The sequence below is a fragment of the Arachis hypogaea genome, chromosome 9 (genome assembly GCF_003086295.3).
Source record: "Arachis hypogaea cultivar Tifrunner chromosome 9, arahy.Tifrunner.gnm2.J5K5, whole genome shotgun sequence".
Classification (NCBI taxonomy): domain Eukaryota; kingdom Viridiplantae; phylum Streptophyta; class Magnoliopsida; order Fabales; family Fabaceae; genus Arachis; species Arachis hypogaea.
The window spans coordinates 12,369,065-12,513,243 of record NC_092044.1 but is presented as its reverse complement, the minus strand read 5'-3'; the positions used below and the strand labels follow the sequence as shown (position 1 = coordinate 12,513,243).

Here is a 144,179-nt window from a genome sequence, read left to right as displayed (position 1 = left end):
ACACAATCAATATCATACTCACCATCAACATGGTTCAACCCACAATTTAACCATAACCAATCATCAAGCATATATCACAACATGCATATTCCTCATACATCATACCATCAAGGCATCATTAATCATCATCACATATATGACCACATCATATATATCAACAATTCAACAACATCAACAATTCAATGCCTATCTTAGGGCCTCTAGCCTAAGTATTTCCTACCACATTACATATTAGATACGGGAAACCGAAACCATACCTTAGCCGATTTTCCAAGCTCAACCGGAGCACTTCCAAATCACTTATCCACAAGCTCTCAAGGCCTCAACACCTCCAAGAACAGATTTTTCAGCACCAAATCCCTTTTTAAGCTTTTCAATATCACCAATCAAGCTCCAATATTCACACATACACAACCTAAGCCACAATCATCATACCCATACACAACATCTCAATACCCAAACATCATAGAATCAACAAATTATACTAGGGTTGAGAATTTTACCACACCCAAGGTCCAAGGAGACAAGATTAACCTTCTCCTTCAAGAGAGTTAGGTCCTATAACATCAAAGAGCCCAAAATCTCAACATTTTTGCTCATAAAACTCGAAAACAAGGCTGGAATTTCGAAGAGCAAAACGTGGCTTACCTCAAGATTAATTGTATGGGTTTTGTAGAGCTCTCCGCGGTGAACGCGTGGCCGCAAACGGTGCGGCAATCGGAGCTCTAGATCAAAAGTTATGGTGGTTTGAAGATCAAGTGAGAGAAAGAACTTGAGAGAGTGTTCTTCCCTCCATGGCCTCCATTTTCAGCATGTGAGTGTGTTTAGTGAAGAGAGAGAATGCTGAAAACTAGGGTTTTGGTCTAGTTATGTTGGGCCAAGGGCCCACTTTGGGTCCGGTTGGCCCGGTTTGGCTCGTTTGGTCCGATTTCTATAAAATTGGTACCGAAATTCTTGTCTCAGTTTCCTCTGTCACATTTAGCCATAAAAATCACATTTTGGGCTTTTTAGAATAAATTCTCATTTATGGGTTAATTAGCCGTTAATTAACCGGGTTTTACAGGTTGGCTCAAAGAATTGGGAACAAAGAAGATGGTTAAAGGAATTCCAACAATTGATCATCCTCATCAGTTATGTGAAGCTTGCTTACTTGGAAAACATTCAAGAAAGAGTTTTCCAAAGCAGTCCAAATCAAGAGCTACCAAGCCACTTCAACTTATCCACGCAGATGTTTGTGGACCTATCAAGCCTTTATCACTTGGTAAGAGCGCCTATTTTTTGCTTTTCATTGATGATTATTCAAGAAAAACATGGGTTTATTTCTTGAAGCAAAAGAGCGAAGCATTTGAAGCATTCAAGAAGTTTAAAGCCCTCATTGAAAAAGAAAGTGGCTATGAGATAAAAGCTCTCAGAACTGATAGAGGTGGAGAATTCACTTCAAATGAATTTAAGATGCTTTGTGAAAATCATGGTATTCGACGTCCCCTAACTGTTCCTAGATCGCCTCAACAAAATGGAGTTGCTGAAAGAAAGAATAGGACAATTCTAAATATGGCAAGAACGATGTTAAAAAGTAAGTCATTACCAAAAGGGTTATGGGGAGAAGCAGTTGCATGTGCGGTTTATCTCTCAAACCGCTCACCTACCAAGAGTTTGAGAGATATAACACCTCAAGAAGCATGGAGTGGTTTGAAGCCTAATGTATCACATTTAAGGGTATTTGGATCTATTGCATATGTCCAAATTCCTGAGCAAGAAAGATCGAAGCTTGATGATAGGAGCCAAAAGCTTGTATTTATTGGTTATGAGGAGAATACTAAAGGCTACAAATTCTTCAATCCCATCAATAATAAAGTAATAATAAGCAGAGATGTTGAGTTTGAAGAAAATACAAAGTGGGACTGGAGTACACAAAATGAAGTCACTTATGATTTTCTGCCTTACTTTGAGGAAAAAGAAGCCCCGATGCAAGAAGTGCAAGGCGAAATCGATCCTTCAACACCAGCCTTAACCCCACTAGCATCATCATCGTCATCTCCATCCTCTAGTTCAAGCGAAGGCCCTCACAGATATCGAAGTCTCCCTGATCTCTATAAGCAAACAGAAATACTAGAAGATGAAAAATTATTGTGTTTACTCTCCAATGATGAGCCTTTAAGTTTTAAAGAAGCTATCAAAGATGAGAAATGGATACAAGTTATGGAGGAAGAAATTCAAGCAATTGAGAAGAACAACACTTGGAAACTTGCATCACTTCCAAGTGGTCATCAGGCTATTGGAGTCAAATGGGTTTATAGAGTTAAGAAAAACTCTAAAGGTGATGTAGAAAGGTATAAGGCAAGACTCGTTGCAAAAGGGTATAAACAAAAGCAAGGAATAGATTATGATGAGGTGTTTGCTCCTGTTGCTCGCTTGGAGACGATAAGGCTATTGTTGTCACTTGCAGCACAAAACAACTAGAAAATCCACCAAATGGATGTGAAGTCTGCCTTTTTGAACGGTAATCTTCTGGAAGAAGTTTATATTGAACAACCTTTGGGTTTTGTTGTTAAGGGTTGTGAAGATAAGGTGTTAAGGCTTAAAAAGGCCTTATATGGACTGAAGCAAGCTCCAAGAGTTTGGAATGATCGTCTTGATACGTATTTTCAAGATAATGGTTTCACTAGGTGCATTCATGAATATGCACTCTATGTGAAAGAGGGAAAAAAATTGTTATTTGTTTGTGTCTATGTAGATGATCTTATATTCACAGGAAATAATCAAATAATGTTTGAAGAATTTAAGAAAGTAATGGCTCAAGAATTTGAGATGAGTGATATGGGACTAATGTCTTATTATCTGGGAATTGAAGTGAAACAAATGGAGGATGGAATTTTCATCTCACAAGAGGCTTATGCAAGAGAGCTATTGAAGAAACTCAACATGCTAGACTGCAATCCTACCAATACACCTATGGAGTGTGGAGTCAAACTTTCCAAAGAGGAAGAAGGAGTAAGAAAAGTTGATCAAACATTATTCAGAAGTCTCGTTGGGAGTCTAAGGTATTTGACCTGTACCAGACCTGACATTTTATTTTCAGTTGGGTTAGTTAGTCGTTATATGAAAAATCCAACAGAAATCCACATGAAGGCAGCCAAGAGAATTCTTCGCTATCTTAGAGGCACTCTTGAATATGGCATGTTTTATTCAGCTTCAGATAAATTCAAATTAATGGGCTATTGTGATAGTGATTATGCTGGGGATATTGACGACAGGAAGAGTACTACTGGCTTTGTTTTCTTTTTAGGAAATAATGCAATTTCTTGGTGTTCAAAGAAACAACCTATAGTCACTCTTTCAACTTGTGAAGCTGAATATGTTGCTGCCACTGCATGTGCATGTCATGCAATTTGGCTGAAGATACTACTGAAGGAACTCCATTTTGAGCAAGCTGAATCCACCAAGATCATGATGGACAATAAGTCAGTGATTACCCTAGCAAAGAATTCAGTGTTTCACGACAGAAGTAAGCACATAGAAACAAAGTATCATTTCATTTGACAATGTATTGAGAACATGCATGTGGAGGTTGAGTATGTGAAATCACTTGATCAAGTTGCTGACATTTTCACAAAACTTCTGAAATATGATGCTTTTCAAAAGTTAAGGATTATGATTGGAGTCAGAAAATTATCAAGTTTAAGGGAGGATGTTAAAAATAAACTTGATGGTTAAAATTCAAGAATGAATAGAAACCATAGTTTGAATAAATTATCTATATTTAGTTTTAATTTAAACCATTTGTTTATTAGAATGTATTAAATTTAGGTGTCAAAGAAAAATATAAATACGTATGTAATAATCATTTTAAAACAACAACACCCAAATACATTCAATACATACCTTCTTCTTCATTTTATATTCTTCGTGTGTGTGCCTTGTTCTTTTATTTTCCAACGCTAGCCTATTAAGGTTGACTGTCAATGACGGACCCGCAGCTAAACAACAACAATAATTCTAATAGTAATGGAAAATTCGCATCCATGAGGAAGATATAGCCCAAGGTGTGCAAGCTTGTTCGAATAGCTTGATCGGCGGAGTGTTTGCTGATAAGTCGTTTTCGCTGGGTACTATCCATAATGCTCTAAAGGCAATTTGGAGGAATCTGGAGGGCTTTCGCACGGTGGAAAAGGGGGGCAATGTTTCCAATTTTTCTTTGAGCATGATATGGATGTTCCAATTTTTATTTAAGGATTATATTCTCCATGTGCGGCGATGGACAGAGGAACTCAATGCAGCAGATTCTTTGGTGACAACCTTTCCAGCATGGGTTCAATTTTGGGGACTACCGGAAAGATTTAAAACTCTGGCGGTAGGTAGGAGGATAGGAGTATATTGGCCGGGTGGCAGACGTGGTATTCTTTGATGTTAGGCGAAAGGAATCACGAATTGTTAAGGCTAGAGTGGAGATCATGGCTGCTGAAAAAATTTGCGATTGTTTTAACATCATCGGTCCAGATCTGCTCGGCATGAAAGAATAGGGGCAGTTTGCACCTACTGTGCTTCGCTCGGACTAAATGATCCCTTTAATAACAACCTTCAACAAAATCTGGTAGGTGATTGGATCAAGGCTGACCAGGTGGGTGCAAGGGTAGTGTTGAAGGATTCTAGTTCCAGTACCAAGGCCAACTACAGTGATAGTAGAAAGGAAAATGCTGAAAATGAAGGCATTAACAGCGATGAAAACACTGCTTCGGTTCAGATTGATAAAGGATAGATACAGTACTAAAAGATGGTGGAAGCAGAAGCGGAGGACGTGAGCCTCTCAAGTTGTTGAATCATTTCCAACAAACTCTGTTGCGAGGATCCGCCTTCTTCAACCGCTCTCAGAGCCTTCTCTTTCATCTCCTTCGCCTTCTTCTTCATCTTCTCCGCCTCGTCTCCACCGTCCATCACCTTCCTCACCGCTTTCTCTATCATCTTCGCACTCACTACTCTCTTCTTCTCATCGAACGGCGATAAGCTCCACTCAGCTCCACCCACCTCCACCCCGACGCCATGCACCTGGCTCATCAGTTTCTCGTTGGAGAATTGGTCCGCAATTCTCGGCATCGTTATGGTCACCACCCCCGCACTCACCGCTTCTATCACAGAGCTCGCCCCATAGTGTGTCAAAAACCCTCCCACAGCAACATGCTTCAAGATAAACGCCTGTGGCGCCCACCCTCTTATCACCATCCCTCTCTCTTCCTTCTTCATCCTCTCTTCAAACCCATCCGGTAACCACTTCTCCTCTGTTTCATCTTCATCACCTTTCTTTCTTTTGTTCCTACGCACCACCCAAACAAACTGGTGTCCCGAAGCCTCGAGGCCTGCCGCTATCTCGAAAAGCTGCTTGTCTGGCAGATGAAGCAAGCTGCCAAAGCAAGCATAGACCACGGAACCCTCCTTCTTCGTAGAAAGCCATCTCAAGCACTCGTTTTCACCTTCGCCAGCATCGCTACTTCGCTGCCCAAGTGGTAGTGTTTTCTGCACCATGAGGAAAGTAGGACCAAGATGCCACACTTTCCGACCGGTGATGATCTCGTAGCGTTGGGTGTAATCGCCGTCGAGCTCCTTGAAGCTGTTCACGATGACTCCGAGGCTGTCACTTTCGGAGTCAGCCAGGGACTCCATGTGTTGAAGGTATCCCGGTGAGGGCTTCACAGAGAAGGTGATGGGTTGAGGGAGGCCAGGGATGGCATAAGGAGCAGTGTCATCGCAATCAACGAGGATTTCGGGGTGAGATCTAATGGCTTCCATGACGGCAACGTGGAAGATGAAGGAAGTGTTGAAGATCAGCCTGGGGATTCCCAGGCGGTTCGCGACGTCTCTACTCCACGTGTACATGGTGTCCGGGATGAACACGTCCGGTGGCGATTGCTTCATGAAGGACTCCACTTCCGATCGGATGAGGTGCGCCGCCGAGTAGATCTTGCTAGCGGTGGTGTTGTCGCCGGCGGCTGAGAGGTTTTCGACGCCGAGAGGGAGGCCTACTTGGTCGGAGGGGAAGTGGAGGGTGTGGATGGTAACGGTGATGGTCTTGTCCGCCTCCGCCAAGAGGTGGGCGTTGGAAGGGGTGGTGAGGATGGTCACGTGATGGCCACGTGAGGAAAGGAGTTGTGCCACGTGAACCATGGGGATTTGATGACCCGGAGCCAAAAAGGGAAGCATGAATATCTTCATTGGATAGGATGTTTCCATTTGTTGTGTAAGCTTGTGTAATCAGTTGCTTAATGCTGCTATGCAACCATCATCATTTATAAGGGTGATGAAATACAATACCACTATGTTATAAGCTATTGTATAATAATAAATCGCTGGATAGTTGTTTTATTTATTTTTTTATATATAATTAACATGTGACTAGGGAGTTAATAGTTTAAGGGTACAATGTGTACAATGGGCTATTGAATTACAAAATGAACATCACTCATATTATCTAAAATAATCATTCGAGTACTAGAGATAATAAATATCTCAGGTCATGAAAAAGTTTAAACTGATTTTGGAGTTGATACCACTCATCCCAAAAGCTTCAGTTGATGGGAAAAGGTAACACTAATGGTTATACCTCTAATACTCGCTAAACCTCCATTATACACATTATACAAACATTCTATTGACTTCCTATACTTTCTCTTAACATGTTATTCAACTAATTAGCTATAATTGAATTTCTAGTAAAATCTTATTTTTATTAATATTAATAAATTTTTTTATTAATATTTTATTTTTATCGTTGGGTCAATCGATGAGTCGCTGATTCACTTGGTTGACTCGTTCATAATTAAATAAAAATATAAAATTATAAAAAAATTAAAACTAAAAGTTAAAATTTAAAATACATGTTCTACAAATATATTAATAACACTTAAGTATCAAATCTTAGATATACTTTATGATGCAAAAGAGATAATAAATTAGCCAATAGTACAAAATGCTTTTTTCATTTAAACGAACAAGAGAAAAAAACATAACATAGTCAATATATCAAATAGAGGCATTGCATGCATAAAGTCCCTTGATTGAACCTTGCATCTAACATTTGGAGCTTCTTCGGTGGTTCGGCGGCATGCGGGTTTACGATCACTACAAGAAAATACTTCTATTGCCATGCTTTTAAAGCGTGGCGAAAAGCTGAAAAAAGCGTGGCGATAACTTTTCGCCAAGCTTTTTGAGCTACCGCCACGCTTTTAAAAGGGTGGCGGTTGCTCTACCGCTACGTTTTTTTCAACCTATTGCCACGTTTTTTTTGCCACGCCTTTTTTACAAATTGCCACTTTTAAAAGCGTGCCTATAGGTGGGAAATATGGCCACACTTTTAAAACGTGGCGATAGAGAGAGATACAGCCACGCTTTTAACGCGTGGCGATAGAGCAGATATGGCCACGCTTTTACAAGCGTAGCAATAGACTAGATATGGCCACGCTTTTAAAGCGTGGCAAAAGAGGAGGTATGGCCACGCTTGAAAAGCGTGACAACAAGAGGAGATATGGCCACGCTTTACAAGCTGGCGAAAGCGTGGTAATAGAGGAGGTATGGCCACGCTTGAAAAGCGTGGCAAGAAGAGGAGATACGGCCACGCTTTATAAGCGTGGCAGTAGACAGAGATATGGCCATATGGCTATGCTTTTAAAGCGTGGCGAAAAAGATGGTCAGTAACCTAATTCCTTTTTAATCTTCATAAATAAAACCTTACTTAAATTCATAGATAATTTTATAATTTAGTCAATGACCAATAATTAAGTAATCCAACTTCCATAAAATTGTCACCAAAATAAGGGTGTGATCACATAACAACATGCTCTATTAAAGTCACCAAAATAAGTGTGTGATCACATAACAATATGCACTAACATAATACCAAAAATCAAAATCATAACTACTCATGAATTTCTAATACATGAATTAGAATTCCTAATCAAAGTGTTCTTGTACTTCATGCCAAAATATAAAACTTCATGCATCGATGCACCTGCGCATGTCAACAACGGTTGCAAGTACGAACCGGTTGGTTTTTAGCAGATTTGACCACTATTGACTAGGTCAACTACAGGTTTAGTCTAAATTACTAACCGAACCGGCCAGACCATCAGTTTATTGATTTTCCAGTCGAATCGGCCGATTCGGTTCAGTTCTAAAAACTATGTGTGAGGATATCATTAACTACTGTAAATATTTTTATAAAAAGAATCCTGTTTTTTTATTTTTGAGAAAATCAATAATTAGATATTTGTTTCTTTATTTTTTCTTTTTATACACTCCCTTTCCTTTTAAATTAGAGTTTTAAAGAAAAGAGATCAGAGCTCTGCTAGGATTTCTTCTCTTTCAATCACCATTGCTCGTTCTCTCTCTCTCTCTCCCTCCGCGGTCGCTGATTCTGTGCTCCTTGCCTTGTGCTGTTTCTCGTTTTCTACACTTCACCCCTGCATCCTCACTCGTTATCTGTTCGGGATGTCGCTGATACTCTACTCCTCACGGTGTCTTGTCATATCTCACTGTCGCTATTGGGTGGTCTTGCCTTGTCTTGCTGCTGTCTATGTTCAAAGACGAAACTCGATTTCTTCTCATATCTGAAGCAAGTCCTGATACTATTAGGAGGGTGCTTACTATTATAGTCGTACAATTGAAGTGATCATTTTGAACTTGCAAAATTGAAAAAAAATATTGTTCTACTTTGTAGTTAAATAATTTAAGAATTTCTACATTTTAAAAGTTATGTGCTTTAAGAGAGAATATTTAATCCTACTTCCTAGGAGAGTAGCTAATTTCAGCATTTTATTCTTGATTCTAGTATTTGATATAAATCAATGAAAATAGATTATGAAAAATTGCTAAATGTGGCTTATACCTCACTTTAACATGATTTGCAGCAGATGTAACGATTAGTGAGATTTTTTAATTTTTTTCACCACTATTCAATATTCATTCATTAAGTTGAATTAGAAATTGTTCTTGATTCTTGTATATAATATTGTCTTGCCATTTGGGTGAATCATTATGTTCAAAACATAATTTTTAGTCTTTTCACATGTTTATGCACATTAAATTATTAACATTGTGATTGAGTATATATTTCTTTTGTTCAGCTTGTTGTTGAATCCATCCCTATCCTCATTGGCACAGTTTCATATTTGTTGCTTTCTAAGCCTGCCAAAAGTGTTGAGAGGACCTTTTCCCTGTTCTCACTTCTTCCCAAAGTCCTCGCTGTCTACAAGAATTTTAATTTTTGTATTGTGATAATTGCTTGTTTTTATGTAATTATATGTGAGTTATATCTCTAAATTATTCCTATTTGTAAAATTAACAAAGTCATTTTTTTAGTATAGTCATATTTATAAATTGATTCCGTTATATATTTTAATTGCGGATAATGAGATTAGAAAATGCATTAAATATTTCAACGTGATAAATCCTTTTTTTGCTTACTAGAAATCTATCACAACACACAATGTTTATGGTTAAAGTTTGATTTGTGTTTCATAGTTTTTGAGATGAGTCTCTTTCTTTCTAATATAGTTTTTGGGAATTAAAGTATAACAGTATATTCAAAGTTGAAAGAAATGTTAAGAAATTTGCCCCAAAATTTAGACATAGTTTATGATAGAGTGTAATGACACTATTTTACCAATGTAACAGACCCTCACTAAGTGGGATATAGGATAATTATTATTTTTATTATTGCATTGCATAAAAGTAAGAGGACAGTGGTGCGGAATCTATAATCCACAATGTACCGGCAAGTGCACCGGGTCATACCAAGTGATACCTCAGGTGAGTGAGGGTCGATCCCACAAGGATTCATGGACTAAGCAACAGTAGTTGAGTGATTCACTTAGTCAGGCAAGAAAAAATGAGTGTTTTGAATTTAAATTGCATTAAACATTAATTCAGAGAGTTCAAGAAAGCAAGCGAAGATTTGGTGTGAAAAATGTATGAGAGAATAGTTAAGGTTTCAGAGATATTTATTTTCCAGATTTATAATTCTTACCAACTACTTTAATCATGCAAGATTTAATTCATGGCAAACTGTGATTGATTAAACCATAATTCCTTAGTGATTTAATTTCCTCTAACCTAATCAACCGTCAATTCCTTTGTCACTTAATGTAGGATTAAAGGGTTAAGTCCAATTTTAGTTTATAAACCACAAAAATTCTAATTATCCAAATATAAGAGGATTATATGTCGCGTATCCCATTAAGTCCAAGTAATTAGTGTTTAGAAGGAATTACTTTCAAGTTATTGTTCAAGTAAAGTACTTTTCCAAGATATAACAAGAATGCAAGTGGAACAGGGGTTATCTTCCAATATATCCTAGTCCCTCAGATGAAGAATGAAAATAAATCCTTGAAATTAAATCAATACATTAATCAAAATAGAGTGGCAATAGTATTAATCTATAGAATAAACGGAACTCCTAACCTTAACAAGGGAGGGTTAGTTGCTCATGACTCTGAGAGAAAACTAGGGTTCCCAAAAGTATGTAAAAATGTAATGAGGTGCATCCAAGAGAAGAGAGCCCGAAGGGATGAATCTTTTTACTTTTATATCTAACCTAATTTGATTTGAAACTAAAACAAAAATAATAAATTCTAGATCTAAAAGATTTTGTTTGTAAATAAAAATAACTAAAATAAAACAAAATATAATAATTAAAATCCAAATCTAACTAAAGATGCTCCTTTGAGTGAGGTTGATCCATGTGTTTGGCGCTAAACACCAAAATCGGTGTTTAGCACCCCAGGTGGTAGTAAGCTCCAATTCGTTTCTAACTTCCCGGCGTTGGCGTTTAGTGTCCTACGAGGCAGAGAGCTCTTACACGTTACAAGGCACCTCGCACTAAATGTCGAGTCATGGCATTTATCATCGTGATTCTAGAAAAAAAAGTATAGACTATTATATATCATTGGAAAGCTCTAAAAATTGGCTTTCTAATACCACTGAAACTGTATCAATTGGAACTCTGTAGCTCAAGTTATATTCACTGGAGTGCGAGGAGGTCAGGGTTGACAACATCCACTTTCTCCTTTTTTCTTCTGCACGAACTCTGTCAAACTCGCCCGAATCTTTCCTGAAATTAATAAAACCACAACGCGTCTCAAAGTAGTATCCAAATAGGCTTCAAACAGTAAAATGTAAAGAAAACTCAATAAATTTATATCTAAAATAATAAGAAAATAAAGAAAAGATGTCCATGCATCACAACACCAAACTTGAATTGTTGCTTATCCTCAAGTACCTAAAAACAACATAGGACTGAGAAGTGAAATCCTCGAAGAATTAAGTTTTCAGTTAAACTCCTGTCCATTCACTGAGTGGGGTTGATGACACTGTGATCCTGAATAGTTTTGGCATCTCACTATCCTTTGAAACTCAGAAAATGTCAATTTCCTTCAGAATTAGAACTCGGATAATATTATGAATTCTCTTCCTTTTTAACCTTTGATTAATCCTTGAACACAGCGTTTTCTTATCTCTTCTTTGGTGCTTTGCATCTTGAGCCTACTCGTGACTCTAAATATTTTGTCTCAAACTTAACTTAATATAAAAACACCACAAGCACTTTACTGGGAAACTCTTTGAGTTCTGATTTTTTTCTTTTAATTCCTCACAGTCAGTGGTGCTCAAAGCCTTTGGCATACTCTGTAATAACACTTGGTCTTGACTCTTAGTGCTCTGTCTCAAGAATCCCTCGGCACATTCACACCACAAGCATATGGTTAGAAAAATAACTCTTTGAGCTTTTAATCATATTTGACCTTCCTATCCATTGATACTTAGAGCCTTGGACCTTGCTTTTTTTTCTTTTTGCTATTTATTTTGCTTCAAGGATTAATTTCTTGTTTAATTTAGAGAATCCATAATGTTTCTCTAAATTCCTGTTCCTCAAGAATCAACATTCTTAACTTTAATATCAGTCATGCACTATTCATTTCATATATTCAGAATCACAGATAATACCACCACATCTAAATAAATAAGATAATTTAGAATATAAAATCAAGTTCTCATGCAATTCACCACTTTTCTTTTCTTTTTCTTTTTCTTTTTCTTTTTTTCTTCAAGCTCAGTGAGCATACATGAGACATCTTCAAAAGCAGAAATTTAAAGACAATTAAAACTACTAAATGTAAATAAAACTACTGACTCTAAATAGGATCATGCAAAAGACACTATAAAACACTAGAAAACAGGAGATAAACAATATAAGAACAGAAATAGGAAAATAACATAAAAGGAAGTTGTCATGGTGGCTGCTCCTCTGTGAAGAAGATTCACCTTCCTTTGGTGCCATTGATAATAAGATAAACAGAAAGCTCACTCAACAACTCCAAACTTAAAAATTTGCTTGTCCCCAAGCAAAGAAAAACTGAAACGGGGAGGGACATAAAAGGCACACGAATGAGTAAAGATATAAGGTAAAGAGATTTCTTCAAATGTCCTCTTTTTTTCTTTTTTTTTTGAAGGACGAGAGCTAGCGCTAAACGCCCAGGTCCGCGTTTAGCGCCAACCAAACAGAAAGCTTATTGAAAATGATGCCATCTTGGGCGCTAGTATCGACATGAAAACTCCTTGTATTATGTTCCAATTCTTGCGCTAAACGTCCAACCTAGCGCTGAGCACCATCCAAATAGAGAACTCCCTTGAAATTTGTGCTATTTCTAGCACTGAACGCCCAGCCCGACATTTAGCGCCAAAGCACCCGAATGAACTCCTCTCCAAGATGTTCCATTCTTCTTTCAGATTTCTCCTGTTCCTGTTCTAAACACTTCGCATGACCACAAACATAAATAAACCAAGGAAAACTATGAATAAAAATAAGAAATATATGAAAATCAAAATGAACACAAAATCAAAGGATACTAACAGTTGGGTTACCTCGCAACAAGTGCTTCTTTAACGCCATTAGCTTGACACTCAATTTCTTGTTAAGGTGGGAGATGATCATAGTACTTTAACTCCTCACCTTTCACTGTGAATCATCTCCCTGTGTTTTCATGGATTAACTCAATATGCTCAAGAGATAAGATTCTGTTCACTGTATGAGGTAACACTGGACTTTGAGTTAACACCACTTTCATCCTAAGTGAGAAAACTTCAGTGGGAATCTTTCTGTTTCTCCATCCCATGGGTACTTTCTTCTTGGGAACTTTCTCCTTAGTGGATGACGGACACCCAACACCAAATTTAGGTTTTATATCAGAGGGAATTGTGTTTATTCCCACCAAAAGAGGCTTGAGATGTAAACCTCGTTGTGCATTATCAGGAGGTTCTTGAAGGTTTTGAACAATAAGTTCAGTCTATATGCATTTTTCCTCTCTGCCTGATAAATGCATAGTTTTGAAGACATGAAAGGACAATTTCTCATTATGCATTCTAACTACTAATTCACCCTCTTCTACATCAATAAGAGCTCTTCCCGGTAGCTAGGAATGGTCTTCCAAGGATTATAGAGACATTTTCAGCCTCCCTCATGTCAAGAATCACAAAATCTGTTGAGAGGAAGAACTTTTTCACTTTGACCAAGATATTCTCCACTATTTCATGTGCATGCTTCAAAGATTTATCTGTCATTTGTAATGCTATCCTTGTTGGGTGTTCTTCTTTGATTTGTAACTTCTTCATCACAAACAAGGGCGTTAAATTTATGCTTGTTCCCAGCTCGCGTAAGGCTTTCTCAAAGGTTGTGTTTCCAATGGTACATGGTATTTGGAAGCTCCCTAGATCAGGCATCTTCCTTGGCAAATTACTCTGAATTATGGCACTACATTCCTTGGTCAAGACCACTGTCTCATCTCCCTTTAAAGGCCTCTTCTTAGATAGCAACTTCTTCACGAACTTGACATAGAGAGACATTTGCTCCAAAACCTTAGCAAAAAGAATATTAATTTGTAACTTTCTAAAGACTTCCAAGAACTTTGAAAACTGCTTATCCTTGGTCTCCTTTTGAAGCCTCTAAGGATATGGCATCTTTGGCTTGTATTTAGGTGCTTTAGGCAACGCCCAAATTGCTCAAGATCAGCCGGAAAAGGGGTTATCCGGGTGCCTTGGAGGGGCGTGTACCACAGCATCTTCAGTCTTCTTCGGAGCTTCTTCTTCAACCGGTCCCTCAGTAACTTGTGCTTTCTGACGATCGGATTTTCTATCGGTAAAGAAATATAAAAATATGATCATGTTGTAAGTATAGCTTCTACACCAACAGAAAATCTTTTCGTACAAACAATATTTTTTAGTTTTTGAAAAAGGTTTGAACAAGAGAAATAAATTGTAGGAAATTAATAAATCAATAGCTAATAAAACTCTTGGCAAGATACGAAAACTAGAAGTCCTATCCTAGTTATCCTTATCAATAATGATGAGAATTATATTTTTTCTCCCACTAAGTCAACCTCTAACTATGAAGGTAAGTCAAGTGGACAAATCAATTTAACACCTAAAGTCCTAGTCAACTCCCAAGGAAAGACTAGAGTTATAGGAATCTAAATCAATTAGCAAAGATAACAATTATCAATCATGATGAGTTTGATAACTCAAGAGTCACCAATTAATCAACTAGAGCCAAGAATATAAGAAACTAAATAAAAATCATATGTCTGAAATACCTCAATTATTAATAAAAGAAATCACATCTAACATGGGAAAAATTCATAAGTTAATTTGAGAAAATAAAAAAAAGGAACATTGAACCTGTAATGAAGGGAAGTAGTCTGAACATAATTGAAATCCTAAATCCTAATCATAATTCCTAAGAGAGAGGAGAGAACCTCTCTCTCTAAAAACTACATCTAAATCCGAAAACTATGTATAATTGTATGTTGTATTCTCTATATCGATGAATGGATGGATTCTCCAATTTATAGCCTTTAATCTGTGTTCTCTGGGGTTGGATCTGGACCAAAAAGGGTCCAGTAGTCGCTGGGGCCGACTTCTATAATTTCTGCAGATCGCGCACGTCACGCGTTTACGTGGTGCACACAGTCGCGTCATCTGGAGTGTTGCTCTTCTACGCGGTCGCGTCAGTCACGCATCCGCGTCAACTGTGTTTCGCATGAGCCACGCGTTCGCGCCATGCACGCGTTCGCGCAGATGCCACTTTTTGCAAAGCACGCGTTTGCGTCGTCCACGCGGATGCGTTGCTGCCAGTTTCTTCAATAACTCAATTTTGTGCTTTCCTTCCATTTTTGTATGTTTCCTTTCCATCCTTTAAGTCATTCCTGCCTTATAAAATCTGAAAGTACTCAACACACAAATTACGGCATCGAATGGTAATAAAGGATAATTAAATTTAATATTTTTAAAGCATAGGAAACATGTTTTCTCATATGTCATATCATAAGGAAGGAATTGTAAAACCATGCAAATTTATATGAATAAGTGGGTGAAGAGTTGATAAAAACACTCAATTTAAGCACAATATAAACCATAAAATAGTGGTTTATCACCTTCCCACCTGCCACTGGTCCATTTACAAGGTGATAACCATGCACTCCTCTCTTGGATTTGAAATTGTTTTGTTAGGAAGGGTATTGGTGGTCCTCTGATTAATCTCACTAACATTTGTGGCTTTTTGGCCATTTTGAACCTCCAAGTTCCTAAGTGAAGCTCTGGTTTCTTGTATGAAACTAAGAGTACTCTTGGAGAGCTCTACAACTATTGATTCCAAGTCAGGAGAATTCTGAGGTTGAGAGGGTGCTTGCTGTGGCTGAGAGGGCTGAAACTGACGGTTGTTGAAATTGTTCTGATTAAAATCACCCTGAGAATTATTGTTTATGTTTGGTTGCCTCTGAGGTTGATCTTTCCACCCAAAGTGTGGGTGACTCCTCCATCCTTGATTAAATGTCTTGGAATATGGATCATTATTGGGATTTCTAGAGGAATTTGCTATATAATTACCCTATTCAGGAATAAACTGGCCATAACTATGATTCTCACCTTGATAGAAGCCACCACTCATGTCATAAGATGTATCTTGAGTATTAATGGTTAAGACTTGTATTCTACTCAAGTGTTGTATAATAGCATTAATTTGCTGAGACATGGCCTTGTTCTGTGAGCAAGAATAGCATCCAAAATATTCAACTCCATGACTCCCTTCTTCACAGAGGTCCTCTCAGAAGAATACAAGTACTGATTGTTAGCAACCATTTTAATTAACTCCATAGCCTCATCAGGGATCTTTTTCATGTAGAGTGACCTGCTTGTAGAATTATCCAGAGACATTCTGGCAGTTTCAGAAACTCCATCATAGAAAATCTACAATTGAATCCAGTCTGAGAACATATCAGGAGGACATTTCTTGAGCATCAACTTGTATATTTTCCAAGCATCATAGAGAGACTCACCCTCTCTCTTCCTGAAAGTCTAAACATCAGTCCTCAATTTAGTCAGCTTCTGAAGTGGAAAAAATCTGGTCAGAAACTTGTTGGCCACCTTATCCCAAGTATGCAAGCTCTCCTTGGAATGAGTGTCAAGCCATTGCTTAGCTTTATCCCATACACCAAATGGAAAGAGAAGTAGTTTGTAGACATCGCGAAAGTACTAGACAGAGCTGTATTCCCGCGTACGCATGACCTTCTCGCGTATGTATGCATGTAAAACTTCCTAAAAAGTTGCTAAGTTCAGAAAAATCAGTTTTTCGTACCAAACATCAAACGCGCATAACTTTTTCGTTAAAAATTATTTTTAGTCCGTTCTTTAAACGTTATAAACTTCTCAAACCCAATTTTTATTCAAAATAATTTTTACAAGATTTGGAGTTTCGAAAGCCAAGTTATGTCCGACCAAAATTGGTCAAAAATCAGTTGTTACCAAAAGTTACAAATCCTCTGGTTTTCTAAAATTCTCAATTCAAAACCAATCCAACCACACCTAAATCTTATCAACCATACTAATTTCAACCCTTCAACACCTAATAAATATCATTTTCAAATCATCAATCCATTCAACCCAAACCTAATCACTCACTTTCAAACCAATTTAATCCACCATTCAAAATCCAGTCAAATTTGCTATCACTCATCAATAAAATCACCAGCATCCTTATTCAATAACATCACCACAACCTCCACCATACCAATTCATTCCACAATTCAAGTTCAACCAATGTTCATACATCACATATATTTCAATTAAACAATTCATGCAATTCAACCTATCTTAAGGCAACTAGCCTAGAGTTCACACAACATTATATATTAACTAAAAAAAACTAAAACTATACCTTGGTCGATTATCTCCCAAGCCATAAAACACCCCAAGCCCTCATTTCCACAAGTTTTCAAGCCTTCAACGTTCACTTGACAAGCTTCCAACCACCAGAGTTCTAATTCAAACACTCTACTTCACCAATTTGACATCAACTTCACATACATTCAACCTAATTTTCTATAATTTCATACACATTCACAATTTTAATATCCTAACCTTATAAAATTAGAAAATTAAAAGGGGATAATGATTCCTTACCTCACCCATTGATGATTGGGGTAAAATCCAACGATTATCCAAGGCTAGATTACACCTAAACCACCGAAATCATCAAAATATCTCAATACACACAACCAAAACACGAAAACAAAAAAGAATGAAGGATTGGACACAAAAATCAGAGACCATTACCACTTTATTTGGATAGAATTGATAAAAATTGGATTAAGAAAGATTTTAATACGGAATATAATATGGGATTAAGAAAATGGTATTTTACTAGATATTCTGAAAAAAATCATAGAAATAAAAAGAATTTTATAATTAGGTGATAAAAAAATAAAATCAATTTATACTTCTTTGATTGGTTCAAAAACTACTTTCAAGATTACAAAAAAGATTTTTGTTCTTTAAGTAAGACAACTACCATTTGAAAAACCAGCACAGGACAAATAGTAGAGTCTCAATATCAACCGAAAGAAACTATAAAACTATAGGTAGCCCAAAATTTAGAACTAGAAACTACTCCATATAAAGACTGTGGAACAGAATGAAATATAGACAAAAGAGACATTAAAAAGGTACATCATCAGTTTAACTACACTAATACGGTCCTAGATATTATAAGAAATCAGTTAGAAAAATTGAACATAAACATAAACAAATTAAACCCATAGAAAAGCCTATATATAAGTTTCAAAGTCCTGATGTGATTAAACTAAGAACAAACGTAAAAGCTGACATTGATGAGATAAAAAAAAACTTAATCTATAAGTCAAGAAAAATAGTTATTAATACAATAAAAATTAATAAGATGACACATAAGAATCAATATTATCCGAAACTAAGAAATTATTATCCAAGACCAACACCAGCTGATGTAAGAGTTGAAGAAAGAAAATAATTAGTGCAAAATAGTTTTACTAGATCTTATTTAGTAGAATGGAACTTAGATGGGTTAAGTGAACAAGCTATTTTAGATCTAATGTGTAGTATGACTGGTGCACAAAATTGTGATCAATACTTTTCACAAATCAAATAATCCCCGGTAATGAATCCAAAAACTTGGTGTTCAATACCATGGCATAAACACAACTTCGCACAACTAACCAGCAAGTGTACTGGGTCGTCCAAGTAATAAACCTTACGCGAGTAAGGGTCGATCCCACAGAGATTGTTGGTATGAAGCAAGTTATGGTCACCTTGTAAATCTTAGTCAGGCAAACTCAAATGGGTATGGTGATAAACGCATAAAACATAAAGATAAAGATAGAGATACTTATGTAATTCATTGGTAGGAATTTCAGATAAGCGTATGAAGATGCCTTCCCTTCCATCTCTCTGCTTTCCTACTGTCTTCATCCAATCCTTCTTCTTCCTTTCCATGGCAAGCTTAAGCAAGGGTTTCACCGTTGTCAGTGGCTACCTCCCATCCTCTCAGTGGAAATGTTCAACGCACCCTGTCACGGCACGGCTATCCATCTGTCGGTTCTCGATCAGGCCAGAATAGAATCCAGTGATTCTTTTGCGTCTGTCACTAACGCCCCGCCCTCAGGAGTTTGAAGCACGTCACAGTCATTCAATCATTGAATCCTACTCAGAATACCACAGACAAGGTTAGACCTTCCGGATTCTCTTGAATGCCGCCATCAGTTCTAGCCTATACCACGAAGACTCTGATTTCACGGAATGGCTGGCTCGTTTGTCAGGCAAGCACTCGGTTGTCAGGCGATCAACCATGCATCGTGTATCAGGAATCCAAGAGATATTCACCCAGTCGAAGGTAGAACGGAGGTGGTTGTCAGTCACACGTTCATAGGTGAGAATGATGATGAGTGTCACGGATCATCACATTCATCAAGTTGAAGAACAAGTGATATCTTAGAACAAGAACAAGCGGAATTGAATAGAAGAACAATAGTAATTGCATTAATACTCGAGGTACAGCAGAGCTCCACACCTTAATCTATGGTGTGTAGAAACTCCACCGTTGAAAATACATAAGAACAAGAGTGATCATTGGCTTCGGTCCCAGAGAGGGAACCAGAAGAACCAAGATTTTTAAATACAATAGTATAATGTCCTACTTATAGATAACTAGTAGCCTAGGGTGTACAAAGATGAGTAAATGACATAAAAATCCACTTCTGGGCCCACTTGGTGTGTGCTTGGGCTGAGCAATGAAGCATTTTCGTGTAGAGACTCCTCTTGGAGTTAAACGCCAGCTTTGGTGCCAGTTTGGGCGTTTAACTCCCATTCTTGTGCCAGTTCCGGCGTTTAACGCTGGAATTCCTGAGGGTGACTTTGAACGCCGGTTTGGGCCATCAAATCTTGAGCAAAGTATGGACTATCATATATTGCCGGAAAGCCCAGGATGTCTACTTTCCAACGCCGTTGAGAGCGCGTCAATTGGGCTTCTGTAGCTCCAGAAAATCCACTTCGAGTGCAGGGAGGTCAGAATCCAACAGCATCTGCAGTCCTTTTTAGTCTCTGAATCAGATTTTTGCTCAGGTCCCTCAATTTTAGCCAGAAAATACCTGAAATCACAGAAAAACACACAAACTCATAGTAAAGTCCAGAAAAGTGAATTTTAACTAAAAACTAATAAAAATATACTAAAAACTAACTAGATCATACTAAAAACATACTAAAAACAATGCCAAAAAGCGTACAAATTATCCGCTCATCACAACACCAAACTTAAATTGTTGCTTGTCCTCAAGCAACTGAAAATCAAATAAGATAAAAAGAAGAGAATATGCAATGAATTCCAAAAACATCTATGAAGATCAGTATTAATTAGATGAGCGGGGCTTTTAGCTTTTTGCCTCTGAACAGTTTTGGCATCTCACTCTATCCTTTGAAATTCAGAATGGTTGGCTTCTTTAGGAACTCAGAATCCAGATAGTGTTATTGATTCTCCTAGTTAAGTATGATGATTCTTGAACAAAGCTACTTATTGAGTCTTGGCCGTGGCCCAAAGCACTCTGTCTTCCAGTATTACCACCGGATACATACATGCCACAGACACATAATTGGGTGAACCTTTTCAGATTGTGACTCAGCTTTGCTAGAGTCCCCAATTAGAGGTGTCCAGGGTTCTTAAGCACACTCTTTTTGCCTTGGATCACATCTTTATTTCTTTTATTTTTCTTTCTTTTTCTTTCTTTTTCTCTTCTCTCTTTTTTTTCTTTTTTTTTCGAAATTTTCTCTCTTTTTCTTTTTTATATTCACTGCTTTTTCTTGCTTCAAGAATCATTTTTATGATTTTTCAGATCCTCAGTAACATGTCTCCTTTTTCATCATTCTTTCAAGAGCCAACATTCATGAACCACAAATTCAAAAGACATATGCACTGTTTAAGCATACATTCAGAAGACAAAAGTAATGCCACCACATCAAAATAATTAAACTGTTATAAAATTCAAAATTCATGCAATTCTTCTCTTTTTCAATTAAGAACATTTTTCATTTAAGAAAGGTGATGGATTCATAGGACATTCATAACTTTAAGGCATAGACACTAAGACACTAATGATCACAAGACACAAACATGGACAAACATAAGCATTAATTTTCGAAAAACAGGAAAATAAAGAACAAGGAAATTAAAGAACGGGTCCACCTTAGTGATGGCGGCTCTTTCTTCCTCTTGAAGATCCTATGGAGTGCTTGAGCTCCTCAATATCTCTTCCTTGTCTTTGTTGCTCCTCTCTCATGATTCTTTGATCTTCTCTAATTTCATGGAGGATGATGGAGTGTTCTTGATGCTCCACCCTTAGTTGTCCCATGTTGGAACTCAATTCTCTTAGGGAGGTGTTTAGTTGCTCCCAATAGTTTTGTGGAGGAAAGTGCATCCCTTGAGGTATCTCAGGGATCTCATGATGAGTGGGGTCTCTTGTGTGCTCCATCCTCTTCTTAGTGATGGGCTTGTCCTCATCAATAGGGGTGTCTCCCTCTATGTCAACTCCAACTGAATAACAGAGGTGACAAATGAGATGAGGGAAGGCTAACCTTGCCAAGGTAGAGGACTTGTCCGCCACTTTATAAAGCTCTTGAGCTATAACCTCATGAACGTCTATTCCTTCTCCAATCATGATGCTATGAATCATGATAGCCCGGTCTATGGTAACTTCGGACCGGTTGCTAGTGGGAATGATTGAGCGTTGGATAAACTCCAACCATCCTCTAGCCACGGGTTTGAGGTCATGCCTTCTCAATTGAACCGGCTTCCCTCTTGAATCTCTCTTCCATTGGGCGCCCTCTTCACATATGACTGTGAGGACTTGGTCCAACCTTTGATCAAAGTTGACCCTTCTAGTGTAAGGGTGTTCATCTCCTTGCATCATGGGCAAATTGAATGCCAACCTACACTTTCCGGACTAAAATCCAAGTATTTCCCCCGAACCATAGTAAGATAATTCTTTGGATCCGGGTTCACACTTTGATCATGGTTCTTGGTGATCCATGCATTGGCATAGAACTTTTGAACCATTAAGATTCCGACTTGTTGAATGGGGTTGGTAAGAACTTCCCAACCTCTTCTTCGGATCTCATGTCGGATCTCCGGATATTCACTCTTTTTGAGTGAAAAAGGGACCTCGGGGATCACCTTCTTCAAGGCCACAACTTCATAGAAGTGGTCTTGATGCACCCTTGAGATAAATCTTTCCATCTCCCATGACTCGGAGGTGGAAGCTTTTGCCTTCCCTTTCCTCTTTCTAGAGGTTTCTCCGGCCTTGGATGCCATAAATGGTTATGGAAAAACAAAAAGCAATGCTTTTATCACACCAAACTTAAAAGGTTTGCTCGTCCTCGAGCAAATTAAGAAAGAAGAGAGTAGAAGAAGAAGAAATGAAGGAGATGGGAATGGCTTTTGTTTTCGGCCAAGAAGGGGAAGAAGTGGTGTTTAGGTTGTGTGAAAATGAAGGAGTGAATATGGGTTTATATAGGAGAGGGGGAAGGGTAAGGTTCGGTCAAGTGAGGGTGGGTTTAGGTGGTAAAGTGGTTTGAATTTGAATGGTGAGGTAGGTGGGGTTTTATGAAGGATGGATGTGAGTGGTGAAGAGAAAGAAGGGATTTGATAGGTGAAGGGTTTTTGGGGAAGAGGTGTTGAGGTGATTGGTGAAGAAGAGAGAGGGTGGTGGGGTAGGTGGAGATCCTGTGGGGTCCACAGATCCTGAGGTGTCAAGGAAAAGTCATCCCTGCACCAAATGGCAAGCAAAATTGCGTTTTTAGCCAATTCTGGCGTTAAACGCCGAGCTGGTGCCCATTTCTGGCGTTTAACGCCAGCTTCTTGCCCTTTTCTGGCGTTTAACGCCAGTCTGGTTCCCCTTTCTGGCGTTAAACGCCCAGAATGGTGCCAGACTGGGCGTTAAATGCCCAACAGCTAGCCTCACTGGCGTTTAAACGCCAATGGGTTCTTCCTCCAGGGTGTGCTATTTTTCTTTCTGTTTTTCATTCTGTTTTTGCTTTTTTCATTGATTTTGTGACTTCTCATGATCATCAACCTACAAAAGACATAAAATAACAAAGGAAAATAGTCAAAATATAATATTGGATTGCCTCCCAACAAGCGCTTCTTTAATGTCAGTAGCTTGACAGTGGGCTCTCATGGAGCCTCAGAAATGCTCAGAGCCATGTTGGAACCTCCCAACACCAAACTTAGAGTTTGAATGTGGGGGTTCAACACCAAACTTAGAGTTTGGTTGTGGCCTCCCAACACCAAACTTAGAGTTTGACTGTGGGGGCTCTATTTGGCTCTGTTTTGAGAGAAGCTCTTCATGCTTCCTCTCCATGGTGACAGAGGGATATCCTTGAGCCTTAAACACCAAGGATTCTTCATTCACTTGAATGATCAACTCTCCTCTATCAACATCAATCACAGCCCTTGCTGTGGCTAGGAAGGGTCTGCCAAGGATGATGGATTCATCCTTGCACTTCCCAGTCTCTAGGACTATGAAATCAGTAGGGATGTAATGGTCTTCAACTTTTACCAGAACATCCTCTACAAGTCCATAAGCCTGTTTTCTTGAGTTGTCTGCCATCTCTAGTGAGATTTTTGCAGCTTGTACCTCAAAGATCCCTAGCTTCTCCATTACAAAGAGAGGCATGAGGTTCACACTTGACCCTAAGTCACACAAGGCCTTCTTGAAGGTCATGGTGCCTATGGTACAAGGTATTGAAAACTTCCCAGGATCCTGTCTCTTTTGAGGTAATTTCTGCCTAGACAAGTCATCCAGTTCTTTGGTGAGCAAAGGGGGTTCATCCTCCCAAGTCTCATTTCCAAATAACTTGTCATTTAGCTTCATGATTGCTCCAAGGTATTTAGCAACTTGCTCTTCAGTGACATACTCATCCTCTTCAGAGGAAGAATACTCATCAGAGCTCATGAATGGCAGAAGTAAGTCCAATGGAATCTCTATGGTCTCATTTTGAGCCTCAGATTCCCATGGTTCCTCATTGGGGAACTCATTGGAGGCCAGTGGACGTCCATTGAGGTCTTCCTCAGTGGCGTTCACTGCCTCTCCTTCCTCCCAAAATTCGGCCATGTTGATGGCCTTGCACTCTCTTTTTGGATTTTCTTCTGTATTGCTTGGGAGAGTACTAGGAGGGAGTTCAGTAATTCTCTTGCTCAGCTGACCCACTTGTGCCTCCAAGTTTCTAATGGAGGACCTTGTTTCAGTCATGAAACTTTGAGTGGTTTTGATTAGATCAGAGACCATGGTTGCTAAGTCAGAGGTATTCTGCTTAGAACTCTCTGTCTGTTACTGAGAAGATAATGGAAAAGGCTTGCTATTGCTAAACCTGTTTCTTCCACCATTATTATTATTGAAACCTTGTTGAGGTCTCTGTTGATCCTTCCATGAGAAATTTGGATGATTTCTCCATGAAGGATTATAGGTGTTCCCATAGGGTTCTCCCATGTAATTCACCTCTTCCATTGAAGGGTTCTCAGGATCATAAGCTTCTTCCTCAGATGAAGCCTCCTTAGTACTGCTTGGTGCATTTTGCATTCCAGACAGACTTTGAGAAATCATATTGACTTGTTGAGTCAATATTTTATTCTGAGCCAATATGGCATTCAGAGTGTCAATCTCAAGAACTCCTTTCTTCTGACTAGTCCCATTGTTCACAGGATTTCTTTCAGAAGTGTACATGAATTGGTTATTTGCAACCATTTCAATTAGCTCTTGAGCTTCTGTAGGCGTCTTCTTCAGATGAAGAGATCCTCCATCAGAGCTATCCAAAGACATCTTGGACAGTTCAGAGAGACTATCATAGAAAATACCTATGATGCTCCATTCAGAAAGCATATCAGAAGGACACTTTCTGATTAATTGTTTGTATCTTTCCCAAGCTTCATAGAGGGACCCTCCTTTCTTCTGTCTGAAGGTTTGGACTTCCACTCTAAGCTTACTCAATTTTTGAGGTGGAAAGAACTTTGCCAAGAAGGCATTGACTAGCTTTTCCCAAGAGTCCAGGCTTTCTTTAGGTTGTGAGTCCAACCATGTCCTAGCTCTGTCTCTTACAGCAAAAGGGAATAGCATAAGTCTGTAGACCTCAGGGTCAACCCCATTAGTCTTGACAGTGTCACAGATTTGCAAGAATTCAGCTAAGAACTGATGAGGATCTTCCAATGGAAGTCCATGGAACTTGCAATTCTGTTGCATTAGAGAAACTAATTGAGGCTTAAGCTCAAAGTTGTTTGCTCCAATGGCAGGGATAGAGATGCTTCTCCCATAAAAGTTGGGAGTAGGTGCAGTAAAGTCAACCAGGTACCCTGGCTGGCGTTTAAACGCCAGTCTGTCCTTCTTCACTGGGCGTTTTGAACGCCCAGCTTTTTCTGTGTAATTCCTCTGCTGTATGTTCTGAATCTTCAATTCTCTGTATTATTGACTTGAGAAGACATAAATTAAAAATATTTTTGGATTTTTAATAATAAGGAAAAATCAAATTCAACAAGAATCAAATATCAATGCATGTAGGACACCAAACTTAGCAGTTTGTATACTACTGACACTAATGAGAATGCACATGAGACACACAAAACACTCAAGTCAAGAGAATTTAAAGATTAGAGTCAGAAATCATCAAGAACATCTTGAAGATCACTAAGACACATGAATGAATGCATGCAATTGACACCAAACGTAACATGAGACACTAGACTCAAACAAGAAATATTTTTTTTTTGGATTTTATGACTTTGTAAATTTTTTGTGCTTTTTTCGAAAATTAAGTGGAAAAAGAGAATAAAGGTATCAAAATTCTTAATGAGAATTCCAGGAATCATGCAATGTTAGTCTAAAGCTTTAGTCTAAAGAAATTAGACATGGCTAAACAAGCTTCAGCAGGACATTGCATTCAAGAGCTAAATTGATGAAAATCAATCAGCTTTGGTGATGATAAGAACATCACCTTGAAACACTAGAATTCATTCTTAAGAACTCTGAAGAAAAATACCTAATCTAAGCAACAAGATGAACCGTCAGTTGTCCAAACTCAACAATCCCCGGCAACGGCGCCAAAAACTTGGTGCACGAAATTGTGATCAATACTTTTCACAAATCAAATAATCCCCGGTAATGAATCCAAAAACTTGGTGTTCAATACCATGGCATAAACACAACTTCGCACAACTAACCAGCAAGTGTACTGGGTCGTCCAAGTAATAAACCTTACGCGAGTAAGGGTCGATCCCACAGAGATTGTTGGTATGAAGCAAGCTATGGTCACCTTGTAAATCTTAGTCAGGCAAACTCAAATGGGTATGGTGATAAACGCATAAAACATAAAGATAAAGATAGAGATACTTATGTAATTCATTGGTAGGAATTTCAGATAAGCGTATGAAGATGCCTTCCCTTCCGTCTCTCTGCTTTCCTACTGTCTTCATCCAATCCTTCTTCTTCCTTTCCATGGCAAGCTTAAGCAAGGGTTTCACCGTTGTCAGTGGCTACCTCCCATCCTCTCAGTGGAAATGTTCAACGCACCCTTTCACGGCACGGCTATCCATCTGTCGGTTCTCGATCAGGCCGGAATAGAATCCAGTGATTCTTTTGCGTCTGTCACTAACGCCCCGCCCTCAGGAGTTTGAAGCACGTCACAGTCATTCAATCATTGAATCCTACTCAGAATACCACAGACAAGGTTAGACCTTCCGGATTCTCTTGAATGCCGCCATCAGTTCTAGCCTATACCACGAAGACTCTGATTTCACGGAATGGCTGGCTCGTTTGTCAGGCGAGCACTCGGTTGTCAGGCGATCAACCATGCATCGTGTATCAGGAATCCAAGAGATATTCACCCAGTCGAAGGTAGAACGGAGGTGGTTGTCAGTCACACGTTCATAGGTGAGAATGATGATGAGTGTCACGGATCATCACATTCATCAAGTTGAAGAACAAGTGATATTTTAGAACAAGAACAAGCGGAATTGAATAGAAGAACAATAGTAATTGCATTAATACTCGAGGTACAGCAGAGCTCCACACCTTAATCTATGGTGTGTAGAAACTCCACCGTTGAAAATACATAAGAACAAGAGTGATCATTGGCTTCGGTCCCAGAGAGGGAACCAGAAGAACCAAGATTTTTAAATACAATAGTATAATGTCCTACTTATAGATAACTAGTAGCCTAGGGTGTACAGAGATGAGTAAATGACATAAAAATCCACTTCTGGGCCCACTTGGTGTGTGCTTGGGCTGAGCAATGAAGCATTTTCGTGTAGAGACTCCTCTTGGAGTTAAACGCCAGCTTTGGTGCCAGTTTGGGCGTTTAACTCCCATTCTTGTGCCAGTTCCGGCGTTTAACGCTGGAATTCCTGAGGGTGACTTTGAACGCCGGTTTGGGCCATCAAATCTTGAGCAAAGTATGGACTATCATATATTGCTGGAAAGCCCAGGATGTCTACTTTCCAACGCCGTTGAGAGCGCGTCAATTGGGCTTCTGTAGCTCCAGAAAATCCACTTCGAGTGCAGGGAGGTCAGAATCCAACAGCATCTGCAGTCCTTTTTAGTCTCTGAATCAGATTTTTGCTCAGGTCCCTCAATTTCAGCCAGAAAATACCTGAAATCACAGAAAAACACACAAACTCATAGTAAAGTCCAGAAAAGTGAATTTTAACTAAAAACTAATAAAAATATACTAAAAACTAACTAGATCATACTAAAAACAATGCCAAAAAGCGTACAAATTATCCGCTCATCAATGACTACGACAGCAACTGCTTATAAGGCAAAATGAGCTAGTAATAGAGAAGCAACAGTCATGATTGTAACACCCTACCATACAGAGCTTTACACCTAGGACGTAAAACAGAGGTGGCGAGGTGCTACGACCTCTAAAAATAAAAATTTAATATATAATAGTAAAAATGTTTATAACTAGGAGAACCAGAGAACCACAAAACCCGCATGGGTGAGAACCAGAGGTTCTCAGCATGGTAACAGTGCCCACATATCTAACATATAATGTCCTAGGAAAGCTGAAGGCAATTCTAGAACTTTCAATAGGTAAATAAAGTTTAAAACATGACTAAACCATGAAGATAAAACAGGCAACTAGCTAAGGGTCTTCAGAACTATCTAAAACTCCCCGATCCAACTCCTCCAAACCTCCCAACCACCAGCGGAACCAAATACAACAAATACAGCTATTACAAACAGAGAAATTACAAATAGGATTCAAATATAGCAGTTAATCAAGTAGCATTTAATTATGCAATCACTTAGGCAATCCAAACAAGACATATAGATGCATATGATGCACGCCTGTCCTAGTGGTCGATGAGTCTCATCTGTCGGTTATAGAGAGCCAACCCGACAAGTCCTGATAGCTAACCATTGGATGGTCCCTCTGTCGTGCATCCCCAACTCAAGTAATTTTCAATCATAAACATAATCATAATCATCATCATAATCATACAACACCCACACTGGTGTTTATCATGGGGGCGAGCTCATCCAAACCTTTCACAGTGTCCGGCCACACTTACGACATAGGATCAACAGAGTATCGAGTTTCTACCTAGATCACGTGCTGGCTAGTCACTGCTTTCATCCAGGAAAACTCGTATCTCAGATAATCATTTCACATCCATCCATACACATTCCATAATCATTCCTTATAACCATATCATCACTCATCATAACCCGGGGCAAATGGGACAAACCACAACCCTTGCATCCACCCGAGGAGCCTCTATACTAACCAACCTGGAGCAAATGGAGCAAAACCATAACCCTTGCGTTTACCCAGGAGGTACGTCCTCATATGCCCATGAGGAACCAATGAGTGGATCCTAACCTCCCACTATCTCGTTGGGGGCGATTTTACAATACCAGGAAGAACAAGAAAGGGGATCCTCACCTTCCTCCATCTCTCTGGGGTTTCACTTTCGAGAAAGAAAGCTATAGATACAACAATCATTCAAATACATATTTTCATTTTCAGCGATAGATCAAAACTCATCATAGCCATCTGGCTTAAAATCACAATTCCTATTCAGCCATAAATAATCATCACACACATCCATTCGGCTCATATCATACACAGCCATTCAGCTCATATCATATACACAGCCATTCAGCCCATATCACATACACAGCAATCCACCATCCTCCTCAACAACTCATAACCTCATCATTAGTCATAACTTCTCATTATATCCCCTTTCTCCATTCACAAGTTACCCTCTTTCCTAGCTTCCTCTCAATCACTAGGCATTCTACATTGATCTAAGATTTAAAGGAAGAAATTGGGGGTTTATAAGCCTAAAATAGCGTCTCAGAATGTCGCAAGCTTGTTGGGAATGTGAAAGACTTGAAAACAAAAGCTTTAGAAAAGAATAGGGTCGTGTGTGTATGCACAGGTGTGTGCGTGCTCATGCCCAGAAGTATTTCTTTTTTAAAAGTGTGCGTGCGCACAGAGCTGTGTGTACGCACAGAAGGTGAAATCTTCATTGTTGAGTGCGCGCACAAGGTGTGCTAGCGCCACCAACAGTATGTCATTCCCAACGTGTGCGTACGCACAGCTTATAAAAACTTATTGTTTGTGCGCGCGCGCAGGGCGTGATGGCACTCCCAACCGCAGCCACTTCCCTGTGTGGGCATACGCACAAGTGTGTGCGTGCGCACATGTCCAAAAATCCACAGGGTGTGCGTGCGCACACAAACCATAAATCACAAATTCTGTAGAATTTGCAGAATTTAAAATTTCAGGCCCAAACTTGAAATGATCATATCTCTTTCCACAAAATTTAGATTTCCACCAAATTTAAACCATTTTAAAGCTTATGAAATTATCTTTCATTTGATATAAAAATCATCAAATTCCAAAAACAATAGCTCAAGATATGATCCGTTGAAGTTCATCAAAATTCTATTTTTTCCAAAGCTCATAAACTCCAAATTTTCAAAACATGTACTTCCAAATTCATTTTTAAAACCAACCAAAACCTTACTATATCAATCTTAACCACATTACAACTTCCATATTCATCCCACAATACATCAACACTCTACTTCATAAATTTTAACTCAAAAATTCACAATATACATCATCTAATACCAATATTCCATTTTCATCAAACTCCACTACCAAGGTCTCTAATTCCACAATGATCAACATACAAGACCATTTATCCATATCAAGCACAATTTCAACTTTAATTTAACCTATATATATACCAAGTATCGTCATCATACAAAACTCATATATATCATCAATCAAGAGCTTCAATCATACACTCCAAAAACCAACAATCACATAATCATACAACAATTCCAACAACCAATCAACCATCATCACAAATTAAATTCCTATCCTATAGGTCACTAGCCTAAGTTTTCACAACCACATTACATTTTAGATACAGAAAACCGAAACCATACCTTGGCCAATTTCCCGCTTAACCCGGAACACTTCCAGTTCAACTTTTCCTCAACTTTCAAGGCTCCAACACCTTTCAAATAGATCTTCTAGCACCAAAAGCCCACTCTAAGCCTTTCCAAAACTTCAATCAAGCTCCAATTTGACAATTTCAACTCTAATTCAACATAAACTCAACTAGTTCATACAATTGAACAATTTTAACACTAGGGCGCATGAAATCGGACAAACTACAAGGGTTTAAAGTTTCCTTACCTTACCTAAGGATCAAGGAGGCAAGACTAAGCTTTCCCTCAAGCTAATTAGATCTTATAACATCAAAAAGCTCAAAATCTCAACACTTTTGCCCAATAATTTCGAAATCAAGGGCTGAAAAACTAAAATCAATTCGTGGATTACCTCAAAAATAAAGTTGTGGGCTTTGTAGAGCTTGACGCCATGATTGTGTGACTGCAAAAGGTACGTCAATCGGAGTTTCGGATCAAAAGTTATCAAGGATTGAAGATTGGATGAGGGTTTGAGTTTGGGAATTGGGGTTCTTCCCCTCTTGCTGCACCAGCAGCGTGAATGGCATGAAATGTGAGAGAGAAATGAGCTGAGCTCATTTAATTAAGTGAGGGGGTGGGGCCCACGGGCCCGGTTTGGATTTGGTTTGGCCGGTTTGGTCCGTTTGATCCAATTTTGGGCGTCTTCATCTTTAACATTAGTGTCAAAATTCTCATTTTAATTTTCTCTATTATATTAAACCATAAAAATCACATTTTTAATTTTCTAGAATAAATATTAATTTATGAGCTAATTATTTATTAAATAATCAGATTTTATAATGATTACCCAAGAATTTATGGGACAATTAAAAGGATGGTGGGATAACTTTCTAACTTACCAGAAAAAGATTTCATCTTAAATAGTGTGAAACCAGAAGACCAAACATAAGACGCTACAGCAACCTTAATCTTTACAATCATAAAAAACTTTTTAGTAGACCCAAATATTTTTAAAGATAGAATAGGAATCTAACTAATGAACTTACAATGTCCCTTAATGTCTGACTACAGGTAGTATAAAGATGTTTTCATCTTTAAAGTAATAACGAGAGATGATGCAGCAACTCCTTTTTGAAAAGAAAGATTTATAGTAGCTTTACCCAAACTCTTTTGAGAAAAAGTTTTACAAAAATTAAAATCTTTATTTGGTACTCAAATACCATATGAAGGTCTAATCTTTGGCCAAATACATAATATAGTAGTACAAATTAGAGTAGAAATATGTACTGATAATATTATCAAATATCAATAAAACAGGAAGACAAAAAAATTCTCTTGCAGAACCATATGAACCAGGAGTACAAATTCAGAGAAAGATACAAGGTGTACTACCAAGCATATATATGATCATAATAATAGGAGTAATTTTGAAGTTCAAATTTTCTAGTAAAATTTTTACAGTGAAAGGGAGGTCTTTTCCATTATGATAGAGTTATTACTTTGAGGATCTTATTATAGTATATTATGTCTTTTGTGATTGGATCTTTATTGTGGGTTAATTCAATAGATCTTTGTGTCAACTAAAATAAATCCATAGAAGATTTAGATTTTTTGAATACTTGCTAGTGAGTAATGAAAAGTATTTGGAAAAACTGTTTATAAAGGGTTCTTTTATCCATCTTGAACCATTTTTTTTCTAAGGCCGTTATTTTCATCGGTATAGGCTTTTCATGGAAAGAACGTTCCTCTGATAATGATTTAGTTTTGAATAGATCAGATGATTGTAATAATATATATCTATCAACGGTAGAAATTTTATATAAGTTTTTAGTTGATGCAGATTATTTTTTCTCTTAACAACCTGTGATATTGTCAAAGATTAAATGGCTAACTGTTTAGCTTGTAATGAAGTCGCTGGTTGGTCAAGTGGTTGATCATAATCTTCACTTTTTACTTGCTTCTTGCTCATTTCTACCTTACAAAAATTCTCTTGTTAGAAAATCAGGTGATGCATTCGATTCACTTTTAATGTGTTCAATAGAAAAATCAAAGCATGATAATATGGCCTGCTATCTAATAAATATTTGTCTAGAAACTAGATTTTTAACATCATTTTTTAGCATACTAAGAGCAGCTTTACAATCAATCATGATTAAAAATGTCTTATTAAACAGGTCTTCTTGAAATCATGAAACACATAAAACAATGGCTAGTATTTTTTTTTAATAGTGGCATAATTCTTCTGGACTGAATTATATATCCTACAATGATATTTAACTATTTGTTCTTTTAATGAGTTTGGAAGAACTTGTTTAAGTATTCCTCCGTATTCTAATTCTGAGGCTTTCGTCTCGATAATTAGACTTGTCTTAGAGTCTGGCATACTTAGACAAGGAATCTCTTTAACTATAATTTTAATTTTTCGAACTATCTTGGACATGTTTTCTATCCAAGGAATAGGTTGTTTTCTCAATTTTTTATATAGAAGTTCACACAAAATTTTTATTCCTGGTACAAATTCTGCTACATAATTAAAGCATTTTAAGAATCTTTGTAGTTACTTTTTGTTAATAATTTTATCTTGAAATTTTTCTATGAATTTAACTGATCTTTTAATTGAAGTAATTGTCCCTTAAAAATTTTCATACCCCAAAAATCTTACTCTTGTTATAAATATTTTCATCTTCTTTTCAGATAAGACAAGACCATTTTTTTAGGGAAAAACTCTACATCCATATAAAAAATATATGGATGTTATCCAAGTAACTTTCTCCACACACGCGTTCCCCCACCCCACAGTCGTTTGTTATGCACGCGCCTCATATAACGTATCACGTTTTCCTTCTTCTTCTTCTTCTTCTTCTTCATCATCATCATCATCATCATCATCATCATCATCATCTTCTTCTTCTTCTTCTTCTTCCTCTTCTTCTTCTTCTTCTTCTTCTTCTTCTTCTTCTTCTTCTTCAACCTAATAAAATTCGTCGTTCTCCTCTGTTCATATTTTTCTTCTCTGCTCGCATTCTTCATTATTGATCTGCATTGAATTCAACTTGGTAAGCTCCGTCGTTCTTCTTCTTCTTCGTTTTCTTCTTTGATCTACACTTTTGAATGAAAATAATGAATGATTCAACTTCAAATCAGTTGAATGAGGTTATTACGTTGAGACAGCTAGCGAATAATTGCTGCATGATATCACAATAATCTTAAACATTAAACAAAGTAAAAATAGGCCACCGAACCGAACAACATTTATTTGGTGAACCAAAATCACAAAGGCCACTGAACCGAACAATGCACGTATGGTGAATAAATGGTGATCAACTTTTAATCAACAAGAATATTATTTCTCCTCCTCCTCCTCCTTCTTCTTTTAAATTCTTCTTCTTCTTCTTCTTATTCTTCTTCTTCTTCTTCTTCAACCTAATAAAATTTGTCATTTTCCTCTGTTTGCGTTTTTCTTCTCTACTCAGCATTCTTCATTATTGATCTGCATTGAATTCAACGTAATAAGCTCCGCCATTCTTCTTCTTCCTCGTTTTCTTCTTCGATCTATACTTCTGAATGGAAACAAAGAATGATTCAATTTCAAATTAGTTGAATGAGGTGATTACATTGAGACAGCTAGGGAATGATTGCTGCATGCTATCACAATAACCCAAAACCTTGAACATAGTAAAAAGAGGTCACCGAACCGAACAACATTCATTTGGTGAACCGAAATCACAAAGGCCACCAAACTGAACAATGTACATGTGGTGAATAAATGGTGATCAACTTTCAATTAACAAGAATAGTATTTCTCCATGTAAAACGAGGCCACCGAACCAAACAACATTCATTTGGTGACCCAAAATCACAAAGGCCACCGAATCGAACAATGTACATGTGGCGAATAAATGGTGATCAATTTTCAATCAACAAGAATAGTATTTCTCCTCCTCTTCCTCCTCCTCCTCTTTCTTCTTTCAAATTTACGCTCGTAGGTTCTTCGTCTTCTTCTTCAATTCAGTGGATAGTGTAAGTAGGGCTTTAAAATTGGTTGTTACTCTGTTCAATACTTCTTTTGTATGGAGAAATACTATTCTTATTGATTGAAAGTTGATCGCCATTTATTCACCACATTTACATTGTTCGATTTGGTGGCCTTTGTGATTTCGGTTCACCAAATGAATGTTGTTCGGTTCGGTGGCCTCTTTTTATTACTTTGTTCAATGTTTAAGATTATTATGATGCATTTCGAAAGAATAATCTATATCGCACTCATTCAACTGATTTTGAAGTTGATTCATTCATTGTTTCAATTCAAAAATCCAGATCGAAGAAAAAAACGAAGAAGAAGAAGAACCACAAAGCTAATTACGTTGAAGAAGAAGAAAACGAAGAAGAAGAAGAAGAAGAAGAAGAAGAAGAAGAAGAAGAAAGAAAGAAAGAAAGAAAGAAAGAAAGAAAGAAAGAAAGAAAGAAAGAAAACGCGAGCAGAGGAGAACGATGAAGCCTATGACGCGAGCAGAAAAGAAGAAGAAGAAGAAGAAGAAGAAGAAGTAACATTTTTTTCATAATGAGCGGACGCGTGTTTTCACTCTCATTAATGTGCGTGACTCTATTTGGGATTGGGCCAACTTGGTTACATGGTTACATGGATGTGTAGCGCACCCGTTTCTTTTATAATATTAGTGAATTTTTCTAGGTGCTAAATATGTTGGTTAATTTTTTTAGGGTATACAAGTATGTCATTTAAGTAAACTATGATAAAATTTATATATGAGTAAAAAATGTTATTCATAATTTCTTGAAACTCATTTGGTGTATTTTTTTTAATCCTTGGGGCATTACATTCCATTCATAATGTCCAAAGAATACGATTAAAATTATTTTATATATATATATATATATATATATCTTCATCTTTTACTGATATTTGATAATATCTAGATTTTAGGTCAAATTTAGAAAAGATAGTAGCATTACTTAATCTTTTAATTAAGTCATGTATATTGGGTAAGGGATATCTTATCTATTTTAAGGCTTTATTTAGAGGCTTGTAATTAATTATTAACGTGGGTGCTCCTCTTTTGATTTCTGTAACCTTTATTACATAAAATTCTATACCGCTCCAAGGAGATTTTGATAGCCTAATTAATTTTTGTCAAAGTATTTTTGGATTTCTTTCTTACAGTATTCTAAAAATTCTTTATTCATTTGGATAGGTTTAGCTTTAGTGGGGATATCTTTTTCATTAAAATTATCTTTATATGGTAGGAATAATTTATGTAATTTTCTATAATAAAAAACGTTTGAATTTAAGCTACACAAGTCTTTTTTAATCTTATTTTCTAACATTTTATTATATTTTGGATTTTTTGAGTTTTTACTTATTGTTCCATTTTTTATATATAATTTCTTGATTTAGGAAATTAATTTTTTTTCTATTATATTAAGTTGAAAAATAGCTACTTGTTGTAATAAATTTAGCTCTCTTTTCTTGAATTTCTGTATGTACTCAAATAAGATCGACTGGTTTAGTATCCAATAAATGGTTACTCCATCAACATCCACCATAAAAAAATATAGTAAAAAGGTGCAGGAGTTACCTAATATAACTTGTTGAAAAATTCTTTTTACCAGAAAAAAATAGTTGAAAACATATTTTGCCTTTATAAATTTTTGCTATAGAAATCTTGTAGTTTATGGTCATTCTATCATTTTCTACTTTAACAATAATTTCAATTATTTTTCATAATACTTAGTAGGTATTAACCATTCTTGTATATAGTTTACATTTGTTTCTGAATCTACCATAGTTATAAATTTAAATTTTTCTTTTTTGATTATTAGTATAGGAGTATACCACTTCTGATTAATACGTAATGTTAGTTTATTAATGTAATTCTATAGAATTATGACCTCCTCTTCTTCTTTTATTAATTCTAATCATTCTTTTTTCTTTTCAATTTTACTATCTTTTCTCCATCTAATTTCAATATTTTATAGTCAAGAGAGACATCCTGTTGTTCTAATTCAGAAATTTTGAGTTTCAACATTTTTATTTCTTCTTGTAGATGTTTTAAAGAAATTTCTTTCTTAGGAATCCTAAACCTACTATATATCTCTTTAATTTCTATTGGCCTTATCTTTTTTTTAATTTGTTATTCTTTTCTAATCAGATCATTTAATTAAAATATGAATACATCTTTTAAGAAAGAATCTTTTAATTTATCTATTATGGATATCAAAGTGCTTGTTTGTTTGCTTATTCTCTATTTAATGTATGGATTGACTTTTCTTGACTTCTTGTAATTATATTTAAGAATTTTATACAAATATCACAATTACATATTTCTGATCCTAAATATGAGTCTTCTTTTTCTAATTTAGAAGAACCTAAAAAAGATAGTATATCTAACTGTTGTATAAAATTTTTTGAATCATCAGAAGAATATTTTTTTCTGTTTCAATATCTGATTCACTATCAATTAATATAATAGCTAAAGTTTTTTTTACTTCTTCATTAGTAATTTTGTTTATTTTTTCTTCTGTTTTATAGTTGTTAGCGTAATGTCCTTGTTTCTTACATTTCTAACTGACTATATTCTTTTTGTCACTTTTTTAATTATTTTATTTTTATTTTTTTATAGTTTTTCTTTAGCTTATTTCCTATTGTATATGCATAGTTCCCTAGGTTGATACATATCCTGTCCCATAATTCTTTATATTTCTTTTCTTAATGATTCTATTTTGGTTGCTAAGTACCTTTTCAGTGATGATACCATACTGTTGACAAAAGTTTCTTAGTTTTTACTTACTAATCATATTTTCTCTTTTTATTTCTCTTTTAATCTAGTGTCAATACATATTTTTGTTCATATTTTCTCTTCTTATAAGCAGTTGCTGCCATAATCATACTACACATTAGATCTAAAATAATTTGTTCACTTAACTCATTTAAATTTTATTCTACTAAATCAGATCCAGTAAAAATATTTTGCACTAATTGTGTTCTTTTTTCAATGCTTATGTCAAATGGGGTTGGTCTTGGATAATAATTCCTTAGTTTCGGATAATATTGATTCTTATGTATCATCTTATTAATTTCTATTGTATTAATAGTTGTTTTTCCTTGACTTATAGATTTAAGTTTTTCTTTTAGCTCATCAATGTTGGCTTTCGTGTTTGTTCTTAGTTTAATCACATCAAGACTTTGAAATTTATATATAAGCTTTTCTATGGGTTTAATTTGTTCATGTTTATGTTCAATTTTTTCTAACTAGTTTTTCATAATATTTAGGACCATATTAGTGTAGTTAAACTGATGATGTACTTTGTTAATATCTTTTTTGTTTATATTTCTTTTTATTCCACTGTTTTTATATAGGGTGGTTTTTAGTTCTAAATATTAGATTACCTGTAGCTTTATAGTTTTTTTCGGTGGATATTGAGACTCTACTATTTGTCCTATGCTGATTTTTCAAATAGTGATTGTTTTATTTAAAGGACAAAACTCTTTTTTAAAATTTTGAAAGTAGTTTTTGAACCAATCAAAGAAGTATAAATTAATTTTATTTTTTATTAAGTAATCATAAAACCTGTTTCTTATTTTTATGATTTTTTTAGAATATCTAATAAAATATTATTTTTTTAATCCCGTATTATATTCTGTATTAAAATATTTACTAATCCAATTTTTATCAATTTTAAAAGATTTTTATTTTATTATAACTCCTAAGATTTGAGAGATAGTAGGTGACTAATTAGTTTCTATTCCATATAAAGTTGATATATTTGGTCTAATGTTGCTTATCTATATAACTTCTTCGTTTATAATAAAATTATCTATAGAGTGTTTGGGAGTAATTTCTTCTTTATTCCGGTAATCCGGTATTCTGACTAATTGTAACCTATTCATTCTTAATTTAATGTTTGGACCTTTTTCTAATAATTTCTCTAATTTATGTGTTTTCTATTTTTTTTCTTCTTCTACCACATCCTCTAGAAATATTCTTCATTAGTTCTTTATGTTAGAATTTTTTAGGTGTTTGAACAAAAAATCTTCATAAATTAGCGTGAATAATAATAGTTTTGCCTTTTAACGATTCTCTTCTAATCCTAAAATTATACTTTACTCTTAAAATTTTGTAATATATTTTATAAATTACTTCAAAATAATCATATTTTTCATCAATAATATCTTTGAGTCTCTTATTATATAATTTAAGAGCTTCAGAAGTATATTTATTTTTAAGACTCGTGGAAAAGTTTGGATAACAATTAAAAAATACTCGACTATCATGACAATTACTTTCTAGTATAGCAATCAGTGAATCTCTAAATTTTTTAAATTTTGTATCTCATAAAATCATTAAAATAGGGATATTGATTCGTAGTCTAAAGTTAGGCTTAGCTGCTACTTGGATAAGTCCTATGTGAATAAAATTATAACCTTTTTCTTGGTATTTTTTTAGTTTTTCTTCTTTTAAGATGTCTATAATATAGTTATTACTAGTTCCTGGGTAGCTATATTCTAACATATATATTTTATTAACTCTTTGTTTCTAAAATGTTTGTCTTTTATAAACTTCGTTTTTACTTATAAAAGGTATATACCAATTATGAAATTTTTTTTCTAATTTTACTACTTGTACTTCTCACGATGAACTGGAGACTTCGTTATCATTACTTCTTACTATTATTGAACTATTCTTTCTTCTGTTTAATTCAGCTAAAGTTTTTAAAATTTGAGCCATTATATCTTTTTAAAAACTTATGCTAAAGGACCACCCTAGCTAACCAATGAATTTACTGCCTTCAAGGAGGACTTACCACTAAGCTTGCTCATTGGGTTGACCATCGTATAAACGGCTTTCACCGCTACAATTATCTTTAAAAGATTATGGGATGGAGTTTAAAATATCTTTAGTTGCTCAAACAAAGTTTAGAATAATAACATAAGAGTAAGAATATTGAGATACTATAATATATAAGATTAATTGCAAGTTTTTGGTTAAAAGAGAGTTCCTCTGTTTGAATTACCTTCTCCATAGAAAGATTGAATTTTAGATTGTATTTTATTCTATTTGGATTCTGAACTTTATATTTTCGTGAGGTATAATGGTAGAAACATAATTTTTGAGTTAAACTCCATCCACTATTATTAGGATTAGCTGCTGAGTAGGCGGCCAACTTTTCTTTTCTTCAACTAGTAATATGCTCAAATGGTGGCCTCATGAAAAGATACTAGAACTAAACTTTTACTTAGCTCTGATACCAACTATTGTTAGAATCTTATTAATAATATAATGTTTAATTCGATTATATATAAATTAAATAAGAGTAATATCAATAACAAAATAACATCTAATAAACTAATGACGAATATTAATACTCACAATATAATCGAATAATATGATCTTGTATTGTAATTCAGAAACTTGAATGAAAAACAATGATGATCCTTCAAAATACAAAGATCACAATAAAAGTTTAAATGTATTTTAGAGTATGACCTAAATCTGACCCCTGTCCCGTCTATCCAAGACCCCGCACCAAGTGGGTAGGGGCAGAGTGGATATGTAAGAGCCGGAATTTTTCAATTAAAATTGTTTTAATAAAAATAATAATTTTAAGTGCTTGAGATATATTCAAAATTTAGAAATTTTAATTTCAAAATTTAAAGGTAAAATTTGATTTCAATAGATTTTTCTGAGTTGGAAAATATATCTGTTTCGAAAAGTTTTGTAAAAAAATTGCGTACTAGCGCTTAAGCGGGCAATACCGGCTCTAGTCTTTCCAGTACCGCGTATTTTGGAAAATAATATTTTGAAGATTGATTTATTATTTTGAAAGGATAAAAATAATTTATAATTGAAAACCGGACATTAATCTTAAAGGTTTTGACCTAAAGTGGGCCAAACGGACTAAAATCGCTAACAAATTGGATCGGGCCCAAGTTGGGCCCAAACCCAACTTATATATGCTTTCTTTAATGAGCTTTCAGCTCATTTTCATTAAAGAGAGAGAGAGAGAGAGGGAGCTCGGTTATGAGAGAAGAGAGAAGAGAAATCATGGGAATACTATTCACCTCCTCCTTCAAAGCTCCATAACATTTTGATTCGGAGCTCCGATTGACGAGCCGTTTGCGGCCACGCGAAGCTCTCGACGAGCTCTTCCTTTCTACCTAAGAAAATTAGGTAAAAATTTGAAGCTCACATCCCAGTTTCCTATCCTAAATTTTGTGCCTCTTTTGTTATGGGGTTTGAGTAGATTTTTGTGATTTTGGTTATTTAGCTGATCTCTAGTAGCGAATAATTGTTGAAAATTGTCCCAATCCCCTTTGGATAAGGTAAAGAACATCTTTTCTCTTGTGGTTTGGTATAGTATGAGTTTTAGTTGTTGATGCATGGTTATGTTGTAAATATGAAGCTTGTTTTTGGAGTTGGTGGTGGCTTTTGGTTTGGCTTTGATGGTTTGGAGCTTGGTGAAAACTTGATTGGAATCAAGTTTGATATTTGAGCATATTGAAAATCGGCCAAGGTATGATTTCAGTTTTCTTTATGTAATATATAATGTTTCTGGACATTTAGACTAGTTGACCCTAAGATAGGATTGAATGATATTGGCGTATGAATAATTATATGTGAATTGATGTAATTATTGGTTGTATTGAATTATTGTGGTTGATGTTGATTTTGGAAATTATTGAAATTGATGAGCATTGATGGTGGGTTGGATTATGTACGAGGTATGTGAATTGGGATGAAAATTTTATGAATTGTATGTATTGGTGTGTAATTATGATGTTGTTGAGGAATTTGATGATTGGTGTTGTTGATGAGTGGGAGGTTGATAAGGGGTATGAGGGTTATTGGTGTTAATGATATATTATGATGTGGGTTGATTGTTGATGAGTGTGTATGTTGATTGTGGTAATATAAATATTGATAATGATGGCTAATATTGAGGTTATTTGATTACTATTATTGAAGGATGTGAGTTTTATGAGGATTTGTAGTGATTGTTGATGTTGTTGATGGTTGATGATGATTATGAGTGCTTTTATGATGGTTTTGGATGTTAATGATAATTTTGATTTGGTTATAGTGGTTCATGTTGAAGTTAAATGAGTGAAGTGGTTTGATGATTTGAATGGATTGATTGATGATAATAGAATGAAAGAATTGATACTTGTAGCATTGGTTATTGTTGAGAATTTGAATGGTGGTATTAAGAAAATTGGATGTGATGTTAGGTTGAATTTAGAGTTGGATGAGGTGAGTATTAAAGGGTTTATATGATTGAATGGTTGATGTGGTTGAAAAATATTTGGTATGGATTCTTGAGTGATTCTAGTATTTTTAGGTTGTGAATATTTGGGTTTGAAATGAGAGTTTTGGTAAAAGTAAGTTTTTAAGTTTTTTGGTAAAAACTGGTTTTTAGTGAACTTTGAAAGGTTATAACTTGTGCCTCAATTTTCAAAATTGTTGAAATTTGTTTAGAATTAAAGTCCATTAAAAACTCTTCAATTTGATATAAAGTTTGTAAAATTTGGACTTTTGTAGAGGAAGTTATGATCATTCAAAGATTGGTGTAAAAATCTGAAATTTTGCAGAGTTGCAGAATTTTATGATTTCTGGTATGTGCGTACACACAGCCCTATAAAATTTTAAACCTGTGCGGACGCACAGCCTTGTGCGCACGCACACGTTGGGAAGGTCAGTCTGTTGGGGGCGCTAGCACACCTTGTGCGAGTGAACAGAATTATAAAATTTGGTACCTGTGTGTACACACACGTTTTAAAAATCTCTTTGGGCGTGCATACGCACAGCACTGTGCGTACGCACACGTCCTATTTCTCAAATATAAACCTTGTTTTCAACTATTTCACTTTCCCAACAATTTTGTATACTTCTGTGACACCTATTTGAGATTTTTTGACTTGTTTTCGGGTATCAGAATATGGGAAAGGTTCTAGGGGAGTTTAAATTGGGTTTTTCTTTAAAAAGTTAAAGAACTGAGGCTTAGAATTCTGGTGTACTGAGGATGGGTTTGGTGGAGTGAGAAGGAAGAAAGATATATGCGTTGAGAAACTAATGAACTGATGTGCTCGGAATGGAAATTATGAATTGATGATGGTTGTGATGAGTTGAGGACTCGGAAAGGAATGATGGTCTTGATGAATGTTGATAGTGTGCCAGGTACTATATCCTTGGACTGACAGTGTTTGAAAGAGAGTGTATCAGGCACTATATCCTTGGACTGATAGTGTTTGAAAAAGAGTGTGCCAGGCACTATATCCTCAGAATGATAGTGTGTCGGGCACTATATCCTCGGAATGATTTATGATGAAATAGAGTTTGTTGTTGTTTTCCTTCTCTGTCGCAAGAGTATTCCAGGCACTATATCCTTGGAATGAGCATGCAAGTGTGCTAGGCACTATATTCTCAGAATGATAGTGTGCCAGGCACTATATCCTCGGAACAAAAGCGTGCCAGGCGCTATATCCTCGGACGTGACAGAAAAGGCGACATCTGAAAGGGTGTGTCGGGTTGGCATTCATAGACCGACAAGTGATATCACAATCTAATAGGACATGCATTCATCATATGCATCTCTTATGTGTTTGTTTGCTTTAACTACTTGAGTTTGCCTAATTGTATAACATGTCTACTTGCTTCTTGAATTACTTGCTATATATATATATATATATATATATATATATATATATATATATATATATATATATATATATATATATATATAATACTACCTGTGCTTTCCTTGTTTGCATTAATTGTGATTGCTGGTGCTGAGGAGGTTAGGTAGGCAATGGCGATGGAATCGCATGGAAGTTGGGTTGGCGAAGGCTGTGGGATACAGCGGTGTGGTTAGTATTAATTAGAATTTCCCTAAGTTTAGATAACCCGATTTATGGTTTAAGTTCTTTATTTATTTTAATTCGTTAAGCTTGAATACCCGTATGCGATGTAAAGTTCTAAGATTGCCTTCAACGTCCCGGAGCCTTACATCTTACATTATTGGGCACTGTTACCATACTGAAAACCTCCGGTTCTCATTCCATACTTTGTTGTTATTTTTCAGATGCAGGTCGTAATTCACCTCGGTGAAATTGCGAACATGGTGGCAGAGTGGAGTATGGTTTCTTCCTGGTTTTTTTCTGTTTTATTTTGTTGTAGTACTTTCTCTCACCATTTTTGTTTTAGACTTATGGCCTTAGAGGCTTACATGAGATATAGGTTGTATAAACTATTTTATTCTCAAAGACTTTGTATCTTTTCGGTTGGACTAGTCGGCCTAAATTCCGCAGGCAGTGGCTAGTCTTCTTTTGTATAGTATATAATTCTATTTACCTTGTTGATCTATTAATTAATACCTTATATTTAATGAGCTTTATTGAATGGTTGTATATATTATATTTTGTATCCTTTCGTGCCAAATGCGTTTGGTTACCGTGTGCGAATGCTTCACGTATGTAATTCCGCATTATGCGACTTTGAGTTTTAATCTTTTATCTGGCTTTTAGAATATATTATTTCTTTCTATGTGTGTGTGTGTGTGAGCCTTAGGATTATCGTAATCTTTGATTAACCTTTGCTTTACGGCTAGAGGTAAGGTTTAGGGTAATTAGGGTGTTATAGGATACCCACGAGTTCTGGTAGTGTTGTCATCTCTCGCTGAATTACAACTTCTCTTATGAGAAAAAAAAACTACGAAGGCGACTTTGATACAATGAGAACTAAAATCTTAAAGTCACTATTTATATTTGAGTGTGGTACTCATTAAACTCTAAAATCCAAATAACATAGGATATCTAGTTTATTCTCGTTTAATTTCAAATCAAAAGTAATAATGACTTATCCAATTCAGCATTTACGACAATAAATGAGATCACCATTATATAAAGTCTTTTAATGTGAAATAACTTAATTTGCGATTATAATTAATATATGTATTACTAATAAATAGATTAGACAATAAATTATATCAATTTAATTTAATTTTATCACTCATTCTTAAAAGGTTTAATTATTATATCGGTTTCTATAATTTTATTATATTTTTAATTAGGTTCTTATATTTTTTTTCTTTTTAATTGAGTTTCTTTGCACTATATAAAATTTTGTAATTAAGTCTCTACAATGATATATACGTTCAAATTAACGACACATATTCCATTAATTCTAATTCTTTGTAACGATAGGAATTTAAAAATAGTATAAGAACCTAATTAAAAAGAAAAACAGTATAATGACTTAATTAAAAATTCAATAAAATTATAAAAATAGATAAATAATTAAACCTTTTTAAAAGTTATTATATTTTAATTGTGTACAAATATTAATATAAATATAAATTTTATTAAATATTTATAAATTAAAAACAAATTTTTTATTAATTATAATATCTTTTCAGTTAATATTTATATTATATAATAATATAATAAGTATAAATTAATTAATAGATTATTAAAAGATAAAATAATGATTATTTTAGTATAAAAATAAAATTAACAAAGATATTTATTGTAAAAATAATAGTGACATTTCACCTAGTTATTTAATTGTCAAACAAGTCAGTTAGTTCAAATATACATGACTTATTAATTAAATCAGTAATTTTTTATTTTAATAGTTTAACTGGTTCGATGATCGTTTTGATAGCTATGTTGAGGAAAATTATATGGTACAGATCTAAATCTGTACAGATTTAAAGATATGATTACGTGGCAAAATCTTAACCACACATTCTAAAGCCACACTTTTCATCTAAAACCGTAACTCTTCACAAGGAAAAGCGTCACCTAATGGAAAAAAGTAAATTAGAAGATTTAAGAGAAGAAATAATTAAGTTATCAAAATTAATAGATCAAAAATTAATGATTTTAACTAATGTCAACTGTAATGACACCGAATTCTTAAAATCAATACAAAATGATTTTTCTCAAAATCTTTATTTTACTAAAAGTTTTATTGAAGGACTTCAAAAACCTGAAAAAACTTATTTTTCACATGGAATTTCTAAAAAATGTTACCATGGAAATGATTCCCCACATCTTTATCATACTTTTAACCCACAATTAAATTCTATAGTAGATATGCTTGAAGAAATATTAGTATCCATAAAATTTCAAAGAAATAAGGAAAAAGAGAATCCCAAAGAAGAAAATTTTCAAAATATAATCAACATAACAGACTTAAAAGTAAAACCACCATTGAAATTATGAATATTGAAGAAAAATTAGAAGAAGTTACAATACTTTTTAAACAATTAAAAATGGCTCAAGAAAATAATATTATGGAACATGGTTTTCAAATAGAAGAAGAATTAGTAAATTCTGAAAATATAGAAAATGAAGAACACATTCTAGATTATTCAAGTGACGAAGAACCAGCAATTCCAATACAAGTAAAAAATGAAGCTGGAACATCTAAGGATAATCAATCTCAATTTAAATGGGAAACAGGTTTTGATAATTATGCCTTTAAAAAAGGGTTTATAAATAAAGATTCAAAATATACAAAAATACCATCAAAATACGTTCCTAAAATCCAGGAAATGGAAGGAGAAAGAATGCTCGACTTAGACTGTAAAAAGAATGAAAAAGAAATTTTCGAAAATTGGTTGAATTCCTTTTTATTAGAAGCTTTTACTAATCCAAAGCTTAGTGAATTGTCTGGAAGAGATATTTGGAATTACATAGGGTTTCATACTAAAGGAACTATAAGAGATTATATGACATCAATAGAAAACCAAATAATAGAGGATTTAGCAACAAAGACAACAGCTTATGATAAGATATTATATATAATGATGATTCTATATAAAGAATTTTTTGGAAAAAATATTATAGATCATAGACAAGAAGTCTATAATAAGGAATATCAAGAAGCAAAAAACCATTTAGCTAATATTCAGATATATGATCTATGTAATGTGGAGTCTTATATATGTGAATATAGAATACATTATTACAAATTAAAAGAAGAAGATAAAAATCATTATCTTAGTATGTATATAACAAAACTTCCATATCCTGCTAATGAATTTATAATGGGAAGATTTATAAGAGAAATAAATAGAGGGACAATTGAAAATAATTTTGGTAGAGCAACCTCTGCAATAAGAGAGGAAATAAAAGAACGTTGTATGCAAGAGGCAACTCAAAAAAGATTTGCAAATATAATTAGAATTTGCTGTCAGGATAATGAAGAGATACCCCAAAAATATGGGTTTAATAAAAATTTTCAAAGAAAAAGAAAATACCAATTTAGACAAAGAAAATACTATCCAAACTAGAGAAAAAAGAGGTATTTTAGAAAAAGAAATAACAATAAAAACAAAAGACAAAAAAGTGACTATTGCTTGAATAAAAAAGAAAACTGTAAGTGTTGGTATTGCCAAGAAGAAGGACACTATGCAAATGAATGTCCGAAAAAGAAGGATAACAAGGATCTTACTAAACAAATAGAAATTGCTAAGTCTTGTTTCATGGAACCTTTAGAGGAATCTGATGATAACTTAGACTATATTTTTGAATATGTCTCAGAAACAGACTCAGAGACTGAGTAATAATGCCACATTTATTACTATAAAAATAACAGAAAAGTTTATAAATGCTTTTATAGATTCTGGAGCAACACAATGCTTTGCTAGTTCAAATATAAAACTTGATTGGAAAAAATTAAAGAAACCATTAAGAGTTAGAATAGCTGACAAATCAATACATAAAATTGACCAAAAAGCAGAGATGGCTGAAATTTTTATTCAAAATTATAGGTTCATTGTTCCATCTATATATATGTTAGATTCTGGAATGGATTTTATCATAGGAAATAACTTTTTAAAGCTATATCATCCATTCATTCAAGAATTAACATATATAGTTTTAAAAGCTCCACACGATTCTTCAATAAATCAAAAATCAAAACGTATAAAAATATAAACTACTACTATAGATAAGATCTTAAAATTTAAAATATTTTCTATATTAGAAACATGTTATTTAAATTTATACTTTCAGATAAACATTCCCAAAAATAATCTTGAAATAAAGATAGAAGAACTTCTGGATGAAATTTGTGCTGAAAATCTTTTAGATATTAAAAATACAAATAATGAACTGGTAAGCATTAAATTAAAAGATCCTACAAAAGAGATCAATGTTCCAAATAAAATTCCTTATTCCGCAAGAGATAGAGAAGAGTTCTCATTAGAATGTAGAGATCTTTTGAAAAAAGGAATTATAAGATTAAGTAAAAGTCCTCATGCGACTCCAGCCTTTTATGTCGAAAACAATAATGAAATTAAAAGGGGAAAACGAAAAATGGTTATTAACTATAAGAAAATGAATGAAGCAACTATTGGTGATGTTCATAAACTTCCAAGAAAAGACTCTATTTTAGAAAAAATCAAAGGAGCAACTTGGTTTTCATCTCTTGATGCAAAATCAGGATATTGGCAACGTCGTTTAGACGAAGAAACAAAGAAATTAACTGCTTTTACCTGCCCAACAAAAGAATCAACAAGTGTGTTGCTCTATGAATGGAATGTATTACCATTCGGATTAAAACAAGCCCCAGGTATTTATCAAAGATTTATGGAAGAAAATCTAAAAGAGTTAAATAAATTTGTTTTAGTATACATTGATGATATACTAATTTTTACAAAACAGGATAAAGAAGATCATCTTCAAAAATTATTAATAGTTTTAGAAAGATGTAAGGAAAAAGGATTAGTTCTTAGTAAAAAGAAAGCAAGAATAGCAAAACAAGAAATAGAGTTTCTTGAATTAATTCTATCCACTCAAGGAAAGCTAAAACTTCAACCAAATATTCTAGAAAAGGTAAATTTATTTCCTAATAAAATAGAAGATAGAAAACAATTACAAAGATTTTTAGGGTGTATAAATTATATTTCTGATCAGGGATTTTTAAAGAATATAACAGAATACACTAAAAGCTTATTTCCAAAAATAAGTACTAAAAAAGTATGGAAATGGGATGAAAAAGATAGTATACAAATTCAAAGAATTAAAGAATTATGTGAAAAACTTCCAAAACTTTATATTCCAGAAGAAAATGACTACTTAATAGTAGAAACAGATGCTTCAGACATAACCTGGTCAGGATGTCTAAAAGCTAAGAAAGCTATAAAAAGTTTGGAAAAAGAAAAAGAATCACTAGATTCTAAATATCTCCCAAAGGAATTACTTTGCAGGTATATTTCAGGGACTTTTACTCCAACAGAACAGAGATATACTACTCATGAAAGGGAAACTCTAGCAGCAATTAAATCTCTTAAGAAATGGAAAATTGATTTACTACCCAAAGAATTTACATTAAGAACAGATTCAAGTTACTTAACAGGTTTCATACGATATAACTTAAAAGTTGATTATAATCATGGACGATTGGTAAGATGGCAATTATTTTTGTTACAATATCCAATAAAAATTGAATATATTAAAGGCAACAAAAATGTTATTGCAGATACATTAATAAGAGAATGGAGTTCGTCTACAACGCATTAGATCAAGAAATTCAAAAATACGAACAAGAACTCGAAAAATGCAAGCATTGTCAGCAAATAAGGACACAGATCCAATCCCTCAAGAAGGCCATTGAAGCAATGAAATCAACACAAAAACCATCAGAGTTCAGCCAGCTAAGCGTGGTGGACAAATCAGGTGAAGAAAAAATTCCAGAAAATAAAACAATTGCTAAAATTATCAAAAAATCTACACAAGATAAAAAATATTATGTAATTTATAATGGCCCCATGAAAGGAGTATATGATGCCTGGGAAAAAGCAGCAACATTCACACATCAATCAAGGATAATTCATAAAGGAGGGTTTCTAACACTGGAAGAAGCAAAGGAATCCTTCAGGGAATATGAAGCTCTTCATCCAGAACAAACCCTAAAAAGAGCAGATAAAGCTCTAATTCAAACCCAGAGAACAGGGATAATAAGAAACATTCCTACAAGGGCTGAAATCAAGGAAAAGAAAAGGGTCTGTAGATCAAATCTCAGAGAAACCCTTAACATAGTCCTGAATTGGACCGAAGAAAAAAGGGCAATTTTGGGATATTATCCTATTGCCAAAGAACAGTTAACAAAGCTGGTTATATTTCCAGAGGCTTCCCCATCTGATACCTATCAGTTTTTCCAATACGGACTAATTGATACAATTTTAATTTTTAATGATCTAAAAATTATTAGTGAGTTTCCTGTAGGATTCGTTGATGCAGTAAAGAGATTTAAAAATATGATTGACAACGTAAATCCAAGGGATATATCCCTAAAATTTACAAACAGTCAACCTATTTTTAATGAAGAAGAAGAATACTTGGTTCCAGCACACCAAGTAATATTCATGTCCGTCTTCCCAGGAAATTTTCAACCAATTGATCAGATTCAAGACTTAACAATTTACAGTCATGAAGGAAGGCTAGCCAGCACATTAGCAAGGGTCTTTGAAAGAACTCAAAAAATAACGAAGGAATCTCATACAAGGATTAATTATCAAAGTAGAAATACTTTGCTTATGTCTAGTAAAAGAAATGATATTGAAGAAAGAGAGATGAGACTCTTGGTGGAATTTGAATCAGCATTCTACAACTTATCCGGACTTTTAGAAAAGCTCCCTGAAGGGATAAAGAGGAATCTCTGCTATTTGATAAAAGACAGAGAAGACCACAAGTGCCAGCTATGTGCCTCAGAGTTATCTGAAGAAAGCAATAATGAAACGGAATCAACTCACATGATGAAAGAAGAGGACAATGCATCTGAGGGTCACATGATAAAAGAGGAGGACAGCACATCTGAAGCATCTCTTAATATTATTGCGTAGTGACGTAAGCACCTAGGTCATAAAGCACCAACGATGTAGCTGGTGCAAGATAGCAAACAATGACGTAAGCAATGACGTCATAAGAAGGGTAAGGATGGGAATTGTCCATCAAACCCAACTATTATAAATAGGTTGTTTAGGTAATTGTAGAAGGCATCAGACAATAGAAAGCAGGAGGCTAAGAGTACTCATATGCTAGGAGAGCAAGGAGGAAGCTGCCGAGGCGATTCTATAGTCTGAAGAAGAATTCCCTTAAGGAAAAACAATTCTAAACTCCACTCTGGAGTTAGTATCTACAATCTCCCCTCTGGAGATAAAAACATCTTATGTAAAATATACTAAATAAAGGAAGTTTTTCTCCAGAAAGGTACGCCTTTATCCTAATCTCTTAGTTATGAATTATTTAGAAAGCTTAGAATTAACAGAAGAATCTGATTATTATAGATTAACTGCTTTATTAGATAATGAAAAACAGGCTGTTCTAAAAACAGAATTAAATCTCAAATCAAATGAAAATTTTAATAAACAAAATCTTTTAAAAGAAGTTTTAATAGAAAAAATATAATATACTATGGAAAAATTCAACTTGAAGCCCCTATAAAGATAAAATCCGCCAATGGAGAACTTGAAATAGCTTTGATAAATGATGAAGAATTGAGTAAACAGATTGAGAAAATTAAGGATCAACAAAAAAGATCTAAAATTGGATGGATTCATATTAGTACTATACAAGTCTTAATCAAATCTACATATATGAAAGGAATTAATTCACCAATAAGCTTAGCAATCTGTGACAAAAGAATTACTGATGACCCAATAGATCAAATAATTGGAATTGTTCATGGAAACTTGGCAAACGTAAATGTTAAATTCAATGCCCATCTTGGATATGCTATACCTTTATCAACTGAAAATCTTGGAAGGTCTATAAGTTTGGCTTATAAATTTCATAGAAAGAATCTAATGGAACAAGACGATGAACCTTTTTCAATTACATATGCAATAAATTATGCTTTAACAAATAGCCATCATAGTATAATATTTAAAAACAGAGAAAGAATTTATGTTGATAAATTATTTCAGAAAATTGTAAAAACAGAAATACCAAAATATAAAGCTATTGAAAATCCAGTTCTATTATTAAAAGAACCATCAGGAAAATTAGTTTCATCGAATTTTCAAATAAGAGAATCTAAAATTAATAGCCCTTTAAGTTTATCCAAGTTAAAGATTAAAGAAGAAAATTCTGAAATAAAAGAATTAACAAAAAAGGTCGAAAAATTAAATGAAACCCTAAACATTAAATTATGACAATAAATAAAGAAAAAATATATGTAACTTATCAAGACAAGAAACAAGAGATCTTTGAAAGAGAAAATCGATTGAATTATTTACAGTTTTCTGAAATAAATCAAAGAGCATTTGAAGCTCTAAAAATAATCTATGACAAGTTAAAAAGAGAAGTCGAAGAGCTAGAAAAATTAATAGAATCTCTAGAAAACAGTTAATCGATGATAGAATTTGCAGAAATTTTAAGATAAATAATGAAGCATACAAAGATTAAAAGACCAGAAAATAAAATAAAAAGGAAAAGGGCGAAAAAATTAAAAAGTAAAATAAAGGAGTATAAAAGGGAATTAAATAATCTTCAGATCGAAGTTGATGACCTTATAATAAAAAGGATAGAAATAAGAATAAATATAAACAAGTTGGAGTTAAATTTAAAAAATTTATAAATGCCTGGAAAATCATATTATGACTTAAAAGAATTAAAGCTGTTAAAAGAAAAAATGGAAAATGAAGTTGAAAAATTAAAAAGATATTTAGAAACAACAGAAAATGTAGAAATAAAAGAAATTTTTGAGGATTTAAGAAATTATATTAAAGAAAAAGACAAACAGATAAAAGATTTTATATACAATAATCCATACAAAAAAGAATATTATAAACTAAAACAAGATTGAAAAACTATAAAAATCAGAATTATAAATACTAGTAATACGGTCAATACTTTTTATTATGAATTGGCAAATTATTCGAAGAGTTAATAGAAATTTCGAAAAAGAAATTAAAAGAAAAGACAACTTTAAAAATTATAACTCTTCGAAAAAGAAATTAAAAGAAAAGACAACTTTAAAAATTAGTATCAGAGCCAAGTTAATGATTAAGGATAACACTTTTTTTTAAGCGACACTTTTTAGTGATACGCTTTTAAATCAATAAAATAAAAATCTATAAATCTGTACAAATTTACATCTTTATAGTAGATGGACCCTATGGTAAATAGTACTTAAAGTTACCAAAATTATAAAATATAAATTTAAGAATATAAGATGTTCGCAACATTTTATATTGAAGTTGCTATTTACTATTATTAGGATCTTCTAGAAAGAGTCTATTATCCTTATCAAAATGTTTAGTGGAAAATGATTATTATAAAAACAAAATTAAATTTTTAGTATTTCATATATTAGTAACAAATACAATTTTTTTTTAAAAAAAATAATAATCGTAACACGTGTTTTAAAATTTTGTTAACAAGAAGTATAATTTATATTTAAGCTTATTATTGGTAGAAAAGTTTTGAATTATTTTACTAAAATTATATTTTTACATTAATTATCTTAACAAATTTATTAAAACATCTAGAAATATATTTTTTACAATAAAAATTTATTTTTCCACAAGAGATATTCACTTAGTAATAAAAAAATAAATGGATCAAATAATTTAAGAGAGAACTATTATTTTCTTAGTCTAAATAGTAATTTTATAAATTTGCTTTTAATTAAGAGAATTTCAACGTATTTCGATCGTTTTTCACTCCATTGATAATTTAAAAATAGACACTTACTTAAAAAGTAAGTTAGAAATTGATAACTTTTATTTTTGGTAAACAGAATAGCCATAAACATCTCAAGATTTTGGAATTCACTGATGATCGAATTTTAATTTTTTGGATCTAAAATTCTAATAACATATAATGATATTATTCATCTAAAAAGTTTTAACTGATAAAAAAAATAATATTAATAATTATATTTTTAATATTTTTTAAATTTTTATTATATACACTGTATAAATATTTCATTAGCTTCTTATATTTTTTTATAAAATAATTGTTAATAAAATACTTATTTTAATTATTTATGAATTATTTAATAATTGTTTGCAAGACACTGCTACATGCCATGGCCACCTCTGCACAAATCTGAGAAAGAAATGAAAGAGCTGGCACAAAACCCAATACTTTCATTAGAAAACACAGACACGGCTTAGAATATAAGACGAGAAAAGCTTTGTCTAAAACTCTCACCTCTTTATTCACTTGCACTTGCACTTGCACCCACCAACATCATCTAAAACCAACCCAACCCAATCCCAAACAACCAAAAGAAAAAGAAAAATTCACACTTGTAGACTTCTAGTACTTCTAGACTTCTAGCTATAGCTTAAGGAGACCCACTCAACCCACAAGATATATATCAAAATTAAAGTTCATACCATCTTATCAAAAGAAAAAGAAAAAAAAAAAGGGGTATACTAGTACTTGAAGATTTGAACCCCATCCCAATAGCATCCATCACCACCAGCTTTGAAGTTTGAGCTTGCTCAAAGTCCAACATTATTCTGTATTCTCTGTTTTGGAGGGTTTAGGAGTTTATATATTTTTCTTGAGAAAAGGAAGAGTTTTTATTTGTGTTTGTTAGTGAAAAACATGAGCAACTGGTTGGGGTTTTCTCTGACTCCACACCTGAGGATTGATGAAGAATTTGAGAGACAAAATGAAGAGCGTGGAAATGGAGGATCTTATCCTCCTCCTGTGATGCCTTTGCGCTCTGATGGCTCTCTTTGTGTTGCTGACTCCTTTTCTCGCTCTGCTGCACCTCATGGTATTAATTCATTCATTGCATGCCTTCTTCAACAACGTTTTTGCATGTTGATAAATTCTTCTGAAACTTTTACTTTCTTTCTCCTGATATAATGATCAATTTCGCTTGTTTTGGGTCCAGTGAAAACAAAGCATATGTTAATGGGTTGTTTTATTTATGTTTTAGAATGGAGATATGAGAATGCAATGGGAAGTGGAAATTCAAATGAAGAAGGTCCAAAGCTTGAAGACTTCTTAGGATGCTACTCAAATCCATCACCACTTGCGGAAACCAAAGCATTTTGTCAGCAAAACCGAAACCAAAACCAACAAAACAACTTCTCAAAGATGAATATGAATGTTGAAACATCATCGTCACTGTTCCAATCATTCAATCCCTACAATGATAGCAGAAGCAACCACAACCATCATCATCATCATCATGCTCTCATAGCGGGCAACGGGGTTTACAAGTCATCATGGTTGGCACAAACTTGTTGCTCATCTTCATCTTCAGCGGAGGCAAATCAAAATAGTAGTAGTAATAATAATAATAATAATGGTGGGTGCAATTTCCAATCTCTGTCACTGACTATGAGTCCGAGCAGTGTTCAACAACAAGAACAAAATGGTGGGGTGGTGGTGGTGAGTGGAATGAACCACCAAGTAGTGCTTCATAATCAACATAATCAGGTTGATGATGACACTCGTAAAAGATCCATTGCTAAATCTCAAGGGAGAGAACCGGTGCCTCGAAAATCTATTGACACTTTTGGCCAGAGAACTTCTCAATACCGTGGTGTTACAAGGTAATGTCTAGTAATAATATTAATATTGAGAGAAACTATACTCACCAACTATAGGATAAAACAACTCAGTTAATTTTTATTTTTTTATAATGTCATTTTATACATATTTTTTACATGCATAATTTTATATAACAAAAATAATATTATCAAAAATAAAAGTGAAAATGTGTATTTTTCAATAATAATAATAATAATAATAATAATAATAATGTTTTTTGTTTTAGTTAATAATGTGGTTTTATTTTTCCTAAAATCTCATAAGGCTAATGAGAAATATTTGAACATACTTAATTATGCCACATTTAATATATACTTTAATAACAATCATATTTATTTCCTTTTCTACCATATTTAAAAAGGTTTGCAAAAAGGTATATTTAAAAATTTTATTTTTCCGTAAGATGAAAAAAAAATATGTTGTTTTGAATGTATTAAAATGTTTAAAATTGTTCTTTAAGAAAACTTTTTTTTTAAATCTGTTAACAAATGCTGTAGTTATTAAAGCAGTAGGTAACAAAATTATAAAAAAAATAGAAAAGTATAATATAGGATTCATGAATACACATGTTGCTGAATTGTTCTTACCTTTTGATGCATTTTGTTATTAGGCATAGATGGACGGGTAGATATGAGGCCCATTTGTGGGATAATAGTTGCAGAAAGGAAGGACAAACAAGAAAAGGAAGGCAAGGTGAGAAAAACGTTTACTTATTTATTTAATTATTTATTTACGGTCGGTCATTGACCAAGGTCCAGTGGCAAGGCCCCTTTGGTTGACAAAGTGAAAATAATGCACATTATTTTCTTATATGAAAGTAGCAATTCTTTCTTATTTACAAAACAAATAGTTGCTGCACCTTAAATGAAGCAACTTGTGGGAACTTTTTTTTCCTTTCAATAAGCAAAATAAGACAAATCCTTTTTAACATTTTGCAATTAATAAACAACTTGAGTTAATTACTTAATTTAGTAGCCAGTTCACTTGTTTAAACAAATAAATGTCAAAATTCGAATTCTATCTTGTGCATGCACTTAAGGTAGCGTTTGAAAAAGAGACAGAGACTAAGACTGAGACTGAAAGACAGAGATTGAGAGACAGATACTGAAATTTTTAAATTTCAGTATTGTGTTTGGTATAAAGTAGAAGACAGAAATTGAAATAAGAATGAAATTCTAATTTAATTTGTACAAAGGATAAAGTTGAAATTAATTAATTGAAATGAAAGTATTTTAAGTATAAAATGTTATTAAAGTTTCAATTTTGGTTCTTAAAAATTTCAGTTTTATGTGTCCCCACTTTTAATTTTGGAGGGTACTGAAATACTAAAATTTTGAAAACAAAGACTGAAATTTTAATACCAGAGTCTCTGGGCTAATGATATTGAGTCCGAATCTCCTAGTTTCCGTCTTAATACCTCAAAACAAACGTTACTAAGTGAATGTCAAATCCTTAAATAAAACTAAAATTTGCAGCAAATTAATCTTTTAGGTGTGAGGTTAAAAAATATAATGAGTAAACAAAAAAAAAAGCAATTAATTAAAGTTCAAGAATTACACTATATATATATATATATATATATATATATATATATATATATATATATATATATATATATATATTATTTGTCTTGTTTTGAAAGAGAATATACTAACGGTCTGCTTTTAATTTGATGCACTGGTTGGATTCTTCTCTCATTTGAAATCATGGATGGGTTGTTCAAATGTTCACAGTTTACCTTGGTAAGTGAGTAGTTACATTCTCACATGCGTATTGCAATATAGCTGTTTGCTTCTTTACCATGTTTGTGAATCTTACTGTTCAGCGTAGCACGTTAAGTGGTTAGATACGCTACTGAATATATTAGTATTAATTATTTTTATTGTTGTTGTGCATTGGTAGCTGTGCTTCTTTTAATTTCTGCACATATATAATTGATTTCTATTGGCAACTATTATTAATTTATTATTAGGTGGTTATGACAAAGAAGAAAAAGCAGCAAGAGCTTATGACTTAGCTGCACTCAAGTATTGGGGTCCAACAACTCACATAAATTTCCCTGTAAGGTTTCTGCTTCTACAGTTTCTTTTCTCCTTTGGAAAATTAAAGTCTTCCATTTTAATTTATTTGATCATAACAATTAATTCAATTGAACCTGTTATTTAGAAAACTGATTAAAATATTATGAAATTTCATTTACATTTTGTCTCACAACATTTGTGACCTCCATATTTTTATGTAAAATTTATTGTGAATTGTCTGTTGTTATACCGTTAAATTAATTATCATGTTAGTAGAAATTCAATGTAATTTTTATTTTCCATTTTTCATATAAGATGTTACTTCTAAAAACTTCCCATTTAGATTATTCTTGATTTTAGAGCTCTCAATATAGCCAAAGTGATAGATAATTTCCTATAATTTTCATGCATTGTTAGTTTAAAAAATTTATACAGACAACTAATTGTTTGTAGTCATATCAGTAAAATTAACTTATTTTTAAAACCAATTATTTAAAAAATCATCTAGTCGTATAAATCTGATTGAATAATCATATAAAATTATTTAGCCAATGAGCTATAGTTCAAATTGCATGAACTCCTCTTCTCCCCTAAAGATTTCGAGTTCAAGCCTCACTCTTGACTTTGGAAAAAAAATCATATAAAATTTTTTACATTCTCAATGTATCAAAATTAAATTCTATAAAAAAAAACTAAAAGCTTTTGTGTGTATTTAACTAATGTAGAAGCTATATGAAGCATTATATGGTACCTGTGATATATAAGTGTAGTATTTAATTTATGTAGCTTGAAACCAATATATATGTTTGGTACATGTAGACTGTAGTAGTGACTCTACATATGTCTATTGCTTCTTAAATGCTCAGTTAAGCACTTATGAGAAGGAACTTGAAGAGATGAAGCACATGAACAGACAAGAATTTGTCGCCAATTTGAGAAGGTACCATTAAATTTCTATCCATGTGATTTTTATTTAGTAACTATTTAATTTTTCTTTTTTTCTTAATTATTAATTCCCCATTATTCAAAATTCATTATTATTATTATTATTATTATTATTATTATTATTATTATTATTATTATTATGTGCAGGAAGAGCAGTGGATTTTCAAGAGGGGCATCTGTGTATAGAGGCGTGACAAGGTATGGCCAAAAGTGATGTGCTTTTATAATATCATTAATAATAAAGTTCACAATTAAATTATTTACTGCAATTTCAGCTTTTTCATTAACACCAGCAATTATTGCAAACATCCCCCCTTTTTTTTCTCCTTGGATTATTTATTATTGAAAAACTCTTTGAGATCAGTAATTTTTAGTCATTTTTGTCGTCAGTTGATCAGCACAAATATTAAATTATTTTTAACAAATAAATTTTACTAATTCATATGTACAAATTATATATTTTTTGTGTGTAAAATTCTTATAAATATTGGTGTAAATTATTGTTGGCCGTAGCATTGCACGTTTTTAGTATTATTATTTTATTGTTATAGGCACCATCAACATGGAAGGTGGCAAGCTCGTATAGGAAGGGTTGCAGGCAACAAGGACTTGTATCTTGGTACATTTAGTAAGTTCTGCCACCAACCTCCCTCTATTGCCTCTCTATTCTAAGCTTCCTTATTTTCCCACTTTATATTTAGTAATTAATTTCTTGAAATGACTTAAATGCATTGTGTTTGAAATTTTAATAAAGTCCACACTCATAGATTATCATATATAGTACAGGATGTAAGAAGTTAATTTTGATCACTATGATATAGATATATACAATGTATCTGCCTTGTAAAAAATTTATATTATTTCTAATAATAATGTGAACATATTTTATCTTTTCAACCTTTTACTTTTTAATTCCAATAAGCAGTAATTTCTCCGGTTAGAGTAATTAAATGCAAAGGTGCATAATACACAGATAAACTAATTATAATAATGGTGTGGATCTAATAGAAATTTTGAATATAAAGTTATACTGAAATGCTAACCACTATTTTTGGTAGAGAATCCGTACTATTAAATTGTTGGTGCATGATGCACCAATTTTGTGTTGTTGCATCATAGTATTATCTTTTTTGTTTCTTTAAGCTAATGTATGGTAGTGAGATATAAGATTTGATTGGGTGAGTTTCTAAGAAAAGATTTTTTTTATAAAAAAATAAAAGTAATTTTATGTTTGGATATCTAATTAGTTTTAATAATTCTATAGGTACACAAGAAGAAGCTGCAGAAGCATATGATATTGCAGCAATCAAGTTCAGGGGAACAAGTGCCGTGACCAATTTCGACATAAGCAGGTACGACGTGAAGAGGATTTGCTCGAGTTCGACCCTAATCGCCGGAGACCTTGCAAAACGGTCTCCTAAAGACTCAGCTCTGGCCACCGCCGAGGACTTCAACTCATCCGGTTCGGCCGCCACACCTTCTCAACCAACTCCCCTGGCAATAACTGATGGTGAACAACACTCTGATGAGTTGTCCAACATGGTGTGGAATGGCAACAGCGACGAGCAACAGCAGAATGAGAGCGGAACCATCAACAGCAATGTCGCCGGTCCATTGTCGCAGCAGGTTTCGCCAAGCAACAAGAACGAGGCGAACCCGCCGCAAAGCCCCAATGAATTTGGGGTCAATGGAACGGATTATGGACATGGATATTTCACTCTGCATGGACCACCAAAATATGATGATGGAAACAATGAAAATGAACACAGGATTGGGAATTTGGGTTTGGTTAATCAAGTTCCTATGTTTGCTTTGTGGAATGAATGAGGGGAAAGTTTGGGAGTGTGGAAAAGAATTTTAGCATAGAAAAAAGAAAAAGAAAACAAAACTATGATTAGAAGGAAGAATTATTGAATTATTATTATTATTATTATTATTATTATTATTATTATTATTATTATTGTAGTTTTTGTAATGGTAACTTAACTTTGTTCTATTCTCAAGGAAGGGGGTGTCAGAATTACAATGTTGATTAGTTGCTATTGAGTATTGTATTTGACTATTTGTATGCATGCTAACATGACAAAGATTATCTTGTATCGGCAAAGAGGAAAATCAGCTTAAATCAGACAGGTTTTGTAATGTGATAAAATCTCAAATATGCCTTGTGTCACAAGTTAAGTCAGTTTTGGTTAAATTAGTTATCCCTAGTCAGCAGAATTAGTTGAAGTTAGTTATCTAGTTGATTGAGTCTTATTACAGTGAGATATTTAATTGTAATTGTGTGGTTGAGATTCACTCATGTAATTATGTTATATATGAGCACAAGTGAAGTTCATTTGTAGGATTCACCTTTTTCATTTCAACGAGAAGGTTCTCATAGAAACCCTCTCTGCTATGAAACTTTGCTCTTTTTATCTCCGTGAGATGAAATAGTTGAATTTCATAATACTCAGATGTAAAAGGCCATGATTCTTAGTGATTATGCTATGTGTATACTAAAATCAGTTACTAAAGTTAGTTATTAATATAAAATATATGTAGAATACAAATACACATTAAAAATAAATTAAATTACATATATATTTATACACAAATACATTGGTGATTGATTTTAGTGGTTAAATTTAATGTACAATTAGTATTTTTTTAATCCATAGTCATGTTATATATCGAAAAAAAAAAAGTAAATTCTTAAATCAGTCATTATGTATTTATAAATAAGTATCTTATAGTTTTCAATTAAATAATCATTTATGAGAATAATTAATTCTATGATAGTAAAATAACTAAACTTGTAATAAATGAATAATAAAATTTGTTTTTAGTAATATAATAATAAAAAAATTAGGACAAATCACTCATATAAACCAAGTTGGGGAAAAATTATGTAATTCGAATTAGTCTAAATCGAATTACACACACAAACACTAATTCGAATTAGCCTGATTCCAATTACATACATGCTGCACATAGTAATTCGAATTGGCCAGATTCGAATTACTCATGATTTAATTCTGCCTATTCTTTTATTAAAAAATTAATAATTTAAAAATTAAAAAAATATATTTTATTTCATGCATTAAAAAAGCTAACAAAATATTTAATTACGAGACTTCTTTAAAATATTAATGAGTTATCAATTCGAATTTCATACAATACTCTTTTGCCCATTTTTAATAGCTCATGAATATTTTTTAATAATTTTTTAATAAATTTATTTAAATTATACCACAAAAAAATATTTTATTCTATACAAAATAATTAAAAAATGGCTTAAAAGATGTTAGGAGTATTATAAAAATTTGTAATGTCCTACTAACTTAGGACATTAAAAAAATACTCTACATAGTCAATAATAATTTAGAAATTAAAGAAAATATATTTTTAATTGTTTTGTATGGAATAAAATATTTTCTTTAGTTTCTAAATTATTATTGACTATGTAGAGTATTTTATTTAAAATTTGAGTACATGCATGTATTTACTTAAGTCATTAGAACATTACAAATTTTTATAGTATTCCTAATATTTTTTAAGCCATTTTTTTTAAAATTATTTTGCATAGAATAAAGGGTATTTTAAGCCATTTTAAGCCATTTTTTATGCAAAATAATTTTTAAAAAATGGCTTAAAAAATGTAAAGAGTACTATAAAAATTTGTAATATTCTAATGACTTAAGTAAATACATGTATGTACTCAAATTTTAAATAAAATACTCTACATAGGCAATAATAATTTACAAATTAAAAAATATTTTATTCTATACAAAATAATTAAAAAATATTTTTTTAAATTTTTAAATTATTATTGACAATGTAGAGTATTTCTTTGTGTAGAATAAAATATTTTTAATAAAATATTTTTAAATTAAAGAAAATATTTTTTAATTATTTTGTATCGAATAAAATATTTTTTTATGGTATAATTTAAATAAATTTATTAAAAAATTTTATTAAAAAATATTCATGAACTATTAAAAATGGGCAAAAGAGTATTGTATGAAATTCGAATTGATAGCTCATTAATATTTTAAAAAAGTCTTATAGTTAAATATTTTGTTAGCTTTTTTTAATGTATGAAATAAAATATATATATTTTTAATTTTTAGATTATTAAATTTTTTAATAAATTTTTTAATAAACTATTAATTTTTTAATAAAAGAATGGACAGAATTAAATCATGAGTAATTCGAATCTAGCCAATTTGAATTACTATGTGCAGCATATGTGTAATTCGAATCACCCTGATTCGAATTAGTGCTTATGTGTGCATGTGTGTAATTTGAATAAGTGTGATTCGAATTACTATAACTGTGTAATTCGAATTAGACTAATTCAAATTACATAGAAATGTTCTCTTGGTTGAACCGAGTAATGATTATTAGTTTGGTTGAATCACGTAAATTTTTTTCAACTTGGTTTATATGGGTGATTTGCCCTATTATAATGTGTATCTTCATCGAAAATTGCCTGAATTTGTCATGCACATTAACGATGATGACAATAAATCAATGGAAGGACACAAAGAAAAGAAAATAGGAACTGTGTCTTGTGCTACCAAGGCAAACAGAAGAGACACAGAAGACGAGGTATTTGTTGGGTATATAAAGATGGTAAGATGACTAAATCTATATTGTGTTATGGTTTTAAGGCAAGATTAGATCATTTTTTTAGAGAGATATTTGTCCCCACGCTTAGTTGCTATAAGGTTGATGACAATACTCTCTCAGGATACAATGAAACTAATGAATTTCTTAGTTAGCAACAATAAAAAATTCTCAACTCTCTTGAACTTTAAAAGAAGGAGAAAATAAGGCTTGACAAATAATTTCTTGTTCTATCTGTTTTGAGTAAAAGGGATATTTATATATAGGATCCCGCTAGGGAGCCAATGGACTATTTGTGCTCTAATACCATGTCATGATACCACTCATCCCAAAAGTTTCAGCTGATGGAAAAAGATAATACTAATGATTATATCTCTAATACTCCATAAACCTCCATTGTATACATTGTATAAATATTTCATTGGCTCCTCATACTTTCCCTTATATATATGTGTTGCATGAATTACCAAAAGTCACGTACCATGTTGAATGGTTGTAACCCTCTATTGTTGTGTGAACAGTCACAACTCTTTAATTGTTATTATGTGAATAGACACAATGTATCATTTCACATACTAACCATCACAGACGTACATATATGACCGGTTAATAATTAACTAACTCAAAACCGGTTCAGATTGTTTAACCGTTCACTTAAATATTAATATTAATTATTAATAAAATTAATATTAATAAATATAAAATTTTTAAATATCCTTTAGTATTTTTTCTGCTTGCCATGACCGCATTAAACCTTGAAACTAGTGGTCTACTAGAATAAGATTGGGTTTCCATCATTTAGCAATAATAGGTTTTAATCCCATTTTAGGAGTAGTCTCCTTGATTTTATCCCGTGACAAACCTTTAGTCAAAAGGTCTGCTAAATTTCCTTGAGATCTTACATAAGTGATGGTAATTACACCATCATCTATTAGTTGCCTCACAAACTCATGTCTTAAACTTATATATCTAGACTTTCTATTATAAACCTTATTATATGCTCGAGACATGGTTGATTCACTATCACAAAAGATTGAAATGGCTATTATCTGCTGTGGCCACAGCTTTATATAATATAACAACTTTCTTAACCATTCCGCTTCTTTACCTGCGGCTGATAAAGCTACAAACTCAGCTTCCATAGTAGAATGTGTAATACATATTTGTTTCTTTGAGGCCCAACTTATTGCTCCACCACCTATGGTAAAAATTTATCCTGAAGTAGATTTGTCATCACTAAGATTTGTAATCCAACTTGTGTCGGAATAATCTTCTAAAACTGCGGAATAATCACTATAATGTAATTCCAAGTTTATGGTTTTCTTGAGATAACCAAGAACTCTTGTTATAACTTTTCAATGTTGATTGCTAGGCTTTCCTATAAACCTTGATAATTTGCACACCGCAAATGCTATATCAGGTCTAGTACAATGCTTTGCATACATTGAACTTCCTATAGCACTAGCATATTCTAATTTTACTATAGGTCTTCCTATGTTTCCTTCTAATTTAAGATTAGGATCATAAGGCGTATTGGATTCTTTAATTGTGAGATGATCAAACTTTTTCAATACCTTTTTGATATAATGAGATTAACTTAAAGTAAAAACAACTTCATTCTTATGCACCTTTATGCCTAATATTGTATCAACTTCATTCAAATCTTTCATCATGAATTTAGAAGTTTGATACTCCTTCGTTATACGAATTCCTTCTAAATTTGTTCCGATGATTAACATATCATCAACATATAAACAAATGATTACTCCATAATCTTTAGTAAATTTTGAGTAAATACATTTATCCACACTATTATGTGAGAAGCCATTTGATAACAACACGGAATCAAACTTCTCATGCCATTTTTTAGGCACTTGTTTTAGCCCATACAAAGACTTAATTAATTTGCAAACTTTCTTTTCATTTTTGGGTAGTACATAGCCTTCCGATTACTCCATATAAATTTTTTCATTAAGTTCTCCATTTAGAAAAGTTGTTTTAACATCCATTTGATGTATATGAAACTTGTGAATGGATGCCAATGATATAAGAGTCCGAATAGAAGTCATTCTTGCCACAGGTGCGTAGGTATCGAAATAGTCTAGACCTTGTTGTCTAAACCCCTTGGCCACTAACCTTACCTTAAAGGTTTGTAATAAACTATCAGTGTTATACTTTCTTCTAAATACCCACTTACATCCTATAGGCTTTGATTTTAGAGGCAAATCAACCAAGACCCAAGTATTGTTAGATAATATTGAGTCCATTTCATCATTTATTGCTTCTTTCCAAAAAGCAGAATTCCTTGAAGCCATAGCCTCTTTGAACGTTTGAGGATCATCCTCTATGTTCATCACAATAGGAATCTTGTTTGTTACAAAATTCCTAGTTCCTTCTACCTAAAAGGTGATAGCTTGAGAAGAAATAAAATATGGACCCAAGTCCTTTTCTTTTCTTACTCTCAAGCTCTTTCTTGGTTCAATCAATTCTTTGTTGTTTAGACGTTTATTATTTTGATTATTTATTTCTTATGAAATATTAGTATCATTTTGGGGATATTCTGAATTAGAAGTTGAATCATTGATAAATCTATTTTCAATAAATTCTACCTCTCTTGATTCAACAACTACCGTAGACGCTAAGTCTAATATTCTATATGCTTTAGAATTTTGAGCATATCCTATAAAGGTGCCTTTTATGGCTCTTGGCCCCAATTCAGTTCTCCTTTGATCAAGAACTCGATAAAGGACTAAACACCCTCACACTCTAAGATAATTTAAATAAGGTTTCCTTTATTTCCAAATTTCATAAGGAGAAACTTTTCTATGTCTTGATGGTATCCTATTGTTGATATGACATGATGTCAATAATGCTTCATCCCATAAATTGTAAGGCAATTTTGCATTTAGTAACATTGAATTAACCATATCCACTAAGGTATGGTTTTTTCTTTCCGCCAAACCATTTTGTTGCGGAGTATATAGAGCGGAAGATTCATACACAATACCATGTAATTCACAAAAATTATCAAATTCATCAGAAAAATATTCTCCACCTCAATCACTACGAAGAACTTTTATTTTCTTATCGTGCGTATTTTCTACTTCCATTTTATATTTCTTAAACATTTCAAAAGCTTCATCTTTATTTCTAAGCAAATACACATAAGCAAATCTAGAACAATCATAAATAAAGGTTATAAAATATCTTTTTCCTCCTCTAGTAATATTGCCATTTAGTTCACAAATATCATTATGAATCAATTTTAATAAATGTGTATTTCTTTCAACTTTAGAAAAAAATTTCTTAGTAATTTTGGATTGTATGCAAATATCACATTTCTTATTAAAATCCTTGTTACTAAGATCAATATAGTTATTCTTTTGCATATATTCAATTGATTTGTAATTTAAGGTGCTAATCTACTATGCCATAAATCACAAGAATCAACAACATACAAAAAAAATATTCACTTTATTAAACTTAATTTCTTTCCAAATGTAAAATTCAATTTCACAGTTCCTTGACCACAAACTTTGGCTGAGTTGTCATTGCCCATCAAGGCCTCTCTATTGTTCACTTCTTCATATGTTTTAAATTAGTTGCAATCATTGCAAACGTGAACAGTAGCTCCTAAATCTAACCACCACTCAAGTGATTTTCTTTGTGTTGCTATGTTGACTTCTGTAACTATGCCAATATGCATATTTTGTACTTTTTATACAACCATAGCAATCAGATCCTTCTCTTCCACTAAGTTAGTCTCTAGTGCTTCCTTTTTCAGAAGTCTCCATTCTTTGATATAGTGTCATTTCTTGTGACAATGATAACACTCTCTTTGTCTCTTCTTATCTTGCTTTGAATCTTTAGAGAATTTTCTTTCTTCTTATTGGTGTTGTTTTCACCAATATTATTCACTTTAGAACTTTGAGAAAGATACACAACATCACGTTTGCGAGTTTCCTCTTCTATACGTATATGCCTTAGTAATTTCTCAATTGTGAATTCCTCACCAAGATGTAAAAGTTTCTTCCTATAACTATTTCAAGATGAAGACAATTTTGAAATAATTGCTCTAACTTGTAATGATTCAAGGATCACCACTTGTAGATCACGAAGTCTACTTACAAGGATTTGTAATTCATGAATTTGATCCATGACAGGCATAGTACCATTCATAATAAATTCAAAATATTTCATCATAATAAACTTATTTGTTCCTTGTCGTTCAGTATTGTACTTTTCTTTCAAAGACTTCCAAATCTCCAATGGTGATTGAATTGACATGTAGAGATTATAAAGTCGGTCGGATAAAGTATTGAGAATATGCCCTCGACATGCGAAAGTATCTTCATCACGTTTCTTCTTCAATTGAACAATCTTTTCTTTCTCTTCCGGTGTGACATTTTCAGTGGCATCGGCAATTGGTGTAGTCTTTGGGTCAATCACATATGCAAGATTGAGAATCAAAAGAAGGAATATCATCTTGTCCTTCTAACAGTTGAAGTTTGTTCCATCAAAACGATATAATTTGACAAACTCTTAATTCATGACCTTGAACGTGGTATTTTGATCTTGTGCCATTTTCAAGTCATATCTCTCTAAAAATGTTGGGTATATAAAGATAGTAAAATGACAAAATCTATATTGTGTTATGATTTCAAGGCACGATTAGATCGCTTTCTTTAGAGAGATATTTGTCCCCATACTTAGTTGCTATAGGGTTGATGACAATACTCTCCCAAAATACAATGAAACCAATGAATTTCTTAGCAATAATAAAAAAATTTCAACTCTCTTAAATTTTAAAAGAAGGAAAAAATAAAGCTTGACAAACAATTTTTTATTCTATCTGTTGTATGAATTACCAAAAGTCACGTACCATGTTAAATGGTTGTGACTCTTTGTTATTGTGTGAATAGACACAATGTATCATTTCACACACTAACCATCACATACATACATATATGACCGGTTAATAATTAATTAACTCAAAACCGGTTAAAATTGTTTAACCGTTCACTTAAATATTAATATTAATTATTAATAAAATTAATATGAATAAATATAAAATTTGTGAATATCCTTTAGTATTTTTCCTGTTTGCCATGACCGTATTAAAACAGAACATTAAGGATTTACATCACAAAAAATAAAACTATAAAAATATAATAATTATAACAAAATTCCTCTGTAAATTAAACACAACAGTAAAAAAAAGTCATTATATATATTTTATATTATTTTTTAGCAAAGTAATTAATTATTAAAATAATTAACTTTTACAGTAAAATAATTTTATTTTTCATAAATGTTAAAACCTAGCCACCAGTGTATCCTTTTAAGTTTTAATTATAAATATAAACATACAACAACAACAAAACATTGATCCATTAGGTGGGGTCGGTTACATGAATCAAACGATGTCATTGAATTCTATCATATATCATGTTTATAAAGAGGCTATTTACATGTAAATCTTGTTTGACCACCTCATGAATGGTCTTCTTAAGTCTTTCTCTGTCTTTCACCCCTTATCCATCTTTCATCTCATCCACCCTCCTGACTATGTGTTCTGTCGGTCTTCTTCTCATATGTGCGAACCACCTGAGATGCGATTCTACCATTTTTTCCACAATAGATGCTACTCCAACTCTCTCTCTCTCTCTCTCTCTCTCTCTCTCTCTCTCTCTCTCTCTCTCTCTCTCTCTCTCTCTCTCTCTCTCTCTCTCTCTCTCTCTCTCTCTCTTATATCTTCATTCCTTATTTTATCCAATCGCGTAACATCCATCTCAACATCTTCATCTCTGCCACATTTAGCTTATGTTCATGCTCCCCTTTGACTGTCCAACACTCTATACCATAAAGCGTAGTCGGTCTGATAGTAGTGCAATAGAATTTACTTTTAAGTTTTAAGGCACTTTTTATTCACATATAAAACCAGACGCACTCTGCCATTTTGACCAACCTACTTGGATCCTATGATTTACATCATATTCAATCTCTCCATTATCCTGTATGATGCACCCAAGATACTTAAAACTCTTAACTTTTCGTAGGATGTTATCTCCAATCTTCACCTCTATATTAAGGTTTTCCCTTTGCAGGTCGAACTTATATTTCATATATTTCGTTTTGCTACGGCTTATACTAAGACCATACACTTCTAGAGCTTCTCTCCATAACTTCAACTTCTTATTTAGATCTTTTCTTGACTCTTAAATAAGGACGATATCATCGGCAAAAAATATGCACCATGGTACAGGCTCTTAGATATGCTCTGTGAGTACTTCCAAGACTAATGTGAAATGGTATGGACTTAAGGATGATCCCTGGTGTAATCCTATACCAATAGAAAATTCCTCTATCACACCACCTTGAGTTTTCACACTAGTTGTAACTCCATCAAACATGTCTTTAATTACACGAATATATGCAATCCTTACTATCTTCTTTTTTAAAACCTTCCATAAGACTTCCCTTGACACCTTACTGTATGCTTTTTCCAAATCAATAAACACCATATGTAGATTTTTTTTTATTACTATGATACATCTCCATCATCCTTCTTAACAGGTATATCACTTCAGTGGTGGATCTACCTGGCATAAAACCAAATTGGTTTTCTCTTACTTGTGTCTCTTGTCTCAACCTCCGTTCTATCACCCTTCCCCATAACTTCTTGGTATGGCTCATAAGTTTGATCCCTCTATAGTTTTTGCAACTTTGTATATCCCCTTTATTCAATCGGGATATTATCGGGTCTTACTGCCATGCCATTTTTCATCCGCTTTAGAGTCTCTTTTACTTTGAAGTCTCGAATCTTTTGATAATAGTCAAAGTTTTGATCTTCTTCCCTCGTACATAACCGACCAAGGCTCGAAAGAGTCTTTTGTCCTTCATTAAATAACTCGTAGAAGTAGCTCTTTCACCTTTCATTGATCTTCTCCTCTTGAGCCAACACCTCCCCTTCTTTATCCTTTATGCACTTAAAACTGATCTAAGTCTCGCGTTCTTCTTTCACGACTATTTACGATTCTATATATACATTTTTTCTCCTTTTTTCGTGCCTAAGGACTGGTAAAGACCCTCATATGCTCTTGTTCTTGCTTCGCAGATAGCTACTTTTGTTTCTTTCTTAACCGCCTTATATTTTTGCCAATTATCTGCATTACGACACAAAAACCACTCTTTAAAGTACACCATTTTTGTCTTTATCTTTTCTTGTACCCTCGCATTCCACCATCAGGACTCCTTGTCTCTTGGTCCTATCCCTCTAGATTCACCAAAACTTTTTTTTACTGTTCTTCTAATAACTTTTGTCATCTCTCTCCCCATCTTCTCTACGCTTCTGCTTCCATCCCACTTTGCTTCTTCTTCTACCCGTCTTAGGAAGTTTCTTTATTCTTCGTCTTTCATCCACCACCACCTCGTCCTTAGGTTCTTTGTATGATGTCTTTTTCTCAAGTTTTGTTCAACTCGAAAACTTATGACAAGCATCCTATGTTGTGTTGTTAAACTCTCTCCCGGAATAACTTTTACAAATAATGCAAATTTTCGGTCGACTCTCCTCAACAAGAAGAAGTCGATTTGAGAGCTTGTTATTCCACTCTTATAGGTTATAAGATGTTCGTCTCTCTTTTTAAAGCATATATTTGCGATGAGGAGATCAAAAGTTAAGAAAAAAATCCAAAATAATTTTATCCTCTGTATTGACCACCCCAAAACTATGACCTCCGTAAATATTTCCATACCCAGTCGCTTCTCTTCTAACATGGCCATTCAAATCTCTTCCTAAGAAAATCTTATCTCCCAAAAGTATGTCTTGGACCAAACTCTCGAGATCCTCCCAAAACCTTATCTTGTGTTGCTCTTCCGAACCCACTTGCGGTGCATAGGCACTAATCACATGAAAAGTACCTCATTCCACCACAAGTTTGATAGAGATGATCTGATCTCCCACCCTCTTGACATCCATTGTTTATCCACGATAATACCTACCCCATTCTTATTATTCACCTTTCACGTATACCAAAATTTGCGAAAACACGGGAATCCTTGCTCATTTAACACTACACCCGGACACTGATGCAGCGGCTCTTTCTCATTTGACACTGTACGCGAGCCATACAACACGTTGCTTTCGGACAACAACCTAGCTTTAGCATAATAACGTCTTTAATCCATATCATGAAAACGACTAAATTTTTATATTGATTGTCAGATCTAACACAACCTATTTTTTTATCTGAACTTGATATCGCCTATGTAACACAAGTATAATATAGACGAAGCTTATACATATAAATATGATTTGATTAAAAATTAAGTTTGATTTGATGATAAAATGTAAAGATTGGATACCCACTAAAATGCACCAACAAAAAGTCAAGTTTTGACTGGAGTGACGGATATGTGCGAAAATGAATGGGGTATGCCGGTATGGGGAGGTGCCTTAATTTGTGTGCCCTTCTTCACTTTATTCCACTCATTTTCTGGCTTGGAATTCCTTTATTATTATTTTTAGAATAATTATTTAAACAAAAAATCTAAGAGATTATTTACAATATAATTTAACTAAGTCAATTTTTTTATTTTTGATTTTAAAATTCAAAAAATTAGTATAGTAAAAAATTGTTTTTTTTAAATAATATTATATATCTAAAATATTTTATAAATTAAATTTAACCAAACTAAATAATAAAATTTAAAATAATATTAATTATAACTGATTTTTATTATTTTAGATCAATTTAATTAGATTTAATTTTTTTTAGTGACTCATTTAGTTAGATTTAATTAACAAAAAATATTTGAATATATAGTATTATTTTTTATAATAGATTTATTTTTTAATAATTAGTTAGAGTCGACTTTATTCTTAATTGATTCTCAAACAGAATTTTTATTTAAATAACCAAATATAGGAAAAGGTTTAAATTACTCTAAGGTTATCTCATTTAGTTGGAATTTTTTTATCTATATATTTTGTGTTCTCTGATTTTAATATATCTTTTAGTTGGCTCAACAGAGTAACATTCTTCTTTTTTTTTTTTTTTGGTTTCTGTTTGAAAAATAAAATAAAATAAACTTATTCTGAGTAATTTTTTAAGAAACATACATGCATCTAGAAAACAAAATCTCATGAGGTGACAATGAAATGCTCTACTACACGTGGTTGATTTTTTTTTTTTTAGTATTGAAATTTTAAGTGTGATTCACGTTAATATTATCATGTTTTTGTGTAATATGTTAATATGAGAGATAATGGGTATAAATAAAAATCATAAGTAATAATTTTATACAGGACAATAAATGGTATCAAGAGTAATTCTAATCATGTTATTTAGTCTGAATTTTGTGTTAATCTCTAATAAATCGTTCGCTTGAATTTAGGATAATTTTTGCTTTGTTTCTTTTCTATAAGAAATTGAAAAATGCTTTTATTAAAATTGTAAATGATGATTTTAAAAGAACAAAAATCACAATTTTTAGAGTGAAGAATCTCTAAGAAACAAATTATTATGAACGGTTTCTTATTATAGAAATTTCAAAAATTAAAAAAAAAAATGTATTCGTGGCGAACGATTCGCAAAAATTTGATTTATATAAGACACACCGTTTTCTCTTTATTTGTCACTTCTCTATCGTCTAACTTTATAGTCATTCTTCTTTATCATTAGCAATAGTTTTTCTTCTTGTTATGTGCTTAGTAAAAGTTAGTAAAAATTTTTTAGAAAATAATGGATAATAATGTTAGTTCACCACTTTAGTATAGTGGTCAAATTTGATGACATATGTACGTCCGAGGTGTATTATTTATGCGTAATAAAGTATAAAATTGTTTTCACTTATTTTATTTACAATTTTTGGAGCAAGTGAGTTTTACATTTCATCTAAAAAATAAAAATGACAGAAAATAAATGTATCAAGTATCAACTTAATATATAAATATAAGGGATATTGTCAAGCTAAGGTTGTATGTCTTTTTTAAGTTTACTCAAGTAGTTCAAACTATTAGAACCTCTTAAAGGTTTTAATTAATAATTTATTTTATTTTTAATTAGGTCTTATCCAATTTCTTTAGGAATTATTATTTTTTAAATTATATTAATGTTTATAATGAATTTTTTTTATAATACTAGAGGTACTAAATTTTCAAACACCTCCCAATCATTTAGGGGTGAACGCAGATCGAATTGGATTGGATATAGCCAAAATTTCGATCCGATTCGCACTAAAATCATCGGATCCAATATCCACAATTTTTAAAGTTGGATCGGATCGGATCGGATATCAGATATATTCACAAAACACAAAAATATTTTTAAAAGCTTATTTTTATTAAAAATATCAATAAAATTTATTTTTTTTTATTTTTTAAATATGTTTAATTTTAAAATAATATTAAACATATTTTTCTTAAATAATAAATTAAAATAATATAATATTTATGATAATTATTAGTTGAAATAGAATATAAAAAGAATATTTACTTATTTATTTCTTTATTTTTGCAGATACGCAAATATGCGGATACAAACACAAAATTCACAATCCGATCTGATTAGTGTGCGGATTCGATCCGAAAGTTTTGCAGATCGAATTCATATTCGCAATTCGAATCGAATTTACGGATTAGATCCGATTCATTAACATCCCTATTATTATAGGGGCTGGATCGATCGTGGTCGTTGATTGAGAAGCGTGATCCACGCATAATGCAACAAATCAAAGTCGTTTTTTGTCAATCTTCTCAATTCAAGTCGCATATTCCAGCATTTAAGAATCGTTATTAACGATTTTTTTAAGTAAGAGCAAATTCAGAAAGCATAATTGAAGATTATTACTTGACATAATGTATTATTCTATTATATTACAATATTGACAGATTACGCCATCAAAAGTTCCATATTAAAATTAATTTGCGACTAGACGTAAATACATAATTTTTAAATAGTTTCCCCATATATCCGAATAGACAAATAAATACCAGATTTCATTATTTTATTTTATGGAATTAGCTAATTGTTAAAATTTTTAATATATGCGCCTTGCAATAAATGAGTGTTTTTCTGTTTTTTATGAAGCATCTCGAATCTACAATAAAGATTTGCGAGAAGCATATCTCAGCAGCCGTTGAATGATGGCCGACTAATTAGACACCATCTCTGCCTCCAGATAAGGAAGCGAGGAACTTGTCTTTAATTAATAGTTTAATTTATTTTTTATGTATATTTATATTTTAATATATATTTTATATTAATAATTAATTTTAATGTACACATATTATAATCTAAATAATAATTAGAGTAAAACCTATAATATAATAGTAGTAAAAAGGATTGTTATGTCTATATATTTGAGTTCAAATCTTTACTCATATATTTACATTATTTGCTTTTTTTTATTTGATTTAGAGTTTTTTTTTTCTTATATTTTTTTTCAATTAACTTTTACATTTATTATTATATAAAAATACTTTAATATTTATAATAATATTATTTTTTTTGTTGTTTCTTTTCTTTTTTATTATCTTTTCTCTTACTTTTTAAATCTATTATTATATAACATACTTTAATATTTATAATAACATTAATATCTAATTAGATGATAAAAAATCAATATATGATAGAAAATGAAAGTAAATTAATTTAAAATTTATTTATTTTTCTATGATATTAAAATAATAAAATATTAAGTAAATATATTAAAATAAATATATTTTACGTGTTTTATTCACGGATATATTTTAAATTTATATAACAAAACTATTAGCACAATTAATTTATATTATATTTTTAATACTATATACTTATATAATAGACAAATATAACTTACTATCATATCAATGGTTAATAAAAACAAGTTAATTAACAAACAATTTAAAAATATATTATTTTATATTTTATTAAATCTAAAATCAAAATAAAATATAAATTTTAAATTTTTTTTATTTAACAAACACTTAATAACATTTTTTTAATAAAAAATATTAATTATAATTATATATATAATATTATATCTGGTTATATAAAATTTTAATTTTTGATGCGTGGCCATATCCAAGGACATTACTCTTGCCACCCATATTCATGTATTGTATCAATTATTACTTTCCTATTCAAAACTTAAATTCTAAATACTTTTAGTTTTAGGGGTCAATTTCGATATTAACTTGGTAAAAATGTAATTTATTAAGGGTAAAAAAAGAAAGATAAAAGAAAAAGAAGAAACCAAAGTCAAGTCAATTCAGCTACAAATTCTTCGACTTTTATTGTTAGTTAGCAAAAGGTACTATAGCCTAAGACACTGCCATCTATTAATTAGATCCTACGTTAATAACATGGCCGATTTATTAACCATAGGTTGCACGAAAGACAAAGGAAGAAAAAAAAACACAAAGTAAAGAAAAATGAAGACTGCAAGAAGATGTACGGATTCATAGGGCCCCCCTATGAGGGATTGTTGTTGCAGTTGCAGAGATAGAAAATTTAGAGAGAGATTCTGTGCAGAAGGAAGGGGGGAATTGAAAAGGGGAAGGGAAAAGAGGAACATATAATGCATATGTATGTGTGTTTGTGTGGCAGATAGAGAGGGCCAAGAGGCCCAAAAGGTGACTTAGAAAAGGACACAACACAAGATGCTTAAACATCCACAGACATTTCTCCATCATTACACACCCTAGATTTATGTTAGGAGCAACCTTATTCATTTCAACCATTAATAATTGTGTCTCTCTTTCAAAGAAATTAAATTGAACATTTATCACACAATATGGGTTTTATAAACAGAGGAGCAAATTAAAATACTATAATTATTCACAATAAAAGTAAAATCTCAAGTGCAGTCGACTTCAAGTAAAGTTGATACTTGAGGGCAGTATCAACTTAATTCATCTAACGGCCCTCAAATATCAATTTTACGTGAAGTCGACTGCATCTGAATTTTCACCCACAATAAATTATATTACTAACAAAGTAATTCATATAATAAGATAATAAATTGAAAAACATTTATAAAACATATGTTAAGTAATTATGTAAGAGTATCATTAATAAAGAATGATAATATCAAAATAAAAGTGGCAATATTCAATGGTGTATCCATGAAAATATCTATTTAGATAGTTTTGTTAAAAAAAATTAGGGTATGATAGGCAATATATATTTTTTTTGTGTAATTTTATTAGCGACACTTTTTAAAGCAGTATGATTTTTTCCAGGTAATTTTTGAAATATCACTCTAAAAAAAGAAATTTCGAAAAGAAAGAAAAATATATGCTGGTAATAAATTTTATTTAGAATAAATATCTAATTATTTTCATCAATTTTTATTTTAAACAAATTATTCCCTAAAACAATAGAAAATTTACTATAATCCTTAAAAATATTAAATAAATTAGTTCCTTATTTTTGATAAATTAGAGACTAATTAATTTTTCAGTTGTTAACAATATTAGAAACTAAATTTTCTTAAATGATCAAAGATTGAGACTTGAGAGTTTGAGTTGTTATTGTAGAAACTAGAGAGAAAAAGAAAAAACAAAATAAAGGAAAATATTGATTAATTGTTAACTAAAGAAAGTTAATTTTCAATCTTTTTCTGTAATGATTAAGGAGTAACTTATCAGTTTTATTTACTTAGAAAATTTATTAAGAACTAGTTTACTGTTTAATTTTTCTAAAAAGAACAAAAAAAAATCTTTGTTTAAATAACATTATCGGATTTATTGTTGTCCCATCTTATCTTATTAGATCTTCCTACAACCTGTTAACATCTACAGTGTGAATGATGCAATCCTATAAAAGATAAAATAGAATATAGATCCATGCCTAATTAGCTTCCTCCTTCTATTACGAAACTTCATCAGCTTTCTACCTAGTTCTTTATTTACTTTGCTAGCTAGCTTCTACTGTTGCTGTGTGACAGTGTGAGGATGGTTCTGGAGAATTTATTGCGTGTATTTATAAGGTTAAATTATTTTATTATTTTATTAAATTTATAATTAAATTTTTATACTTTTAAAAAATTTTAATTGATTTCTTCCACTAATTTTAAATTTATAATTATATCTTTTTATTTTATTAATATTAGATAAATAAAAAAAATTTAATGTTTTAGAAAAATACATGTTATGGCCTGGCCCAAACTAAATGTGGGCCGGCTCGACCCGGGCACCGCCCGATCCGAACGGTTAGGAGTAAGACGCCCGATCGCCGACCCAGACACCGAGACACGCGTCCCTGACAGCTCCGCTACAGCTGTGTAAGGGAGGTCTCGAATGAGATGAGCCTGTCCTTGCAGGGCCCACCTCTGACACGGTATAAATGGGGAAGGACCTACCCTTCCCCCAAGGTACGTCACATACCGCCTTACTCCCTTTTTCGCCTTCACATTCGACTGACTTGAGCGTCGGAGTGTCATTGCAGGTGGCTCCCCTTTTTTACTAAGAGCTCGGAACGTCGGTTTTCCGTTTCATCCTCACGACCCCTTCCGCATCACGCCCCACCTACTTGTACAGAGATCATCCCGAACTGTCCGGTACACGACTCACCGCATAATACACTTAGAAATTTTAAATTATATAAAGATCTTAGAAATATAACCATTAATGTTACGTTTTTTTATTAGCATAAATTTTTAAAATAATAATTTTATTACATGATATTAGAATTTTGTATTCGAAAAGTCAAAAATTTGATTTTTAATAAACTCTAAAAATAAGATGAATAATTTTAATTAAATTTTTTTAAAAAAAAATATAGATATTTAATTAAAAATTTAAAAACTCTATAAAGATTTATGAAATAATTTAGCCTATAATTTGATAGGATATTTTACAACTTATTCACATAGAATGTAGTTATTGTTGGGAGAAAAATATTGTGTAAATTTTTTATTCTTCTGCCTCTTGTGCCGAGATAACATGTATTTTTTTTAATTTCATTGCAATATTAAACTCAATAGTAGTTCAATCTTAACTAGGATTTAGCCCATTCAAAATTATTAGAGTTAGCAATTACTTAGCTTGATTATGATTGGGGATGGATTTAGGAATTTGATAAAGGAGGGGTGTGGTTGAAAATTAAAATATTATATAATTAATATAATATTATATATTCATTAATATATATATATATAATCATAATTAATATTTTTTATTAAAAAATACTAATAAGTATTTATTATATAAAAAATTTATCTTAAACAAATTTTTAAGATAAAGGGAACGATTATTCATCTATAAAGATGGATCTAATCCAACAAACGTGGTCTCCAACTCTACTATAAATACACTGACACCCCTTAGGTATAATTTACGTTATAATCTACAAAAATCTGCCTAAAACTCTTACTAACTTAAGTATCGGAGTCTCTTGCAGGTACTACCACCCACCTCCTCACGAGAAACTCGGACGGCGGCACCTCGGCTAAAGAACAAGTCGGACACCTCTTTAGCAGGAGTCTGGACCTCACGTTCAAGCACAAAATCCACATTTCAGGTAACCCTTAGAATATTGGCGCAGTTGTCGGAGACCTAAAAATTGACCCTTCCCGATGGCGAACGATCATTACGAAGACAGCCACAGAGCGTCTAAATCTGAACCAGAGCTTCATCATGATGATCTCATGCTTGCAATACCTCCTCCACGGGAAAGAACTCACATTTCTCATGGAGAAGGAACTTCTAGAACCCCCAATTAAGATGGATCCAGTCGGAAGTCCATCCACCGGAAGACAAAGAAGCTCCCCAGCCAGCAGAGATACTAGGTTTAGTCCATGGCCATTGTGGATGGCTAGAACAGTTTGTACAAGAGGCTGAGCGACAATGGGAAGCTGAACGAAAATTTTGAAGAGAGGTACAATGGTAAAAGGAGTTAGAAGAAAATCTCTTAAAACTGGAAGCCGACCTCCAAAGAATGAGTAACCGTACAGATCGGGAAGAAAGCCCTCTGAGAGGCGAGGATTTGTTTGTAGAAAGGATCATGCGGGCCTAAGTTTCAAGAAATTTCAAAACTCCCGATATGGATTTCTACGACGAAACGACCGATCCGAGACACCATTTCAGCAACTTCAAAAGTCGGATGTACCTAGCCGACACTTCTGATGCTACCCGATGTTAAGCATTCCCGATGATCTTGACCAAATTGGCAATGAAGTGGTTCGATACCTTACCACTTAGGTCGGTGACTTGCTTTGACGACCTGGCAAGAAAGTTTCTTACCAGATTTTCAATTCAAAAGGACAAGGTAAAGCATGCCCTGAGCTTGCAGGGAATCAAGCAAGTGGTTAGGGAGACACTTCGAGATTACATGGAGAGATTCAATAAGGCATGCTTGGAAATACAAAACCTACCCACTGAGACAGTGATAATGGGATTAGTTAACGGCCTTAAAGAAGGGTCGTTTTCTCAATCCGTATCCAAGCGACACCCATCTTCCTTGTATGAAGCATAAGAACGGGAAGAAAAGTATATAAATATGAAGGAAAACTCATGGCTGAGAGAATCGCTTTCGAGACCCAGAAAAACCCCAAAAATATCATAGCTACACTCCCCTCCGAGTCTCTCTTGTGGATTTTTACAGAGAGATATGTCACACCGAGAAGCTTTCACCTTCCCGTCCGATTAAACACAAAAAGGCAGGAAGCCGGACTGAGTATTGTGACTACCACAAACTCTATGAGCATTCTACCAACGATTGTTATAATTTAAAGAATGTCATAGAAAAGTTGGCTAGAGAAGACCGACTAGACAGGTATTTGGTGGATAAAGCAGACGACCCGAGGAAGAGAAAGAGAAGTGAAGAAAGAGGACAACAAGAACGTCCACCTTAGACTCCCGAGCGATATATACACATGATTAACGGAGGGTTTACTAGAGGGAGAGTACCCAAGTTATGACGAAAAATGCATCTTAAAGAGGTATACTAAGTTGGGAAAGATAGTAAATTTTCTGACCTACCCACCATCTCCTTCACTAAAGAAGATTCTCAAGGGATAACACCTGGTCATGATGATCCCGTGGTGATAAATATGATCCTCGCCAATGCAAACCTCCATTGAAACCTAATAGATCAAGGCAGCTCGACGGACATCTTATTCAAGCCAGCTTTTGGCAAATTTGGTCTAGAAAAAAAGGATCTAAAGGTACCCGGATAACCTCTTTGCATTAGGGGGATATGCCGATCTGACCTCTTGGATACATCTCACTATACACCACTTTTGAAAAGGGTACAAAGTCAAAGACACTGATTATTGATTACATCGTGGTTGACGTTATTTCGGCATACAATGCCTTAATAGGTTGGACAACCTTGAATCGACTGGCAGCTGTTGTCTCTACCCCCATCTATGTATGAAGTTTTCTACTACTGAGGGAATTACTACAATGAAAGGAGACCAGAAACTAACACGTAAATGTTACAATGAAAGCCTTAACTTAAAAGGTAGTCCTGGGAGAAAGGAGGTCAACATTATCAAGCTTGGTGGTATCGAACTCGGAAAGAATTACGCCCTCAACCTAGAGACAAAGTAGAAGAAGTACAAATTGGGAATCATCCTACAAAAAATAACAAAGGGGCTAACTTGGAAGAATGTATAAAAAAGCAACTCATTGACCTTTTAAGGAGAAATTCTGACCTCTTTGCTAGAAAGCCTCTGACATGTCTGGCATAGATCACGTCCTGATATCTCACAAACTAGCCGTCTACCCGGGTTCTAGGCCGATTCAACAAAAGCGCCGAAAGCTCGAGCCTAAAAGAATATAGATTGCGGAGGAACAAGTTCAGGCCCTATTAGAAGCAGGGTTCATAAGAGAGGTAAAATATCCATTGTAACTGGCCAACGTAGTTTTGGAAAAGAAACAAAACAAAAAATGGAGGATGTGCATTGATTACACCAACCTCAATAAGGTTTGTCTCAAAAATCCATACCCTCTATCCAGCATTGATGCCCTGGTTGACTTAGTCTTTGACTATCGATATCTATCCTTCATGAACACCTACTCAAAATATAACCAAATCTCGATGCATAAGCCGGATCAAGAAAAGACCTCATTCATAACTCCAAAAGCTAACTATTGTTACGTGGTAATGCCTTTTGGGTTAAAGAATGCCGGAGACACCTACCAAAAATTGATGAATAAGGTGTTTTCCTCCCATTTAGAAAAACTTATTGAAGTATATGTGGACGACATGCTTGTCAAAACTAAGGATGATTCCGCGCTTTTGTCCGATCTCTTTGATGTATTTTCTACAATAAAAAAGTATGAGATAAGGTTAAACCCCTCAAAATGCACTTTCGCAGTAGAAGCGAAAAAATTCTTAGGCTTTATGCTAACTCGGAGAGACATAGAAGCTAACCCAGACAAATGTAGGCTATACTTGACTTGAAAAGTCCGACGTGTCTTAAAGAAGTCTAACAACTAAATGAAAATTTAGCAGCTCTCTCCAGATTCTTAGTTGAGTCAACACTGAAATCAATGCCCATGTACTCAATTCTCAAAAAGGGAAAGCAATTTGAGTAAAGACTATAGAATGTGAGCAAGCTTTTCAAGAATTTAAAGCCTTTTTGGGACAACCCCATACTTACTCGACCTATAGCAGGAGAAGAGCTCGGTCTCTACCTGACAGTGGCAAGTTAGGCCGTAGCTTTAGCCTTGATCCGAGAAGATGAAAAGGGGTAGCAACCTATCTACTTTGTTAGCAAAGCTTTACAAGGAGCGAAATTGAATTAGCAAAAAATAGAAAATTTGCATATGCCCTTGTCCTTACCTCTCGAAGACTCTGACCTTATTTTCAAACTCACACTATCAAAGTACGTATTGACCAACCAATGAAACACATTCTACAAAAATTAGACTTAGTAGGACAAATGCTACAATGGTTGTGGAGCTGTCCGAGTTCGACCTAAAATATGAAGCCAGGACAGCAATCGAGTCGCAATATCTTACCGATTTCATCGCTGAATATACTAAAAGTCTAAAAGTCCAACAACATAGAGCCTATATGTAGATGAGTCTTCTAACAAAGTCGGCAATGGGGCAGGAGTTATCTTGGAAAACGAATAAGAAATTCGGATAGAACTTTCGTTAAGGTTCGAATTTCCTACTTCTAATAACCAAGCAAAATATGAAGCCTTATTTGCTAGTTTGAAACTAGTCAAAGAAGTGAGGACAGAAAAATTAATAATATTTAACAACTCTCAAATAATAACTTCACAGATTTTCATACAATACTTTTTATTTATATCGAGAAGTCAAGTGCAAAAAGTGATACCCACCATCATGGGATACAACACTCCATATACACATGTTACAGAATAATAATAAAAAATATTCATATTTAATTTTTTTTGACAAAAAATAAACTCTTAAATTAAGTATTATATCAAATAAATATTACAAATATATAGATTAGATTCGATCCATAAACAACTCTATTTTTATATACATATAATTATTGTTGTATACTTCTTGCGTTTGAGGGAATCAATGGCTGCTAAATGGATGATATGATGCGCGACAGTTTCGGCATAATTTTCCATCTAAATTTAGGGTACTTTTCTTCTACATATGGTATTCGAATACTTTAATAATTTGAATGGCTGTAAGACTAGTTTGTTTAAGGGTGGACATAGACATGTCATGGCTATATATATCTACTCTGCAAAGTGCAAACCACAGCCTATTGATGTGTCCTCCCTTTGAATCTCCACAAGCTTTCTAAACACTTTGACTTCTTCTACTATTCTAGATTCTAGATTGCCCTCTTCTACTTTCTTGCATTTTATCTCAAATCTAAGCAAAGTGTTTCCTCAAATTTGAATGCTCATTGAATGTGGATTTTATTTCTAATCGGACGCTCGCCAAATTAATTATATAGACTATGAAGCATGTATCCTTATATATAAATTATTTTTTAAATAAATTATAATAAATTTTAATATTTTATTCATATTAAAATATAAATTATATATTTTAAATATTTTTAATTATATAAAATATTTAAAATAATTTTCTGCGTTAATAAATGATAATATATTATTTATAGTTTCATTTTAAAAATATAAATTAAGAATAAAATTAGACGCGACTGACATGTGATGATATTTAAATATATATAAGAGTGTCTGAAAAAGTATTTTATATTTTTTTATTAAGATACGGTTAGACACGAAAGATACGTATATCAGATGAATATTAGATGATCAATATGTCCGATACGTAAATATAACAACTTAAAAAAAAATGTCTGTGCCTTATAAATTATAGATAAATTAAATTGATATTATATTTATAAAAAATAAATATCATTTCATAAAATATCTAATTATTAAATTTAGAGTTTGACTTCGTTAAAATATGTTTAAAATTTTTAAATGATAATTTTTATCATTTTTTCATTCCAATCTTTTAGTTTCTTTAAAAATAAAAAAAAAACTATAATCAATCAAGCATATAAGAAGGGAGTTTGCCAAACCAAAATCCGCAACTATCATATTTTTCTTCTATCAAAAATAAATTATATAATTTAATATCCATAGATATCCAAATATTTTGTCCATAAAAAAGTTTAAAAAACAAAAAAAATCAAAATAAAAGATTCTCAATATCTTTTGAATTTTTGAAATTCAAAAAGAAATTTATGCTCAAAATATAATACGAATAATTTTGAGCTCATATGACTACTTTTGAAAAGGGTCCCAAAAGATGAAAAATTGAGTAATTTAAAAATTTTGTATAATTTTTTAATTTAGTCGATAAAAGTTTAGTATTTAAATAATTTTATCAATCAAAATTTAATTTTTTTATGTAACGCTAGTTTTATTTTTTTTATAAATAATTTTATAAATATTTTAAATATTCATAGACAAAAACAATAGTTTATTTTTCAAAACTCATATCATAATTCATGATATGGTGTAATCCATAGATATATAGGGAGATCCCCATTGCTCCAAATGGCCACCTGGGGTTCCTGTAAGAGGAAGCAGCTCAACTTTATCCATTCTCAGCAAATATGTAGCCTCAATTTCCAAAGCTTTTGGCATCTATTGCATTCACACATTCACACCACTTCTTCCGTCAGTGTTCTCAAACTAAAAAAAAAAACCCTTTTGCACTTTCCTCCTCGTCTTTTATCTTTGGTTATTCGTTCTTATAGCCTTTGGTGAATCAAAATATTTCTATAAGTAGCAAATATTAATTAAAATTAATTTTTTTAGGGTTAAGTACGATTTTAATTTTTAAGATATAGGTTAAAAAAATTTTTCGTCTTTAACTTTTTTTGTATACAAAATTGCCTAAAGTTTAAAACCAAATTTTAAAATCGTCAACTTTATCTAAATTTTAAAATTTTGGATTAAATTATCTATATAAAAAAAATTATAATATAAAAAAAGAAAATAAGAAAAGAAGAGTATTTCTGCTCCTGCGAAGGAAGAACGGAAGAAGAAGAAGTTATCTGCGATCCATCTTTGTCTCCACTTCTATCGCAAAAAATTTAAAACCAAGTTAAACCTTAAACATGATTTTAAAATCAAGTTAAATCTTAGATACTATTTTGTATGAAAAAAAATTAAAAACAAAAAAAAATTTGAGCTATACCTTAAAAACTAAAATCACACAACTTTTTTTTATATATATATTAGTTACATTAGTTCCTTAAGCTATTTTTTAAAGTTACATTTGAACGGAAAGTGACTAAATTTTTTTTTCCTCCTTTGAATTGAGAGAAGACAAACTCATGATAGTAAAGTATAAAGCAAAAAATATTAAAATAAAACGATGGGACCAGGATATTTTCCCATAATAGGACGAAAGTCGCTTTTTCTTTTCTTTTACTTTTTTTTTTCCCAATTTTATATGCATTCACTACAGCCCTTTTTTTTCCCTTAGCGTCATTTATTTCACAACCTTTGGTGTGTCTCAACAATTCCAACATACCACCTTTCTGTTCCTGCATCGGTGTCAAAATTACCGGATTTAAAGAAAAGTGTTTTTAACAAATGAAATTTGTCCAACACCTTTTTCCTTCTATGGGAATAGATATTGTCGTTTTCATATTGTCTTGGTAGATTTCATTTTATTGTGTTGGATGTGTTTCCGACTTTCCGTTGATCTGTGACGTTGCTCACTGCCTCATGTGACTTCCATGAGTTTCATCCATCCAATTAAATAAATAAATCCTTCTTAAATTCTTGCAAAGAAGTTGATAAGGAATTAGGAAAGTTAGTAGTGTTTTAGAGAAAATAAATATATGTTGTTATTCCTAAATTAATAATGTTACTTTCTTTTAAAAATTCTACTATCAATACAAATAATATCTATAATTAAATCTTATTAAATTGTAGATGACACTAAATGGAATTATATCCAGCCTTTAGAATAACAATAGCCTCTCCCCTCATTACATATTTTTTTCTATTTGCTTTATCTTCTTTAAAGTTAAGTAAAAAATAAATTTAAAAAAATTAGAATAAGTACATGGATTAATTTTTAATTAGCTAATACTAGTTAATTTTTTATTGTAAAATACTTTTCTTTATATAACTCAATTTTTGAAAAATTTAGAATAAAAAAGTAAATTTCAAAAATTGATTAAAAGAATAGTTCTCTAACTAAAGGCTATAAATTATAAAAAAAATTATGGTCAAATAACATAGCTGAAAAATTTAATTTATAGAAAAAATTTTAGACATATCTAAAATACTAATGTTTCAATTATTTTAATTGTTAATTTTAATTAATATATATTATATATATTTTTTATAATTTAAATTAATAATTAAAATAACTAGAATACCAGTGTTTTCGATACACTTACAACTCTTTCTAATTTATAATATCAAAATATTTAATAGTTTGTTTAAGATTAAAAGTAATGTAGATTACTATAGTAAGGTGTTAATGGGACAAGAAAAGATGAAGAGGGAAGAGAGAGGAAGCAAGGAGCAAAAGGACAAATTGGGGGCTGACACTTTTGAGCGGATTCTGTTAAAAGAGACTGCGTTGCTGCGGTGCCTGCCTAGAGACCCAGCCACCATGCTTCTTGCTTTTTCTTCCATCTATCTTTGTACACCGCATTGCCAATTCTATCCCTCTCTTTGCCACATGACCCACTCCATATATCTCATTTAGACATAGGTATATTGGTCATTTAAGTAAAATTTATTGATTCTGTTAGAATTTATTTAGTACATCTTCTACTTGTTTTATTTAGCTGAAATTGGTTTTGAATGTGCTTGGTTAATACTTAATAGTAAGGTTGACTCGACCTATTTTTTCTTGTTTATGATATTTTTTATTGTGATAGGTCAAAAATTAATATGTCATAAAGATACTTATTTAAATGAAAAAGTGAATTGACTACTTAATTAATTCAAATTGGTTAACTCGACCCACTTATTCAATCAATATGTTGGGTTAAATAAACTTTTTCAGCACATCATTGTCCATTCATGTAAATAAGGTAAGCTAAAATTTGACAATAATATTTTAAATGTTTCAAAACTTGACCAAAAAAATCTGTGTTAAAAATATTTTTTTATTAAAATGTATCAAAACATATAACAAGAAAATAGAAAAAGAATTAAAGGAAATGATAAATATGTATTAAAGTTTTTACATAATACAAGAGTCACGCTATTCATAGGGATATTACCAATTAACTTCGTAAATATTCATCTACTAACTACTCACTCTCAACTACTTATCATTATTTTAATAACATATATTCAAATACAAGTTTTTTTAACAAACAGAAAATTGTCAATAATGTTATAAATCACACCAACATATATAAATATAAATATAATATAGTAAATAAAAGTAATCGTAAAAAATCGTAACAAAATTTAAAAGCAATTCTAAAGTATACACGATCTTCAATTTTAAACTGAAAAGGAAAAAATCATGTTATATAACCCAAAAGAATACTAGAATAGCTTATTGTATTGAACTGTAGTTGTCTTGAAAGTTAAACATGAAGCAATGTTCCGAGAAATTAAGACACCTAAGTGGGTTGGATTGGTAGGTAAAAAATTTCTAGACCAATAATCCAATTACACTTAGATTCCCAATTTTCTCGATCAACCCAACCCAACTCGTGAATCCATCCTCTGTGTATGTAGCTTTTTGGATGGATCAAAACCATGGATTCATAGATTAGGCTGACCCAGCAAACACTTGTATTTGAAAGCATATATGAAAACTTTGGATGGTGATTCTTTGCTTTACAATAAGTGCATCCGAGTTCAAGATTTGGCTAAGTCAGTAATGGATAAAAACCCTTAGTATTGTGTGTATGTATGTATAATAGGTGAATGTAGTGATGTTGCTTTCCAATTAAGTCAAGTCTTAATACTATATATCTGTCCTTTTCTTAAATTTGGTGGCCGGTTTATCTAATTTTAGGATTCTTATCAATTCATCGAGTTCTTTTTAAATCTGCTCCTCCTAAACCTGCATATTTATATCCCCCAAACAAATATTGGCCGTGCCAACTTCCTCATCGCATTATAAATTGGACAGTTACTGATATTCCTCGTCAATACTAAATTACTAATCTTGATATAAGAACTATGTTGTTCAGGTGTCTTAAGTCAACACATCTTAACTCATTCAACTAATCGAATAAGAAATGACAAAAAAAAAAAAACACACACACACAGAGACACATCAACTAAAATTTTGAGATAAACATTAGTTTTGGCGTTGAGATTATCGGGATCATATATTATGCAACTCAATGACATCATTTGGCCATAGCAGGAAGACGTTACACATCTCAAATTCTCGGTCGTTTTCTTCCTTATTTATCGTGAACCAGAAATGGTGTCGCTTCCATGAGTCTAGCATAGTAGCATGGCATCCAATCCAAACCAACATTTTGTTAACAACACAGTGATAGCAATACATACCAAATTGAAATTTGATTGATCAATTGAATTGCAAATCAATTTAAAGACCAAATTAAGTCTTCATTCTCTACTCTCCCAGGGTTACTAAACCTAGCTCTCCACAAAATTTTTACCAAATTAAGGTAGATAGCATATACCCTTTCAAACAATAATCAACATTACTATAGTTTCTTGAACCTATATGCTTATACACTAATATTCTGTTTTCAAAATTCTTATGGTTTTATATATGCACACACCCATCAAAAAGGCATAAATGAGGAGATATTTGCTAAAGGAAAATATCTAAACCACTGCTTTCCATAACTTATGGACAAAAATACACATGAAAGAGTATAGAGAGGATAAAAATACACCCAAAGGATTTTAAAATAGCGAGTGAACACCCAACTCGGTCCCTATCCATTCCAAATTAGGACAAGGCAACTCCTGTTAAAAAATACACCTACGCCGGCCCCTGTCCCTCTCAAAAGTGAGCCATCGCGGCCCCTCCATCATATTCCTTGACTAAACTTGACGGAAAAATCCTATGTTACAGTGGTGGTGCTAGACGTGCACTCGAACCAGCTTAGAAGCCTACCGAACTCCATTGGCTGCCTCTATAAGCTTAAGGTCTTGAATGTCGCCGGAAACCTCATTGAATACCTTCCCAAAACCATTTACAATTGCAGATCATTGGAGGAACTTAACGCCAACTTCAATAAACTGATGCAACTTCCAGAAAGCATTGGTTTGGAACTGAGAAAGCTGAAGAAGCTATAAGTGAACTCCAACAAGCTCCTCTTCCTTACACTCCACCTCACACCTCACCTCTCTCAAGGTCCTTGACAACGGCCTCAACTGCCTCTGCTCCCTCCCCGACGACCTTGAAAACCTCGTCAGCCTCGAAACCCTCAACATCAGCCAGATACACTCCAAAATAGCCTGATACACTCCAAAGATTGTTTTGACAAGTCAAAACTATCATTCCCTTATCTAACCCTTCTACTCGTCTGACATAAAGTTGCAGCCATGCACCTTGTAATCCCCAAATCATGATGCAAGAGCTCAAGAAACCATTTCCAGTTTGCTTTTCTTTTCAAATCTATTAATATACAATTGGAAGGACAGTTTGACTTGCGAAACCAATCTACGGAATGCATCAGATTATTTCTAATGTTTGAGGTGTTCTTTTGTTCCTTCTATACTTTTTCATGAGTATTTTTGTCTATTTACTCTAATCCGAATAAAGCTATCATCCCACTATGGGATAAAATTTTAAAACAATGTTTGTTATTGTGGGCAGAAAACTTAGATGACTATAAAGTCCTATTATAATGACCAAAAATCAGAAAGGACAACCAGAATGCTTCCGTTAAACGGCACAAATGCTATAAATGCTAAACCTCTTCACAAAATTTGTTTCCCAAGAGTTTCTGTTGGAAAGTTATTCAATCCCATATAATCCAGGAAAAAGAATTAAGACTATGTAATAGATAAACCTGTTTCCAATATAATATTGCTTCATTTAATCACACTATTCATCATCATCAGCTTTCTTGCTGGGTTTGCGGTATGTTTCTTCAACGACCTTGGCCATGAACAAGGCAGTGTCGGCTAGCTTTGCCACGTTAGGCACTTTATAGTTCTGTGCCACATAAACACCACAGACTGTCCCTGCTATGAAGGAGAAGCAACTCCTTATGATACCCATTGTCTTGTGTGCTTGCTATGAAATTCCTGCAAAGGTACGGTTAGATAGTCGATGTCAGTGATGAGCACATAAGATTTGTTCAAAAATCATATGGAAAGTGCTTTTAAGAGTTTCTATATGGTTGATGGTCACTGGGTGGGGAAATTTGTGGGTGTGAAAAGTGCCTCTAACTCTAACCAAGGTAGCAAAAATCGGGATTTTACTTCGAATAGGAAGGGTGATTAAGAATCACTGAACGCATAATCATAAAACGACTTGTAAGATTCAACCAAAATATATAAAAATATCAATATAAATTATGAAAGTAATATAATACATGGTTATTAATTGCCGATGGCGGCTCATGGCGATGAGCAAAAAATCCGCCATTGAATACATATATATGCACAAAAATAACATGCAGAAAAATTGTAGATGTAATAAATTATAAAAACTAATGCAGTAGCAAATTCAAGAAATAAACATACAAAAATGTTATTTGCACACCAAGATCAGCCACCAAAACCAGTCACAATATATTTGTGTATAAATCTATGTTTTGTTTAATTTATTTTTAATGTGAATTTTATCATGTATTTTATATTAATATCAGATTTTGGTGTTCATGTAGCATGGTTGATAAACATAACATCAAGGCATAACACCATAAAATTATCATAAGACCTAGAATTCAAAAGAAACACCAAAGCCATTGTCTCATCATATTTTTAAATTATAACACTGAACAGGAAGAAGGAGTGAAGGACTAGGAACACATATTAGTGACGAACAAGAGAGAAAGGGATCCGGTGGCTTGCAGCGGCTTCGGCAGAAGGCAGAGAGAACGCAAGAGAGCACAGTAGAGAGGAAGACGGAGAAGGGGAAGTGGAGCCGGAGGTGGTGCCTGGTTCGCCGCCAGTGGTTCTTCCGGCAGTAGTGCGGCCCAGAGCGGGAGAGATAGAAGAGATTTGTGGGATCGTTAGAGAGGAAGTGGGTGTTTTCAGAAGGTGAATTTGATGCATTTAGGGTTTCCTAAATTACTAAAATAATCATACATATATCGAACCACATAGCAACAGCAGTTTACAGAGAGAGCGAGAGAGAAGGGTTGATACCTGCAAGGGAGACAGCGAAGATAGCGAGGCAGTTCGCAAACGCACAAGCGCGAGCGCGATGTGGGAACAGGCCGTTGGGGCTCAGCGGCCTATGGAGTACGGGTTGAGCTTAGAGAAGCAGCCAGAAAAACCTGCCTCATTTGAACCAGGGCATAGGAGTTTTGATTTGTTTTCTAATTTTTTAACTGAACATAATTTCATTATATGAGAGTAAATTACCAAAAAGGCCAAAAAGACTGAAAATTGAAAAAATAAATCAAAAAGAAAAATATGAGATCCAAGGATCTTTTTATGAAATAAATTAAAAACAATATTTCCAAAGGATTAATCTTTACATAAAGTGTTTTGCGCTTACAAGCTTTACAAGTCTGAAGGGAACGAAACTCCATAAACGCGTTGTTTATGTTACGGGCCTTTTTAACAGACTTTTAAATCAATCCAAATCAATTAACGCCTGAATATATAACTTCCATTTTTCAAAAGATTTCGTTTTCTTTTTAGAATTTCTTGCCAAATTTGTTCGATTTCCTTCGTGCATTCTCTCTTTGCCTTTGATCTTCTTATTTTTTCGATTTTTATAGTTTTTGAAATCAAGCTTTGAAATTATTTTGAAGATAATGGAACTTCAGAAATATACCCAAACGATTACAGAAATACACCCAAAAGATTATAGAAATACACCAAAAAGATTATAGAAATAAACCAAACGATTACAGAAATACACCCAAAGGATTACAGATATACACCCAAAGAATTTAAGAAATACACCCAAAGGATTTAAGAAATATACCCAATATTAGATGGGAGACAGTATATTTCTTCTTGAAATCTTTTATTGTTTTGTTGGTTAAGAATGAAACATATGGCAGAGACAATCTAGAAAAAAATCTAGAAGAATAGTAAAATAGAACCTTGAATAATGTTTCTTCATTTTTTCTAGTAATTTTTTATGGAGATTTGTATCTTTTCTTCTTGATTTCTTCTACTCTTTGCAGAATCGTAGTTTGTTTCGAATGTCGCTTGAATCTTGACGGTTTGCATTTTGATTGAGGAAAAAGAGGGAAAGTGCGGCATAATGAACGTGTTGTAAGGCGCGTGCGTTGGACGCTCAATTTAAAGGAGTGGTGCGCGTGTTTTTTCTTGGACTTGATCCAACTTGTATAGCTTGTAAGCTAAAAATACAAGTATGTGTAGCAAGCCTCGTTTCCAAAAACACGTTATTTGAATTTTAATTTATGAGATACATTTTTTTTGTTTTAAGACAAGTTTGTCGGACCTCAATAAACTCCATTATTTTAATAGAGTTTATCTGACCCCATAAACTTCTATATTAGTTCGTCTTATCCCGACGAACTTCGTTACGTGTCTTCATAAATATCAGATTGGGTGAGAAGAAAAGTTAGAAAGTTAACCAATATCATCGTCTTCAGAGTACATAAGAGTATACAGGAATAAGTCGTATTTTTTTTAAATTATGATTTTTTTAATTTATAATAGAAAAAATCTTTGTTAAATATGGCTTATTCCAGTGTACCTATGTATTTTTTGGACGATGATAATAGTTGTCATTGGCGCCTACGATATTGAAGAAGTCATACTTATTGTCCTTATATTTTTGTGAATGGCTTAGAAATTTGAATTTCGTTCTAAGACAGGATTTTAGAGAGAATTTAAGTGAAATTCGTGGGCATGCTGCAAACTCTATGAAATTACACATACGTTTGTCGGAGTTGGACGAATTCATTCTAAAAAAATGTATTTCGAAAATTAAAGTTAAAATGACGTGTTTTTGAAAATAATGTTTTTTATTTATTTATTTTAGAAAAAAACCTGAGATCCAATTCCAAGAAGAGATTAAATAATATGGTCTTGGTATATATTAAAGTCTTTTTGACAACTAAATCCAACTAAGTTATTTCAAATTCAACAAAGATTAGTTTCATTAGTGAGAGTACGTCCAACTCCTCGTCCACTAGCGTGAACATAAACGTTTTTTCTTCTTTTTCGCATTTTTCCTTCTTCTTCGCATTCTTCTTTCTTCTTTGCGTATTTTCTTCCATCGTTATTCTTTTAGTTGTTGTTGCATTTTTTTCTTTTTTTCCTTTTCTTTCTAATAATTTTACAGCATTGATTTTTTTATTTTATTCCTTTTAACAGAGTAAAACAAGAAGAATTATGAAAAAATAAAATAAAAAGAAGATAAAAAAGAAGAAGATGAAAAACAAAAAGAAGAATTAGTAGAAGATGAAGAGAAGAAAGAGAAATAATTTTAAATTATGCAAATTTAACAAAATAAATAACACCAAAATTTTGCTACAAAAGCACAAAAAAAAATTTTAATGCTGTATTTTTTCTCTTTTTTTTCTTTTTTCTTTATTTTTTCTATTGCTCTTATTTCTTCTTTTAGATGTATTATTTCTCATATTAAACTTGAATGAACATGTTTGTAATGTGTTGCAATCTTATTTAGTTGAATGAATGTAGGTTTATCATCTTCCTAGTAATTTTACAGCATTTTCTGTTTCTTCTTCTTCTTCTTTACTTAATTTTTTCTTGTTTTTATTCTTGTTAAGAAAGTAAAATAAGAAGAATTATGAGAAAGTAAAACAAGAAGGAAAAGATGAATAAGAAAAGAAGATGAAGATGATGATGATAATGAAAAAGAAGGAGAAGGAAGAGTTTTGAATTATTATTAAGTAATTTTAGTGCATTCTGAATTTAAATAAGGTGCACTTTTAGACTGTGTTTGTTTTGAATTGAGTTTGTTTGTGTGTCATCATCATTAAGTAATTTTGATGTATTTTGGATTTAAATAAGATGCACTCGGTTCGTGCTTGTTTTGACTGAGTTTGTTAGTGTATCGTCATCATTAAGTAATTTTGGTGCATTCTAGATTTAAATAAGGTGCACTTTTGGTCTAACTTCTTTTGAGCTGAGTTTGTTTGTGTTTTGCCATCATTAAGAAATTTCAATGTAATCTGAATTTGAACTATTATATATATAAGAAGAAGACGACGGTGATAATAATAATGATGACAGAGGAGGAGGAGGAGGAGGAGGAGGAGGAGGAGGAGGAGGAGGAGGAGGAGGAAGAAAGGGAAGGAGGAGATCGAAAAAATTCGACAAGAAAAGAAAGAGGAGGAGTAGGAGATAGAGGTGGTGACGTGGTGGTGGTGACGACGACGATAATAAAAGAGAAAGATAAGGAAAAAGGAGGAGAAGAAGACGACAATGATACAATAACGATAAGGATAATGATAACGACGATGATGAAGATGGAAGAAAGGGAGGAAAAAAAAGTAAGAGAAGAAGAAATTTATATGAAAAAGAAGGAGGAGGAGGTGAAGGTGGTGGTGACAACGACGATGATAACAAAAGAGAAATATGAAGAAAAAAGATGAGGCAAAGAAGAAGAAACAGCAACAACATGGGAGAAAAATAAAAAGGATGCAGCAGCAACATGGATGAAGAAGAGGTGTGTGTGAATTTAAAACCCTTGATAACAATTTAGTCGGATTTAGTTAGGTATTTTACTTGGTTGTAGAGATTTGCTCTAAATAATAATGGTGAGACTCTTCTTCTTTATGAAGTTCCACAAGTAGTTTTGTCGGAACTGCTCAAATTCAAAATTGTTAATCCAATTTAATTCAAATAAAAAATTAATTAAATCACATTAATTTAGATTAAATTGAATTTTATTTTTGATAAACTGCATAGATTAAATCTGATTACAGATTTATTTTCTAAAATTAAACAAATCTAATTTAAATCATAAAATATAATATAATATTATTATTTTATTATTAAATTTAAATTCTATATTTATTCATATTTTATCTTATTCATGTATTATTATTTAGTAACTACTTTATAAATATAAAATAAAACTTATTTATTAATTTATTTTACTAACTTAAAAGTTACTTCTATTTTTTAAAATAAGATGTTAAAATTGTGTTTTAAAATCAAATAAATTGAACCCTTCAAACCATAATAGTTTGGATCAAAGTAGAACAGATTTAATAATAAAATCAAACAAATTCAATCAATAAATTTTATATTTATGATCGGATTGATTTTTTTTAAATCGATCTCAACTGTACTATGAATATTCCGAATTTTTTCTGATATTCAAGTAGGACCTGACTTAGTGTAAGAATACTTTAAAATTTTTGTAATTGTTTCACGGTGAATGCTATGGTGCCTATCACATTGTACTTAAGTTACTAAAACGGATAAACAAATAATATATAATAAATTTTATATGATTTATTTTTTTATTTTAAATATTTTATTTTTTACTTTAAAAAATAAGTTAGGCAATTTAGACACCATAACAAAAGCACCATAAAACTCACCTTATTTCACAATGAAAGTGTTATGAGTTTCCATCAATCACTTGTTGGCAGAATATTCTTGACCTCGTTCTCTCTATGATTTGTCTGTTAGGATGCCAGGATTTACCTCGATCTTTGTGCTTGATTCTTTGCTTTCGATTCTATTATGGATTGAATTTGAAAGTTTCACTTTTGATTTTTTAGGACAGTGGATAGGACTTCTTTTAACTAGTGTATTATATCATCTTAGTTGATGGTTTTTTGCTAAATTATTTTTCTACAGTTGATAACTCTCATAAATTTTTTTGAGACAATGAGTGATCCAGGTTTTTGTTTCGAGAATTGTTATCCTATTGTATTGCTACTCTTGAAGAACGTGATTAATTGGGGAGTCTGCAGTCATATCTTAAAAAGAAACAGAGGCTCGTCTGGTATGATGGATTGTTTTTGGAATGTTGAGTAAAAAATTTTACTAATAGAACCAATATTAAGGAGATGCTAACCTGAAAATTTAGTTGGGCTAATCCAAGAAATAAAAATGACAACCTTCTAATTAGTAGTGAACTAAAAAAGTTGTCACTACCAGAAATTTGCTAAAAGTTATTGAATTTGCCGTCGGATTTTCGACAAAAACACTAAACAACAAAATTGGGAGAATAATTTACCATCGGATTCACTACAAAAAACACATTAAATACTGTTAAATTTAACGGAAAATATTACCGTCGGATTTATCAGCATTTTTTACGTTGAATACAAGCAAGATTTAGTTTTCCGATTTAGTTACCATCGGATTTTATGTTCTGACATTAAATCTGACGATAACAATTGGCGCGAAAATTTATTTAAGTAGCACTAACTTTATCCGCAGATCTTCCGTTAGATTCGGCCACTGGTATATCGATTTAGTGAAATACTGTGTTTATGTAATTTACCATCGAAAATTTTTGCTAGTAAATCCGACAATGAATTTGGGGCAAAATTGAAATGCGAACCCCCTCCCCCACTTTTGCAAACTCTCTCTCTCTCTCTCTCTCTCTCTCTCTCTCTCTCTCTCTCTCTCTCTCTCTCTCTCTCTCTCTCTCTCTCTCTCTCTCTCTCTCTCCGAAGCTGCTGGAGTCGCCACCACCAGTTGGAGCCTTTGCTGTTGCTGTCGCTGTCGCTGCACCTTGTTGCTGCTGGAGCTGCCAGTCACTGCTGGAGCCGTCAGAAATGCCGCCGCTGTTTGCGTTCGTGGTCATTGTCGTCGGTAATGGTGACATTTTGTGAGTTTAGAGTTTTGTTAAGTAGTTTATGAACTTATTGATTAAATTAGTATTATGTAGTTTGTGATTAGGATTTGGTGTAGTTTTTTATTATTTTATATATTTTTGTAAGTTTAGGATTTTGTTAGGTATTTTATTAAATTATTGATTAAATTAGTGTAATGAAGTTTGTGATTAGGGTTTGGTTTAGTTTTTTATTTTTCAGATACATTTGTGAGGTTATGATTTTGTTAGGTATTTTATTATCAAATTATTGATTAAACTAGTATAATAAAGTTTGTGATTAGGATTTCTTATATCAATTCAATATAAATAAAAATTAAATTAAGTTATGGTAGTTTAAGTAGGGTGAAATTAAGAGTGCTCGAACTGTTGGAAGACTTTATTTAGTTTGTTGAATTAGTTTCACCTTGTGAATCAATAAGTTTTCTTTTTTATTAGGACGGTGCGATTTCTCTGAGATCAATTGGAGTTCGCTTTTTCCATATTCTGTGTATCCATGTTCCAAGTAGGTTTCTATCTCTAAATATAATCAATTGTTTAAGTTTTATACCGGACCTACTTTTCCTAGGATAACATTTTAGGACGAAAGTGGGAGAAGGTCGTATAGATGCGCCTTTCTCGAAATCCTTATTTGTTAGAAAAATTGTGAAGTTATAAGGAGTTGCGCATTAGAACGGTTAGGATTTGATGTGTTATTGAATTCGTGTTTATTCTATTTTATGTCTGTAGCTGTTTTTTCTGTAAAAACTATTAAATTTTTTTCGTGGATGTCTCTGAATTAAGAAAAAATTCTGCAGAAATTTTGTTTAAATTGTTTAAAACATATTTGGTTTGTGAGAAAACGATAATCAAATTTGGTTGGAGATTCTAATTATAGGAAACACCCTGCTGAATTTTTTAAAAATTTTAATAAGTTGTGTTGTTGGATGAATTCTAAGATGTTTATTACAAGATGATTCCAATTCATCGTCTATGGATGTATAATAGAGAAAATAGTAGACCAGGGAATTTAAAACCTAAATTCTTTGAGGGAATTGACGCGTTTATTGTGTATGTCTTTAATATAGAACCATTTATGTCTCAAAGGGTATCTAGGTATCCGTGCTATAAGGGTCGGCTGACTAAGTGGTTAGGACCTTTAGATATAATACTTCACCTTTACCGTAATGGGTTCAATGATGGGTATTGGATGTGGATGGAGCATGGAGCATGGAGAAGTGAATGAGTAGAAAATTAACCAATCTGCCTCGAATTTCAATATGGCTAGAGACTGATCGACGAGGGTTCGGCTAGTTACCAAACATGGAAGAAATGAATTGGGAGAGTAACCAAGAGAGATACAACGAGATTGTGTTTGATGCAATAGGTGTTGCTGATATGGAAGATATTGAACAAGAGCCTAACCCAGAGGCAAAGAGTTTTTATCATCTATTAGAATCTGTCGCGAAACCCTTGTAAGAGGGGTTTGTTCATTCAATATTGTCTGCATGTGTTGAAATGATGAGTATTAAGTATGAGCTAAATCGTACCCAAGAGTCTTCTGATAAGTGGGCTACTCTTTGCAATGACTTAGTACCTGTCGGGACTAGTGGCACCCGCCAGAGCCACTACAAAGCAAATAATTTAGTTTTGAAATTGGGTCTAAATTCAGTAAAAATCGAATGTTATTTGAATGTTTGTATGGTATATTACAAGGGGGTGATGCACCACTATTTTGTGGTACATCTTGTGCTTAATTTAGGAGATTTTATCACTTTTTACCCACATTTATTCAATGAAATAACATAGTTTCATAATTTCTTCCTAAATTGTGCTTAAGTGAAAAAACATGCTTTTTAGGTCCTTAATTGGTTAACTTTAATTCACCTTGATTCCACTAGATGCATTGATGTTTTTGTTAAGTGAATTCAGGTTGAAAAGGCTAGGGATGGATCAAAGGAATGAAGAGAAAAGCATGAAAAGTGGAGAAATCATGGAAGAAACAAGGATTTGGGAGGCTGAGATCGACGCGCACGCGTGGATGTGATGTCGCGAGGCGACGCGTATGCATGACATACGCGTACGTGTGGATAGCAAATTGTCAAGCGACGCGTACGCGTGAACCACGCGGACGCGTCGATGCTCGCACGTGACCTCATTAAAGTGAATCCGCTGGAGGCGATTTCTGGGCTTCCCAGGCCTAAATCCAACTCACTTCTGATGCTATTAAACCCAAGGAATGAAGAAGGATGATCTATCTAGTTAGTTTTAGTTTAGTTTTGTCATGCTTTAGTTTGTTTCTAGAGAGAGAATCTCTCTCTTCTCTCTAGAATTAGGATTAGGTTTAGGTTAATTTCTTCTTAGATATAGGCTTTAATTCTTCTCTTCATCTACTTTTTCTTTCAATTTATTGTTGCTACATCTTGTTCCTTCATTCTTTTATTGTAATCTCCTTCATTTTGTTTATTTGTTGTTGATGCACTCTTGTTCCTTCTATTTTCTTTTAATATAATTTGAGGTAATTTATGTAGATCTTGTTTTCTTTGATTGTTGTTGTTGATTACTTGTGTTTATTTGTAGTAGGTTTTATTAATTATTGCAACACACCATGCTTTCTTTTATGCCTTCCAAGTGTTTGATAAAATGCTTGGAAGGATGTTAGAGTAGACTTCTGGTGTTCTTGGCTTGGGATGGTAACTTAGGTGAACTTGAGTTACTAATGTCCAAGTGTTGATAATTGGTGTCCATTGACTCTAGCTTTCCCCAATTTAATTAGTGAGAAGGTTAGGACCTATGAATTAGGATTAGTGTAGCTCATTTGACCTTTCTTTATTCGTTGGAGGATGATTTAATGGGATTAATCCTTACAATTATCATGTTGTGGTTAGTGACAAGGATAAAGATCCTTGACCATCATTATTTGCCAAGACCTTCTTATCATTTGAGTTTCCATTTACTTTCTTGCAATTTATCTTTCATGTCTCCTATTCAAAACCCCAAAATACTTGTCCCATAACCAATAAGAAGAACACTTCCCTGCAATTACTTTGAGAGATGACCCGAGGTATGAATACTTCGGTTATTTTTATTGGGATTTGTTACTTGTGATAACCAAATTTTTGTATGAGAAGATTCTTTGTTGGTTTAGAAATTATACTTGTAACGAGATTTTATTGTGAAATTCTAAACCATCAATTTTTCCTTCATCAAAATGGCGCCGTTGCCGGAGAATTGCAAATGTGCGCTTGTTATTGGTTATTGTAGATATGTGAATATTGTGAATATGCTTCTTTGCTAGTTGTTGCTAGTTTTAGTAGTTTGTTTTCATTATTTCTTATTAGCTTTCGATTTTATTTTCTCTTGCTATGATGAATTCTCACTTTGGCTATGAGTTGGGTTCTAACTATGTTGTAGGCAATGGGAGGTACAGTGAAGATATGCACCAAGGATATGATAATCAAAGGTGGGAGGAGCCATATGCATATGATCAATCTGCTTGGCAACAACCCCCACCAATACACTATGAACAAGAGCCATTCTATGATGCATACCAATCAAATGGCTATGGTGAATCTCCTTGTGACTATCAAGAACCACCACCATATGCCTATGAGTCATATCCTCAACATAGCCATCAACCATACTCACAAGCCCCTTTTCACCAAACACCTCCATATGATCCACACTACCAACCACATTTTGAGCCATATGAGCCATATATAGAACCACCATTCCAATCTCAACACTTCCAAGAACCCCCCCATATTATGACCAAGAGGAACCACCTCCAATGTATGCAAATTTCCACTCACAAGATGAATTTTACTTTCAACTGCCACCCCCTATCAAGAAGAACCACCTTCCTATTATGAACCCTTTCTCTAAAATAATGAACCATTCTATCCACCCCAAACTCCAATGGATGAGTATCTCACTTTTCTATGTCAAGGGCAAGAGGAGATGCAAAGGGAGGCACTAGAATCCATAGCCGCCTTGAATGAGGTGATAAACCGATTAGCCTCCCAATGCTTGAGCACTCAAGGAACTCCCATGACCACATGTGAAAAAGCAAATGAAGAGTATAGCATGAAGGAGAGATTGGGAAGTTCGGTGGAAAATGAGAAATACTGCTTTGTGTTAGAACAATTGGAGAAAGCTATGATTGTTGAAGAAGAGGAAGAATTGGTTGAAGACTTAGGAGATGCGGAACCCCCATGGGAACTTAGAGTGGAAGAACCCTCCCCCCCAAGAAGATTGAATTTGACGTTGAGGAGGAAAGTGCACAACCTCCAAGACATATTCCATATGAAGACTTGGATGGGATAGAGCAAGAATTGAGTTCCCATGGCAATAAAGATCAAGTACCAAGTCCTAGTGGCGAAGAATCCTTTGAACTTGAAAAGCCTTTTCCCGGAGAATTTGAAAGAAATGTGGAGGTAGATTTCTCTTATCCTCCCATTTATGATTTGAGTAAGGGAAAAGTGTTAGATAAAATTGATGAATAAAGGATTGAAATTAAGGGATCTTGTGAGGAGGTGGAGGTCCTTAGAAAAAGGAGGACGGGATACGCTTTGTCAAGACCCTTGGAAGCTTCTTTGCCTAGCATCTACTCCTACATTTGAGTTGGTGAAATTCATTTCTATTAGCTTTATCATCCCACTCGAATATGGCTTGCTTGAAACGGATGATCAACTTAGAGAACTTTGCGGGATGAAGCGTAAGAGAAGGATGTTTTGTAGTTGGCATTGCAAATCAAAGCTCACTATGGTTGACACTTCAAGGACTAAATACAAGTGGTGGGACTAATGCTCAATTAGGTGGGTCAAGAAGGATGTTTGATCACTCCATTGAGAATTCATCTTGTTTACCACCCAATTGGAATAATGATGATCAATTTGAAGATGGGTGTAGAAACAAGATATGGGATCCGGAAACACATGAGGATCACTTTTGGGAGCCCTTAGCTTGTGCGAAACTCTATCAAAGTTTGGAGCGATTAATTTTGAAGAATGGTGGAGCTTATTAGAAGTCCAAGCATTCGTGGATGTTCAAGGATAGATTCAAGCACAAGCCACCTTGATAAGGATTTTGTGATGCACCGAGATTTCAAGTCGAGAGAGAATGACTTGGTAAATGTTTGGTAAAGAGAATTCCAAATAAACAGATGTATTACTTGCCTTTAATCCCTAGGCTAAAACGGCTGTATGCATCGATAAGTGTGGCCCCTCACATGACCTGGCATAGTAACAACAAGAGAGATGATGGTTTTATGACGCACCTATCATATGGAGATGCTTGGAAACACTTTGATTAGGGTCCACCCTACATTTGCGAGCAAGCCTAGAAACGTTAGATTATCTTTGTGCTCTGACGAATTTGCACCAAATTCTAATTTTAGTGACGCATACTCTTGTTGGCTTGTAGTCGTGACTTCTTATAACCTACCTTCCAAAATGTGCATAAAAGATCCATACATGTTCCTAACTTGTATCCTACCTAGTCCAAGCAATCTAAAGGTCAAAATAGATGTCTTTTGCAACCCTTGGTGGATAAGTTAATGTTGTTGTGGGTTAATGGTGTAGAAATGTATAATATTTCAACCAAGATGAACTTCCAACTGCATGTAACATTGATGTAGACCATTAATGACTTTTCTACGTACAAGATGTTATTAGGTTAGTCTACTCAGGGTAGAATGTCATGTCATATTTGTATGGAAGATATAAAGGCATTTTGGTTGACGAATGAGGGTAAGAATTCGTGGTTTGATTATCATCAAAGGTTCCTCAATATCGAGTCTGATGGGACAGAGGGTCAGGAACCTTTCCAAATTTATGACCCAACTCCTTTGAAAATAGTGGTTAATACGGGTGTTCCGATCACCCTTAGGTCGACTCTTATGAATGATGACATCATTGACCTTAGGGTAGGTGACGACACACTACCACTAGACGATGACGATCTTCAAGAAGAAGACAGGGTTGATGGAGACGAAGAAGAAGAAGACGAGTTCGATGATCAAGAAATTACCTTGAAAGAGGAGAATGATGAACCAGAGGAAGAAAATGATAAATTTGAATAAGATTAATGTCAACATAGTTCTATTCTATGTATTTCGTTATCAAACTTTCATTTCATTTTACATTCCGTATATTTGATGTTTTACATCATATTTAAATCACCGTTTTCAGATAAAATACTAATTTATTTCTTGTTAATTGAGAGTTGACTATCAATTGTTAACTATCGGGATCTATCATAGATTGGAAAAAAATAAAAAAATATTTACGCTACCAGCGGATTTGTCAACGAAAAATCTCGACAATAGTGACTATTCATATTTATTTTAGAAAATTAAAAATGATATTTCCATCGGATTTACCGTCGGATGTTTTCGACAGTAAAGTGGGGCAGAGGTTCAACTTATGGGCCAATGTCGCCGTTAAATTTTTTTTGCCGGTAATGTTCATCAGATTTTTTGTCCATGAACCATCATATTCCGACGTTAAATTCACCGCAAGTATCTATGGACATCAAAATTTGACGGTAAATATTTACCGATGAGGTTTATTCCATCGGATTTAGCCAGACTGAAAATTCGCCAATAAACATAATACCGTCAGATTTTTTCATTTTTCCGCTAATAAATTCGATGGTATTCAACAATTTTTTTGTAGCAATTGGATGCAATGCAAACCTAACCACAAAGCTTCGATTAACAAATTTGAATTACTGTTGAAATATTAGGACGGAAAATCTAACCATAAACTTGCCCTAAACTACATTCGCGACCTACTTCTCCCTAATTTCAGATTCCCCCTCCTCCCTCAAACACCAAATCCTTCCCCCAAACCCTTCTCTCTTTTTCTCTCTCTCTCCCACACTTGGTCTCGCTAACAGAACCTACCACCGCTCACCTAGTCACCTGCTAAACTCACAACTATGCCAAAAAAGTTATCTCCTCTGTCTTAGTATGTAACACCTTTGTCTTCTTACTCCATTATCTCCGGCTCGCTACTTTTCCACCCCAAGTCTCCAGTTAATGTCTCTCCTCATCTACCCCAATCGTTCTTAGTTTTTTCAATTTTTTTTGTTAAAAAAAATTATTTACTATTTTTTGTGAATTGTTCGTAATTTTATTTTATTTTTCTTTTTTAATACTTTGAATTTGATGTATGATTAGAAACTGATTCTACTTTGATAATAGTGATCAGCTTTTATATTTGTCAGTCATCTCATTTCTATTGTTAGTCAACTTAGCATTATTCATCAATAAAAACAAGATTAATTGATGATTAGTTATTTTCGTCAAAATTAATAATCTTCTAAGAATTAATTTGTCATTAATATTTTTTAGAATTCTTTTGTGTTCCGTAAAAATTTTTTTGAATATTATTCATGTAAAGGAAAAAGAGAAAGATTTTTTTTTAAAAAAAGAATGAATGTAATGGAATGGATCTATTCATGTAAAGGAGAAAGAAAAAAATGTAATTAATAAGGTGATAATAATACATACATAATGGAAAAATAAAAGAAAAAAACAGAAGTAAAGAAAAATGATAGGTTCCGAAGTGAAGCAGATATGGATTCAAAAGATGTCAAGAATCTCAACAACGAAATTGTTGCAGAGAGGGCAGTTGCCTTTGCCAGCCATGAGTTCCCTAGAGCACATCCTGCAGTAAGAGTGGCCACAGCGGCTGATAGCATTAGCCTTATGCCTCACCATGCACACTGAGCACGTGTATTCCAAGTCATCACCATCACCATCCTCATCTTCCTCATCCTCGTCAAAATCCTCTTCATCACTCAGAATGTACCTCGATCCTTCAAGCCCCATCTCTCTGTCAGTCTCCTCCAACAAGTCCATCAGTGACATCATCACTGGCTGCGTCGCCTCGTCTTCCTCTCCCTCTCCAACAACCTCCCCTGCAGCAGCCGCCTCCGCCGCCTCCTGTGCTGCAACCGCCTCTCTTGCTGATAGTGTCCTGCTGCCATCCGCACGTGACCCGTCCTCCTCGTCCTGCTCCTCGTCGTCCAAGTTGTCCCGGAACGTCACCACGCGGCCCTTCCGGAATGGCTCCGACACCATGCCGGAGGAGTTCCGTCGCGAAAGCTGAGGCCGGAGTAGCGCGCTGCCGGCAGGGGCCGGCTCCGTGGGATCGCCAGCGGTGAATGTGACCTCGGACGGGGAGCTGTAGCGGGTGGAACTCCGGCGGGAGAAGGTGGCCTTGGGTGCGAGTGAAGGGGGAGGTAAGGCTGGGACTTCATCAACGTTGTCGGTGTTGTCAGCCATGGATTGAAAGTGTTTGAGAGAGGGGCGGCGGCAGAATGAGATGGGAATGTCGGAAGTGGGAATTCGAGTCCAAGCAGAGCCGTAACGCTTTAGCAGAAGCGTGTCCTTGAATGCTTTCCAAGACCTTCAACCAAATCAAACATGTCAATTCCAATTTGCATATCCCACCATATATAGAAGAAGCATATTTCTATAATCTATATAGCTTGCGGTGAAAAACAGCTAGGTCAATTTTCATTCTTAACAGATTTGATCATGGAATGTAATTAAATGCTTTGAGGACTTCAATGCTTTTCACCTTTTACTATAGTATTATCTGTTTTTGATTACTTTGTAGATTAATTGAAAAAATGTTGAAAAGAAGAGTTAAGAAGATTATATTAACTTACTTGCGGTTCTTGTTGAAGGAGACGTCGTCTTTGAGGATATCAAGGAGGGTTTTGGTGTTGGATTGTGAGTGGTAAAATGCTTTCTGCTTTGCTAAGACGTCGTCAAGTGTTAATCCGGCTAGCGTTTCTCGCTGCCCTGACATTTGATCATCAATCCTTCCTTTCAGGATACCTTCCACATTCCCACACAAACTTTATATTAATATTTTCACAAAACTCTCTTGTTGCAAATTTACACTACTTCATTTTAAATAGGAAAAATGTATGGTACTAATATACTATTTGTCAATTTATTGTCAACAATAATTAATTATTATATTTTAAATACATATATAAAAAGACACATTTAGAAAATATATTTATAAAGATATTTTTATTAGATATAGTTATAAAAAAGACATTTTTATTAGACACATTCATAAAAATATTTTTATTAAATACAATTATAAATAAAAATTGGTAAAAATTGATAAAAATACTGCTAATAATGTAACGGAATTGAAAAATTTATGAGGAGAATTTTTGTTATAACATTGTGTCTTTCTTCTCGTTCGGCATAAGTAAATGGAAGAGTTTTAGTAGTAACGAATGTTTGAGTAGTTATGTGCATGTGCATCGTTATCATTACCTAAAAAAAATACTGCAAACTTTTTTCACCGGTGCTAGAGAAGTCAGCAATTTTTTTAGATTTTGGACCAGTAAATAATTAATATTTAAGAAAGAATGAGCATTAAAAATAAAATTTGTGAGATGTTTAAAAGAAAAGGATACTTACTAGCTGAAAGATGGCTAAATTTAATTAAAACTGCTGGTCACTGAGATTTTTTTTTTCTTAGAAAATACTAGATATTTAAATTAGTCTTCAAAAAATATTAGATCATATATTTTGGTCTTTAATAAACTTTTATTCTCTAAAAGTCTCTAATAATTATTTTCATCAGATAGATTAGTCATTTCATTATTTTTAATTAAAATTTTAATATGCATGCTAGACACATCACACATCAATCCTAAATAAATTTTATCAGAAGACAATTAGATTTTAAAAAATAAATATTTTAAAATAAATTAGACTCCTTCAAAACAATAAAAGAACCAATCTGTTTAACATAAATAATTTTTGAAAATTTATACTAAATAACTTTTTTAAAAGCTAAAATATCCGATCTAAAATTTCTCGAAGATTATTAATTTGGATATTTTTTCTTTAAAAAATGTTATATCTTAGTTTGAACAAATATTTTAATAATGCAAGATTTTTTAAAATCAAATATAGGATTCGTTAATTGAAAATGATGAATTATATATAGGAGGATTATTAAGACCAACAATATAACAGAAAGTTAATTTCTCTAACAAAACTAAAATATAATCAACATTTAAATCTTAAATCTGGGAAAGAAAAAAAAGTTACACACTGATAAGTCATGTTCATTACACACTATCAATAACAGATCAGCATTTAAATGGAAAAGTTAATATATAGTATTAGTGGTTTATTTTCATACTAAAGAAAAATCAATATTTGATTTGTACATTTTTAAATATTATTAGGAGACAAAGTACACTAGCTATAGTTTAAGGGAAGGGAGAGGGGGTTCGGTAAATTATATTTGACCCATCAAACAATTATACATATAAAGCATTTGATAGTAATTTTCTTCTTCTAATATTTCTTGCAAAAGAGTATAGGACATTGTAAATTATTTCGAGAATAAAACGAAATAAAACGTTTAATATATGGTTAATTGTTCATAGGTATAACAAATGTCTATTTCGAGATATATATTGAAATGGAAACAACAGGATAATAGCACAATGCAAATAAATAAATAAATAGTAATGTAGAACAAAAAGGAAAATGTTATTGTTTATGAATAATCCACTTTCTTTGAGGAACCTCTACAAACACAAACAGAAATTAACGCAATAAAGATTTGGAATACCTTTGATCCCGAAACAAATTTAGGTTGATCACAGCTGAATGATAAGAACTCTTTTTGTCTTAATTTACTTCTGCAAAAACTTGAATGAAAAATAATTGCTTAGCAACAAGATATAATTGTATAGAAACGAAATGCTACATATTTTACACGGGGATGTCAAAATCATAAAAGAAAGGATTCAGAACTTACAACATTTAAATGATATATGTAAAAAAGGACAACGAAATGTTATTGTTAGATGAATCTTTCGGATTTGTCACGTGTTGTTTTCTCTTCTTCCTCTGTTGTGTAGTTGAAAATTGTGATGGTGGTGGTGAATGAGAAAAATGGTTAGAGAGATTGAGTGAAAGAGAAGATTGGGTTTTTAGAGACACGAATTATATGGAGAAACACATCTCTCCCATGTTTTTGGGGAGATCTTCTCAATACTTGAATTGTATAATATAATAAATAAAGCTATAAATGGTGCTTCATGCACATTAAATCCAAAACATTCAAGTCCCTCTAGTTTTTTCTGTACATAATTTTTGTCATCCACAAAAACACTTCACAGAAAATCCAATAGCCACGAAAATCCAAGACAACCAAATAACGATTTTTTTTAATAAATAAATAATTATTATTTTAAAAAATAAATTAAAATAACATTAAATAGCAAAATAATTTTTTTTATTGAAAAAAATCGCATAGATCTCACCCAATTATGAATATTATATTTTTATTTTATTTTGTTTTATTAAATTTGTTATGTGATGTCTTTATATTAGTTTTAAACGTAAAAAAATTTATAAAAAATACTATATATATATATATATATATGAAAGATTATGAAATACATTTTCAATATGTTATTATGAAATACTATATGTATAAAAGAACAAGAGATATATCTTATTTTTCACATTTTTAATATACATATTTCAATAGCGCAGCCAAACAAAGGATAAAAGTCTTATATAATAGGTGCGATATCTTGAAAGATTTGCTTTTCTTAAAAAGATATATCTGTTAAACATTATAGATGTTAAAATCTAGGTGTCATGTGTTAAATGGTGGAAACTTGAATTTGTTCCAAATTATATATATACTAGCAGAAGATTTGTGTAACGTACGAGTTGAAAATTTCTGTTTTTTTTTTTGGATTTGTTTTTTCAGTGTTCTTAGATTGTCATTTTTTACGTTGATAAAAAATATTTTTGTTATTCAATTTTTAACTAAATGTAACAGATTTATTTACTCTATCACTACTTAATACATAAGTATTTTTTCTAACTCTTCATTGTTTGCATAAATAGGATCCGTCTAAAATCAGCCCAAGTATTTTAGGCACATTTGATGCACCATGTAATTAAGATCATTGGATTATGTTAAAAAAAATTCAACGGTTGAGATGATATTAATTTAAAACTTTTTAAAAATTAAATCAAAGGATATGATATGTTTCAAAATTCTAAAAAGACCCCTTCTCTTCCTTAGAGTAAAACGAAACCCTCCCTGCCTCTGTCCACTAATCTGGGTAAGGCTGACTAAAATGAAATCCTACTCTACCCCTGTGTGCTCATCTGGCAAACACTTCCTTGGACGAATGCCGGCGACATCATTCCGAATGCCGGCATTACCAAGATTAGCGCAAAGAAGGCCATGACACCGATATTGTCGAGGACAACGGTGAAGGGAAAGAGCAAGATTACATGGTTTAGGTGACAAGAAGACACGGATGGGGATAACCATGTGTTATTGTGGTTATTGACGCCCTGTTAGTGGTTTTGAGCTCCTCCTTGAATTTTGTAAGAATTTTTACAATGCCAATTTCTGAGAAATCACTTGTCAGATCTCAGTAGAACTACACTCAAGACTGTAATGATTATAATATGAAAAGCAAATTCAACAAAATCACAGAGTACTTGCATTCAATTTCTGATTATGTGGATATCAAAAGAGGCTTCATGGGTTACAATTTTGTTATTTCTTTTTCATTATGATTCTATTGTTTGTAGAAGACGTTAATTACTTTATTGTGATTTTGCTCAAACTTCTTAATGAACTAAATTGTAGTCCTTCCAAGGTAGCATCATACTAAAATGTATAATTATTTTAGCGAAAACTAGAGGTAGTTGCTAGCAAACATGATGTTAACTTAAATCAAAACCTCAATCGATGTTTTAATTTGATTCCACTGAGGAAGCCAAAGTCCATCATGTGGAGATCTTTTGATTCATTGTTTTGCTGGAAAATTAAGGAGATAAGCTTCTTCATTCCTATCTTTAGTTTAGAATTTTTCTCCTTTGTGATAGAATAAATTATAAATTTTTATGTTACGTACCTGCCTTGTTTTAATAGTTAAATCTGAACAGACAAATATAACAGCAAAATTATTTTGGTCAACTCCTTAGAGTCTTGCCATGAAAATTTAAAAGTCCACTACTCTTGAAATATGTCCTCTCTTACCATTTAATATATCAATCTACCATTTTGTCCCAAATGCTTCTTACTATTCAGAGAATTAGGAAAAATAACTAAATGCATGAGCATTAAGCTTGGTTCAGGAATTTTTCATTTTGACTTATTGGCTTGTTTTTACTTTTGTGTGATTTAGGTCTATTAGACTTCTAATTTGGTGAGTCTAAGTTAAGTCCTGATAACAATAGAGGCATCATAATTAAGAGTGAACTTTTATTCACCATTTTCTTATTATTTCTCTTTACATGAACTCTTTTTTTTATTATTTATATTTTTTATTAATTTTTTATTTGACATTATATATTTTTATAATGGTAATTTTTGTGCATTATATTTATTATTATCTTTTTATAATATAATTTATTAATCCCATTAGGTAAAATAATTTAAATAAAAAAGTAATCATAAATAATAATAATAAAAAAAATTATAGCGTACTAAAAAGAGTACTAAAAATGCTAAAAATATACTATATAAAAACATATAAGAAAAAAATATAAAAAAATTAAATATATATATAAAATAACATTATAATTTAATGTCATATTTTTTTTAGTAATTATCTATCTAAAAGTGATTTTAACTAATATTATCCAAACAATATTTATTTTATCAAAATCAATTTTAGTATAGAGTTACCAAACATAAATCATGTTGACACAAACTTCTACCCAAAATCAATTTTATAAAATCACTTTTATTCAAACTTCAGTTTGATCAACCACAATCTTAATGTATGAAAAAACTACTTAAAATTAATTCAAAAAAGAAAATATCAATGATACATCATACTTCATCCAAACTACACCAGCATCAAATCTTATAAAAAAAGACAGTATGATCAAACAATGACTATATGCCAAACTGTTTCATATGCAATGCCTTATTCTAAACTAAATAACACCACTAAAGCCTGAATTCAATTGCAAGCCTATTAACAGGATCGTAAGCCAAATGCAGCAATCTCTTGTGCATAAGAACATCCATGGCTCTCTCAACATTCTCATTTGGCGCGTACCTGCATTCAAATAGAAACCATAATAAGATTAAAAAAAATCAAACATCATGGCCATGCACCACATTATTCTATAGCCTTCTGAATGATTCCAGCTTGTGATGGGTTTATGCTATACCAATTAATAAAGGATCTTTTCTTGCCTCACAAAATATGTTCAACATGCCAAAATAAAAACTCTAGCAGCAAAAAGGTTCTGTTCTTGCCTTCAATGTGCGCTGTAGCTACTGAATGCTCTTTTAAATCTCTGGCATTTGCAAACATATTCAGCATCCTTTAATTAGAATTCATAATCAAATAATCAAAACTAACCAACAAATTAGTAGTGACCACTGAATTTGCAAACAGAATCATAGTACTAACTACTAAATTTACAAAGTAAAAAAAATCAAATTGCAGTAGCAAAAAAAACAGAACAAAAATAAAATTTGAAAATCAAAAACAAAATCATAAACACATATTTTGAAAACAGAATCATAAAAATAGAATTCAATATATTTTAACACTCATAAACAGAACCAAAAAAATCGAACAAACACATAAACAAAATAAAAAAATAATTAAATAAAATCAATAAAGCAAATTCATACAAAAAAAAGCTGAACAAATACATAAATAGAACGAAAACATACCTGAGACTGAGACTCCATTGGAACTCTGGAAGTAGAGTGATAAAGGGGCAGACAGAGCACCACGGCGTTGACGACGATGCTGACTCGCTGAGACCCACACCACCACTCTGAGGCTGAAGACGACGCGAAGAGAAAAGAGAGATATTGAGAATGAATGAGACAACGAGATGCTGGGCTGAGAAGAGAGAGGATGAGAACGACGCCGGGAGAGGGACTGAGACCGGCAGCAAGTGCTGGAATGCACGGCGACAACAGAGACCAGAGAAGCGTGGAGTAGATTGTGGTGGTTTAGTGGATAGAGAGATAATGAGGTTACAGGTAAAGAAATTAGGGTTCTCCGATCCCTCATAAATTTAAAAAATATTTGGGATAAATATAAAATAATAATAATTATTATTAAATCTCATATGGGTCATATTTGTAAATAATTTAGTGTGTACATCAGAAAAACTCAAAAGACTTGAGCTTACTAAAGACAAACCCGCATAAGTATCATTATTTTTCAAAACATTAATTTTGATGAGCACATCTTAAAATTGGCTATAGAAATCTTGTCTCATAGAACATTGTATCTTGTTCAACTTCATAAATTATGCAACAATAAATATAACTTAAAAATATAAACAACACAATTAAGAAGATAAACATAAATAAGAACCAAAACCAATATAATTTATGTATATAAAAAAATTTCTTTCATCGCATTAAAATTTAAGGAAAGGAGCAATTGAAATTGAACTGTATAGGATTTTATAGGTTTTTTCACGTATTACAACAAAAGTATATTATTATTCAAATGCATAAAATTAAATTTTCTAACATTGAAATAAATAAGAGTCAAAATTGAAAACAGTAAAAATTGCTTTAGTTTCATACTTGAACCTAAAAGAAATATCTGGTTTTCTAATAAATTAAAAATGTTATCAGTAAAACATAATAATAACACAAAAAATTCATATTAGTTATTAGTTATAAGATAAACAAATAATATCAAGTTTAAAAAGAATTTCATACACATACGCAAGTCACTAATTTATTGTCCTAAGATCTCAAATGTAAGTAATTCTCCTAACACAACTAACTCCATCAATTCCAGTAACTCCACCGCAAACAACGCTTTGAAATCAATGTACTCGGATACCAATATAAAAAAGGAAAAAAGAATAGTTAATTCATATATACAGGAAAGATATCCGAAAAAATCCTAATAAATTACAAATGATCAGATATAGTTGATATAAGACCAAAGAAAAAGGACAAAATATTTACCTTAATTCTTTGGGAGACTGCTTCTCCCAAACCACCTGTTAGAAATGCATGCATCAATTCCGCAAGTCATATACTAAAAATTCTTAATTAGAACATAAACTCTACTCTTTACTAATAAAGTTACAACTGAAATTGTAGGTTACTCAAATAAAAGAAAACATCTGAATTTAGAAGTTTAGCAAGTAAAATGTTAACAGAATGTCTAAGTCTAGCCAACTTACAACAACCTAATTCAAGAAAACTACAACACCATATCTTTAACACAAAGAAATTAAATCACACATTGTAACTGAACATTCTAGGCAAATCACATTAGCAACAACTAAATCTGATCCTAAATATTCATAGATGATGATGCCTCCTCATTATCATACCAAGTTTCATCTATAGTTAAACTTACTCTACAGTATATCAACTAATCATAAGTAAACTTTTTGAGTTGAGTCACAAGAAACTGAATTTTTTTTTGTTAAAAATTTTTATTTATAATTTTGTGCCATTAATGTCAAAATTGTATATTCAGAGAATTGCGTATTTGACTCTCAAATTGACATGAGAAAGAGCCAATAAGATCCAAATATTTTTTAAATTACTTTATCTAATAAAAAAAACAATCAGTCGAATAGAAAATCATGACTGATTTTGTAGTGTATATATATCATTGTCGTCATTTTAACAAAGAATGAACTTTTTTAATACCTAATCTACATTAGTCATTCTAGACAAAATGCACCTAAGAAATCCATCAAAACAAAAGAAATGGCCAAAAGATCACTTCCAACCTGTTCAATGTAGATATATCAATAAAATACAAATCAATTCAACAACACATGAATATTCAGTCATTTAAATACCATAAAGCATTCACTTGGCAAAACCACATAAGTTAAGGAATAAACTAAATTGTGGAAGGAGAGATTTTTATAGCATAAGAGAGCTACTGCATTTTATTGAATTTCAAAGAAATAAGTACAAACATAAAGGGCTAAATAGCTAATTTGCCTAGTGGCTAATGATATTGTGTCTACACCCTAGCACTTAATCTATTACATGAGAATGATGCCCAAAAAACTATCCAAACAACTTATACAAAACATGAAAACACACACATATTCTCATCCACTTCAATCCAATGCATCAAATGCTATTACATGGATACAACCAAAATACCTAATGCCCTAGATTAGTCCTAATCAGTAGCTCTAGTTAACTGCCATGGACAGCCACCTCAATTAACCCCATGTCCAGAGGAGCCATCATTCCCCGAGCCATGGGACTCATCAGCTTCATCAAATTGCAGCCTCAAGAATCTTCTCAACCTCTTCAATGAAGGCTTCACATCTTTCTCAGCATCAAGAGAGCCTTGATTAAGGCCAACCACATTCTCCTAGTGTAAACAATTGCATGAAAATATAAACTTAATTAGAGGGATAATTAATGAGTTCTAGTCAAAGGAATTTGATTATAAAATTAAGCGCCCTGTTAAAAAAAATTGGCAACACTACTCACCTCTTCACTTTCATCAACTTCATCACATGAATTTTCAAAACTATCCACTTCATTTAACTTATCAACCACAGCATCAGCAGACTTTCTCTTGAGGAGAGGACACTATTAAATAACACAACATATTAGGTTCAATTTAAGCACAACTCAAAAAAGGGTGAAAAGTAATACAGAAAAATAATAGAAGAATATGGAAGCATGGAACCTTAGCATCTTCATTAGCTCTCAAGTCAACAACACTTGATTTCTTTTGGGCACATTGAGAAGAACCAGAAAAGAGCTCAGAGCAGCTAGAAGGAGTCAATCCCAAATTCAGTGATTTGGTAACTTTAAAGGGTTTCCCAAATGATCCCTTTCCTTTTGGTACAAACCCAACCTTGGATAATACAAAGCACATCCAATATAAGACATGAATAAAGGTGGAACAACCAAAAAATGAAAAATTTAAGAAAGAATTTATTAAAATGAAATAATAGGTGCGAATTTCATTTTACACCTTTTCAGGACTCAAATCTAAACCAGAGAACTCAAATATTCCAACTATTGCAGCATCATCACAATCACGCCTTACTGGATAAGTCCTTATGAATTTCTCCATCCCAACAGGCCTACTAAGAACCTTGAACAGCATAGTTTTTCCAACAATTTCTTGGAATATAGGAGGAGACTGTGTGCCAAACACAACCTACGAACAATATAAAACAGACACAACAGAAAAAATGAATCGGTAGAAATCGAAGGATAAGAAAACTCTTTAACAATAAAATCAGCAGATAAAAAGAATATAGCATTCGATTGACTTACATCAACATCCTTAAGATGTTGTTCAAACAGCTGGGCATAAGTCTTATTCAGTAGGTAACTTACCTTACGATCAAAGAGGACAAAAATAGAAACACCAGTGGAATCTTCAACCAACACCTTCACTCTAAACCTGGATTTTTTTAAGATGCACATAAATACTGGCCTAAGGTTAACAACTACGCAAAAATAATTCACTATTTAACAAAGCACAAAGGAAACATTGTAAAATATTTATACCTAGGAGTCACATTTGTAACATGGATGTTGCAAAATTGACAAAAGTAAATTCCAGATTCTGCCTGAACACCTCTACCACACACACAAGCAGAGTACCACCAAGGACCATCCTCAACTATTTCAGCTATCTTCGCTAGTACAACAAAAGTTCCAGCTTAAAAATATAAGACCAGGTCTATAAATGTTAAGACATTATGACCAAAGATAGTTGTAATAGAAACTAAAACTGAAAACCTAAAATAAATACCAATAGCATAGTATTTTCAAGTACAAAGGAGGACAAAAGGATTAATATCGTTCCAAAACAAAGCAGTATTTACTAACGAATAGAAAAAAATTTAACACAAATTATCAAGAGTAAACATGATAAAAAAATTAAACTGGTTCCAACCCGGTTATTATTATCAAGCGACTTCACAGTACACCTAGGTGTGAGATTCATAAAATCTTCTTCTATTCCGATATTTTTTCCAGATTCAACAATGCCAATGGGTTGGAATGCACTAACTCCATGTGGAATAGAACTGTTAACAAATACAGCACCAACTTAAATAAGTAAACAATGACAGCAACAGCAACAAAAAACACAACAGAAACTACATGTACAAAAATACCTTTTTCGAAAAGCTACCACCTCTAGGATGTCAAGATTAAATCCAAGCTTTGATGCAAACATAACATTCTGAAGTCCAACTCTACCTAAAAATAAAAAATAGATACATTGGTTACAGGAATATAGTCGTAAAACCAAGTGAACTTGGATAACTAACACACGTGAAATGAAATTTACATGATACAAACCTCTAAAAACCTTAACTTTGGCAAGTTGTAAAATCACAACTGGCTATTTAACATACCCAGAAGACAAAAATCGATTAAGTTCATCAACATATTCACCAAATAAGGCACACCGAATCCTATGACTGAAAACAACCAACAAAATTACCTACACTATTAGAAACGTGACTATACAAACACACCGAAAACAAAAAAGAATCTCAATAAGAGGAAGATGTAGAAATTAAAGGACGGTAACTCATTTTCAGCAAGTTCCATCACAGTCATCTTCATCTTCTTTCCATCTTTATCATATTCTTTCTCTTCTGACATAGAGACAAACAGACCCACCACATCTGAAATAAATATTAAAAAAACTATTAGGAAATAATGACAACAAAGTAACATTCTATAAATCACAAAGAAACAAGACTGCAATCATTCCAGACAAAAAAAGTATGAGCAAATAGCACAACATACCAACTAAGAAATCATAATCCTCTTTGGTTTCCAAAAGTTCAGTGAATGGAGAGATTGTAAGAGCAGATTTTGGAATAAAATCGCAGATAGCATCCCTGACAGTGGTCCTGAACTGGAAAACCAACTTAATCTGATGCCTAGTGGCCCTATAAGATCCTTGGTTTGGCACAATAGAGAAGAGCTTCATTACATATACTCGACCCTCGGAGAGAAGTTGTTTGAACCTGTAAATCATAGTATTCTGAACAGTAGCTTGTATCTTGCACCCCTACCAATCAACATAAATTATACTAAAAATCTGATAAATGACAAATCGAATAAACAGAAAAACAAATTTAAATGAAACAAAATTTTAGACCTCGATATAAAAAAGTTAAGGAGAAACACATCTAAATACAAAAGACAAATAGCCAAAAACTTTTAATAGATTTAGACCACTATAACTCACAGAGTCATCAACCAAAATCATCTCCATGGAATTTGGGAGAAGCTGACCAATGAAAGTAGGAACATTACAAAGCCTAATCACCCTAACTTTGAGGTTCCATGCTTTCTTCTCAGGATTAATCTTATTAACCATATCCATGGCAGTTGTCATATTGAAATGCAATTAAATGGATGAAAGAGAAAACAGATTTCAGTCAATCAAACAGCAATTAAGAAACACATACAACAGCAACATAAATGTGAGAAAAATCCGCCATGATCAATGGGTTATGCCTTTATTTATAGACATAAATCAATTGAGTAATTTGAATTTCGAAATCCATAGAACCCTTATTTCGGGAGGGAAAAAAAGAAGCAAGATAGACATTTAAAAGATATTGATGTTGATTCACCTTAGATATCAATCAAAAGATATTTGCGGGCTCCACTAAATAATCCTATATATAGGACCTAAGATAACAACAATTGATACACTTATAAATGGTAAGCTATATTAACCCTAAGTTATCTTCTGTATAAATCGTAAGTTAATAGGAAAAGAGATGATGGGATGAGAAGAGGATGCGAGAGAATAGACAGATAACAAAGACAACATGAGTAACACCTAGAGAAAAGCGAGAACTAAAAATAAAAAGCAAACCTATGCATAGATTTAGGAATGCTAGACTTAGATGACGACACCTTTTAGTATAGACATCATTATTTGATTAGGCTTCCTATATAATTATATTTTCAATGGAAAATATATCATATTCCTAAAGAAAATACACACAAGATAATTATCTATCTATGTAATGAAATACCAAAAAACAAAGTGGCCATCAATAAAGTTCAAAAATTGAGCTTAAAAGAAAAAAAGATATACATTTAAAAGGGTGAAAAAATAGATTTCAGTTAATAAAACAAACTCTGTAAAAAAGTAATACAATAGGCCAAAGAAATGTGAAAAAACTGCAAATCAACAAATGGGTTATGGCTTTATGTATAAACATATATCAATTAAGAAATTTAAATTCTGAAATACATAGAATCTTTACTTTGGGGTGGGAGGGGGGACGAAATAAGTAACATGGAAATTTGAAAGATAATTACTGACCTCAGATATCTAGACATCTAGCGAAAGATATTTATGGCCCCCAATAAGTAATCCTCTCTATAGATACTAAACTTAGAACAATAGATATAAAACTAGAGATATGTAGTAAACAGCCGCCCCTATCAGTAATTTTTTCTATAGATCCTAAGCTAGCAGCAATATAGATGAGTAAGAAAGAGAATAGGAAGAGAATAAAAAGAGAGGGAAGTGGAAGTTAACAAAAACATGAGGTGACACTAAGGGAAATGCAAGAACCAGAATAAGAAGAAAGCCTATGCCTAGATCCAGGAATGGTAAACTCATGTAATGAGCACACCTTTTAGTTTAGATATCATTATTTTAGTAGGCTTCAAATATATTTAGATTTCTAATGAAAAAATATATCATATTTCTAATGAAAATACACACAAGCTAATTTTTTATCTAGTTAAATACACAAGAATAAATATGACATCAATAATTCTAAAACTAAAAGCTAAATCTAAATAACTCAATCAATTGTACCACAAATTACAAAAAATAAATAACTAAATCTAAATAACATCCAAGTTCAATTCAAGTGGTGTATAATAATACAAATAAGAATATGCTTCTCACTAATTTTATTTCAAAAAAGAGGAAAACAGAATATGTATTTCTTAAATAAATAACCAAGAAGATAAAAATAAAAAAATAAGAAAAACAGAAAAAGAACAAAGTAAAGAATAATTACAAAACAAGTGACGACTTTTTAGAATACAAATTAAAGAAGCCATCACCTGAAATTGCACCGTATAAATTTAGAACGATTATTTGTTATAGAAATTAAAAAAAATTAGAGAGAGAAAGTACATTGGATTGAATTTTATAGGAATTTTTCTGTTTTTACCACAGACGCTTAGAAATCAAGTGCATAAAATTGTATCATTTAAGAGTTAGAAAAATAAGAGTTAAGAGTTCCAGTGCGAAGTAAATGGTTAAAAAAATCCCAGAACAACAACAGTTGAGGAAGCAAATGAGGAAGCCAACAGTTGAAATTGAATCATATCGAATTTTAAAAAATTTTTCACTTTTTACAACAAAAGAACTTTATCATTCAAGTGCATAAATTATATCTTTTATGATTGAGAAATATAAGAGTCAAAATTGAGGAATATGGGATCAGTAATCCAAAGATTAAAAAATGATTTAGTATCATCAATGAAAGAAATAAATATCTGGATTTTTATTAAAGTTAAAAATTTTATTTATGAGATACCATCTTAAAAATACACGTTTTACAGGTCAAATGTGACAATAAAAGTAAATTTCATCTAAAAATATTCATCAAAGAAGTTCAGACATCCAACAAACTCAATGGATTATTTCGAAATGAAATATAAACTCCATACACAAAGAGATCACAATTTATCATAGTTTATACACAAATAAGGTCAAAGGAAAAATTATTTACCTTAACTTTCTTGAAAATTTTCTGACCCCATTTCCATATGCAATAAAACTGTATTGCAATTTGAGAACCGAAACCAACAACAACCTCAATCGCTCTCTTATACATCTTTATCCACGAAGAAATCACATTATAAAAAAGTTAACTGGCATCCAAATATCAACATAAGTGGAGGATAACATTATCATAATCACATACAAAATCCAAAACAACAACAGTTGAGGAAATAAATGAGGAAGCCAACAGTTGAAATTGAACTATATCAAATTTTATAGGTTTTTCACTTTTTACAACAAAAGAACTTTATCATTTAAGTGCATAAATTATATCTTTTAAGATTGAGAAATATAAGAGTCAAAATTAAAGAATATGGGATCAGTAATCCAAAGATTAAAGAATGATTTAGTATCATCAGTGAAAGAAATAAATATCTAATTTTCTATTAAAGTTAAAAATTTTATTTGCGAGATACCATCTTAAAAATACACGTTTTACAGGTCAAATGTGATAATAAAAGTAAATTTCATCCAAAAATATTCATCAAAGAAGTTCAGACATCCAACAAACTCAATGGATTATTTGGAAATGAAATATAAACTCCATACATAAAGAGATCACAATTTATCACAATTTATACACAAATAGGTCAAAGGAAAAATTATTTATCTTAACTTTCTTGAAAATTTTCTGACTCCATTTTCATATGCAGTAAAACTGTATTGCAATTTGAGAACCGAAACCAACAACCACCTCAATCGCTCTTTTATACATCTTTATCCAGAAAGAAATCACATTATAAAAATGTTAATTGGCATCCAAATATCAACATAAGTGAAGGATAACATCGTCATAATCACATACAACTTACAACAAAAATCATGAAAATTTATTTACATAAAAAATAGCAGTTTAAAACAAAACAATTAATCTCACAAAAGCCTTTAAATTTTGAAAGACATTCAAAAATCCTAAGAATAAATAACTGCAAATTCATAATAATGGTAAACACAATAATGCATAGAAAACATGATGATACAAAACAAAATAAAAAATTTGAATAAAACAAATAAATAAACGTAAAGTTATCCGAAAGTATGAGTTCCACCCGACAAAAATCCAAACGCCACTTTCTTAGATATTTTATTTAGCATAAAATAAATAAATAAATAAATAACCCAAAGATCTGTGAAACAGACAAACAAGACAAAAAATCAACGGCCAAAATTGCACATTATAAACATATTAACTTATCTTTTTTCACTCCTTCGAATAAGAAAAAAATTGAAGATTAATTCAGCAACTACATTTTGCAATTAAAATAAAATGATACAGTTTACATCCTTTGTGACAATTATGAGAAATAAACATGTCTAAGCCAAAGGAGATCAACCAAAAAATAAGTAGAATGAAAAAGAAAATTAGAAGATCAAGTTCAGCGACAATCATTCAATTAAAAATGTAAGTATTCAACATTGAGCTATTACGGGATAAGCTATGTTCGACTCGCCTTTCCAATTTCCAGTTTTAGGACATGACTTGCTACCAATGAAATTAGATTAATTTCCTAGGCGTCGAATTTAATGAAACAACAAAAATGAAGAAGAAAAAACGACGACTGCAAACAATATACGAACCATATTGTGAAGATCGGAGTTGAATCCATAGGGTTTGGGAGAAACAGCGGTAGAGACGAAGACAACCACAGATCAAGGCCTTCATTCTCTTCTGTCACACACCAAACATCAAATCAAAGACCCCAAAACACAGAAGAAACACTAAATCAAAGAGATTAAAGATCCAGTACCAAACAAAGTATCAGGTCGCGAAAATCCTTGCACGAGGAAAGCGCTTCCTGAGATCTCGATCGCGCATCTCTCACCAAGGTTGTTGACGTTCGTTCGCGCCTGAAGCCTGCAACAGAGACTGTAGTCTCTCATCATCGCCCTAATCTTATCCGCTGAAACAAACCGGCGCCATCCCCATGATTTTTCTCTCAGACGAAAAACCCGCTTATCTCGATGAGTTAGGGTTTGCACATGGGGCTTGAGGAAATGTGGGTTTCGGTGGGTTAGGGTTCACACATGGGGTTAATGAAATGTGGGTTTGATACTGCGTGAGACGAATAAAAAGTTCTTTAATGGCCAAACGGGATAAAAACAACTATGGTCTGGGTTATCGAGGAGAGAACGAAAGAGAAGATGGGATTTAGGGTGTGTTTGTTTGGAGAGAAAATGGGAGAAAGGAAATAGGAAGGAAAGAAATTGATTGTTTGGTTGAATGGAAAAATCAAAGGGAAATAATGAATAGTGTACAAAAATGGGGATTTACTGAAAAATTTTTCCCTCCAATAATGGATGGAAAATGGAAGGAAAATGTATTTAATATCAATATTTCAATATTACCCTCTATTTTTTAATATATTTTAAAATATTTAAGGATAAAATTGTCTTTTTATAACATTATATACTATTTTTTTCCTCCTCATTTTTCTTTCATCCAAACATCTCTAAAGAAAATAAAATTTTACTCAATTTCTTTCCTTTCTTTTCTTTCCTTTCTATTTCTTTCCTTTTTATTTCTTTCTTTCCAACCAAACAAAGCCGGATTTCAAGCGAAAGAGAGTGAGCCGAGGAGACGATCTAAAGCAAAAGATAGATAATAGAAGGAGATTGTAACGTGTTTACATTACTCACCCTTTCAATTTTTTTAATTTAAGAAATTGAGAGACTAATGCGTGGCTTCAAAAGCCACGGTCATTATACAAGTAATAGATATATAGATAGATAGATAAATAAATAAATATATATATATATATATATAAAATAAATTAATTTAATAAGATTAAACATATGAATAGATAAAAAAAAGAAAGAAAAAGGTTATGTATATTATTATGTCATATCAGTACTCAGTAGAATCCTACATCACATGGCTAATTTTTTTTTAATTTTGGGTAAGTTCTCGTTTAATGCTTCAATGTTAGATGTTGTGGTGTTTTATAAAAATTTGGTGGCTAATAATTTATAGGGGACAAATTGCTGTAGCTATTTTTTTTAATTTATTTGTAGCAATATGTGAGAAATATATTGTATTAATTTAATATTAAAGTCACGATACATGAAAAATGTGTTGACAATATACAAGAGGCAAATTGATAATATATGGAGGCTTATTGTATTTTTTAGATTAAGAAAATATAATTGAATTGTTATAAAAGGAAGAACAAATTTATTAGATTGAGTGTAAATGTTTGTGTGAGTATTTTATTTCTTTGAGTAAGAATATAAAAATAGAGAGAAGTGTTAATTTCAAAATATATTATAACAGTCAAATATTTTTCAAAATATTTAAGGGCGTGAGTTTTATATGTGAAAATTTAAGTGATGATGTTATTCATTTTGCAATGACATATGAGGAATTTAAGAGTATACTTTGCAATGTGTTGATAATGAAGTATTAAAGAGAGTCACAAATATTCTTATAAACATCATGTGTTAGTATTTGGTGGTTTCGTTCAGTTTTAAATAATGTATGTGGTTGATGAAACAAGTATGCAAAGGATGTTTTTGTTCTACCAGCAAATATAAGCACAAGTGTCAGTTATCGAGTTATATGTTGAGTTTGAAGAATTAGTTGAGGTTGATTTATTGGAGTCTAACATCGACTAGACAGTTTATAATACTGAAAGCGTAGACAAATTTAAGGGCATTTATCATATTGTTAGTCCAACTGAAGATGTGGACGAAAATGATATTATAGTTGATCCTGACGTTGCAGATGTGATAAACGCACTAGCGAATCAACATCTATTTGGAGAGCTTTTTTTCATTTACGCTTTGGATCTAGATGTTATGAATGCACAAGAATTTTTTGAGTATGTCAATTCAGGTAAGTAGTCTTTTTATTATTATTAGTATTATAATAATTATTATTAGTTTTTGTTGTTGTTGTTATTATTATTATTATTGTTGTTGTTGTTGTTGTTGTTGAATAATATAGTAATAGTCAGAATTATTTTTTGTTATTATTCGTGTAGACCTTGTTGTTGTTACGAACATTGAATTTGTCGTCGGCGTGGAGTTCAGTTCTAGAGAGACTGTGATTACAGTAATTAAATATTATACCATTTGTTAAGGGTGTGGATTACTGGGTGTGTGAATCTGAGCCAACCACATTTTATGCTAAGTGTGTATAATACGGAACAAATTGCGATTGGCTTATCAGGGCTAGTCTTATTAAAAAAAATTGTTGTTGGGTTATAAGGCGATACGGTAGTCACACATGCACTAGAACTACAATTTCTCAAGATCATGCCTAGCTAAACTCAAACATGATTGAAGAGGTGATAAAGTCATTAGTTGAAGCTGGTCCATCTTTAAAGGTGAAATTTTGTGACTGCTGAAGTGTAGTCAAAATTCAATTATACCATAAGTTATCGAAAAGATGGTTGGCTAAGCAAAAGGCAATTGCAAAAATTTATTGTGGTTTCTTGAATCTTTCTAGCATCTCTTCATAAGAGATCAAGAAAGCCTCAGCTTCGGTGACTATGTAGTTAGAAATTTTGGACATTACATATGATATGTATCCTGAATATTCCTCTAGTTAGCCATCAAGAATGGCTTGAATATGATCATCAGGTTGAAGAGGATAACTGATAGCATTAAGAGAATCTACAATTTTTTGGATTTTGGTAAGAACTTCTGAAACTGTACCTATTTTTTGAACAGCTCGTAATTGATATTTGAGACTTTGGATTCTTGTTTTAGAGGTTGAAGTGAAAAACGTTTGAGTGAATGACCATGCTGCATGAAATTATTTAAATTTTATCAATTTTATTTTGGATGATGATGACACTAATGCATTTAACCAAGTAAGGTTGTTAAATCTTGTTGATTCTATTCCTTGAATTTTTAGAAACGGTTCCTACAGCACATTCAACATTTGTGGAGAATCTTGGAAGGACTTTGGTGGCATCAATATGATTAAGCATGCTAATACTCTCAATATTGAGCAGAGTCTGGTGTTGTCATGTAGAGAAATTATTATTTTCAAGCTTCTCAGAGAAATGAATAAGAACAATTTTATTGGGAGAAGGTGTCAGCAAGAATAAGTGCCATAGCAAAAGAGAAGTAGTACACTGGAGTAGAATGAAAAATTATGAAAAATAATGAACAAAAGATAGGTTCTTGATGAACAAGAAGACAAAGAAAAGAAAAAGAAAAGAAATTAACGAAAAAAATAAATTAGTAACCAGCTCTTATACCAAATAGGAATATAACCGAACTAAGATATCACTTCTAGAAAAAAAATCAATAAACATTATTATTGGAAGCTTACAATATATATATATATATAACAAATTTTGAAAAAATGGACCTAATATACTTTGGTCATACTTCAAGTCCATTCAAGGCTATCTCAATACCTCCTCATATGTAAGAATATCCTTTAGTAATCGCTTGGTATGAGAGATGGTCCATTTTTTGTATCTGTAAAATTGCAAGTACTAATCAATTCAGGCTAACATAAAATAAAACCTTATTATTTTGAACTGATATATTTAAATTATATATTTAAACAATGCATATTAAATAATATATATTAACATATTATTTTAAGTAATTTTACCTGCATGGAAGTAGAAAGCTTGGCTGCAATGGCACCGGTGCTAGGAACGGTAACCGTTTCCAAGCCTATACACAAAAGAGCATATTGAGTCATCCACTTCCTTGAAGGTGATATCTGACATAATACCCTATACAAATGTGCCACCCAAGCGGAACCCCAACTAAAGCCTCTAATCTAATCAAAATTTCGGAATAGAGGCAAGAACTTCAAGTGGATTGTCATTTCTGACTTGTCACAAAATAAATTTGTCCCAAACAATAACAATATATGAATCTTTACATACATTTGTCTGCCGAGTGCGGTATCCAACTGCATGTGCCGCTTTAGGGTGCGGAGCCAAACAAGTTTGACACCACTTTCTTTGTGATCAGCTGCAGTAGGTACAATACCAAATTGTATCGTGAATTCATTTTCGAGGCCAGTAGTGCTACTATCTGTAAATTCTAACACCAGCATACCATCTATCAAGAGTTCAAATATCATTGCAACATCTTCCAAGGTAATCGTGCATTTACTGGGTCAAAGGTAAAACGTATGGATCTTTGGACGCCACTGCTCAATAAAGACATTCGAAAGTGCGTTGTATAAAATAAATTTTTTAATTTGAGATATGTGATAGAATCTACTATTCCGTAATTCAATTTCAACAGAAAATCATATGCATCTTGATGGAGATGTCTTGATTCTAAATTTCTTGAACTCTAAAACAAAGTGAAAAATATAATAAATAATAATAATAACAACAATAATAATAATAAATGAACAAATATAAAAAATAATTACATATGGTGAACGCTCAAATTATTCAACAATATAATCTTAAAGACACGTAATGTCACGAACCATCTTCTGCTTCTATTCTTTCTAAAAATAAAATTAATTATATTATTATATAAGGTGGCTAAGAAAGAGACAAAAGTGGCTGTAAGTGAAGTAATAACAAGAGCATACGAGAGTCTCTACCAGTCTTTGGGCACGAAAGAAAGAGAAAAAGGTATATATAGAATCACAAAGAGCCGTGAAAGAAGAACGAGAGATTTGGATCAGGTTAAGTGCATAAAGGATAAGGATGGAGAGGTGCTGGCTCAAGAGGAGAAGATTAACGAAAGGTGGAAGAGCTACTTCTACGAGTTATTTAATGAAGAACATAAGACTCTTTCGAGCCTTGGTCGGTTATGCACAAGGGAAGAAGATCAAAACTTTGACTACTATCGAAGGATTCGAGACTTCGAGGTAAAAGAGGCTCTAAAGCAGATGAAAAATAGCATGGCAATAGGACCTGATAATATCCCGATTGAGGTTTGAAAGAGCCTTGGAGAAAAAGGCATCAACTGGTTAACCAAGCTTTTTAATGAGATTTTAAGGTCAAAGAAGATGTGTGATAAATGGAGAAAGAGTACCTTGGTACCTATCTACAAGAATAAGGGAGATATACAAAGTTGCGAAAACTATAGAGGGATCAAGCTCATGAGCCATACCATGAAGTTATGGAAAAAGGGTGATAGAACGGAGGTTGAGAAAAGAGACACAGGTAACAGAGAACCAATTTGGATTTATGCCAGAAAGATCCACCACCGAAGCGATATACCTCTTAAGAAGGATGATGGAGAGGTACCATAGTAATAAAAAGGGTCTACATATGGTGTTTATTGATTTGGAAAAAGCGTACGATAGGGTGCCAAGGGAGGTCTTATGGAAGGTCTTAGAAAAGAAGAGCGTAAGGATCGCATATATTCGTGCAATTAAAGACATGTATGATGGGGCCACAACTAGTGTGAAGGCTCAAGGTGGTGTAACAAAGGAATTTTCTATTGGTATTGGATTACACAGGGATCATCCTTAAGTCCATACCTTTTCACATTAGTATTGGAAGTGCTCACAGAGCACATCCAAGAGCTTGTGTCATGGTGCATGCTTTTAACCGATGATATCATCCTTATGGGAGAGTCAAGGAAAGACCTAAATAAGAAGTTGGACTTATGGAGAGAAGCTCTAGAAGTGTATGGTTTGCGCATCAGCCATAGCAAGACAAAATATATGGAATGTAAGTTTGGTCTGAGAAGGGAAAACCCTAATATAGAGGTAAAGATTGGAGAAAGCATCATATGAAAAGTATCTTGGGTGCATCACAGAGGATAATGGAGAGATTGAACAGGATGTAAATCATAGGATCCAAGCAGGTTGGTCAAAATGGCAGAGTGCATCTAGTTTTATATGCGAGAAAAAAGTGCCTTTAAAACTTAAAGGTAAATTCTATCGCACTACTATAAGACCGGCTATGTTTTATGGTATAGAGTGTTGGGCGGCCAAAGGGGAGCACGAACATAAGCTAAGTGTGGCAGAGATGAAAATGTTGAGATGGATGAATGGTCATACGCGATTGGATAAAATAAGGAACGAAGATATAAGGGAGAGAGTTGGAGTAGCACCCATTATGGAAAAGATGGTAGAATCGCGTCTCAGGTGGTTTGGACATGTGAGAAGAAGACCAATAGAACACCCAATCAGGAGGGTAGATGAGATGGAAGATGGACAAGGGATGAAAGGCAGAGAAAGACCTAAGAAGACTATCCATGAGGTGGTCAAACAAAATATACATGTAAACGGTCTCTCTATAGACATAATACATGACAGAGCTCAATGGCATCGTTTGATTTACGTAGCCGACCCCACCTAGTAAGACAAGATTTTGTTGTTGTTTTATTATTGTATTATATAACCTATATGTAATATCTAATGGATATTTTTTTGGTGACTTAATATCTAATGGATATGTAATATAATATATGTTTCTTCTCTATCTAACATTAAATATATATATTAAGCTATATTTAAATAATATTATTTAAATATATTACAAATTATTTCTCTAACTCCTACCATGTACTTACAAATTATTTGAATATATTACATATTTTAAATATATTTAAACAATATACGTTTAATTATATTTAATGTTATATAAATGATCTATTTAAATATATTAAAATATATATATTTAAAAAATAAAAAAATTATAATATGTTAAAATAATATAATTAATATATTTAAATAATATATCATTTCAAATTTTATATTTTACCACTAATAGTTTTAAAACACTATTATCGCTAATTATTTGATATACATTTATATATGTTTAAGTATTTAAATATATTTAAATTAATAATAAATAAATATAAAACATGTATTCGATATTCGTATTCAGTTTTTAAAAACATATATATTTTAAATTATTTGAAAATTTTTTAAATAATATACATACATATATATATATATATATATATATATATATATATATATATATATATATATATATATATTTCATCTAACACTAACTGATATGGTCATCATTAATACCATAACTCGTCATTTGCCGTTATTATTCGGCCCTTATGAGCTATAACTCGGCAAAATTAATGCTATTGTAAACAACGCCTCAAACGGCATGTATGACATTCATATATGTCGTCTTCTTCTCTACAATTATCAACTTTCAAGGTATATATATTTTTACTTTGAGCTATTTTACTTTACAATATATATTATTCAATATATGTTGCTACTTTATACCTATTCATTTTCTCAATTTATCTTATTCATGTCAAACCTTCACTATAAATTGTAAATATTCAATAACTAATTGCTTTGAGCGAGAAATTTATCAATAAGTTGTTGTGGGCTGGAAAATTCCCAAGACAATTAACCATTATATCCTCGGATCATACAATCGATTCCGTCAATGGATATCTATCTCCGAACTTTTCAGTTCATATACAATCAAATGCTAAAATTGTTCTTAAGCGGAAAAGTATCCCCCACACAACTATCTTGATTGAATGACTCTTATCACTCAATTATTTTTTGAATAAGTGCCGACATAATAACTCGACTAAGCTTGATATTCAATATTTAGTAGTTGACTGTTTCAGCCCATATAACCTTATCCTTGGCCGACCTTTTTTAAATAAGTTCGGCGCCATTGTATCTACAGTTCACCTCTGTGTCAAGTTTCCACTGCAGGACCACCAGGTTATTACAATCCATGGAGACCATAAAGAGGCAAGACAATGCTACAACATCAGCATGAAATTCCAAAGTCGCTCAACGCAACAGGTCAACAACGTCGGCCTGAACCAAAAGGAGGACACACTAGCCGAACTTGACCCAAGAGCCGATTTCCTCGATCACCCAAAACCCTCTGATGACCTACAGAAAGTGTATTTCAACAATGACCCTAATAAATTCACATATGTAGGTACCTCACTCAATGCATCCGAGTTTCAGGCTATAACAACCTTCCTACAACAACACGCCGACCTTTTCGCATGGACACCATCAGACATGCCCGGAATCGACCCACAAGTCATCAGTCATAGACTAGCAATAAACTCGGCAGTCCGACCAGTACAACAGAAGAAACGCAAACTCGGCGAAGAAAAAAAGAGAGCGTCAATGGAAGAAACACAAAAGCTCATCAACGCAGAATTTATCAAAGAGATCAGGTTCACCACCTGGTTAGCCAATGTGGTAATGGTAAGAAAACAAAACGGTAAGTGGCGCATGTGCGTCGATTTCACTGATTTAAACAAAGCATGCCCAAAAGATTCTTACCCTCTGCCATCCATAGACTCTTTAGTAGACAATGCGTCAGGCTACGCTACTCTAAGTTTTATGGATGCATATTCAGGGTATAACCAAATAATGATGCATCCCTCTGATCAGAATAAAACAGCTTTTATCACCGATTTCGGTAACTATTGTTATAAAGTTATGCCATTTGGACTAAAGAACGCAGGTGCAACTTACCAACGCCTTATGGACAAGGTATTCGCCAAACAAATCGGCAGGAATATCGAAGTTTATGTCGATGACATGGTCGCCAAAACAAAAGTCGGAGATGATCACATCAGCGACCTTACCGAAATATTCGGCCAAGTCCGCCAATACAACATGCGTCTCAATCCCGAGAAATGTGCATTCACAGTTCAAGGGGGTAAGTTTTTGGGTTTTCTACTAACGTGCAGGGGAATAGAGGCAAATCCAGACAAATGCCGAGCAGTGCTGGACATGACCAGCCCTAAAACAATAAAAGAAGTTCAGCGCCTCACAGGACGACTCGCTGCCCTTTCCAGATTTGTTCCTTGCCTTGCCTCAATCTCTATTCCTTTTTTCCAAACAATTAAAAAGAAAAATAAATTTGAATGGAATGACGATTGTGAGAAGGCATTTTCAAAATTAAAAACAACCCTCTCACAACCGCTGATTTTACAAAAACCCCTACAAGGGGAGGATTTATTTCTATATCTATCAGTTACTGATTGAGCGATAAGCTCGGCCCTTGTTACAGAAAGAAAAAAAGTTCAGCATCCAGTATACTTCGTCAGTAAGACCCTCCAGCACGCCGAACTCAACTATCCAAGGATTGAGAAGCTCGCACTAGCACTAATATTCTCGGCACGACGCCTCCGACCTTACTTCCAAAGTCACGTTATTCACGTCAGAACCGATCACCCACTAAGACAAGTATTACACAAACCTGAAATTGCAGGTCGACTCATAAAATGGGCAGTCGAACTATCAGAATTCGACATCAGATACCAACCTCGGGGACCGATCAAGTCACAATTCCTCGCGGATTTCCTCGCCGAACTTACAATACCATCAGAAGAGGACCACCCAAAACAATGGATCTTGTATGTGGACGGCTCTTCAAATAACAAAGGTTGTGGGACAGGAATTCGTCTGGAAGCCGACGATGGATTCATATTAGAACACTCGATACACTTCGCTTTCAAAGTGAGCAACAACCAATCTGAGTATGAAGCACTACTCGCCGGACTACGACTCTGTTTAGATCTTCAGATCTCGGCGATCAAGGTATACTGTGATTCATTGTTAGTCGTACAGCAGGTAAATGACCTTTTTCAGGTAAAAGATCCCCTACTCTCTAAATACTTGTTATTAGTAAAAAAGTTAACAAAAAAATTTTCACATTTGAAATAGAGCACATACCACGTGAACAAAATCAAAGAGCGGATATCTTATCTAAGCTCGGTAGTACACAATCCGATCTATCCACATTACAACAGTTCACAATAACATCACCCACTGTTACTCTAACAACCGTGTTAAGTGCTTCACAGGAAACAGATTGGAGGAACGACTTTATATACTATTTACAAACAGGTAACATGCCAAAAGGGGTCAAGAGCGATAAAAAGTTCCGACGGCAAGCATCTTCCTTCACAATACTCAATGGAACATTGTATCGCCGAGGATATACTCGCCCTCTCCTCAAATGCCTCAACAAGTTAGAGGCAGACATAGCGTTAGCAGAGGCACATGAAGGAATCTGTGGTACGCACACAGGGGCTCGAAGCCTAGCATCAAAAATCCTCCGAGCCGGATTTTTCTGGCCAACTTTGAAACACGACAGCGAACAGAAAATAAGATCTTGCAACAAATGCCAAAGACACGCACCACTGATACACATCCCTGCCGAGCAAATGCATCATTCAGATATCAGCTGGCCATTTAACCAGTGGGGTTTGGATATACTCGGACCGTTTCCGACGGCACCGGGCCACGTAAAGTTTCTTATTGTCGGAATTGACTATTTCTCCAAGTGGGTTGAAGCCCAGCCCTTAGCAAAAATAACATCACAACAAATAATTTCATTCATATGGAAAAACATTATTTGCCGTTTCGGCATACCTCAACATATCACAACTGACAACGGCTGCCAGTTCGCCGATCAGAAATTTCAATCTTTTTTGCAGAATCTCAAAATAAAACAGCACTTTGCCTCTGTTGAACACCCTCAAACAAACGGACTAGCTGAAGCCGCAAACAAGGTCATCCTGCATGCACTAAAGAAAAAGCTCGACGACGCCAAAGGACTATGGGCCGAATTAATTCCTGAAGTACTCTGGGGATACAACACCACCCCACAAACATCAACAAAGGAAACGCCATTCAGACTGGTTTATGGATCGGAAGCCATGATCCCTCTAGAAATCTCCCAGCAATCCATCCGAACATATATGGATAATCAAGACGAAGCTCGGATATCCGAGCTCGACCTCATCGAAGAAGTTAGAGACATCGCCGCCTTGAAGCAACGCGCAGCGCAACAAGCCATAGCTCGTCAATATAACAAGTCGGTCAGAAACAGATCATTCGCTAAAGGAGATTTAGTCCTCCGCAAAACAGAAACTGCTCGGAAGCCACCAACACATGGAAAGCTAGCCGCCAATTGGGACGGCCCATACCGAGTATCCGAAGCACTCGGCCAAGGAGCATACAAACTAGAATCATTAGATGGTAAACTCTTCCCTAATACATGGAACGTGTCTTCCTTAAAAAAGTATTATAGTTAAAAGACAGGGACAGGCTGGTACTCTTTTTCCTACTACCAAGATTTTATCCCAAAGGGTTTTGCTTGGAGAGGTTTTAACGAGGCCAGCCTACCTGCACCTTTAAATATAAAAGGTTCAAAAGACCTCAGAATATAAATAAGACGAACAATGTCTTATCTTTGCTACTCTATCAAATCGATCTTATCAATCTGTCAATACAGCTCGGACAAATACCACTACTCGTCTAAGCTACAAATCAAACCACAAAACCAATAAACTCGGAAAAACATCCGACCTATCACAAAACAGCTTTTATAAAAAGCAACAAAACAGACTTTCAAACAAGTCACTTCAAAACAAGTTCAAAAAAAACAACAGCCATACTGTTATCAACAATAAATATTCAAACAAAACATATGTAAAACAAATTCACAAAAAAATTTTCTAAAACCTAAACATTATCAGCCTCGTCTTCTGCATCCCCATCATCTTCAACAAGCTGCCCATCTCGAACAATCTTCCCAGGATCCATACTAGAAAGATCGGCATCCGGAACCAAAAACTTCACTTGCAACCTTGCCCTTTCGAAACCTTCAACAAATGAATCCAAAATCTCATCCCCCTTCTTTTTCTCCATATCCTTAAACTGAGCGGTCACCTCAATCAGACGACTTTGCACGTTTACCAAGTCGCTTTCCTTTTTCTTCAAATCCTCAACATCTTTAGAATAATTTTCCTTAGTCTCTTTCAACAACTTCTCAGTCTCAGTCAAACGACCTTGAAGCTCAGCAGCAAGTTTTTTATATTTAACAAGCTCCTCCTTCAAAACAGGTACCTCCCCCTTTTCCGCAGCAACTCCCTTATATTTCAGCTCCTGACTTCGCCCAAGGCTTGAAAGCTGCAACCCAACAACCTATAGCACAAAATAAACTCATAAGACTACTAAATAAAAACAAGCAAAAATCAACAAACTTACTACCTGCATGTATTGTCCAAAAGCCATATCCCCCACCTCCTTTGCAAGAGTTACATCAGCCGACGATTGGCAATACTCGTCCACAACAGCCATGAAAGGATACTCCTTTCCCCAAACTGAAAAAGCCTCACTCTCTTCAGAAATCTCATGAAGCCTTTTTTGATTTCCCATAAAGGCATGTATCTCTTCCAGAGGGACAGCTAACTCTTTTCCATCAGAATCATCTGATAGCTCCACAAGTTCAGACCTTTTTCTCTTCTTCACAATCACCTTCCTCCGCCCTTGACGAGGCTGCGAAACCTCGCCACCCCCAACAACCTTCTCAACATTCGAGGAAGATACCTCCTTGTCCAGATTCTTACTCTTAAACCGAGTCCTTAACGATGCAGCAGAAACGCCTGGATACTTCCCACCTACAAAAAACAATTTGTGTTAAACTTCTCAGAAAAAAGGAAAAACAGGGACATTAATGTAAACCCTAGAAACTCACCTAAATACTCTACAACAGCAACTTTATCATCCTCCCACTTCAGCAACTCATACATTGATATCAAATTTTTCCGATCAACATTCTCCACCAAATACTCTATCAAACACTCATTCCTTGGTGATATCACCTCTGGGCCGAGTATATTTTGCGGCTCCGAGCACCAAAAGAGAGGAAACTTCTCGGCAAGATTTTCATCAATATAAAACGGGAATTGCTCCTCCGAACTTCTGACCTTAAAATACATCTCTTTGAAGTCTTTAAAAGAAGACTTGTAAAGTTTGAAGATTCCAAAGCCCGGAGTACTATTGAAGTTCACCCACCCCCCTTCCACACTCCTTTAGCTTGAAACAAAGAAAAGAATAAAGCAACAGACGGCAATTCCTCTAAAAATTCCATCAAAACTTCAAAGGATCTCAGGAAAGCCCACATATTAGGATGAAGTTGTGAGGGAGCACAGTTGAGTTGCTTAAGAATCTGACACTCAAAATCCGTAAACGGAAGCCTCACCCGCAACTCTTCAAGCACACAACTATGCATGTAAAAGAAACCAAACCCCAACTCTCGGTGATAAATCCTATCATCCACACTACATGGTAACAATTCCACCTTCACCCCAGAACCCGCCCTCACTATTCTATTCACATCAACCTCCCTCACCGCCGCTTCATCACAGAAAAGTGACACCCGTGATTTAACATCTTCACCCACCCAATCATAAGACCAATCCACCTTATCCTTTTTCTCTTTCTCAAAACCCATTAATTCAAACAGCAATATCAGAATAACAGAAGGAAGAAGAAGAAAGAAAGAAGAAAGCACAGAAATGGATCAGAAACAGAAAAGGAGACTCATACCTCTCTTACTCATTCTTCAAAGAAGCAAGCATATATCAAACAGCCAACAGAACCCCACGAAAAATCTGAAGGAATCCAAGCAACTAAAGGGACAGAAAATAAACCCCAAAACCACATCAAACAGTAAACCTAACATTGGGAATCAACAAACTTAAATGCAACCATCACCCTTTCTCTTTCATCAGAAAGTAACGGACACGACTCCCCACGTACCCAAAAATTTAAAACACTGAACCATCTTTTAATGAAGTAAGTTGATCTGGGGGCTCATCCACTAACCCACGCAAACCGAGTTATAGCTCATCAAAAATAAAGCTCAACCTGCTTCATTAAAATCCTCCTCAGGCTAAGCTTGGGGGCTGTGATATGGTCACCATTAATACCATAACTCGTCATTTGCCGTTATTATTCGGCCCTTATGAGCTATAACTCGGCAAAATTAATGCTATTGTAAACAACGCCTCAAACGGCAGGGATAAAGTCGGTTACGAAACCAATCGTCAGAAACGGACGAATAATCATCAAAGACGTAACGGACGAATAAATATCTATAAAAGAGAAGGTAAAATATCTTTTTGGATTCATTCTGAACTGAATATCATTTACTGACTTAAGCATTGGAGTGCCTTTGCAGGTACACTCCGCCTCCTCTGTATTACTCGCATTCTCATACACACGACGAACATAGGAAGACCGGACCTCGAAGGACAGGCGTTCAACCTGGTGGCACATAGCTCGGCTAATTTCAAGGAGTTGGGGCCGACCTGTTCACCAGGCAAGATCACTAACTAATATGTACTAAGCTTAATACCGGTGCTACTAACAATTAGGTAACTAACACAAACTAATTTTAAAAACAATAATCTAAACCTAAATGATTTAAATTAATTTCAGATTTAAATATATGAAAATTAAAAATATATTTAAATTTAATATATATTTGAATTCAAATTTAAATGTATATTTAAATTCAAAAGAAATTTAATATTTAAATTCAAAATATATTTAAATTTAAACATATATCCTATTTTAAATATTTAAATATTTTTTAAATAATATATTATATAAAATATATTTAATATATTTTAAAAAGTATATTTAGATATATTTATTATTCATAAAACAAAAATATAGCTAAATAATAATTTCATCTAACACTAACTAACTAATACGTACTAAGCTTAATACCGGTTCTACTAAAATTAGCTGACTAACACAAACTAATTTCAAAAACAATAACCTAAAGAATCTAAATTATTTACGTTAATTTCATATGAGAAAGTATGGAGAAACAATTATGTATGTGAATAATGTGAATAATAAATTTAAAAAAATTAAAATTAAAAATTAGATTCTTAATTAATTATTCAATTTTAAAATTTAAAATTTAAAGAATTAAGTTTAGCAATTACGCACATTTATATTACGTACGATTACATCTAATTTTATCATAATCTCCCAACTTCCGTTTCATTCCTACAACTTGTCGTTGCTTCCCAGGCTCCGGAGACCGTACCAACGCTGCCGCACCCACACGTCATACTGCCGTTGCCTGGCTGCAAGCCGTTATCCATCTGCAGTCTCTGAAGTCGTGACGTGAATAGCAACCCAAAACTCGTCGATGCCAGCCCATCCGCCGCTTCACCTTCCCGCTCTCTAGTCTAACGCTGCCCAGACTCCAGCACAAACGCTTTCACAGTCTAACCACTGCTCCAATAACTAGCCATAATGTGTTGTCCACGTATGTTGGTCTCATAGAGGATATTTTCGTCGAGACTCTCCATGAGTTGAGCAGTAAAGGCAGACCCTCTGAGTTTCTGGTTGAGATGAGGAAGCTCGCATTCAATCACCACCATCTTTTTTGGCTTTCATGATCATGATCACGTTGATCTTGGCATGGTGGACAACTTATACACAATCTTGAATCCAGGAATGAAGTCCATGGCCATCAATCTTCTTGGATTTGCATTCTATAAGGCACTCAAGGTCTCTCTCTCTATAAATCCCCTTTGCCGATGCACCCCCTTCGCCAGCCGTGCCGACATCACCCGCAGCCACAGCTGCACCCATGCCTTCCCCTCACGTGCCCATTGATAGTTGTTTATTTCAATAGGTTGGCGGATGATTATTGTAATTCTTACGAGGATGGTTAGTTTAAGTATATATAATTAACAAATGCTAGATGTTCATTTCATTAGGTAGGTAGATGGTTATTTTAACAACTACTTGGATAGTTGTTTGTTGGATTTGGATCTATCTCAAATTTCCCAGATGCCATAAGGTTGGTGTCCGATGAGTAGGGGTGGCAGTGGGGCGGGTAGGGGCGGGTTTTTGCCCTACCTGACCCCGCCCCGCCGTCCTGACATGCATATACTACCCGCCCCATCACTACACGCGGGTAGTAAATAGCAGAACCCGAACCCGCCCCTGCGGGTACCCGCCCCACCCCGACCCGCCCCTGTAAAAATCAAATATTTTAATTTTTACCTATTCATATATAAATTAAGACAAAAATTTAAAATTCATAGATAAATTAAAATACAAACATAAAATTCATACAATGTCATTAGCTAAAATAACTTGAAATTAAAAAAAATTTGTTAGATCACTACAAATTTAACACCATAATAAAGAAATTACAATATTAGATATAAAATGATCTTCAACCCTTATTCTTGATCACTTTCAACATCTTCATCATCATTAAAAGTTTGCAAATCAAGATTTAAACCTGAAAATTAAAAGAGATAACAATTAACAAATTAATTAGTACTATGAAAAAATTAACATAAATGAAGATTAATCAATATATCACCTTTACTTCCCAAAGGTGCCCACAACCAACTTTGGCCACACATGAAAGCTTCAATTATGTCTTGTTTGAGTTTTGCACGATGAGGAGAAATCACACGACCACTTGTACTAAAAGCATATTCAGAGGCAACTGTGGACACCGGAATAGCATATATATCCTTAGCTATTTTTGCAAGAACTTTAAATTTCATCTGATTGTTCTTCCACCATTTCAAAACATTAAAGTTAGGATCATTTGGAGGATGAATTTCCTCCTCAAGATAATGATCAAACTCAACATTCACATATGAACTCCTTGTCATTTTTCTTCTTTTAAGATACACCATGTAATCATCACCCCCAAATAAACTTGCATCTCCACTTTCATTAAGTTCTTTTGTACCGACACCAACACCAACACCGACATGTGACACATCAGAACTCATTTTTTGAGTGTATTCATTAACCAACTCATTACACAACTGATGAATTCTATCAACTTGCTTGGAGCATTCTGTTGGATCTGGATACATTTTTTCAAATTGAAACTCAACTCCAACCATCTTGTACCTAGGGTCTAAAATAGCAGCAACACCCATAATGCCATGAATTTCATCCCAATATTTTTCAAATTTCTTCTTCATGTTAGATGCCATATTAGTAATTAACGGATTAGCAGAAATTTTTCATTCATCCAATGACACTTTTATTTTACAAACCAAAGTAAAATAAAGATTAGCAGTCAGAAATTTAGACCCAGAAAACAGTTGAGTAACATCATAAAATAATTTCAATCTGTCACATATTTTCTTCGCAAGTTCCCACTCCTCATTACTTGGCATAGTTTTATATTGGGGTTCCTTCTGTCTTAACCTAGGAAAGACAGCTTTATACAACAAAGCAGTTTCTAACATCAAATAAGTTAAGTTTCATCTAGTTGGACAATCAAGAACTAATTTCCTAGTAAATGAGATCGCTGTTTTAGCACACCAACTCACAAAAGTTTCAGTCCTTTTTGGTGTTGCAGTCCAATACAATACACTACTACGAATCTTTTCTATACTTTCCTTAACAATACTTAATCCATCCTTTACAATCAAATTCAATATATGAGCACAGCAACGCATATGTAACAATTTACCCCCAACATCAAGAATGAAGAATCTAAACGCCCCAACAGTCCATCTATCATAGCATCATTAGTAGAACAGTTATCCAATGTAATAGTGAACAATTTTCTATCAATGTTCCATTCTAACAATATTTTCATCAACGTTTCAGTGAGAACTTCACTTGTATGGGGACAAGGAACATAACAAAAGCTGAAAAGATTAACAAATATGCATGCATTTTTAGATTAACCTAGCTCAACATATAAAAACAACACAATGTATAAAAGTTTATAAAATGTTTAAAGTACCTCAATAGGCGCATATGCAACTTCCACGAACTATCAATATAGTGAGCTGTGACAACCATGTATCTTTTTTCTTGGTTGGAAGTCCACATATCACTAGTTATTGCAACTCTACTATCATTTTCATCTAGTTGAAGGGTTAACTTCCGCTTCTCGTCCCCATACATCTTCAAAATGTCTTTTCTGATAGCGTTTCGACTAGGCATTTTAAAAGTTGGTTGCATTGAAGCAAAAGCTCACCTCAATCCATGGGGGTCCACACAACTCATAGGATACTCATGCAAAATAATCATTTCAGCGACACATTTTCTTGTAAATGAAGGATCAAACACAAAACCATCTTCATTCACTTTTTGCTTTTGTGATTGTTTTGACAATGATTCAACAATTGATGATTGCCTAGAGTTTGCCACCTTTATTCTCTTGCAATATCGATCCACATGGTTCCACAATGACTTGGTACCATTATTCGGATTTGCACTAAGCACAATCTTGCAAAACTTGCATTTCGCCTTCCATTCACCTTCAACTTTCAAACGATCAAATACTCCCAATAAGCACTCTTAACATGAGTCTTATTGTCACCTTCATTAGGAGTTGATCCTTCTGGAGTTGAGACATTATCAGTTGCTTGTGGAGTTTCTGAAGTTGGATTAGCATTACTTTGAACTTCAACTTCATTATCATTTGGAGTAATACTGTTGCTTTGTGTGTCTTCTCTAGCATTACTAGACATGAAGTAATTTGAAAACACCTATATCAATAAAATTAAAATACATGAGGGTATAAAATTAACATAAATCATATCATAAATGCATAATTACAAAATTAGAATAAACCAAATCAAAATGCATAATTAAAGTAGTCGAGCCAAATGTATGCATTCACTTCCTTTAAAATCCTCTAATAGGTACATTACAAATTCAATATTACAAATTTAGCAAATTATGGTAACTGTGTAACTAATCATGACAAATAGCAAGTGACCAAATTAGATTGAAGAATAAAGCATATTACAGTTCATATTTACAAGTTAATCATCAAATTTGCAGTACTGTGTACACCATCTAATTTCAGCAGGCAGCAGCCACTCTCAGAATAAACCATCATTAAAGATAACAGTTACATTATTTTTGAAACAACATAAATTTGTCCAAAGTATGTAAGAGTACAAGAATGGAAGAGAATAGGCACACAGGTCAGACAAACTTTGACAACTACGTGCACCATGACACCTCCTTACAACCAAATCAGCAATATATATCGAAAATGTATATTAGCTAACAAGATTACCTGAAGTCCCAGAATAAACCATCATTAAAGATAACAGTTACATTATTCTTCAATCTAATTTGGTCGCCTCAATCCACAAAACTTATCAACATTACAAATTCTAAAATTTTAAGTTAGAGTATTTGCTCCTCTTGTAAATTAAAGTTCGTTATTTTACTAGTTTGTTGGATATTATTTCCATGAGAAAAATAAGAGTACTTTTCCTAGAAATTTAAAAAGAAAAAAAAGAAGCAAATTAGTGAAAAGGCAATCAAACCAAACTCTGGAAGCTGTTCACAGAATCACAGACACATTCCTCCAAAGTAATTGAGCTAAGATTATTGAATGAAGGAACTCAATGACATCAAAGTTAACCAAGGAAACAGAATAGGGGCAAGAACTATACCGATGCTATGCGTGGAGAATCTGGTGGAGGTGGCGCATTTCGAGACCAGGAGAGGCGCAGACAACTGGACGAGGGTCGATTCCGATGCAGAGGAGGCACGGGGGTGGCTCGTCTAGTGCGCGACTTGGAGGCCGGAGGGAGCGCAGAGGATTTCGGACTGAAAGGCGACGCGGAGGAGGAGCGACCGGCACAGGCGGCTTGAAGGAGACGCGGTCACGCGGAAGAGACGCGCTGCGGAGGAGTGGCCCTGAGACGAATCAGACGATTCAACGAGTTGCGAACTTGCGATGGCAGAGACGAGTTGCGCAGAGGAGGAGTGACAGGCAGTCAGGCACAGGCGGCTTAGGAGACGCGGAACTGGAGCAGATTCGACGGCAAGCACTGGGTGGGTTGAACTGAACCGAGGCGGCGAGGCTATGGTCTTGGAGAGGAGAAGAGCTGAGGAACAGAGGAAGTGAGCTAACCCTAATCGAGTGAGTGACTGAGTAGCGGTGAGAACTGAGCCAACTAATCCTAATCACTAAAAAATTATATATATATATATATATATATATATATATATATTTATATATATATGCACTCCGGGGCCGGTAGGGGCGGGTTTAGCCTGAACCCGATCCCGACCCCGCCCCGCTCATCAACCCACCACGAGTCAGACCCGTCTCGCGTCGGGTTCAAACCCGCCCCGACCGGGTAGGGGCGGGTACCCGCGGGTACGGGTACTGCTGCCATCCCTACCGATGAGTGAGAGGCTGGCAGATAGTTTGGAGAAAAGAGAGTGTTTGGGTGAAATGTTTTGGTAAATTAGGGTTTGAGATGATTAATTATTCGAAATAACTGTGTGAATTTTTTTATTTAGATAATTTGGAGAGTTATATTTGGTCAAACTTGTAACTCATTGTTCACATTATTCAGATTTTTCATTGTCTCCCTAACGAAATTGATTTCATATATATATATATATATATATATATATATATATATATATATATATATACTAATTTCTAATTAATGACAACATCATATATCTAAACTAAACGTACAATATAAGTATATTTTTTAATTATATATTATTATTCTGCTACAGATTTAAAAATAAAAAAATACATAATTAATCTATTAATTATATTATTATCATTAAATAACTTATTTATTAAATATAGTGAGAGAAAAAAAAAGAAAAGGTAGTTGAGTAGTAGGGGTGTACATAGTCCGACCCGACCTGATGATCCGGCCCGACCCCGAATACTTTAGGGACTAATTTAGTATGATTTCATCGGGTCTAGGGTCGGATAAGGGTCTCAAAGATAGACCCGGTCATTATTTCGGGTCGGGTCCAGGCCATAGTTCGAGTCACCCGAACTCGGCCCGATGGCCCGGTCATCAGACACAATTAATATTTTATATTGGATGATGGCTATTCTTATGTGGAATTTAAATATTGTAAAATTTAATATCTTGTGTTATTAGTCATTTATAAGATTATAAGTTAATGCTTTATGTTTAAAATGCATAATATTGTGTTATTTGTATTTATTTAAATATTTGGTGTTAGACAATATTAGTATTGATTATGGTTATGCTTTAATTTTAGAGAAGGGTTGGTTCTTGTTATAATTTTTTAAGTGAATTTTACTATGTGAATTGTGAAATAAATGTTGGAGATTAGGTGATTTTTACATGCTAAAGACCCAATTTTTACCTGATTTTTACCCAATTTTCATCCGGCCCGAATGTGCGTAGGTTTCATCAGGTTTAGGATCGAGTTAGGGTCCAAACATTAGATTCAGTCTATATTTCGGGTCGGGTCTGAATTAAGCCAAACCCAGTGTGGCCTGGCCCATGTACACCCCTATTGAGTAGTAAGGTTGGTACTGCTAACTGAATAAAAAAAAATAAAAAAAACTTGATAAATCAGAGAGGGAGAGTTAGATTGAATGTGAAAGTTGAATGAAAGTTTGAATGTGTGAAATAAGAGAGAGGACATATTTACCGTTACTTATTGAGAGAAAATGAGTGTTGCACGGTATTTACGGGCCTGCAGAGATTGAATACGTGTCGTGCATGCACGCAATATGTACCTTGCGTATTGTCACTGCAATACGCCCCTTGCGTATTATGTTTGTATAGAACGATACTTCTAAAATTCTGTAAAACACTTTTTTAGTAATATATTGGTAGAACATAATTTGCTCTTCAATATTAAAATAAAAAAAATTCACATTATAGTACTGCTAACTATGTTAGAAGGCATTTAATAAATAATTACTCCTAGATGTGTTATGAAAAATAAATTTTTAATGGATAAAAAAAATTGTCGAAAAGGGTGATGTAAATATTTTGGTTATTACTATATGTTTTCAGTTTTTTTGTCTTATTAACAAATCAGTCTAGTTACTTGTTGAATTAACGGGGCTAAAAGTCTAAGAAAAAAATTACAATAATCTAATTATTCTGGATAAAAGAACTCTTCTAGAGTCATCATAAATAATCTATCTCAACTTTGGAGAAGGAAGATCTAGGAAGTGAAATTCTGGTTAACAAACGAAGTTCTCTTTTATCAGTAGGTCAGCACCTCTAATTTCTTTCCATAACTTTAGCAATGCTTTTGGGTTCTAACTATTGGATCTGAATGATTACTGCATTATTTTCAATCAGATATTATTTTTAAAACTGCTTTGGAGTCAATTTCAAGAACTATCTTTTTCAATTCCAATTCTTAAACCATCTAAATATCACGAAGGATTTTTCATATTTTTGCTTGAAAGGCAGTGCAGACTCCCACAGTAGTTTGGAAATCTACATTTAGATATGTATTTTGTTTACAAATTTCAATAAAAATTTTTTGTGTTTTATGCTATCCATTGGATCTAAATTTGTATTCAAAGACCAGTCTAATAAAATAAGAAAATATATATTTTTAATGAAATTGATTAAAGTATTATTAGTATTACAATTAAAAATATTCACTACAAAACCAAATAAATCATTGTGGCATACTATTTGCTATGTGGTATAGGACGAATATTAAAAATAAATTACACAACTTGTTAGACTTGTAAGTATTTTTTTAATGTAAAAGTATCTTTATAGTAAAATTTCTCTAATTTAATATATAACTTGTTTTATTTATTTCATTTCATTATATATTTTTTACATAAAATTAAAATAAATCATGAAAAGAGATATAGTGGTATTTAAGGATGTCATTGTCGACTTGTGATTAATTTTTTTGGATATTACAATCGAAAGAATGTAATACATTAATATTACACTAATTTGATGTAATGCATTGATATGAGAGTTTTCAATGTCATAAGAAATTGTGATTTACGATTTTAAAAAGAGACAAAAAATTGTGAAAATGAGATTAACGATTTCAAGTAAGACAATTTTTTTTTTCAGAATTTCTACAACCATGAAATCGTTACTCTCATTTTCTAAGTTGATTCTAGTCATTGATTGTTGATTCAAAGCTTTCTAATTATTGTTCCTCTTCACACAAATCGTTGGTAACGATTTTAAGCAAATCGACACTAACGATTTCTTTAAAACCAATTATAAGTCCCATAGTTAAGCATTACACACCTAAAACTTCATTTATACGTATTACACAACTGTAACGAGCATATCAAAAATAATTAGCGTCGACTGGTCGCCCAGTCTTAATAACAGTAACTTTATCTTTCTCTGTTTTTCTTTCTAATAGTTCCTACCCTCTTGTCTTTCCTTTCTCTCTCCCTCCCTATTTTCTCTCTCTCTCGTTCTCTTTTTTTTTCATCAATTTTTTTCTATTTTCTATTTCTATTTTACATTATGTTTGGATTAGAAGAATTTGAAAAGAAAGAAAATATAAAAAAAAAATTGGATGAAAAAATCAATTTTTCATTGTTTGAACCACAAAAAAAAATTGAGTGGAAAACCAAAAAAGAATATATAGGACTCATGTAAATCTTTTCTTCTCAATGTTGGGAAGAAAATTGGTGGAAAAGGACAAGCATAATTAAAATTTTAAATTTATCCTCTTACTTTTAATAGTTTTAATATATTATTATAATAAAAATTTATATTTAAACATGATATATGTATCAAATAAATAATTTAAATTAAATACATAAAATTATAATATTTTATAATATTTATAAAATATAACAAAACATAAATAAATAAAAATATTTATATTTTATTTTATTATAAAGGTATTAATTTAATTTTGTACCATTATGATTTTTTTTTTCACTTTTCTTTTTATTCAAATAAATTTTTTTTCTTTATTTTCTTTTCATCTATTTTCTCTTCATCCAAATAATACACAAATAATTCTATTTTTTCTCTTCTCATTCTTTTTCCTCTTATTTTTTTTCCTTCTATTTTCTTTTCTATATCCAAACAAAACCTTAAATCTAGGGCACTACTTCTTCTTTTTTTTTTCTCTCCTTTTCTTACTATAT

General features: G+C 33.0%; 5 protein-coding genes across 5 annotated transcripts; 1 reads left to right on the top strand and 4 right to left on the bottom strand.

The window, feature by feature from the left end:
- Positions 1 to 4,703: 4,703 nt before the first annotated feature.
- Positions 4,704 to 6,346, bottom strand: LOC112710417 (probable UDP-glucosyl transferase 73B6). Its single transcript, XM_025762616.3, has one exon. It carries the CDS (start codon positions 6,220 to 6,222, stop codon positions 4,765 to 4,767), a length of 1,458 nt encoding a protein of 485 aa, XP_025618401.1. The 5' UTR covers positions 6,223 to 6,346; the 3' UTR covers positions 4,704 to 4,764.
- Positions 6,347 to 53,468: 47,122 nt separating this feature from the next.
- Positions 53,469 to 59,848, top strand: LOC112710416 (AP2-like ethylene-responsive transcription factor ANT). The gene is made up of 9 exons (XM_025762615.3): positions 53,469 to 54,094; positions 54,260 to 54,881; positions 55,490 to 55,572; positions 56,613 to 56,621; positions 56,852 to 56,940; positions 57,767 to 57,840; positions 57,993 to 58,043; positions 58,397 to 58,473; positions 59,110 to 59,848. The coding sequence occupies exons 1-9, from the start codon at positions 53,920 to 53,922 to the stop codon at positions 59,670 to 59,672; spliced, it is 1,743 nt and encodes a 580-aa protein (XP_025618400.1). The 5' UTR covers positions 53,469 to 53,919; the 3' UTR covers positions 59,673 to 59,848.
- A 28,881-nt stretch (positions 59,849 to 88,729) lies between these two features.
- LOC112710415 (uncharacterized) lies at positions 88,730 to 89,099 on the bottom strand. Its single transcript, XM_025762614.3, has one exon. The coding sequence runs from the start codon at positions 89,071 to 89,073 to the stop codon at positions 88,897 to 88,899; it is 177 nt and encodes a 58-aa protein (XP_025618399.1). The 5' UTR covers positions 89,074 to 89,099; the 3' UTR covers positions 88,730 to 88,896.
- A 14,100-nt stretch (positions 89,100 to 103,199) lies between these two features.
- LOC112712913 (uncharacterized) lies at positions 103,200 to 106,449 on the bottom strand. Its single transcript, XM_025765773.3, has 3 exons — positions 106,380 to 106,449; positions 104,434 to 104,605; positions 103,200 to 104,168 (listed from the first exon to the last, which is right to left on the bottom strand). Exons 2-3 carry the CDS (start codon positions 104,574 to 104,576, stop codon positions 103,340 to 103,342), a joined length of 972 nt encoding a protein of 323 aa, XP_025621558.1. The 5' UTR covers positions 104,577 to 104,605; positions 106,380 to 106,449; the 3' UTR covers positions 103,200 to 103,339.
- Positions 106,450 to 109,745: 3,296 nt separating this feature from the next.
- On the bottom strand, positions 109,746 to 114,369 carry LOC112708889 (uncharacterized). Its single transcript, XM_072201962.1, has 7 exons — positions 114,303 to 114,369; positions 113,758 to 113,946; positions 113,467 to 113,637; positions 113,256 to 113,366; positions 112,993 to 113,142; positions 111,756 to 111,790; positions 109,746 to 109,857 (listed from the first exon to the last, which is right to left on the bottom strand). Exons 2-7 carry the CDS (start codon positions 113,890 to 113,892, stop codon positions 109,746 to 109,748), a joined length of 714 nt encoding a protein of 237 aa, XP_072058063.1. The 5' UTR covers positions 113,893 to 113,946; positions 114,303 to 114,369.
- Between the last annotated feature and the right edge of the window lie 29,810 nt (positions 114,370 to 144,179).

Coding starts and splice junctions, on each gene's coding strand:
- LOC112710417 (XM_025762616.3), bottom strand. CDS start 6,222: ATGGAAACATCCTATCCAATGAAGATATTCATGCTTCCCTTTTTGGCT.
- LOC112710416 (XM_025762615.3), top strand. CDS start 53,920: ATGAGCAACTGGTTGGGGTTTTCTCTGACTCCACACCTGAGGATTGAT. Junction 54,095..54,259: donor TCGCTCTGCTGCACCTCATG/GTATTAATTCAT, acceptor TTTATGTTTTAG/AATGGAGATATGAGAATGCA. Junction 57,841..57,992: donor TTTGTCGCCAATTTGAGAAG/GTACCATTAAAT, acceptor TATTATGTGCAG/GAAGAGCAGTGGATTTTCAA.
- LOC112710415 (XM_025762614.3), bottom strand. CDS start 89,073: ATGGGTATCATAAGGAGTTGCTTCTCCTTCATAGCAGGGACAGTCTGT.
- LOC112712913 (XM_025765773.3), bottom strand. CDS start 104,576: ATGTCAGGGCAGCGAGAAACGCTAGCCGGATTAACACTTGACGACGTC. Junction 104,169..104,433: donor TCCTTCAACAAGAACCGCAA/GTAAGTTAATAT, acceptor ATTTGGTTGAAG/GTCTTGGAAAGCATTCAAGG.
- LOC112708889 (XM_072201962.1), bottom strand. CDS start 113,892: ATGCTGTTCAAGGTTCTTAGTAGGCCTGTTGGGATGGAGAAATTCATA. Junction 113,638..113,757: donor TAGATTTGAGTCCTGAAAAG/GTGTAAAATGAA, acceptor GTATTATCCAAG/GTTGGGTTTGTACCAAAAGG. Junction 113,367..113,466: donor GAGCTAATGAAGATGCTAAG/GTTCCATGCTTC, acceptor GTTATTTAATAG/TGTCCTCTCCTCAAGAGAAA.